This window comes from Acomys russatus, chromosome 5 (assembly GCF_903995435.1).
Source record: "Acomys russatus chromosome 5, mAcoRus1.1, whole genome shotgun sequence".
Lineage (NCBI taxonomy): Eukaryota > Metazoa > Chordata > Mammalia > Rodentia > Muridae > Acomys > Acomys russatus.
In genome coordinates this window covers 62,362,424-62,506,177 of record NC_067141.1, presented here as the reverse complement: position 1 = coordinate 62,506,177, position 143,754 = coordinate 62,362,424, and the positions used below count along the sequence as shown (strand labels likewise).

Genomic DNA, 143,754 nt, shown 5'->3' with positions numbered 1-143,754 from the left:
GATAGGTAGGTAGGAGAGGGGGAGGGAGGGAGGAAGGATAGGGTACCAAGTCTGATGAAGTACTACCCATCCAAAGAACAGGAAACTCATCAACAGAAGGATGCAGAATGCCACAGGAAATGAGAAATGGGGAAGGCTATTGGGTTTGATGAGAGCCATGAGCCTGCTCTGAATTAGATGATATGTTAGTTCTTTTCTCTTTGCTCTGACAGAGCACCCGACAGGCGATGCAAGGCAGGAGAGGGCTTTTTTGGCTCACAGTGTGAGGGGTGGTTAGTCTCCAAGGGCAGGGAAGGGTGGCAGCAGGTCATCGAAAGAGCGTGTTACATTGCATCTGCAGTCAGGAAGCACAGGTTGACTTAAAAAAAAAAATGAAAAAAATTTACATATACATTTATATTATTATACATATATAAACTAAACTACATAGAGCAAGGAGAACCACAAAACAATCAGGAATTATATTAATGTTACATTCATAGTGTTTTGGCTACTTGTATTTGGCAACCTTGAAGAAAACATTTTCCTATCTTGGTGTAAATCAATATCTATCCTATTCTATCTTTATCAGCTTAAGACATCTATCTAGACCTAAAAACATCTTAACCCCTAAACAACTAAGATTACTTGTGAAACTAACCTATTTGGCCTTCAACCCATCAGAGACTTGAGAAGAAATAAAATCAATTACCCGAGTGAACCAGAAGTGCAGGCTAGCAGCTTCCACATTGAGCAAGCTGACTTTTTTTATTCATTCTAGGATCCCTCTATCAGTGGGGCTGCCCATATTCAGTATGAATCTTCTCTTTCCACTTAAAACCTCCTGGAACCCCCTCTCAGAGATGTAGCTAGAGGTATGTTTTGTTGATGATTCTAAATCTAGTTGGTTTGACAACAAATATTAACCATTACGCGTAGTTGGTTTTTTTTGGGGGGGGGCAGGGGATTACGTTGATGGATTATGGATGGGATGAGGTGCAGATACAAGGAGCACCTACCTGCCAGTGCACCGCGCCCTGTGCTCACAGTCAGGCTGTTACCACCCTGTGGTCTGGGCAAAGCAATGGGATGTTCTCCTCTTGCTTTGCTGTTCCAAGGTGAAGTTTCCATATCCTTACAATTTGCGTAGGCATGGGGGCAGAGGAGATTGTGTGTGTGTGTGTGTGTGTGTGTGTGTGTGTGTGTGTGTGTGTGTGTTAATTAAGGTATAATTGCATACAGAGGAATGTGTTAGATCTCGTGTTCTGCCTAATGGATTTTGTTCAATGTGCCTTGTGCAATGGTTCCCCAGCCCTAATATAAAGAATGGCCAGAACTCTAAGAATTTCATTTAGCTTGCCAAAGCGGCCTGCACCTGCAGTCCCAGCCCACGAGGAGGCTGGGACAGGAGGATCCCTTGAATGGAGGAGTTGGAGACCAGCCTGGGCGAAACAGAGAGGCCATGCCTCACTAAATGAATAAGCAGAAGGAAGCAGAACGAGCGAAGGTAAGATCCCTCTCTTAGTGTTGTGGCTGCGTAGAACCAGGCCAAGCTCCAGAGAGATCTGTGAAGGAAAGAGGGCGGGGCTTGGGAACAGCAGCAAAAACAACTGCCTTCTCCCCCTGGATAACCTCAGCCCTGACAGTTTGGACTTCAAAGCTTTGGCTGCTCCTAAGAAGCAGGGTTTCCTAACGACAGCTTGGTAGCTCAAACCAGACACGGGCCACTACCTACCTGGCTTTGGATCTTGAGCGTACCACAGACTGGCTCTGTTTCAATTTCCTAGAAACCTACTTACTTCAATTCTCCTCACAGTTACTATTGTTCATGTATTAAAATGACAATTTTACCACCGTACCACGGAAGGATCAAATTAACAATGAATTTTAATCAAATATCAATCACTGTAGCAAAATACCGAAAGCACTTATTTTGTGAAGAAAAAAAAAAACCACATCACTGTTTCCACCCCCACACTGCCCCCACCGCCACCCCTTTGTACTGGGGGTTGAGCCCAGGGACTCCTGCACGCTGGACAAGTACTCTACCACTGAGCTACATCCAAAACCATCTATTTATTCAGTTTTGTTTGTTCAGGTTTTAGATACAGGACTTTGCTACATCGTTCAGGTTGGCCTTGAACTCCTACCTCAGCTTCCCTCAGCTGGGATTACAAATGTGTGTCAGCACATGAGAAGATGGCCTGACCCACTGGGACGGTCTGGCTAACAATCCTTCCTTTTCAGCCTTCAGCGGGAATGCTAATGCCTTTGCCAGAGCCAACGGGGCAGAGATTTCGGTGTAGGGCAATGATGATCCTTCGGGTCGCCATTGCTGATCGACCTTACTAACCCATAAGGCGCCGGGTTTTTCCGTGCATCTTAAATGAGGTGGACACGCCTTTCAGAGTTCAGATCCTCCATGGTGTCTCTATTTTATCTTCTCCTTGGTCCCTGCACACCCGAAAGGCCAGTCCTAGCTCTGGTGGTGACTTTAATCAGGACTTTCCCACCACACTCACGGCTTACCATCAGGCCAGCCAGCCAGCTTCTAAGGAATTTATCCGGGGACTGGAAACTTCGGCATGTGTGTGACCCTCAGCTGCTTTCAGGGGTTGCCTCTTCCTTCTCCCTCATCCTGAATTCACCTCTGGAGTTGGACCGGTTCTCCACAATCGAAGTCAGGGTGACAGCAGGTGTGATGGATGGATAAAGAGCCTCGGAGGAGCACGACGCTTGGTCAGGAACCCAAGGCTGTGTTTATGAGAAGGAAGAGGCTGTTTCCTGGAGCGAGCATAACGCTGCTCTAAAAAAGGCAGAGGAAATAGATCATGCGAGGGAGCGTAACCCTGGGAGGGCCGCTGGGAATCTGAGTACCAGAGAAGCCCCTCAGGTCAAGGTGCCCCTGACAAGGCCTTTTTTATAGGCCATTTGCGTGAGGGTTTGCTGCTGTTCCCTGCCCTGCTGACAGCCACTCAAGGTCTCCGCGGGAGCTGGAAAGCTAATCTTAGCTGTTGCTTTCCAGGCCTTCTCAATTAGTCCTGCTGATGCGTTTAGAAAAGAAATGAACTCTATTGTTTTAAGAACTGCAAAAACACCAACTTTGGATGTTACCTCTTGCATCATCGCTGCAAATGGATTGGAACCACTGGGCTCTTTCCCTTCCCTCCAAATCCAGGGCAGAAAAATTTTTACTCGGCTGGGGGTGGGGTGGGGATGGGAGTAGGGGAGAAGTGGGTGGCGGTGGAGGAGAGGTGATGGCACACACTTTTGATCCCAGCACCCAGGAGACAGAGGCAGGGGGATCTCTGTGAGTTCGAGGCCAGCCTGATCTACAAAGCGCATCCAGGACAGCCAGGGCTGTTACACAGAGAAATCCTGTTTCAAAAAACCGATCTATCTATCTGTCTGTCTATCTATCTGTCTATCTATCGATTGATTTACAAATTCTTCCAGTGGTCAAAGAGGCACCAGAATGTGTTTCCCTCAGTATCTTTGTCCCCAACTCCAGCTATAGCTCCAGCCCTTTTGGTTGGAAACACGTCCTTACCAAATCACCTAGGCTGGCATTAAAGTTACTCTGTAGCCAGGCCACTCTTGAACTCACAACCGCCAAGCCTCAGCCTTTCAGGTGCCTCCCTGCCAAGCTTTCCTTAGTACTTCTGTTTATCCCTGATGACGCTCATATCCCTGATGTCCTTGGAGGTCCTGCTGTGTCTTAAGGGGGACTCAGGATAAAATGAACAGTCAGTATTAGCATCTACGGCCGGTGTAACAAATGACCACGAGCTCAGGAATGAGGCACAGCAGAAGTGTATTCTCTGACGGCTCTAGAAGTGCAAAGTCCAGAATCACATGGGGTTGGAATATGGGTGCTGGCAGCACTAGATTCTTCTGGAAGGATTAGGGACAGGGGCTAGGGGTCTGAGGGGTCTGATGGTTGTCTTTTCCAGGTGGCTGCTGGGATTTCTTGGCGAGTAAACTCCGCCTCTTCTTTCATTGTCTATCGTCTTTTTTATAGTTCAATCCCCTCCATCTCCCTTTATTTAATAAGACACTTATGATTAATTTAGTCTTATCTGCTAACTGAAATGAACTTCCTCATCTGAGGTCCTGTAAAATCCCTTTTGCGGGGCTGGAGAGATGGCTCAGTGGTTAAGAGCGCTGCCCGCTCTTCCAAAGGTCCTGAGTTCAATTCCCAGCAACCACATGGTGACTCACAACCATCTACAGTGAGGTCTGGCACCCTCTTCTGGTGGACAGGCATACATGAAGGTGAGACACTGTATACTTAAATAAATAAATCTTTTTTTTAAAAAATCCCTTTTGCTATGAAAATCAGTATCTGTAAGCTGCAGGAGTAATACCTGTCTGAGGACTGCAGTATTTAATTATAAGTATCAACTTAACGAGACTAAGGAGCGCCCACCGGACCGGGTAGCTGGTAAGACATTCTTTCTGACTGTGCGTTTGTGACGGGCTTAGCGTTTCAATCAGGGCGAGGAATGAAGAGCCACACTATAGGTGATCTCATCTGCGGGGCTTCCCAACAGAGCAGAAGGGGACGAAGGGCAAGTTGGTCCGTTTGTTGGTGTCCGGACATTCTTTCCTGTCCTTGGGCTTTGGACATCAAACATTAGACCTCAGCACTTCTGGGTCAGACCTTAGGGCTTAGATCAGCATACTCACCACTTTTCCTTTGATTCAAACTCAGACAGAATCTGCACACTTTCTTGGTTCTGCAGCTTGTAGATGGTCGGTTGTGAGGCTTAACCCCATCCTGTAGAAGTCAGTTCCTATAACAAATCACTGTATGTATGTATGTATGATCTATCTATCTATCTATCTATCTATCTATCTATCTATCTATCTATCTCATATTGGTTCTGTATCTCTGGAAAACTGTAACTGACACAGTGGTCATTATTTATTTGCCACACACCCTCTGTGTGGTACAAATGTATCGTGCACTTTCTGCCTACTAAGCACTGTGTTAAATGCTGCAATATGCAAAGGTGCTGTCCCTTTAATTCTCCAGCCTGGTCAGTAGGCATTACTCCTAATTTACAGCCAATAACAGATAACCTCCATTTAATGACTCATATGCCCTATCTCCTCGTCCGTTAGTTGTAGTAACTGTTTAGCTTTCTGAGCATCCTTTAAGGGGATGTCCTCTCATTATGTCCCCTTGGAAGCTGGGGAGACCGAGATATAGGCAACAGGTTAAGTGAATTGCTCCCAATCTAGCAAGGAGCAAAACCGAGGTGTGAGCTGAAGTGCCCAGCTAGTGGACTCTGTTCTGGTCGAGCTGTGTTCTTTCCAGCAGAGCGTTTACCTGGGTCTGGTTATCTTGTTATGGAGCCGGTGAGAGTGGCACTTGGTCTGAAGGTCGTCTAGAAAGTCAGTTCTGTCCTCCGTTGCCTGGCCATTCTCTTTTATACATTGAGAGGCATTGGCCTTTGCAACTGAGCAGACTGGAAGGACAGCACAGTCACTAACACCATTCTGTGAGGAGGTTTACTGGGCAGTTTTCACTATAATGAAAAGGGAAGTGTCAAAGCTAAGAAAGAGAATGCTGGGGCGCCTGAATCAGAAGCCCCTGGAACTGCAGTTACACAGGGCTGTGAGTTGCCATGAGGGTGCTGGGAATCGAACCCACAGCGGCAGTGCTTTTAACTGTTGAGCCATTTCTCCAGCTCCACTCAGGACTTTTCTAAGGGCCACAGTTGACAGGCTTTGGCCATCCCGAATGCAATCATTATATAATGCCCAGACGACAATCCCAAGATATTAACTGTGGAAGGAAAGTCTCAAACCCCGGCCTGTGGGTGCTGCCTGTGAGTGGGAGCCAGGGGGCTACACTTTGATTGCCATCCTCAGGAGGGCCTCCATCTTCCTCCAGACAGGATCTCTTGTTGGCTTGGGGCTCACCAATTAGGCCAGGGTAGCTGGCCGGTGAGCTCTGGGGATCCTCCTGCCTCAACCTTCCCAGTGCTGGCATTTCTATGCAGGTGCCAAAACACCCATCGTTTTTTTTTTACATGGGTTGTGAGATTGACACTTAATAACTGAGCCATCCCTCCAGTCCTAAAGTAATATTTTTCCCACTGCCCACATTGCATTTTTTTAAAAATGTAATTAGGTTTAAAATGTTTAGTGTAAGCATGCACTGTCAAGTCCACATTTTTTATTGGTGTACTCCTAAGCACTATTTTTATTTTATTTTATTATTATTTTTTTTATTCAATGCTTATCCAGCTATTGGAGACAAACTTTGGAGTCCCTGAGGTTTGAAATTTTGGGGTAGGGTCTTCTGCCATGTAATAGAGGCTGTTGATTTTTCAGAAAGAAAGCTGCTAAGCTAGAGACACATGTTTATAACTGTCTTCATAATGTTCCCATGACAACCGCTGACGGGTGGTTGATATTCGGAATGCCTCCTTGTGCACGTGGGCAGTGTGGCTGAGAAGGCGGCTTGGATCGAGGCTTTACTAGGGTTTGGATGGACTGAGAGTCAATGTCACATCAAGTGACTCTCTCTCTCCCTCCCAAGTGGTATCAGAGCTGGAAACGAGCCTGAGCCCTCGTTCAGTTCACAAATATTTCCTCAGGGTTGGCCAAGTTCACAAGGCTAGGTCCTTGGGAAACGCACGTCTAGTGCCATAGCTCCCTGACTGATGTACATGCAGCTCAGGACCTTTTATCTGGAGTTAAGGAAACTAGGGTCGGCTTGGCCACATACTGCTTATGAATAACAAAACCAAGACTGAAAATGAGGTTGGACACTGACTCCCAGGCTTTTCCTGCTTTTCTCCTTATCGCTTCCTCATCCTTCTACCTCAGTGGGTCTCAACCTTCCTAAGCTTTGTTATCTTTGACTTTCGCTGTATGGGCTGAATTGAAAACTTTGCTATCCCCGTGTGAAATACTCTCTGCTATTTGTTTTCAGTATGATTAGGAGTTAAAGGACAGAGACTGGATTCTAAGCTCTACCACAGTATATTTGATGAGCTTTTTTTTTTTTTTAAATCTTGACTCAGTTATTAACCTGGCTCACTCCATGTCTGCACACTCACCTGTGTGTATTTGTGTGTGTGTGTGTGTTTCATCCACTCTTGATGGCTCCACCCACTCTTCTATTCACTTAGAAACATTTCAAACTCCAGAAAACAAGAAGCTAGGCCATTGTTTTGTTTTGTTTTGTTTTTTGAGACAGGGTCTCACTGTGTTAGCCTTGGCTGTCCTGGACTTGCTTTGTAGACCAGGCTGGCCTCAAATTCACAGCAATCCTCCGCCTGCCTCTGTCCCCCGAGTGCTGGGATTAAAGGCGTGTGCCACCACGCCCGGCTATGCCAATTTTTACAGTAGTGCATATGAACCAGTCCCTGAAGTCACCTGATAAACACTTTCGGGCTATTTATTTCCTTCTCATTTTTTAGCCTCCAATTACAATCACAATATCACATTTAAGAGGTTTCACTTACCCTTGCTTGGTGTACAAAATCAGCTGCCCCCACAGAAGCACCACAGGACTAGGAGAACTTGGACCCAGAGGGTCCAAGTATAAGTAGTTCAATGGAGTTACCCAGTTTCTCTTCAGCCTCACCCCAGCCTCGGGGTGATGGACATTCCATCTGGGGGAATGACTCACGCACAACTTAATCCTAATAATACCTTAGATTTGCTGGGCACTTTATGCATTTCATGGTACTTTCACACGAATTATCGGCATAACCACCTGAGAAGTGTATTGGACAAATGCTAACCCCGCTTTATTGGTGAAAAACCCAGGCTCAGAGGAGACATGAGATTTGCCGAAGGTCGTGTGGTGAGTCAGCGGCAGAATTGGGAAAAAGAGCAACTGGCATGGATGATTAACCAGACAAGGATAGAATAGAAATCCTTTAAAACAACCACAAAAGGATTAACCAGACGAATATGTGAGCAGGCAGTCACAGTCTACGGAGTACCTACTACATGCCAAGTGTCATAACGATGCTTCACGCACGCCCTCATATTCCAGGTCTAAGACTGTGTAGGATCATGTTTATATGGGAAAAATAGCTTTTTAAATTATGTACTTTTTTTTGAGATGATATTATAATTACATCATTTCCCTCTCCTCTCCCTCCCTCCCTGCCCTCTGTTTTGTAGTCTTCCTGGGCTTTCCCCCATCTATGTCAGCATGCCTTTCGTTGTGTCCTTGTTCGGCTCAGGTTTGGTGAGGCTGTAGGGTTGGAGCTTCTGGCATTCCTTAGAGGCACAATCTCTTGGCAAACTCCCCGTCCCTCTGGGTCCCCGACCTTTCTACTACCCCTGAGCCTTAGGTGTGGGAGTTGTGTTTTAGACGACAAATGACGTATTTTTATCCGCATATTTACAAGGAGGAAATTAAGAGTATATATATTTATATCCACACAATATAGAATAGTTAAATAGAGTTAGCTAATGTGTCCACTTCCTCATATACTTATCTTTTAAGAGAACATTCTTATTATTATAATTATTATGTTATTTTAAAATAATGATTTAAATGAATAAAATATATTTATTATGTTATTGCACATTGTAATTTTAACACATAACAATTGTACAGGTTAATGGGGTCCACTGTAATATTTCCGTACATGCATATATCATATGTTTGATCATCCCGTCCATCCCCGTCCATCCTTCTTTCTATGACACCTTCTCTTTCTTCCCTTGGGATCCTTTTTAGACTCCAGAATTCCTCTTTTACCTTCAGGTCTGTTTTTGCTTTATTTATCTAGTTTTTTGAGGTAGGGTCTCATGTAGCCCAGGCTGGCTTTGAACTCACTCACAGCCAAGGATGATCTTGAACACTGATCTTCTTGCCTTCACGTTCTAAGTGCTGAGACTGCAGACCGCCACGCCTGGCCTCTTTTGTTTGTGTTTTAGTTTCCACCCGTGAGAGACAACATGTGACACTTGCCATTCTGCTTCTGGCTCAGCTTGCTTAGCGCGATGCTAGACAGTTCCGTCCATTTTTTTTTTTTCTGCAACTGACAGGATTTTATTCTTCTTTGCGGATGAGTTATATACTCCATTGTATGTGAACAACATTCTGTCTTTACCATTCATCTGTCGATGGGCACACTGGCTGATTTCATATCTTAGCTGCCTATTGTGAATAGTGCTTCAATAAACATGGCTAGGCAAGCATCTGTACTGTATGCTGAGACTGTTACCTTTGGGTATGTGTACGTACCCGGAGTGGGGTCATATGGTGGTTCTAGGTTTAGTCCTTTAAGAAACCTCTATATTACTCTCCAAAATGCTCTATACTGATGTATATCTCAGCTATTATAATACATAGGATCCCTTTTCCCCACATCTTTGCCAGTATGTGTCATTTTGCTTTGCTTTTAGTTTTTCGTTTGTTTTGTTTTTTGTTTTTGTTTTTTGATAGTCATTCTAACTGGAGTGAGATAGTATCTGATTATGGTTTTGGTTTGCATTTCCCAGAAAGCTAACAATATTAAATATTTTCTACCCACTTAGTGGCTACATATTTCTTCTTTGGAAAATCATTTGTTTAAATAATTTGCCTACATTTTTATTGGATTTGCTTGCATTGTGGTGCACATACTCACCATATATTCCTGAAGCAATCTCTGAAGGAACAATATGTTCTTGCTAACTGCAGACACCATGCTGTAACATGTCTTTTGTTTCTCTCGCCTAACTGAAGCTTCACGTCCTTTGAACAACAGTTTCTCTTCCCCAGCTCCTGGGCACCATCATTTTTCTCTCTCCTAAACTTTTTACGTTCCACACATAAGTAAGATCACATGTTTTTTGTTTTCCTGTGCTTGCCTTAGTCCAATGACCTCCCCATTTGTAAAAATAAGGTATAATTTGTGGAGGCCTTTTCTGGCCACTCACACTAGCTCCCAAATAATGAGACAGAGACCTATAGATTTATTCAACAAGCTTCAAGGCGCTGGAGCTGCACAGACACTCAGCTATCCCAGCTCTCCATGCCAGTCTGGCTCCATCCCAGCCACACGCCACACATTACTTGCCATACCGGTTCCACCTGGGCCACTCCTGCACCATCAGGTCAGTTCTTATGGTCAGGTCCTTCCTCTCCCTCTCCTTCTTCTTCCCCTCCTCCTTCGCTCTCTACTCCTCATGGTCCCTACTTAAAACCCTTCAATTAGGAGTAGAAGTCCAGCCTCATTGTCTCCTCTGCCCCATCACTGACTGTTTAGCTTCTGATCTTCTTCTTCCTCTTCCTCTTCCTCCTCCTCCTCCTCTTCTTCTTTTTACTTTTTTTTTTTATACAGGGTTTCTCTGTGTAGCCTTGGCTGTCCTGGACTCACTTTTTAGACCAGGCTGGCCTCGAACTCACAGCAATCCACCTGCCTCTGCCTCCCGAGTGCTGGGATTAAAGGCATGCGCCACCACGCCTGGCTTGTTTAGCTTTTTCATTGACCAATCAATGATAATTGGGGGGGGCGTAAATGTTTTCACAATATCCATCAACGATCATGGCAATGCCCACATCTGAACGACAACCAGATATTGGGGCACAGAAATCAGCATCCGAATACATGGTCAGATCAACCCCCATCACACGTTCATCCATGGTCTCACAAATGACAAGATTCTTTTCTATTCCTTTAGTTTTTTACTATGTTGTTTATATTGCAGATTAAAAATTTTTATTCATTCATTTTTACATGTATGTATGCATATGCCTGTATATGTTTATGTGTATTATGTGTATGCAGGTGCTTGGGGAGGCCAGAGGGTCTGGATCCTCTGGAGCTAGAGTTACAAGCAGTTGTGAGCTGTCATGTGGGCATTGAATCAGTCCTCTGGAAGAGCAGCCTGTACTCTCAACCACTGAGCTATTTCTCCAGTCCTCTTTAACTTGTTTTTAATTTGAGGACTGTTCATATTGGCTTTTTGTTTTGTTTTTCAAGATAGGGTTTCTATGTGTAGCCTTGGCTGTCCTAGACTCACTTTATAGACCAGGTTGGCCTCAAACTCACAGTGATTCACCTGCTTCTGCCTCCCAAGTGCTGGAATTAAAGCTTTTTAAAAAAAAAATTAGTGAGACTAATTTGCATTCCCACCAACAGCGTATAAGAATTCTGTTTTCTTCACATCCTTGGCAATGATTATCTGTTGTCTTTTTGATAAGGCATTCCAACAGGCAGAGGTACTTGTTCACTGTGATTTTAATTTACATTTTTCTGATGTTTAGTAATGCTAAGCATTTCTATATGCTATTTATATGTCTTCTGTTGAGAAATGCCTTGTAGGTCTTTTTGCCTATTTTTAATCTTTCCCCTTCTTTTTGCTATTCAGTTTTTGTTGATATTGTTCCTTATGCATTTTGGGTCCTAACCCTTAAGTTTATCATTTGTAATTACTATTCTCCTTCTATCTACTATCTCTTCAACCTGTTAACCACTGCTCTTTAACTAGAGTATCCCAGAGTGTGTAGCTAGCCATTACAGCATCCCAGAGTGTGTGGCTAGTCATTACAGCATCCCAGAGTGCATGGATAACCATTACAAAGCCAGGCGTGGTGGTCCATGTCTTTAATCCCAGAACTCGGGAGGCAGAGGCAGGTGGATCTCTGAGTTCGAGGCCAGCCTGGTCTACAAAGCGAATCTAGGACAGCCAAGGCTACACAGAGAAACTGTGTCTTGAAAAACCAAAACCAACCAAACAAAAACCAATACAGCATCCCAGAGTGTGTGGATAACCATTACAGCATCCCAGAGTGTGTGGATAACCATTACAGCATCCCAGAGTGTGTGGATAACCATTACAGCATCCCAGAGTGTGTGGATAACCATTACAGCATCCCAGAGTGTGTGGATAGCCATTACAGCATCCCAGAGTGTGTGGATAACCATTACAGCATCCCAGAGTGTGTGGATAGCCATTACAGCATCCCAGAGTGTGTGGATAACCATTACAGCATCCCAGAGTGTGTGGGTAACCATTACAGAATCTCAGAGTGTTTGGATAACCATTAAAGCATCTCAGAGTGCATGCGTAACCAAGCCTCTACCACCCTCTCAGGCTCAACCATCATCATCACTCTTCATTATCACTTCACCTTTCATTGATTCTCAATCTAAACTTTACTGTAGTCCTTCATCTTCTTCATGTGGCCAGAAGGAATCAGTCTCATAAAGAGTATTTCAGGATAAGGAACCTCATGTTTCCTGAGTAAGCAACCTCACCTATTTCCCAACGCGACAGCACAAATTTGGACACATCGTCTTTCTCATGTCAGTCTGTATGTTGTTTAAAATACTTCTGTTGAATAAACTTGTGTGTTATTTTCTGTGCTAATTTGTAAACTCCCCAGGGTGGGAGTTACGGTTATATTCTATTGCCTGGAAAGTTAATCTACACTTGTTGCTGGTGATGATTTAATTACACCCACGGCGGTACACAGGATTTTTGTCCTACCATTTTTGTTCATTTTGTGCTTTTGACCTGGAGGTTTTTGTCTTCAAGGCTCCTTATTTGCTACGAACATTACAATTTACTGATGTTTTCAATTATTCACCCGACACACATTTGTCGTGTTGGGTAACGAGAACGGGCAAGAACAAAATACAACCCAGGTTCGAGTCTAGTGCCATCAAGTACGTTTTTCTCATTTGAATGTGTTTTTCTTTGGCCATGCAGCTGTTTTGCAAGTGGTAATTTGACTTAGAAGAAGAATCATAACTTTGTTTAAAGGTATGAAAGAAATAGGACAGACCTCAGCTTTTGAGGGCCTCAGCAGTCCTTTAATCACAATATGGCCGAAGTCACTCAAACTCATGTGCTCCTCATTTTTTTTTTTTAACTATTCAACCGGACATCTTTACTTCCTTTTATGGGGAGGAAGCTTAGGTTAAAAGAAAAGCCCCTTCCTCCAAAGGAGAACGGTGCCAGAGAAAGATTAAGAACAACTGCACAGAAAGAAAGAAAAAAGGAGAACCTTCGTGATTCATGGTTCTCAGCTCTAACTTGGTTTACTACCTTGGGATACCTCAGCCACGAAGCGTTGCAGGAGAGGCTGACAGGCAGGATCTGTGGAGCTCTAACCAAGTTGAATCTTGCTGAAGAACTGTGCAGATAGGCACACTGTGCTTCCTTTTCAGCTGATTTAGAATTGGGAAATATTGATGTGTGTGGGGGGGATTTTTTTTTCTAGAACTTTCTCATTAGGGAGATGCCTTATTGCATTTCTTAGGAGAAACCACAACTGGAAGAACAGCATGTGTTCCTGAGTATGCGAATGAATCCCGCTGCTCCCTCTCTGCCTGTCATCAGGAATGTGGCCCTGGTGATGTGACTGCAGATTGCAATCATGCCTTTCCACTATTTGCAGTTCACTATGGCGACTTTACAATGTAGATCGGCTGGAGCTATCTCTATTGCAGAAACAAGGGTATTGCACATACTCTGTGGTGCCGAGCAGAACAAAAAGGTTGTACGTGGGCCTTTGACGTGACTCAGTAAGTAAGAGGTGTGTGTGCCACCAAGCCTGACAACCGAAACTGGAGACCGCCAAGGCGGAAGAAGACCAACTCCTGAAAGTTGTCCTTTGACCTCCACATATGTGCTATGGCACACACACACACACGTGCCTCACTCCCCAAATTAATTCATGTGATAAAAATTTGGTTTTTTAAAAAGTCGGTACACCCTGTACCCGGTATCTTTACCTGTCCCAACATCTGTATTATTTTTACTTTTTAGCTCCTTTATACATGGGGGCTCCCTTATCTCCCCAATACTTATTTAGCATATGGTTCCTCAATCACAAACCCCTTGCACAGGTTAGGTCAAGTTCCCTTACTTTTGTCTCTCCCCCCACAGGATGCAAATCCGCCCCCCTCAGCTCCCCTTGGGAGGAACGCCTTTCTGCCTTTCCCAATTCTTTCCTTCCTCCAAGGTCCACTTTAGACCAACCTCTTCCATCAAACTGTCTCTGACAGCTCCTCCTTCCTTCTCCCACCTCCTACTACACAATGGAATGTGATAATAATAGCCCTCATTGGCCTAGTGCTTGACCAGCGCTGTTCTCACTTTTGACTTCCACACGCCCCGCCCTGCCCCACCCCACCCCAGACTGGGGAGGAAAAGGAAAATCCAGACCAAGGCAACACTGCAAGTACATAGTAAAACCGGGGCGTCAGTTAAGACCCCCCCGAAGTCCAAAGTTTTCCCTCCAGTCTTCTGTTGCCATCTTACAACTCCATGCCTCAGCTCAGCCGAGTGCTGGGCAAACTCAGATGCCCAGTCACTGCCCACGGACTTGCCCATCGACCCCGCCAGTTTGTCCATCTTTCTTCCTGCATGGCACCTGCTCCCAACTGCTTCTCTAGCCACGAACTATGTTGGGCAAGACTCTGAAACCCAGGAGAATGAAGGGCTGCCTTCCTGGGACTTGGTCCATGGAGGCTGTCTAGGAGCAGCATGCTTTCCCCAACGAGCCTAAGAGGAGGCCTCTTTCTAAAGCACAGCAGATTGAGGACATGATTTCACTTGTTTGCTATAGGAGGAGGGTTTTTGGTTTTGTTGGTTTTTTTTTTTTTTTTTTTTGTTAAAAAAAAAAAAAAAAAAGGATATTTTAAAAAGCACCAGCAGAGAAAATCTCTCTCTTTTGGCTGAGTGACATTTCATGTCTGCTCACATCATTATGTCAGTCTTTGAAGAAAAGGACTAAAACGGTCTGCTTTCTTACCAGACAAAAGGGAGAACTGGGTGTTTCCCGGGTGGAAGACCCAGATGTGATGAGTGAGGCCTTAGGACTGAAGCTGACTCACTGACAGAGGGGGCCGGAGGTGGGTCAGACCTTTCCCAGCCAGCAGATGCTCCTGGGGCCCCAGCTACACACACCTGTTGGCTGCAGCCGGCTCGGGTGCTGCCGGCACTTGGGACAGGACTCAGGGAAGCTCTTTGGCTAAGTGTAATTCTTTCAAAATGGACCTTCCCCATCTCAGGTAGGCTAGGAATTTATTTTTAAATAATGTAAACATTCATAATTCACTCGCATGTATACACACGTGCATACACAACACAAGAGAATTCACAACAACTGGTGAAATCATGTGGAGAATCCCTTTGTCTTATCTAATGGAAGGGCTTTTTTTTTCTTCTTTTTAGTGTGACATTTAAAAAGCAATGGTTACTTTTTTTTTTTTTTTTTTTTTTTTGGTTTTTCGAGACAAGATTTCTCTGTGTATCCTTAGCTGTCCTGGACTCACTTTGTACGCCAGGCTGGCCTTGAACTCACAGCGATCCACCTGACTCTACCTCCCGAGTGCTGGAATTAAAGGCGTGCCTGGCTCACAATACTTTTAAGAACACTCTTCTATAGTTCTGGGCAGTAATGAGCTCCCTTGGGGCCTTTGCATGTGGGATCCTTCAGATGGCTCAGGCAACTATCAAATGGCAGCACAGGCTATAACCCTGGATGGCTCCTGGATGAAGCTGGCCAGGAATCTTCTCTAAATGGCCTCTCCAAGTGGGCAGCCAGAACTTCCAGACCTGGCAATCAGCTGAAGCTGCACGCTTTCTTATGAGCTGGTCTTTAAAGTGTCAGAAGGTCACTTCTGTCACATGCTAGTGGATAAACAAAACTATTTAGGGGCAGCCAGATTTGAGGAAAGAAGAATTGGACTCCATAGCAAAACAGGGAAAGTAACAAAAAATTGCCTGCAATTGGTCACAGCTGCTCTCTGCCATTAGCTGGTCACCAAGTAAATGGATGAACATGCAAGGGGAGAAGTCATTAGAAATGTGGTTGAAGCCAGTAATAGAGTAAGTTGTCGAGCCTGGCAGTGGTGGCACACGCCTTTAATCCCAGCACTCGGGAGGCAGAGGCAGGCAGATCGCTGTGAGTTCGAGGCCAGCCTGGTCTACAAATCGAGTCCAGGACAGCCAAGGCTACACAGAGAGACCCTGTCTCAAAACAAACAAACAAATAAACAAACAAACAAAACAACAAAACAACAAAGAAAGAGTAAGCCATTGCCGTGACTGATCGGCTCTGTGAAAACACCCAGCCACACGCTCACAACATCAGAAGTCATGCCGTGTGTGTCTCACACACAGCCATTGAATCACCCCCTCAGCCTAGTGCAGTAGGTGGAAGTAAGCATGTGTGCGGTACTAGGGTAAACCTTGGGACTGGCCTTGCACAAGTCTCCATTCTCCAAACAGGCTGAAATACATCATGCATTTGTTTGTTGTATTTATGTCCCGTACAAAGCAAACTGCCTGTATGGATAAGGCACAACGCTACATGGCATAGCAAGTGTGGCTTTTACTCTCGGGATCAGGGAGGCCGATCTCTCCTCTCTCCCCACTTTTTTGCTACGTTATTCTTCTCCAGATTAACTCTGAAGCAAAATTAGAAAAATAGGGAATCAGTTAGGAGGAGCAATTGCCCTGAATGCCGTGGTCTGCGGACAGTGGTTAGTTCATGAAGGAAGCAGGGATTTTCTTCTGAGCCAAAATGGGGCATCTTGCAGGAAAACCGGCTTCTCAGGTGGAGAGCTTGCCAGGTGATAGCCACCCCACCTCACCCCCACCCCCAAGAAATTCACCCTATGTGTGTCCAGGCGACAACAGTCTAGGACACACTTCTTGGAACAGGCCCTGCCATCGTGGAAGGGAATCTTCGTTGAAGGTCCTGTCTAACGTGTGGTGGGTGGAATTGGAGCAGTTTTTAAGGCAGGAGGCGCTCAGGGAACTTCTGAAGCAGCCACAGAGGCCAAGAGAAAACTAACGAGCCGCTGGCTGCTTGAGCGAGGGCCAAGTCAGACAGCCATCGGATCCGCTTTGTACACTGAATGTGTTGTCTGCGACCCCCTTTCTCAGATTACAGACGATTATATTTCCAGTGCGGAGGAGTGTTGGGAGGAAACTGCGTGTGGAGGAGAAGTGTAGGACGGCGGGGACTGACCGCCTCGAAGGAACCGAATGCTAGGGCTCCATCTGGAGGTCTTTCCGGGCGGTGCAGGCGACCCAGGTGAATCTGCGGTGGTTCTGCTTCAGGACTGAAGGAAGAGAACCTATTTGTTTTGCCCTTTAATTTTTCACGGCATTGCTTTCTAGCTTTCAGTGGACAGTTAGTTCTTCCACGGGTCTCATCGGGTTTATACCCAAGTATTTCTTCTGAAGTTCTCCTAAATGATACCGTACATTTACACTCTGCCTCCAAAAACACACTGCCACCATAAAAACGGTTTCTCTTCTTTTTCAAAAGCACGGTCTCTCTATGTGGCTCGAGATGGCCTCGAACTCCTGACCTTCCTGTCTCTACCTCCCTGGGTTCCAGGATTACTCAAGTGCACCATCACAGCTGGCATAGTGACCTTGTATCACACAATCTTGTGGAAAAGCTATCTACAAATTCAACTTCTGTTTAAATTAGCACATACCAATTATTCCGAGGCAGGGGCATTTTTATCATGACATTTCCATGCTCGCACACACATACTTTGGTTATATTCATTACCTCCATCATTTCTACACCCACAGTATTTCTCCTTTTAGGTTCAAGTCCTCCTCCCTCCCCCATCTTCCACGCATGAGAGAAAACATTTGCTTTTGTCTTTCTGAGCCTGGCAACTCTCACGTAAATTGGTCCTCTCCAGTTCTGTTCGTTTCCCTGTAAATGACATTCTTTATGCGCGAATAAAACTTCATTGTGTATATTTACCACATTTTTTTTTAACCCATCCATCTGCTTACGGGCACTAGGTTGGTTCCATAATTTGGGAGTGTGAATGGTGCCACAATAAATATGAGGTTACACGCACTTCTGTAGAAATCTGGCTTTGATTCTTTTGGCTCTGTACCAAGAGGTGCCGTGAGAGGGTCATATGGAAGCTCTGGTTCTGGTTGTTTGAGGAGCCTCCCTACTGACCTCAATGCTGGCTGCTGGTGCACAGTGAGGGGTCCCTCCCTCCAGGTCCTTGGGAGCTTTAGTTGTTTGTTTTCTTAACAACATATTAATTACATTTCTTTGTTTCGTGAAAGGCTATTCAAGTTATTATCTGTTTCTTCTTGAGTAAATTTTGGTAGTTTATATTATTCAGGGAATTGGTCTATTTTATATGTTCTTCAATTGTTTGGTGTAATTTTTCATACTATTTCCCCTGCTTTTCGGTGTACTACCCTGTGGTCTGTAGAAATGCTACGTGTCTTGTTACTTATGTTGCTGATTTTTATCTTCTCTTTTTCCCTAGCAGCCTGGGTAGAGTTGATTAATTTGATCAATCTCTTCAAAGAACTAAACTTTTACTTCCCCTGACTTTAATACTTTTCTTACTTTTAAAATCTATCTCAACTGTTTTGTTAGCTGATGACTTCAACTTACCTAAACTTTTGTTTTCTCTTTTTCTCCCCCAGTTTTCTGAGGTGGAGGCTGAGGGTCACTGATAATTTCCCTCGTTGCCGTGAGTCTTTGTTTTTAAAAATTAAATTAAGTTATTATTGTTGGGTACGCATGATGTATGCGTTTAGGAGGGGGCACTCATGGAGGCCAGAGGACAAGTTTTGTGAAGTCAATTCTTCTCTCCTGGAAAGCTATGTGTGGGTCCCAGGGGTCCAGCAGCAAATGCCTTTTCCTGCTGAGTCACCTGACTCACCATTTTCTTTTCTGACAGATACACTGTGCTCTCAGTTTACCCTGAGTACTAAGGCTTCAGCATTGTCCTACAAACATTAATATTCATTTCTATTTTCTTCCAGCTAAAAGTATGTTCTAATTTCTCCCTTGATTCATGGGTTATTTAGAAGTTGTGATTTAATTTTCCAATGCTTGGGGATTTTCCAAAGATTGTTTTGTTTGTTTGTTTCCATTTTCCACTGTGGTCAGAGAACACACTTTGTGTTACGCCGATTGCTTTCAATTGATTTAGAGTCCTGGTATGGGTAGACAGATGCGGTGACTGTCTCCACAGGACAGGAGTAAGGACGCTGCTACCATGTGGTACGTTCGGAGGATGTTAGTTCTGGTGGCCTGACATCGTTAACTTTCCATACCCTGATTTTCTTTCCATTTATTTTATTTGAGTAAATGCCTGTTTTGTTTTATTTTTAAATCCCCCTGAAAGCCAGACAAAGCAAGAACGATGTGATATGGGGTTTATAACATGTACACGTGTGACAAGAGCACAGAGGTTGATGAGAGAAATGGAAGTGGATTTTTGGTTTTTTGTTGTTGTTGCTGTTGTTTGTTTGTTTGTTTGATATAATGTTTCTCTGTGTATCCTTGGCTGTCCTGAACTCCTTTGTAGACCAGGCTGGCCTCGAACTTACAGAGATTCGCCTGCCTCTGCCTCCCTGAGTGCTGGGATTCCAGACGTGCCACCATGCCTGGTTTTGGAAGTGGATTTTTACCCACTTCCTACGTAATACTTAAGGAAATGCAGCATCGGGTGAGGCCAGCTGTGCCGCTTTATGCATTTTACTGGTGTGTGTTCTGAACACCGTATCACATCATTGTATTTGTTTAGTCAATTGCCTTTCAGGGAGATGTGAAAAACAAAACAAAACATTTTCCCACATCATTAGCATTTCCAGCTTTCTTTTCCCTGTTCTGCAGATTGGTTATTTTAATTTGTGGTTGTCTTCCCTCCGGAGCATTTTCTTTTTCTATGTGTTTTAATCACAGCAGGCGAGTTCTTCAAGCTTTGTCTTTGGAAAGGTATTTTCACGAAGTCTGTAAATTTCGATTGATACTTTTCCATTAATATTTTAATGACCTGGCTTGACTGCTGCTCACTTGTATTGTTTCCAAAGGGAGTTGTGGGACCAAGCAACCAAGCAGGGCATGATAGCAAACATCTGTAACTCTAGCACTTGGGAGATGGAGGCAGGAGGATCAGAAGTTCAAGGCCAGCTTCAACTGCATAGCCAGTTTGAGTTTTCTGTTAGAAATAGAAGCCGAGCATCCTGCCTTGCTTACCTTTTAGTAATCTGGCCATTTGGGGAGGGGGCATGGTGTTTGAATTTTGTTGCTGTTTCTTTGCACTTGGGCTCAAGGTTGGACTCCTGATTCATGCTTCCTCAACTACTACAGTTGAACATTGGATGGTTTTAAAGCTTTTGCTTTCCCTGAATGACATATTTGGAAGTGGTCAAGACAATAAATTTTATGGTATGCATTCTACCACAGTGTTTTTTAAAAAGTACAAAAAAAGCACAAAGTGGTAAATAAGAAATCTATTCACATAACAGTAGAATTAAAAAACAAAACTAAAAAATTTGCCAGAACATTTCTGGGAAAAGAAACATTGATAATTTATCTAGAAAATCCAGTTTTACACATGTTCCTTTTTTTTTTTTTTTTTTTTTTTTTCTGGGTAGGAGAGGAGGAGAAGTCTGGCTATATAGCCCTGGCTAGCCTAGAACTTGCTGTGTAGACCAGGTTAGTCTCACACTTGTGGTGTTCCTCCTGTCTCCTGAATGCTGGGATTACAGGTGTGCACCACCACACTTAGCTCCAAGATACTCTTTCAAACCACACACCTAGACATAGAATGGCTGTTATTTTAAAAAGGTATTTCCTGTGTCTGTTCACAGTAACAGATTATGTAACAGATAAAACAAGTGTTTAAAGCCTTTCTTTACCAACCCGACATCTGTATCTGCCCCGTATCCAACTCCACGAATCACGTGGTCTCCCAGGTATGGATTTTACTTTTCTGTTCTTTCTATCTCTGGTAACTTGTTACTCAATTCCAGGCACTTGAGAAATTATTTTGTTTGGTCTTAGGATTTCTGTATTATAAAATACTCTGGATTTTTGTTCTAAATGAGTTGGTTAAATCTAACCACTGCCGGGGTTCTATATCTTGCCTCGGTTTCCTTTTATATATGGCTGACCAGTGTACAGCTTGAAAGTCAAGGGGAATCTCTCTCTGGAAACTTCTAGAATGTCCACTCTCTGGTAGGGCTCTTCTTCCGTGTATCTGTTCTAAGAACATTAGCAGCCCTGGTCTCCCCACATCCTAAGCTCTGTGTCCTTAGTCTGAGAGTTTTCCCAGCCATGCCTGAGTTTCTTACTTTGCATCCTGGCTTGGAAAGTCTCCCAAGGCAGTGAAGGGGAATTGTGCATGCTGTCCTGCTTAGGGATCATGGTCCTTCTGATATCCAGCATTTTTTGAAATTGTTGTTTAATGTGTTTTGCTAACTTTTCAGTTGCTTTAGGTGGGAGGGAAACCAGCCCCCACTGGCGGTTTCATATTGGCGAGAGGTAAAGGCCTGCAGTGAAACATCAAGACACACTTCCATCCGGAAAGTCATTTGTATATTTTATAGAATTAAAATAATCTTGTATTCATTGAGTAAAACAATGGGTTTGTTCACTTGAAAATTATTCTTGACCAGGTGACTTGCCCTTTGCTTTGGTAGCAATGCCATTGCTCGTGCTAAAATGGTAGAGTCAAGCCGCTGCGGCTGGGTCTAAACCAAAGCTGCGTTAAATCACTGTGTGTGTACTTCACAATGACTGCTAAACACAACTGTAGCTCTAGGCACAGCCACTTGAGTTGGAACAGCAGCATTAAATCTTGGCCTCTCTCAAGTATGGCCCATTCTGTGGTTTCCTTTAGAGCTGACACGTCAGTGACATTATGAGGAAGAAGACGAAACTCAAAGGTAAGATTTATAAACATGCACTCCCTGCTCTTAGACTAAGTGTCCCTGAAGACTTCAACATAAAGTGGATCTCTCTAGGACGAAATCCCGATCATGCGCGTGAGCTGATGCCTTCTGCTTGGAAAGCAGTGGCAACCATTAAGTGACTGTGTAAATCTGAGGACAAGCACAAGGCATTGAGGGGGGGGGTGGGGTGGGGTCCGGGAGCACAAAAATGCAAAGGAGTATCAGATAGACTTATGGTGGAAGAAGAGGGGGAGGTGGGGGTGTTTCGGACATGCGCTGAGTGCATCGTTTTCTTCTGGAGCCTGGGTTGGCGATTCCAGCTGTGTAACCTCGGGGAAGTCACTGCATCTTCTGGTTGGGTCCCCACACTAGCCAACAGTGGCGCTGTGAGAATGAAGCGAGCAGCACAATGTGTGCAACACACTCAACAGTGAGCCCGACAGGCATGCCCCGGCTGTCAGGATCATCGTCGTCATCCTCACAGGTGTTATGGAGAACTTCAGGGGAGGAAAGAATGCAGAATGCTTGGGGCCATCATCAGGGGAGGTGGAAGCTGAGTTAGGCTTTAACAGGGAGATGTTCAAAGGATGGAATATGCAGGGAACTCTGGGCTAGGAAGGTTGGGGAGAGGATGGACTAGTTCAAAGGAAAAAAAAAAAAAAGGACATGCTTCTCAAAGACTAGGAAAGAGAAATCCTGGTGTCTGGGCCTCATCCAGGCCAGCTCCATCACCTCTGGGTTGGTGTTGTGCCCTGACATTGCTTAGATCTCTCCAAGTGGTTACACGGGCAGCAAGGCCTGAGAATCACTGTACTAGAGGTAAACATGGTATATAATGTTTGTTTGTTTGTTTTGAGGTATGGTGACGGAATAATAAGACAGTTGTTAGGGGGGAAATATCTGAGTTTATGGATTCAAAGACCAGAAACTTTAAAACACTCTCATTTTGTTAAAGAGCCTAAGGCTCAAAGAGATGAATTGAGTTTGTACCTTAAATAAGACATTCAGTGATTTCTCCACTTTTATTTAACTCTGTTGTCAGCAGCACAAACCCACAGGTTTTCTGTTTTCCGTTGCTCATAACAAACATCAACAGACTTGGAGGAAACAGAATAACAAAAAGAGGTTCTTTTGGCTCAGGGGTCTGATCCAAGGTCATGGGACTACATCTGCTGACGGTATCATGGTGACATAAAGTATCACACGACAAGGGACAGAGAGAGCACAAGCGCGCGTGTGTGTGTCCTGGTCTTTTCCTGTTGCACAGCAGAGTATTACATCACAAGGCTCTACCCTGAGGATCTTAGCTTGCTTACCTCCATCACCTCGCCGGAGATTAAACTGCAAGGCTAGTGGATAAACCACATGGAAATCATAGTGTCTCTTTCTTATTTTCTCCCGACACCCCTCTCCCCCACTTGCCTCATGTGCATGGGAAAGCACTGTCCTCCCAAAGGCTCTTGCTTCAGGTTGTAAAGTGCTGTGCTCGAATCTATTTAAAGGCACTCAGAGAGTTGTAGACCCCATTTGCAGAGGCAAGCCGCTTAAAGGCTCTCTCCTAACTTTTTGATCTTTGGGAAGAAGGATAGCATCTAGATGAGGGCACACCCTGTGTTTTGAGGGGCTCTGGCTTACAGTAAGCACTTCCCTCTGCTCTGTTTACAAAGTGGCTTCGGAGTCTGGACTGTGGCGGTGAGTCCTGCCAGGGTTGGTGGGGGCACAGCGTTTGTGGGAATTCTGTGACTCAAGAGGCGAAAGGTCAGCCACTTTTTCATTGACAGTGTTCTTGCTGCCCCAGGGTTTATCTCTGGGAATCTTGACTGGTTTCCAGGGCCCTGCTTCACTTCCATTGTTATCTGGAAACACAGGAACAGCAAATGTGTCGTGCCAGACCGGGTTAGACATCAGACCCCATGTCCCACGCCCTTCCCCCATGAGGAAAATCCTACATTCTTCCGAAGTAGTTGGAAGAGGACTCTTAAAAAACACAAGCCTGCTCACGCTCCTCCTGTATGATGCATCTTTGGCCTATTTATTCTCTCTTTTTTGCCTCCTCTTTGGTGTGACAAAAATCACCCAGAATATGACTCAATACTGGAGTACACTTTGCATGGGGGTGGGGGTCGGGTGCCTAAAATCCCTAGAGATACCTGTCATTTACTCCTATACATGGCAAAGGCACACGCATGTAAGCTCTGAACCCACGAATGACTCCAGTCCACAGTCGCAGTAAAAACTGCTTCAAGTTACACACGTGTTGCCCACATCTCAGCTCCCGTCATCCTACCTGGAGGTGTGAACAGGACTCCTTCACTCCTAGCAGAGCCAGCATCCGTCCTCACAAACCACCCTGTAGGCCTCTAAGAAACACAAGGAAGCAGGGAGGGTGACAGGGTGATAGAGAACGGTCCTGGTCCCTTCCTTTTGTTCGAAAGCAAGACAACCAGGATCTCTTGCACTAAGTTGGTGTGCCGAGTTCTAGAACATTCTTACAACAGACATCGACTTGACTCTAGGGCCAAGAACAGCAATCTTCCGTCCAGCAATGTTTGCTGGGTTTCTCCAGCTGTCTCCAGGGCCGTTCTCGCTAAATGCAAACGATTAGCATTTCCTGTTAAAACATTTCCAATAAATAAATGAATACATCATCCTCCCAACCCGAAGTGGGTCTGCAAGCAGCCTAGGAGCTACTTATTCGGAGCTGACGATGGACCTGGACCACCCAGCACCAGCCCACTGGCCTGGGGCCAAGGCTGCTTTTGTTTGAATTCCTGTATGAGTAACCGCTCAAGCTGACGCCAGCCAAACTCAGTGAAATATTATTTTTAATATTAAATAAATAGATGGTGGGGTGTGTTGATCTTTTTTTTTTTTCTTTCAAAATTGCAGTATCATAGTCCAGAAGCCAGCTCATATCCAGGGTCCCACAGACACAAGACGGAAGGGTGACATTTTCTTTAGCTTCTTTAAGGAACGCTTACCCTCCCCCCCCCCCCCACCAAAACCAGAGAAGTCCCAGTTAGGGCTAAGAGGATCCTATTTAGAATAGCTGGGACTCTGAATGCTAACAAAGCTTGAAAACATCGCTGACTATTTTTGATAATTTTTTCTAGTGGTTTCCTTGCAGTATACAAAGCACTGTATATAAAAATCAGAGAGCACAGATAAACAGTTGAAGTGAACTGCCCAGTGGGAGATGCTTTCTGACAAGTACCACTGAATACTCCCCCAGGTTTCCCATTTAAGTGAACGTTTCACACTCAATATATTTTGACTTGATGGAAATGGACCTGGACTGTGTGTGTGTGTGTGTGTGTGTGTGTGTGTGTGTGTGTGTGTGTGTGTATTGCATGGAATTAATTTGGAGTTGCCTTTATGTCAATACGTTCTCTGTTAAGACTCTTCCGTTAAGGGCTGCATAGAATCCTGTCTTACGGATATGCCACTGTGGAATCCATCAGTCTCTTCTTGTTCTCAAGTTTTTCTATTATAAATACAATTGCAGTTTAGAAAAGAACATACAAACAAACTAACTAACCAAACCCAACCCATGTAGTTAAATCTTTGTTTACTCCTTGATTATTTCTTCAGGATAAATGTCTAAGACAGGTTTCTAAGGTTTTAGCTACAGAATGCTAAATTGCCCTCTAGAATGACTGTACCCATCTATATAAACACCAGCAGGTAGTCAAAATAGTTCTCTGCTGTACCTTTGTCACACTGCATATTAGTGTAAAAACAAATCTTTGGTGTATTGGCTGGATTTGTGTACCAACTGGACACAAGCTAGAGTCATCAGAGAGGCAGGACCCCCAGTTGGGAAAACGGCTCCATGAGACCCAGCTGTAAGGCATTTTCTCAATTAGTGATCAGTGGGGGACCCAGCCCATGGTGAGTGGTGCCATCACTGGGCTGGTGGTCCTGGGTTCTATAAATAAGCAGGCTGAGGAAGCCTAGGGAAGTCGGGCACTGAGTAGCATCCCTCCATGGCCTCTGCATCAGCTCTTGCCTCCAGGTTTCTGCCACAATTTCAGTTCCTGTCCTGACTTCCTTAAGTGATGAACAGCAGTGTGGAAGTGTGAGCCAAATAAACCCTTTCCTCTCCAAGTTGCTTTTGGTTATGGTGTTTTGTTGAGAAAAAAAAAATCTAACTAAAAGTCGGGTGTGGTGGTGCATGCCTTTATTCACAGCACTTGGGAGTCAGAGTTTGAGGTCAGCATGATCTACAAAGCAAGTCCAGGACATCCAAGGCTACACAGAGAAACCCTGTCTCGAAAAACCAAACCAACCAACCAACCAACCAAATAAACAAAAACAAAATCTAACTAAGACATTTGACATTTTTTGGTGGGGGCAGTAGAGAAGAGCCCAGAACCACAAACATTGAAATCTATATTGTAGGCAATATAGATTTTTGCAAGGTGGCTGGCCAGTGTAGGGCTCAGATTAGTGAGGACACTGGAATGCATGGAGAAAGCTCAGGAGGTGACAAGACCCCTGCGCACTGGACTGGTTGGATGACGTAAGTAAACAGAACCCCAAGGTGAGACACAGGAGACAAGGAATTTCCCCAAAAAGAATCTCTGTGGCATTTATTAGGAAGAAAAAGACATTAAATTCGAGGATGCTTTGGGGCACTGGGATAAACCTATTCAAACAGTTTCCTGGCAGCAGAATTCCTTTCTACCTGTGGCAGGCTAATGTGCATGCCGGCGTTCCAAGAGGGGCGTGGTCTGCAATGTTTCCTGAGCTTAGAACGCATCCGTCCAGCCCCTCCCCCATCTGCTTCATTTTCTACCGGCATCTCATGGGTCCAGCACTTGGAAGGGACACATTTAGAACCCCTCTGATGTCATAAGGGGTAGGGGGTGATCTTTCACAGAAAGAGTAAGAGTCAAAGTAGGACAGGATTCTTCAATAGCTACCAGTTGGCGTGTAATCAATTGCAAGGGAAGCCCGAGACAGAAATAAGCCGACAGGCCTGAAGGAAGCTCTAGGAAAACTAAATATCAAGTGAGAAATTCTAAAAGTGTTTAATCACCAGGTCTTTTATTGTTGTGTGCAGCTTTGTGTGGAGGTACAGTAGAATGCAGTCACAATGAAACACATCCTTCCCTCAGCCAGGAAGCTTCTTGCCCAAGAGAAGGCATTGAAATCCACCCTAGGCTCTCCTTTTCTAGCACACAGAGACTCTAAAGCATCAGAATAGATTCCTAAACACCCGAGGGCACTGCATTCTACAATGCTTTCAGAAGCCTTTAAATTCCACAGGAAAGAGATAATTATTTAATAAAGCTGTATTGTTAAAAAAAAAAAAAAAACTCTCAAAGCAACTCATGCTAAAACCAAAAGACGCATTTTGAAATAAAACCAGGGCACACACACCCAGATCTAAAAGGCTTTAGACATTTTTAAAGTGTGGGTGACCTCAGTAGTTGCTTTAGGATTGATGGGTGATTCCCAGCAACCTCTCAGCTGGGCTCCTTTTCAAATGTGTTTTCTGCGGTCAGTCACTTATCTTGGGTTGCCATTCCGTGTTCCTGTCTACAGTTCTCAATTCAATGGGCATGCTGGAACTGTCAGGCTGATCAATTACATTCCAGACATTTCTGTGATGTCAGCAAGTGTAAATCATAGTGACTGGTCTGATACACCCAGGGTCGGTGAATGGGGCTGATACTATTCTATTCAAAAGGAAAGAGACTTGGCATTCAGTTAACCCAGCCAAGCCAGCCACAGATAGGCAGTTTGGGCCTTCGTCCATGCTATCAAAAGTAAGACACAAACCATTATTTTAACTGACTTGGAACTTCGGCATTTGAGATTTTTCTGAATACTTTCCAGGTCTTGATAACCATTGGAACTTTTAGAATCAATCAATCTTGGATCTTTACACTGCTGCACAGTGAGTGGCAGCATGCAAGCTTCTGTTCTCCCTCTGTGTGTCTGTGGCAGACATCTCTAATTCGTCACTGCATTCTTTTCCAGGAGCAGTGTTTACGTCTTAAGACAGCATTCCAAGCAACCAATGAATCAGATGCTAAAAACAAAATCAGCTTCCCTTTCCTTCTTGGCCCTATTTCATTGGTGATGTGTCCACAAGGCCGAGGGACAGAATCAGAGTCCCCTGAGACAACAGATGATGTAGCAGCTCATGCACATAATTTTTAAAAATAAGAAGGCCAAATCTCTAAAAAAAATATGACTTCCCTCTCATCCTCCATGACATGACAGCAGTTGATTGTCAATACAAATCTTCATTTTTGGGTGACCCTTTCTGAAGCACAGGGACAGAAGGGCTCAGAATGATGAGAAAAGTGCAGAACAAGAACAGGGCAGATAGTCAAAGTGATCTTGGGATATTATGACATCATCCCTACATGGCCACAGGGTTGGAAGATTCTGCTCTCATATACATTTCTTGGAGCTTAACCACTTAGTGGAAAAGGCAGTGGGGGCATCCTCCTGTATTCAGGACCACAGAGAGTTAACAAAGGTAACTGAGCAGGAGGTGGCAAAAAGCTTGTAAGCCTGCTACTCAGGTTGCTGAGGCAGGAGGCTAGCAAGATCAAGGTCAGCCATGGTGAGATCTGTCTCAGAGAAGAAGGAAAAGTTTGTGTGTCCAGGAAGCAACAGACCAGGAAGATGAAAGCTGGGTTGAGACACCCACTCCTACCTCCGGTCCGGAGTTCTTTCTGATGTGTGCTTCTTGTGTAGAGATGCAAACATTGTCAGGCAGTCAGTGTGAGGCCAGAACATTCTTTCAAATATTTGGGATAAAACGGGCCTTCTTGATGATCTTTAAGGAAACATTTTTATTTACAGAAAAAAAGATGTTACATTATGAAGGAGAATGCCTAATTTACATGACTTTTCACAAAAGCATTCAAGATTTCAAAGACACCGATGGCAGTGACTGGCCCTCCTGGCCAACTGACTCTGATGCTATACTTCACGATCCGGGTTGTTCCTATGGGTGTGGAGAGGAGGTTTCCTCACTAGATTCACCCTCTTTTCTTTTCCGACCCCTCTTCCTTCTCCTTGTTCTTTTATTATTGTCCCTTCTTTGGGTGGTGGTGCCACCAGTGTCCCAGCACCCAGAGGCCACTCGCTTCTGAGATTATTTCAGAAGCCTGAGGTTGCAGTCGAGACTGCAGTTATGGGAGGAGCCAGCTTTCCCAGGGTGAAGTGGAGAGAGGTGGGGAGAGAATCCTAGTCCCAGCCAATGAAATGCATTCACCCCCAAAACCCCTTCCCACTGCCCAAAGTCCGCAAAGTCCCTGTTCATGTGGAATAAAACACTATTTCACTGAAGATCATTTAAGACTGGCTGCTTCTGCTGAGCTGTAACGCGTGGGAAAGAAGGGTTTCTCTTCTCCCTGAAGAATTCGTTGCTGGACCTCTGGACTCACCTTTTCGTCAGGCTCTGGTCTCGACCACTGTAGATTAGCTGCCTCGCAATGAGCTTCTGCCATTTCTTGGACCGAGCTGCCACCACCTTCTGTGCCACTCACCTCATATGAGTCAGGTCCGGCTCCAGCTGTTGCCTGACTCGGTTTGTGAGCCCCTAGCTCCCAGTGTCACCTGGTCTGGTGCCAGCAGCCCAGCTTTAAAAGAGCTGTGACACTATATTGTATTGTAGAAAGGGTCTTTCCCTCGTGTGCGCTTATCAGAGAGCTGTAACACTTTGCTGGGGAGAGGATCTTCTCTCTCAGCCTCAGCACTGATTGCCTCTACGCTCTTTCTCCTTCGCTACCAAGATGTTCCAGGGAGAAGTGCGCCTTTCCTCCCTCCCCCCTGGTGCCCGTGGCTCCGGGCGCCCCATGGAGGAGCAGAACCACAATAGTCAGGTTCCGGTGGGTGGGAGATCTCTTCCCAGGCTATACACTGCTCCCTTCTTGCTGTGTCCTTATAGGAAAGAGGAGGGTTCTACTGTCTCTTCCTAAAAGGATACTAAGCCTCTCACGATAGCCCCACCCCTCATGATCTCATGTGAACCCAAATACTTCCCGAAGGCTCAGCCTTCAAATGTCCTCGCTCTGGGACAAGGGGCTTCAGCGTAAGATCTTGGGGTGGGGGTGGGGAGATACAATTTAGAGCACAGCACAAAGTCAGGACAATTAGAGTTCTGAGTAACAGAAGAGCCTCAATGAGGCTTAAGGAACAAAGGGAGTCTGTTGACCCTGATAGCTGCAGGCAAACTAGGGTGGGCCTTACAAATAGCTGAGCCTATAGCATGCCACTGAAGACTCTGACATTCCTAGCATGGGTTTCAACTGAAGACTGACCATTCTGTTATTATTTTTAAAAATTAGCTGTAGAAGAATTTTAATCCAGCAACATGGCTGCTCTGGGATCACATCTGGCAAGGGATCACATCTAAAGACCTTCTAGGTCTATGTGATCCAGCTGGAATGCTGACACCCTCTGGATTACAGTATGATCTGGTTGGAGTACAGACATGTCCTACACACCTTTAATCCCAAACAATGAAGGTAAGGCTGATTGATAGAAGGAAGCAGCCATGTTTGAAAAGGACCTCTCACCGAGAGGCAGACAAAAGGACAAATTAGTGAAAGGTTTGACAGAATGAGTCAGAGATAGGATACATTCAACACCCATGAGAACAGCACAGAAAAGAGAGGCCGCTTAAGAGCAGCGCGGGGAGAGAGGGAGAGTCTTTCACCAAGAGCTTCTTGCTGGGACAGTTTTACAGAAACAGGTTGCAGAGAGAACAAGCAAGAACCAGTGAAGACAGAATGAATCAGAGAATGAGAAGGAGCCAGAAGATGAAAACATATTTCCAGAATTAGTTTGAGTCCAGGCAGAGCAGTTCAGTTAGAAGCCAATTAAGCCAGTTTAAGTCAGTCAGTTTGGAGAGGAGTTTAGGCCAGAACAGCTGAGTTGAACCAGCCAGCCAGAGTTCAGAAAGAGCTAAAAGGGCTTTGGGATAGGCTCTTATCCCATCTCCTCAAGTGAGAAAATAAAAACAACATTTACAATATTATTTTTTCAATATTTCATACACCAGTACACTGTGTTTACAGTCTTTGCGCACTTCTCCCTCACCTCCAGCTCCTCCCATGACTCTCACAACTTTGCAGAATTAAGGATCTATTTTGTTATTATTGTTACACACACACAGGCACACACACACACACAGGCACACACACACACACAGGCACACACACACACACACAGGCACACACACACACACACACACACACACACACACACACACCCTACTGGATCCATTTAATGTTGCTCCTATGTACAAGTATTTAAGACTGACCACTGGGACCAGGTAGCTCATCAGGGGCTCATCCTCTGAGAGAATCAATCTCCTCTCTCCACTCAGCAGCCTGGAGTTCTTCATCTCAGGCTTGGGCCTAGCCACATTGGCACGCTGACAGATGTGGTCCTTGTGTAGGTCTTGTTTAGGCACCCGCACTGTTGTGATGCCACTGCAGCAGCAGGCATGTTGTGTCTAGAAGACAGCATCTCACAGCAAGTGCTCTGATGTGCTCAGTGTTTTAAGGCCTTCCCACCTCCTCTCTCAGTGTGTTTCAAGGCTTGGGTGTCAGCGTTGTGTTGTAACTGTACCAGAGGGGCCTCAGTACCCAAAGTCACTTATTCTCTGGGTTTTGACCCATTGTGGATTGCTGTAGTCGCCTCTGTCTGCTATAAAAAGAAACTTCTTTAATGAGGGGCGAGAGCTACATTTATCTTTGGCAAAAGGACAGGAATTTAGACTACAGCTAGAAATTATATTGGTTCAGGAAAATGTCAATGAGACTTAGCATTTAGAATATTCTAGGTTTCCTGCTTCTTGGTTCAACAAATGGACACATCTCATTTGTCAGAATTATGTCATGAGCTCATTACCAAAATAAGCCAGCGAGGAGGCTAGGATTGTGGGCTCCACCCGCTTACTTAAATCCTGAGAGCTCAAGGGCCAACCATCCAAATTATATAACTGCTTCATAATCTGGGAAAGGAAAGAATAGAGGTTATGGCAGGTCACTTTGTTGTTCACTACAATTTTCTCCTTAAAACTGTTCACTTTAACCATTGGCTATGTCTGGAGTATAGCAAGTTCTCAGTAAATATGAGTTGTCTAACTGCGTGTCTGGCCATGTATTAAAGCAATAGCAAGCCTTCTGGGGAGGGGTAACGATGGGGCAGGCACCGCAGAAAGCCTAAATGGAAGTGCTGTCAATCTTAAGGTCAAGCCTTCTCTGAACTCATGTTGTGGCAACACAGAGGAATCCAAGACAGGGCAGGAGGGCCTAGTTCCAAAGCTGCATTTGGGCTAATGGGACCGCATTGTCTCTGCCCTGACACCTTCCCTCGGATCTAGGATACCTCACCCCATCTTCTTCTTCTTCTTCTTCTGCATGCAACCCGGGTACTTACTTTAAACATTCACTGTGACATATACCCAAGTCAATTTGCAAATGACTTTGGAATAGAGGTAGTTTTAAAATGCGGTGTCTTTATTCCAAGCAAAATGTCACAAAAAGGCAAATGCTGTGTGGTTCCACTTGTGTGACATTCCTGGAGGAGTCATCTCTGTAGAGAAAGAAACCAGCCCAATGGTTTGGGGTGCTGGAAGGCGAGGTGAACTGGAGTTGGTGTGTTACAGATCTGGAGTTTCAGTTTCACAAGAGCCCCCGAGATGGGTGGTGGTGATGGTTGCACAACAAGTGAGTGGGTTTAATGTGGCTGCATTGTGTACTTAGAAGTAGACAAGATGGTAATTTGTTTGATGTGTGTATTTTGCCACACAAGAACTAGGAGCCATGTGCAGTTTCTTTCTTTCTTTTTGTTTTTTGAGACAAAGTTTCTCTGTATAACCTTGGTTGTCCTGAACTAACTTTTTTGTAGACCAGGCTGACCTCAAACTCACAGAGATCCGCCTGCCTCTGCCTCCTGAGCTGGGATTAAAGGCATGCGCCACCACCGCCTGGCTCTTTCTTTCTTTTTTAAAACTTGAGGTAAAATCACAAATAGGCATTTAGTAAAATGTTAGCTGGCATCCCAGGAACTGGAGGCCAGTGGTGGGGACACAGGTCCCCCAAAGGAGAAAAGGTGTGAGTGGAGCTGTTCACTGGCCTCCTGGGTAAGTACTGTGTGCCCAGCTCAGCACCAGGGAGAGCATCGTAGAAGAAGCTTCCTTGTGGATCTCAGCTTCCCACAGCCATTTATGCTGCTCCCGGTGGTTCTTCCTAGGCTGAGGCCCCAAGCCTTTGTAAGATTGATGGGGGAGAAGTGGGCATTAGTGGTGCCCATGTGCTCAAGCTGTGTGTCACAGCACCCCTTCATACCTAAGTCCAGTGTGTAAAGTCTGTCTTGGTGAGTTTTCAGGGACATGACGTCAGAAAGGTGTGCAGGGTGGTCTCTGAAGCCCCACCCACTCCCCAAAGCCCTTTACTGCTCTTTTCTGCAAAACCAAGCAAGTGACGTTTCCTGGCCTGAGGGCACAGAAGAAGAGGCCTTCTCTGGTCCTCAGCACCATTGACTCCACACACCTGCCCTTTTCAGAAAGGGCTCAACATGACCAAGCAGGCCAGTTGGGACAGTGTGGTGAGCTGTGCTGCTCCTGTCTTGAGGCTACAGTACATAGATAAGCCCGTTACTTGAGGAGTGATGGACAGGAGCCACTCAAGGCTGCCCACTTGCTTCCTTCAAATTGGTGACTTCAATGGTAACTCAAAACCATAGAAACTGGCAACAGTGAGAAGCCTAGTCCCACTGCCTCTGTGAGAGCTGACCACTGGGCTTTCCAGTCAGGTACCCCGAGTTTCTAGCAGCTCTGCTGGCCAGAGGCAGTTAATGGTAGACTAACATTAGTAGCTGGGGCTTCTGAGGGAGCTTCATGAGGGGATAGACACCTGTGACACCTCTCTGAGCTCTGACCCTGCTCTGCACATCACAACTTACCAGAAGTCCCAGCGAGGCAGAGACTGGCCTCACTGGCCTGTGAGACAGCAGACTGTCATCTCTTGCATGGCTCTTTGGCGTCTCTGTTGCGTACTGACAAAATGTGGCTTCTTTCTTTGTTTCTTTCTTTCCTTTTCTGTTTTTGGTTTTGGATTTTTGAGACACAGATTCTCTGTGTAGCCTTGGCTGCCCTGGAACTCAATCTGTAGACCAGGCCAGCCTCGTAGAGATCCACCTGCCTCTGCCTCGCTGAGTGCTGCAACCACTGCCTAGCTTGTGTGGTTTCTTTTTTAACCTCACTTCTGCCATCACATTATTAGAAGCTCTCTCTTGTTCCTTTTCTTTCTTTCTCTTTTTTATTTTTTTCATCTTGTTTTTCAAGAGAGGTTTTCTTGGGGCTGGAGAGATGGGTCAGAGGTTAAGGGCACTGACTGCTCCTCCAGAGGTCCTGAGTTCTATTCCCAGAAACCAGATGGTGGCTCACAACCATCTATAATATGATCTGATGCCCTCTTTTGGCCTGCAGGTGTATGTGCAGGCAGAACCCACTGTATTCTTAATAACAAATAAATCTTAAAATTAAAAAAAAAAAAAAAAAAGGATTTTTTCTGTGTAACAGCCCTGGTTGTCTTGGAACTTGCTTTGTAGACCAGGCTGGCCTTGAACTCACAGAGATGCGACTGCCTCTGCCTCCAGAGTACTGGGATTAAAGGGGTATGCCACCACACCCAGCTTCCTGTTTCTTTTCTAAACATCTCTCTTTGACAGTCAGCAAACAAGATGACTCCGTGCCCACCCCACACCAAGATTATTTTTTTAAAGATTACATTTAGACACAGGATTGAGGCTCTCCATAGCCGACTCTAGATTTACTTATGCTTTTCTTCTAAAACCCTTCTTCCCATTTGTACCTGCCCTACTGAGGGAAATTTTTTTTGCAACTCTATTTTCCCCCCCAAAACAGACTGATTTTAGTGCTTTTTTTTTTTTCCTTCCCAGCATTGCAATAATTTTCTTGGAAGATCAGAGCAATCAGGGGCAACTTTGGGTCAGAGTCAGCCATTCAAATTCTAACACTTAGTGGGGCCGCAGCTGGAGTGTCGCATGCTTCACCAGGTGTTTGAGACACTTAATCTTCTGGGGCCTCCTTAGGATCACCTGGCCACAGTTTCCCTTGAGCACAACGTATCATGACCACCAGGGTACTCAGAGATGTTCTGATGTCAGAGGAACTCGTCAAAGCTCTCCTGCACCCAGCTGGTTCTAAGTCATGGCATGTTTCCTTCTCTGGCCTCTTGGGGTTTGGACTACTTTTGGTGGGAGCCAAACAAGGGCTGCTGGGAAGAGCTGCGGGGGTGTGGTGTGGTGGGGACTCTTCTGCGTCAGGAGATGAGTCACCACAGCGCCCTCATCTCCATCTTCTGCCTCCCCGGTGCACCTTGCTAGCTTCCTTGCGTTACTTCCAGGTTCTCCAGCTGATATCCCCACGCCTAACCCAAAGGTGCTTGGGCTCTCCTCTTAAGCCAAACCCCTTTCCTTTGTTCAGCAAAAACAAGGATTGCACTTTTCAAAATTAAAGGATGTTTATTACAAAGGTAAGATAAAGCCAAACTAAATTTCTACCAGAAAACAAAACAATGCACCCTCCTCACAGATGTCCTGTTGACGTAGGACCCTCTGCATCATTAGCCGTGGTCCTCTCTTATACCCTCAAATCCACACATGAGCAGAAGGTAGCAAAATTCTTACTTTGTCTTTCCTGGCTCCTAGTAGGTCTGAGGGGCTGGACAGATTACAGATCTCACATTTCTCCAGGACTAAAGTGGCAATAGCTCATTTCCATTCCCTGGCTCTAGTGCCCTTTCCTTCTATGGAGGGGAAGAGAAGAACATGTGTTGAGCCCTTAGTGAGGAACTTGACAGGAGTTTAACCTCAAGGCTGCCCCATAAACAATGCAGCCTTAGAGTTGAGAATGTGTTCAAATTCCAGAATGCTCGCCACTGGCTGTGAGATCTCACAGTAGACAGAGGAGACTGAGGTCAGAGGACACAATGGTCCATGAAACCCTAAAGCAGTGGTTCTCAACCTGTGGGTTGCAACCCCCCTTTGAGGGCGGGGTCACATATCAAATATCCTGAATCTCAGATACTTACATTACAATTTTTTAACAGTAACAAAATTACAATTATAAACTAGAAACAAAATAATTTTATGTTTTGGGGAGTGTACACCACATGAAGAACTGTAAAAGACCAAAGCATTAGGAAGGTTAAGAACCGCTGCCCTAAGGTGTTCGTTGTCGTTAATGCTCCCAGAGGATTGTGGCAGTGCCTCCATTTTACCCACAGGGAGGGCTTTGAACCTATCTCTGTCAGCGTCTGTGGATCGCTGCAACCCTTGCCTGAGCATGTGTTTTCCTATCATTCTGCACTTAGCCGACTGTGCGTTTGCAAAGGGAGCCCTTAGAGTCATAAGCAAACTGCTGTTTGAGTTGAATGCATGGATGCCAACGTTAGGAAAAGGAAAGGAAATGATTTGCATTGCAAGACAGCAAAAGCACAATACCAGAGGCTATTGATTCATGTAGTCACTTGGCTAATATTTACTGAGCGTTCAGCGTATCTGCCCCAATTAATGCCGAATCTACTGCTTTGTACACTGAGAGGGAGAGGGAGGGAGGGCAATGAGAAGAATGGGAAAACCGTTCTTTAAAAAGTCAGAATTATAATTTTTAATATTAGTTTTTTTTTTTGGTCAGGTAATTTTAATCCTTAAACTGGAGAAAAAGTATTGTTAAAGTGAAAGACAGCCTGCCTATGGCAGTAGGAAGAGAGTCCAGGGATTCTTGTCTGGAAGGGCTATGTCCCTTGCCTGGGCATTCACTTGGATTAAGAGGGAGCGGGAAGAACAGGTAGACATCACAAGGATCGGGAGTTGTCGAGGGTTGGTACCACCATGCCTGGGAAGGCTTGATGCAGTCAGGGCTGTGGATAAATGAGTGGGTGATGGAGGAAGAAGGGGAGGACCCTGGGGCGAGAATCCCTCAGTGTGGGCATCTGCAGGTCAAGACAGGTAAAAGAACAGACCGGTTAAAGCCGGTTGGCTCTCAGATGACACTGCGGGGAGAGAGGACACATAGGAGCAGCCCCTGCCATGAATCCTCAGAATCACTGTTAGAGTCGGGGAGAAGTGGATCTGGGGACCTCATGCCTCTTAAGAGTCAAGCTTGAGTCATTTGATGGATTCTGGTTGATACAGAGGGGACCCGTGAAAGGAGTTGGTCAAGTGCCTTCCTACATATTTGAGTCCCAGGCTGTCACAAGCGGAGTGATTTTGGTAAAGGGACTTCCCGTGCCTCATCTGTAAATCAAGGATGATAGTGACAGTGCTCTCTGGAATCTTCTGAGGATGACTTCACATGCCTCCTGCGATGTACAGCACCATCCAGGAGTGGAGAGTATTTCTCCACACTTAGGGTCTAGAGCTGCCCCAGTTGGTTTGTGAGCTGAAGGCAGCTTCTGCTGCTTTGACTTTAAGGACTCAATAAATAGCTTGCTCTTTCACCATCCGTTGTTGCTAATAAAATAGCACGCAGCTATTTGGAAATAAAACCTCTGCTTGCAGCGATGACTAACATCTGATGCCAAGCAACCTCTTTGTGGACCTGGAACCAGTTTTTCCAGGCTTTTTTTCCACCAGCAAAGAGAGGACTCTGCCGTTTACCCCCTCACATGAGTTGCCTGAACTTCAGATCTTAATAAGTAAGGGAGGCAGCAGAGGAGGCAAGGAAAAGAATTACCTAAGAAGAGCGAAGAGCTTGTGACTCAGAGAGTGGGAAGGAGCCTTAAAGGTTCTCCAGACCACCCATCCCACCCCAAATGAACAAGGACAGTAATGTCAAGAAGGGCACAGAGGCAAAGGAGGAAAGGGGGCCGGTGCCGCAAGGAGAGGAAAGGGTTAAAGCTTCAACAGCAGCTTAGCTGGTGTTAGACAGCTGGTGTGTTCTCCAGGCTGGCCTTCAACTCCTTGTGTAGCCAAGGGTGACCTGGCTGCTCTGGCCTCCCCTGCCTTCCACCACCCAAATGCTGGGATTAGCGGCACCGTGCCGCCACATCTAGTTAATTAATTTAATTTAATGTAATTATATTAGGATGGCAAGGTCTCTGGCTGAAGCTCTCCCCTCCCCCCCCCCAAGATGTGGATTTTTCCATCACATGACTAGTTAATTATAATTACCATTTCCTCCCTAATTAATCTTCTGCATACTTCTGAGTGCTCGATCCTTTCTTTCTTTGTCACTCATTCCTCTAGTTTAGTGTTCTGTCTCTACATCTTGGAGTATAAATTTTTTTTCTTAAAATCCCCCTTGTTTTCATATTCCCGTTGTTTATCTTCTGCATTTTTGCTCTGCTATTCAAAGGCAGAAGTTTAGGGTCCCTTCTTTGTGTGGACCTGCCAGTGCCCTAATATTGTCAGTTCTGCGCCTCAGAGTCAAGACATTTGCCACAAATCACCTTTCCACTGGAGGCTTAGAAGACACAGCCTTGCCACTTACAAGGTCTGGGTTGCACAGACCCCACTGGCACGGCAGGTGGCTGTGATGTTCCTATTGGCCCACATGCTGCGGCCACAGCCCACGCTCTGCTTCTCTGTTGCATAGGCCTTGGGAACGCTTTGTCACGATGGGTACTATTTCCTTTGGAATCAGAGACTTCTGGAGCAAAATTCTTTCATGTCACATAACCCACCTTGCCATCTGATGCTTGAATCCCCAAATCCAGGAAGGGGAAACTAGCTACTTAGAGAGACAATGTAGTCCATCCTATGGCCAAATAGCAGATTAAATTTTCTGTTCTTTTTTGGTTTTTCAAAATAAATTTCATTGCTGTTACATCATCTAACATCTCTACACAATTCCCTTAGAAGGCATTACTTCAACATGAAGTGTTAAATGATAACTAATGGGAACAAGGAAAAATATGGAGTATCAAAAAATACCTACCCCCCCCCCCCACCAGCCAGAGCTATGCTTTTTTTTTTTTTTTTTTTTTGAGACAGGGCTCCTCTGTGTAGATTTGGCTGTCCTGGACTCACTTTGTAGTCCAGGCTGGCCTCGAACTCACAGAGATCCGCCTGCCTCTGCCTCCCGAGTGCTGGGATTAAAGGCATGCGCCACCACTGCCTGGCTGCTATGCTTTCTTTTTATGTGGGCACAGGTGATCCAGACTTAGGTTCTCAGGATTATGCACCAAGCACTTTTACACACTGAGTCATCTCCCCAGTCCTGGATTGTTTTTTAAAAAAACTTCCAGAGGAGTGTGCCTAAAAATATTTGTAGTATCTGAGTCTCTTGACAATAGTAGTAGTTTATGTGCCAGACATTATTCTGAGTATTTTGTGCATACTAAATCAAGAAAAATGTCCTATTTCTAAATTAGTTGTCCTATGTGCAGGTCTGTAAAAACACAGAATATGATAGCACATCAGAAAAGAAGGATTTTTTTTTTCCAAGATAGGGTTTCTCTGTGTTATCTTGGCTGTCCTGGACTCTCTTTGTAGACCAGGCTGGCCTTGAACTCACAGTGATCAGCCTGCCACTGCCTCCCGAGTGCTGGGATTAAAGGCATGTGCCACCACATCTGGCCAAAAAGAAGGATCTTAATTCATCTAATTCAATCACTAACTTTCTAGATAAGTAAAAAAGAGGGTCTCCTACACTCTGCTCCAGAAAACATTCCGGGCATGTCAGCCATCACAGCAGGAACAAGCTAACCACTCATGGCCAGTATCAGCCAAGGCATTTTAGGAAACCAAAATTTATTTTGCTGTAGCAAGGACTAAAAAATGTGTGCTCTAAAACTCTCATGCTTTAAAAACAACAGCAGCAGCAGCAGCAGTAGCAGCAGCAGTAGCAGCAAAACAAAAACAAAAACAGAAACAAAAACTCTGGGTTGACAGTAAGATGGGCCATCAGTGCTCTTGATTGGCTTCACTGTGGTTTGTTGGAAGCAGGAGGATAAAGTCTAGGACAGGGGACCCAGGGAAGGAGCTATAGATGGCTGCTTGGCTGGCCAGAGAAGGAAGGAACACTGTCTGGGATAGAGCAGACCAGCTCCATGGCTGTTGCCGTTCATGGACACCCACCCTTTCGAATTCTGCTCCCTAGAAAGCTCAGAAGCACCATATAGAAACTCCCTGCTCAGGTCTGGTTCTGAACATTTCTTCTCAGGAGCCTCCATCCTAGCAACACAAACGTGAGACCTCAGAACACATGGCTAGTTTAAGTCGGGGTAGCTTCTCAATAGGCCTTTTGTGAATCAGAGTGAACTACATAGAACATTTGAAAAATCATATTTGCTTCCAGTGGCGACAGATTTTTAAACAGTATAGACATGGACAAATGAGTCACATTTATTTAAAACTAACACTAACAACATAGCAAAAACTATTTTGTTGTATAAAATATTGCTTGGAATTTGTTTACTGCATTTGAACGCTTTCAAATTTCATGAAATCACTATAGTTGTATTTGTTGGGGGAACTACACAGATTGATTGATTGAATTTAGTTTTGGGCAAAAGCATATTTTCTCTAACTGTCCAAATGTTTCTTCATGTAAGCAACTAGAGAGATAGGATTGTGTGGGTTTTAAAATCGAATACACACACAGCAGGGCTTGGCCTTCATTCTACCACTAACAGTTGTGGGAACTTGTTTATGCTACTTTACTCTGAGTCTCAGCTCCCATCCATGAGACAGGACTTACCTCACAAGCCATGGTGGCCTCCTAGTAAGATTTTACATGTGGAGTCAGTTTCTGCAGTGCTATAGATGGTCAGTAAATCAGTAAATGGAGTGTGTGTGTGAGTGTGTGTGTGTGTGTGTGTGTGTGTGTGTGTGTGTGTGTGTGTACATTTTAAGAACCAAACAAAACCAGAAAAGAATTGGTGTGCTTGTAATACTAGCATTCAGGAGGATGAAGCGGGAATATTGAGAGTTGGAAGAGGCTAGCCTGGGCTACATAGTGAAACTTGCCCAAGTGTACCACCACCACTGCCATCGCTGCCACCGCCACCACCACCACCTCAGCACCTCACTGTCACTATTACCACCATCACCACCACCCCACCACCTCACCGTCACCACTACCACCACCACCACCAACAACAACAATGACAACAAAGTCAGAAAGAAACAGAAGCGAGAGAGCGACATCACTAAGAAGTACTTACAATGCAGACCTATCTGCGCCTTTGGGATCCTCTGCCAAGGAACCAGCGTATAGAACTCACCTTTCCTGAAGGAGCCTATAACACACTGGAGACAAGACTTACTCATTTGTAAATCAGGCATTCGTAGCTTTTTAACTGGGGGAGTGAGGGATTGAATCTGTCTGTTTTTAACTTTGGAGACTAGACAGAAGTTCCAGAGGTGTAGGTAGGAGGAAAGATTAGGTGGGAACATCTTGAAATTGAGTCAACCAGCCAACATTTTTGGAAACAACAGAAAACCTCCAAACACTACACAGGACCAGGAGTCTTGCTGTGCAACTCCGTGTGTATGCCAGGGGGAGAAAGGGTGAACAGGGTGGGTGAAATCCTCAAGTGCAAGCTCCTGGTTCCTTGTTGGGTCTCCTCCTTTCCTCCCTCAGCAGATCTCTAGAGAGATGACCTTTCACCCCCGCCCCCAGCCCCCCATCTCAGGCTGAATGCCTGTTGGATCCCAGCAGAAGCCATCCGAACTGTTGAATTTACTTAGCCTATGAGATGGCCAGAGGGCCCCGCCCGGTTGGCAGAAAGAATTCCAGGCAAACGTTTCAGGTTAGTGGAGACGACAGCTCCTCTCAGAGGTATTCCTAAGACAAAGCAGAGCCCTCCATCCCGCTCCGGGTTAATATCCTCCCTACTTTGCGCACCCCCCACTCCCAACTTGCTGCCAGAGATCAGCTAATCTGATAATTATGACAACAAACACAGTTTAGACAAACAAGACCTGACCCTGAGGGTTTGGAATGAAAACATTTACTCTCTCTCTCCCCAGAGAGACGGTGCCTGGAGCTCTCACACAGAGAGGGGCTGGGGAAATTACCCTTGTGCTGGAGCAGCGGGCGAAAACATCTGTGTGCCCATGCTGTGTAGAAAGACAGTTCGCAGAAGAAGGGGCCGCGGTGGTGAGGTCCAAGGGTGTGCACCTTTGGAGCAGATGGAAAAATCGCTGGAGATGTAAGCAGAGTATAGTTTATTTTTTGCAAAAGACAGAGCAAAAGGAAAGGTACGAAGGATGCAAGTTTCAAGGGAAGGATTTGGGGGTACCTGATGGAAGGACATTGGCTTGAGTGTTTGGAAAAGCCTATTTATAATTCTAGACAAGTTAACGCCTGCCCTTTCAGAGGAGCTCTACGCTCTAATAGACGTTACTGGGTCATCTTTTCTGATTCCATTTTTGCTACTAAACAGAACAATGTGTCCCCCCCCCCCCGCCTCACTTGCTTCAAATTGCATCCTCCACCAACACCCCCTTTTTTTTTTAAACTTCTGAAACGTGGCTTCCTTGGTAAATCCTTCTTTATACAGGAAGCTCCAACTTTGGCTTCCTCCAACCTAGAATTGGGCAGGTTTTCCATTCCCAGCTAGACCTTCCATTTTGCCCCACGTATCCAAGCTGGGTTCCACACACAGCTGATGCTGCATCAGTTGGTGAGCACTCCTCCATTAGGACTTCTCAGTTTTCTTTAGCTGTTCAAATCCTCGAGGGGGCATTTGCAGATCGTCTGTCTGTATGGAGCGCACCAATAGAAAAGGAGTCCCTGCTGTGATTGATGGTAGGATCAAGGCTCCGAGTGAACTGGGTAAACTGAAAGTGGTCTCAAATCAATAAGAAGACACACTGGGAATTAACGTGGAACACTGCACTTTGCTTCAATAACCAATTACACAGGTATAGAATGGAAAAGCCTATGAGTTCATGGGAAAAAAAAAAGACTGGGGTTGTCTGTTAATGACACAACAATGACTCTATGAGCTTAAATAGTGAGTACAATTACAGTAGGGCATCAATAAACATGACAGGCATGGTAACGCTGTTAACAAGGGACAGTAGAGTGGGGCAGAACAAATCTAATTATTTCTCTTTCCTTCTTTTCTCTTCCTTCCTTCCTTCCTTGTCTTCCTTCTACCCATCCCCCCCTTTCTCTTTCACTGTTGCCTCCTAACCAGGCAGGTAGTACAGAAGACTGTGTGGAATATTTTTGTCTTGTGTGTGTTCTGGCTGATTTCAGGCAAAGTCACCTACTGTAATTTCTACAGACCAGCTCTGCAATGGACATCCCCCTAATCCTGTTTGCCTGGTTCCACTTCTCTTAAGTTTTGAACTTGGCTGTGCCTCAGATGGTCTGTTGGAGGCAGCCTACCAACAGAGAGGGACACAAAGCCAATCTTCTCACTGTCACTGTCACTCACTTTTTTAAAGATTTATTTTTATTTCATGGGCATTGGTGTTTCCCTTTCATATATGTCTGTGTGAAGGTGTCAGATCCCCTGGAGCAGGAGTTACAGACAGTTACAGTCATGTGGTTGCTGGGAATTGAACCAGAGGTCCTCTGGAAGAGCAGCCAGTGCTCTTAACCACTGAGACATCTATCTCTCCAGCCCCCTTACTGTCACTCACTTTAACACTGTCATTTGTTCATTCATTAATGTACTATCCATCCATCCATCCATCTAACCTTCCTTCCTTCCTCCCTTCTATCCTCCTAACTACCCACACACCTACCCATGTATCCATTGGACATCAAATATATGTGAGGCATTGTTCCAGATACTGAACATTCATTAGTGAACAAACACAACAGGGTTTTTGCACTCATCAGGTTCACCTTAGCCAATCCCTAAACAAAAACTTAAAATACCAGACAATATGAAGATGCAAATGGTCTCCTGGTTACCAGGGACTTGAAAAGCCTCCTTCCTTCTGTCTAAACTTTTCAGATCATCATCAAAACTAGCTGTAGCTCCACTTCTGCCCTGGAGGTCAAGCTACTCTTGAGTCTGGGCTTCCCCTCTCTGTAGCCCAGGGGCTTGTGGCTTCTGATAGGGCAGCCGACAGCTCTCTAATTGCTTCCCCAATGCTAATTTCGCCTCCTTAACAGACCTGTGTAGAGCATCGGCCCTTTGAGGCTATAGGATATAGCTTCAGTTTTTAAATAAGGTCAGCCAATCTCTAGCTAGACTTCTCTTTAAAGGGATTGAAAAGCATACCTCAAACATGACTTAACTTTTTAAGCCGATTCCTGGATAACAGGAGCCCCCTTCTTCAGTGCTTCCTAAATCCTCTAGAATAAGAATGTAACGTCAGGACAATAGTTTGTTTGTTTGTTGAACCTACATCCTCCAGAGTCCTAGACTCTGTAAGGGGAGCATTAAAACAACAAACACATCCCTTACTCTGAGAAACAGCAAGATTAGGGAGAGGGGCAGGGAGGGAGACAGCCAACACACTCAAAGAGGGAGGGGGGGGAAGGACTAACCTGGCAAGTCCATAGTCTAAACCTTCAGCAAAGTAACATTCTTGCCACTGTCTGAGGATCAAAAGGAGCCCCAAGACTCCCAGGAAGAACTCTAATGGATGCAACAGGACGGTTAAAGCACTAAGTGCTTTTGTACTCCACAGACTGGCGGGCAGAGAGGGGAAAACAGAGGAAGCTGTCCGCCCTGACGGGAGAAGATCATCACACAGTGTCAGGTGTGGGGTATACTCCAGGGATAAGTACCTTCATGCGATGTGCAAACTCCAGCACCCCAAGTGAGGTGCAGAACAGGGTCCAATGACAAGTGTGCGGAAATGACATAATGAGACCCATCACCGTCCATGACAGGTTTTACAATTAATTAAAGATATTTCTAGGCTAAGATGGTTTTAGAACTATAGAGGGAATTTGTAGCTTTTCATTAAAAAAGTCTAGATATGCATCCATGAATAGGAAAATACATATAAGGAAACATGCCAGATTGTTGACAGTGTAATTCTGGATTGAGATGAATGAAGTTATAGAAATGAGTGGTATGGGAGGACAGGGAGAAGGGTAAGCTAGAAGCTTTTAAAAATTCATACACATGGAATGTTTTATATTCTATGTATCTATCTATTTATCTATCTATCTATCTATCTATCTATCTATCTATCTATCTATCCATATACAGTTAAGAATGTTTAAGAATGGAAATGGCTCATTTTAATAAAACAATAAACACCGGAAGCAAAAGCATCCATTAATCTGTCTTTTGAAGGAGACATATCTGTTGGTGTAGAAAACAAGATCACTGCTAACATTTAGTTTGCTCCTTGGAGAATTGTGGCTACCCAGTGTGGCTCCTGGATGTGTGTAGATGTCCCCGACCATATGGGAAGACTTCTGAGGAGAAACCCTAAGTATCTGTTGATGGACGGCGTCCCCTAGGGGACACACTGAGGTAAAGCACAAAACACTCCAGTAGAAGGCATGGCTGCCGCACAGGAAGAGGCAAGGCAGCCAGAAGGCAGGAGTTAGCATACTCAATAGAACTCAGGGATGTGCTCAATGATTCACAACAGAATTTTGTTGTGTAGATGAACTCCTGAAAAAATACAGATATTTTATATCTGCTATAACTTTAGAGGCTATGGGAAATTTTATTTGAGATACCGAGTTCAAGATTAGAGGCAGTTTGAATTTTCAACTCTGTGGTGGCCAGGATTACCTGTGTGGTCCTGGGGCACCTTACGTCATTTGTCTTGTTTCCTATGGGTTTTGTCTGGGTCTCCTCTGACGGTCTCCTCTTTTTCTCTCCCTCTTTCTTGGCTGATGTCTCTGGCTCTCATCTCTTATCTCTGGGTTTGTGATCTCCCAGGGTTTGGTCATCACTGCCTTCCTGTGACATATGTGTCTTGTTTACAGATCAGGCCAATACTCTCTCCCAGCTACATGCTTTGCCTACAACTTTAATTAGCTCCGTTGCCCATGGAATTTTCATACTTTCCAGGGTCCTTCAAAATCGGGACTTGGGGTGTCTTTCCCAGATCAAGCTTATTGCTCACCCCTTCCCTCTCTGCTTCAGTCAGGCCATACAATCATAGAGTTTTCTCTCTCTTTCTCTCTCCCACACATGCTTTATGCTCTCTTAATTCGGGTCTTTTAAACACCACCCTTTTCTTCAGTTCTCTTAGCTAAGCCACAACTATGCTCAGATCTCAGCTTAGCCCTCCATTTCTCTGAGCTGCCTGCCTTGGTCCTTCTTGTCCAGGCTGTGTCCTCTGCAGCTAGCAGTGTGCTTATGCCTTTGGAGGATTGCTCACTGCACTGTGGGAACCAAAGGCAGAGGCAATCCTGTCTAGTTTCCCACAGTATATTTGGAGCACAGTCCCTAACGTAGGCCCAGTGTCTCAGGATAGGCCTGATAGACTAACATCAGCATTCACAACGGCTCAGCCATGGGCTCTGGGTTCAGATCTTAACTCCACTGCTTTGCCACCGTGCAAACCTTGTCGAGTTAAGTTCTTTCCCTGTGCTTTGGCTTCCTCATCTGCTACCCTGTGGAAAACCCTTACATCAGCATCTGGCAAATTAAAAAAACCCATGTATGCACTATCAACAAAAAGGCTCAGCAGATTGTTTTATGTATTTGTGCATATACATACATACCTACAAAATGTATGTCACAATAATCAAAGAAAAAGAGGATATCAGTTTGAGAGTGGGGGGAGCATGGGAGGGATTAGAGAGAAGAAAGGAAAAGGAAAAATGATATAATTCTACTTAATTGTAATTACAATGAATTAACATTGTTACCAATACCCTAATAAATATTCATTACTATTATCACTATGATTTTTATAATGCTAAGAATAACCTCTAGTTAGTTTGCAACGCTCAAGTGCTGAGGGTAAGAAAGGAGGATTGTGGTGAGTTTGAGGCTACAGTTTAAGAATCCATCTTGAAACAATAACAATTACTAAAATTTTTTTATTATAAATCTCTTCTTAAATCAGGTATTCTTGTAGCTTTTACCTCTAGGAAAGTATTTGAATGCTTTGATGGAGAATTGTTAGGCAAATTAGACAAACAAGCAATTAGATTTTTGTGTTAATAATGTTAGAGTTCTGTATTTGCAATTTGCTGGTTGGACTTTGAAAATAGTGTTCTTAAGCTAGGTGTGGTGGCATTTGCCTTTAATGCAGTTGGGAGGGCAGATCTCTGTGAGTTTGAAGCTAGGCTGGTCTACATACCAAGTTCCACCAGGGCCAGGCCTATGTAGGTGAGACCCTATCTCAAAAAAAAAAAAAAAAAAAGTTTTCTTCATGGCTGTGGCCTCTGAAAGGTAACCCATGTTCCTGTTGATAGTCCTATACCCATCATACACAGTGGTCTTACTTGTTGAGGGGGAGAACATGAATTTGGGAGGGAAAAGTGGCTAGGGGACCAGGGAAGGAGTTGGAGAGTAGACAATGGAGAATAGATTTTATTAAAACACATGTGAATGTATGAAACACCCAGTTAACATAGTATTATCGCTACGATCTTGCTTTTGATTTGGGTGGCAGTTTTTTTTTTGTTGTTTGTTTGTTTGTTTTTGTTTTGTTTTTTGTTTTTTGTTTTTTTGAGACAGAGTTTCTCTGTGTAGCCCTGGCTGTCCTGGACTTGCTTTGTAGACCAGGCTGGCCTTGAACTCACAGGGATCCTCCTGCCTCTGCCTCCTGAGTGTTGGGATTAAAGGCGCGTGCCACCACCGTGCCCACCTGGCTTGGTGGCAGTTCTTAAGCATCTTGCCTGCTCATTAGTAAACAGCTTTTGCCCAAGGATGGCTCTGGGATGGGGCCTGGGCCTGTGAACTTTAATTAGCATCCTAGGACTTCTGAGGCATACCAGGGTTTGAGGAACCCAGAGCTATTTTTTAAAAATTGATTAAAACCAGTGGCCATGGTGATGAAACCACAAAGCAGCACCAGGCTAGCAGGGAGTTGCCTCCTAGAGGGACTACTCAGACACATCACATGGCAATCTATGGTAGATACCTCTGCTGCCGGTACCATCTTCAAGCACTGCTGGTACCTTTAGGGTGATGGTTTCTTTAGGGTGATGGTCTCTTTTTAAATGAGGTCAGCCATTGAGAACCAGCTCCAGGCTTAGAAGGCAAGGTGAAGGAACTCTCACCAGCAGGTGTGGCTGGAAGTGACATTAGGAGCCTTGCCAAAGGTACCACCCTAGGTACTTGAAGGTGTTCAAGTGCCTCTGGAAGGGCCTAAGATCACCTGCTTCCAGAACCAGCTAGAGCTCAGTTGGTGGCATGCTTGCCTAGCACACACAAAGCCCTGTGTTTGCTCCTCAGCACTGCATAAACCAGGTGTGGTGATGCACACAGCCTTGTAATCCCAGCACTCCAGAGGTGGAGGCAGGAGGATCAGGATCCAAGGACTTGCTCAACATGTTTGAGGACACCCTGGCCTGCAATAAGACCCTGTTTCAAAAACAAAAACAGATAAACAGAATAAGCTAATGCTAGAATGCAGATTCCTTGGCCCCACACCCTGCTTTCTGCACCAGGCTCTGTATTTTAAATGGAGTTCTCCATTAGAATTCAGAGAACAAGGGATTTCCTGAGAGCGCTTGGCAATGCTGGCCTGTCCCGCCTCTGTGCAGGTGTTTTTGCTCCCTTGCACTCCTCTTCCGTGTGAGGTAGCAAAACCATAGGTTCAGACTCCCATTGTGGGACCTCCAGATGATTCCTCAGCCCTTAAGTGGCCACCAACCCTCAAGGTGGAGGGACTGACGAAAAGAGAGACGCAGAAATCAAAGCCTCGGTTGTTTGAGTTCTTTGGTGCCACAAGTACATATCTGAGGAAAACTAAAATGAGCACTCTGTTTTCAGGTACTGTCTGCTTAAAAATGAGTGTATAGCCAGGCATGGTGGTACAAGACTTTAATCCTAGCACTTAGGGGGCAAAGGCAGGCGGATCTCTGAGTTTGAGGCCAGCCTGGTCTACAAAGTGAGTTCCAGGACAGCCAGGGCTACACAGAGAAACCCTGTCTCGAAAAACCAAAACCAAAACCAAAACAAAAGCTTATCTCTCAAGAAATCTGAGTGTGGTAGGTGAGTGAGTCTTGATCTGGTATCTTCTTACTGGGTCTTTTGAGGGTGACAGGGCTGTTCTGGGGTACTTGTTTCAGGTGAAAGAAGTATTTTGTAGGTGACATTTACTTTCAACTGACAAAGATAAATGAGCAGGGCTCTCCCTCCCTCAGGGGATGTCACTACCTTAGCTTTCTTGTCAAGCTCTGTCAGGCTCTGTAATTTGAAATAAAAGGGGAGCTGGAGAGAGTGAAGGACAGGGTCTAACGAGCTGTCCACTGGGCCCCTGTTGGGGCTGGAAGGCCCTCTCTCTCTCTGTTGGCCAGCCTCAGCTCTAACTTTGTTCACTGCTGTTAAGAGTGATGGCCTCATTTCTCTTGGAGCTGGGGGGGGGGGGGAAGGGCGGCCTGGGGCGAGGAGGCGCCGACTCTTAGGTAGCTTCTCTCATTATGCACTTTCAGAGTTCACTGTTTTACAGATTTAAGTGTCATCAATGACATGGCAGCAGACGACCAAGCAGGACTGAGGTTTCCCCCATTCCAGCGTAAACCATGTACTTGCTTCGGCTACCGATACGGGGGAGACCGACTCAGGCAGGCAGGTGGCCTTCTGTCTGCTGACAATTTACAAAGTATGACGTAGAGATCCTTCCAGAGTTGAGCTGCTTGCATAGGTGAGCTTTCTGGAAAACCCAGAGAGAGTCAGAATCTATGTGAGCCCAATGTTTCATGGGAGGAGAGCTAGAGGAACCAGGGCGACTCCATCCCAGCTGTCCTCTAGTCAGGAAGCAGCAGGTTTAGTGACAGAAATCAGAGGTGCCCTGGCAGCTTTGCTTTGACTTGATATTATAGATTAGTTTTATTTTTATCAGCTCACTATATTAGCCACCAGACAATTCTGCATTTAATATTCTGTTTTTATTGTTGTTTTGTTTTTTGTTTTTGTTTTGAGACAGTTTCTCTATGTAGCCTTGGCTGTCCTGGACTTGCTTTGTAGACCAGGCTGGTCTCGAACTCACAGAGATTGACCTGCTTCTGCCTCCCTGAATGCTGGGATTACAGGTGTGCACCACAAAACTTGGGTTGCATTTAATATTATAACACTAAAATAGTAATTACTTCAAATAATTTTCTACCCGGGACTATAGATGGCAGGAGAACCAAGGGTCCTAGAATGTGTTTTGAGTCATTGGATAAGTTGTATGTTCTTGTACAAATGTTCTTGTAAGATACTTAGAGGTTTGCATAGCAAAGTGGCCCTTACCCTCTTACCCCCCTGTATTCCCAGAGAGAACCCGTTCAACGATTTGGTGAGTACCCTGCAATGGTCTGATAAGCATTTACTTGCTCGTGTATGCACCCACTTCTCTTTTCTAGAAAGGAAATTATGTATCACATATTATGTAACTGTGCTTTGTTTTGTTTGAATAGCACATATCTAGGAGATCATCCTGGGGTCCACATAGTTCAGGCCTCATTCATTTTTGTAATAAGATTTATTTATTTATTAATTACATAGTGTTCTACCTGCATGTATGCCTGCATACCAGAAGAGGGCACCAGATCTCATTAGAGATGGTTATGAGCTACCATGTGGTTGCTGGGAATTGAACTCAGGACCTCTGGAAGAACAGCCAGTGATAAGCCATCTCTGCAGCCCCCTGCCTCATTCATTTAAAATCTGTTTCCAAAATGTTTGCCATGATACACTATGTATCGAAGAACCTTCATGCACATCTTCTATAACATGTTTTGGTAGGATGGATTCCTAGGGATCCAGGTCATGAGCCTCGAGCAGCAAATGCTTTTCTCACCAAACCATCTTACTAGACCCATACTGTTCCTCTCTGTCTTTTTTTTTTTTTTTTTTTTTTTTTTTTTTTTGAGACAGGGTTTCTATTTGCAGTCCTGGCTGTCCTGGAATTCACTACATACACCAGGCTGGCCTCAAACTTGCCTGTCTCTGCCTCCAGAGTGCAGAGATTAAAGGCATGTGCCACTACACCTGGCCCCACCATAGTCTTATCTTAATGGTCAATCTTGGAAATATATTACATTTACCTGCAGAACTTCAAAGTATGATGATGATGATGATGATTGGTTGTGTGTTTATGTATGTATGATGTATGTGTTTAATTAAAAAAAAAACCCTGAGATCTTAAAATCCACATTCTGATTTAGTGAGCCTGATTTTACAATTCTGACAAGCACCTAGGTGGCATTATGCAATGCACTCCGGACAATGAAAAACCATATTCCAAATTCTAGGAGTCACAGAAATACCAAACACTTTGTATAACACAAGAGTGAAAGGAGAAAGGAACGCAGCCAGGAGAAGGATGGAGAACAAAGGGGGGATTCATCCTCACCAGCTGAGATACCGTCATCCTCAGTCTCGTGCCTTAAACAAGGGCATAGTCTTCTGGAATGACATTGAGAGCATTCCAAGATGCTGGCTGTTGTACCATCGGTCTGTGATGCTGGGGCTTTCTTCGTTTCTTGCCTCTGATAATAACCTTCATTTCTGGGGTTCCTGGTAGAAGCCTATGGACCCTTTAGTGCACATCACAGCCTTCCTTGCTTAGTCACAGCCATCCCCTCCCCCTGGGAAACCAGAGGTGCCAGCTGTGAACTTGACTTGTCTCTGTTATCACTGTCTGATGCAACCATCTTCCAGACAATATTCTGCAGCTCCACTGGGCTCCCTCTCTCATCTCCCTGGGCAGTGCCACTCATTAATGGTCTCTTAAACTACTTCAAGGATCCTATGTAGTATAGTTTTCATTACAAAAAATATTTTATTTTTATTTTTGGTTTTTCAAGGCAGGGTTTCTCTGTGTAGCCTTGGCTGCCTTGGACTCCCTTTGTAGACCAGGCTGGCCTCACAGCGATCCACCTGCCTCTGCCTTCCAAGTGCTGGGATTAAAGGCATGCACCACCACCGCCCAGCTCAAATAAGTATTTTCAACCCTCTTTTCCTTTTGTGTGTGTGTGTGTTTGTGTATGGGTACATGCACCTGTGGAGGGGCCAAACCACAGATGTTTGGTGTCTTCCTCAATTTTTTTCTACCTTATTTTTGGACAGGGCTTCGTTGTGATCCTGGAGCTCAGCACTTCAGCTAGGCTGACTGGTCATGGAGCCTCAGAGAGACCCGCATAGTTCCATCTCCTGCGCTGAGATGACAAATGCGCACCGCTGTGCCCACCTCTTTACCTGCGAGTTGTGGATTTGAATTCACATTCTCAGCCTAAGCAGCAACACTGTTACTGAGTGAACGGTCTCCCAGACTCCTCTTCTCTCTTCACCTTTCCCTTCAACCCCCCCCTTTCTCTTCTTCCTTTCCTTGTTTTGCTTTTTTTTTTTTTTTGAGAGGGTTTTGGGGCACCCAGAATGGCCTTGAATTCATTTTGTAGCTAAGGGTGATTTTTTAACTCCTGACCATCCTCCGCCTTCCATCTCCTAAGAGCTAGGATTACAGGTGTCACCACCACACCTGCCTATGATCTCTCTCTATAACTTAGAAAGATGTATGTTATGCTTTTTTTTAATTTTGAATTTTCTTCACCCTCCTTAATCAGATAAAATATTTGCATTTTGCTAATACAAATTATAATATGTGAAGTGATATCTTTGTGGTTTTTGTCTTTTGGAACAAGAGCTAATAACAATAGTAAAACAAAGTAAGTCAAAATCACACTTTGACTATCATTGTATTAGGTTAATATTTAGTTAATAAATATGAGCACTTTGAATGCTTTCTCTTAGAAGCATGTGACTGCCCAAACAGAATGCAGAACGTTAGGATTAGCGTACACAGGAGATAGGGGCTCTCCTTGGCCTGAGTCAGAATTAATGTGCTGCCCTGGCTGGAGGAAGCATGGCTGGGGAAGAAGAACTGGCTTTAGCTGGGTTAATTCCCCTCTTGTGAGCTATCTCCTACCTGTTCCATGAAGAAAGGCAGCACGTGTCACAGATATACTTTAGTGCCTGTATGTGACTGCTATGTGTCCCGTGGTCTGTTATAGACTACCTGAGGATTGGTGCTTTGTCTTTTTGCTGGTTATGTCACTTTTAGCACCTAATGCAATGCTGGCAGGTTGTAGATGTTGAGTAAATACCTACAGACAGAATGAGTAAGTCACGAAGATAAAGAAACCCTGATATTAGGTTAGGAGATGAAATTACACTTAGAGTAAAAATTAAATTGGAACTATAGTCATAGAAAATTAAATGGAACTTGAAGAGAAATGCAAACTCTCAAGAAATCTCCCAAATTTAGGACTAGAGGATTACTGGAGACCCCTTTGTTTTAGTTACATTGAAATTCACAAGCACAAGCACAGGCACACACACACACACACACACACACACACACACGCGCGCGCGCGCGCGTGTGCAAACGCCTTACTACTCTAAGTAGTTCTGACACTCAATAAATTCTTCTCACACTTCTTCCAGTTCTAGAGCAGGATTTTTTTTTCTTCCCAGAAACTGGAACGATTGTCACAGAAATTAACGTGATGTCAGAAAGCAAATACACTGACCTCATACAGGACAGGGCCTCCCTCTTTCTTTGTAAACATAGTATCAGGGTGTGGTAGCATTTGCTCTAATTTTGGCATTTGAGAGACTGAGGCAAAGGAGCCTGAGCTCCAGGTCAGCCTGGGCTACAAAGAAAGAACCTGTTTCAAAAAAACAAAAACAAAACCCAAGACACCAGCACCCACCTTTACCCACATCCAGAAATGAGGAGCCAATCGTATGCCATAGCTTGTTTTAAAAAATCTTTTCTCCCTCGAAGGGAGGTTCTGGGAATGATTTCCAGGTATGACAAAATACAATGTTCTGAGATCCTCTGACAAAAGCACGGTGTGATTTTACAATCCAGTGGTGTATTCCGTCTACAAATGCTATCATGTGGGCAGCAGCCTGGCAAAGCAGAATGGGGAGTCTAGAACCAGACCGCTTGTGTTCATAGCCTTATTTTTTTGACTACATGAGCCAAGTTGGAGGAGTTGCTTGACTGCTCTTTGCCTTAATTACCTCGTCTGTTAGATGGGACAAGACCACCTACTTCAGTTGTTGTGCAATTAGGATGAGTTAGTGTTTGTGAAGCACTTAGGCAGCACCTGGAAGACAGCAAGCACCATATAAATGTCGCTAAATAAATAAAGCCTTACAGTGGGTGAGGCAGTTAGAAGCATCAATAGGTCCAGGAATGCACAGAACTACTGCTGTCTACTGAGCGCTTGCGTGATCGGCACTGGGAGAGTTGGCACCGATGCATGTAAGGATTCCAAGAGTACAAAAAAGACTCATTTATTTTCACAGTGACTATTTCTTGACCAGGTACTAGATATCAGGAGCTATCTAAATCATAGGATGGAGTATCTTGGGACATATGTTTATTTTATTTTATTTTTTGGTTTTGTGAGACAGGGTTTCTCTGTGTAGCCTTGGCTGTCCTGGACTTGCTTTGTAGACCAGGCTGGCCTCGAACTCACAGTGATCCACCTGCCTCTGCCTCCCAAGTGCTGGGATTAAAGGCATGTGTCACCACTTCCCGGCCCATATGTTTATTTTTATTTATTCATATGTATGTATGTGTGTGTATGTATGTATGTATGTATGTATGTATGTATGTATGTATGTATGTATGTGTATTTGTGTATACACTTGGATCCCCGTGCCACAGCATGGGCATGGAGGTCAGAGGACAGATGGCAAGAATCAGTTTTCTCCTTCCATCCATGTAGGTCTCGAAGCTTGACCTTAGGTGGTCAGGCCTGGTAGTAGATGCCTGGCCCAGGGTTTATATTTTTAAAAATCACTACTTTGTTAGCAAAGGCTTTGTTTATTTGTTTTTGAGACAGGGTCTCACCATGTAACTCTGGCTGTCTTGGAACACCCTATGTAGACCAGGCTGGCCTCAAACTCACAGAGATCCACTGCCTTTGCCTCTCAAGAGTCCTGGGATTAAAGGTGCTTGCCAGCACACCTGGCTAGAAAGTGCTTTTTAATACTTTTACATTTCCAAACCAGCCTCAAACCATATCACAGCTATCCACTTTACTGAGAAATACATTGAGTGTTAACGTATTACAGGTTTAACAATACCATTGTTCACTAAGTAACATTATTCATTTATCCTGAAAATCAACTAGTTATAAGTGAATTTGTATTTTTACCCTGATAGTTCTCTTCTTGTATTCAATTATGTACGAGCCATAAACACTCATGAAAGTGCTTTGCAGAGGCATCTTCTCTGGTGCTTCTGCCCAGGCCTATAGCCTGTGGCCAATCCACTGTCCACAAGGGAAGGAGAACTGAATGAACTAAAGTCTTTGGGTGACCACATGCACACCTCCCCACCACACAGCAAAACCTCTACACACTCTTGTACTCTTTTCTGGTTTTGCTCAGTCAGTGAAGAAGCTTCTTGGGGCTAGGAACTAGCTATGTGGGAGGGTTATGAAGAGTTCACTTAGGATGGAAAGTTCTAGAGATCATCACACAACAATGCGAACATGACTCACAGTACTGTATAGTGTACTTAAAATGGTCAAAATAGTAAATGCTACATGCCTTCTTTTAACCACTGTAAAAAGGGCTAACTTTGTGTTATAGCTTGTCTCTACTCAATCAACAAATATTTATGTTACCATTATGCACCAAATACCTTTTTGTCAGAGAAAATAGAGAGAGCCAGGTCTGATGGTTTTGAGTCTTAAGGAGCTAGCAATCAAGTTAGGGAGGTAGTTAAAGACAACTAACGAACAATCCAGGCACTGTAAAGACACCGTGCGAGAGAGATAGAAAGTCTCGTGTGTTTAGAACAGTTGCTAACCTCTTTGGGCTACAATAATTAAAAAAAAAAAAAAACAAAAAAACAAAACCTTTTTAGATACCCAAATGCCTTTTAAAACAATTAAAAAGTTACTGTTTTTCTATTTGTATGTGTATGGTGTTTTGTCTGCATGTATGTCTGTGAACGTGTGTGCCTAGTGCCCACAGAGGCCGGAAGAAGGCACTGGATCACATGGGACGGGTGCTGGCGTTACAGACAGTTGGTAGCGGCCATGTGGTGCTGGAAATGCAACCAGGGTCCTCTGAAAGAGCAGCCAGTGCGCTTAACCATTGAGCCATCTCTCTAACCCTTCCTAAGCATTCTCATATGCGTTTTCCAAATTGGTCCTTCTAATAAGTCCCAGGGGCATCTCTACTTAAGAGTGGGGGAAACAGGCTCAGAGGTTATAATTCGCTCAGTTCTCAAGGCAGAGCCAGGACTTAAATTAGGATTTTTCCTTTTTCTATGTCCTCCTGACAGCGAGATTGAGCTACATTCGGTACAAAAGTTATAGATTCCCCTGCTCTCCCTTTATTGGTTAGGAAAATTAAAACCATAGTGTACTAGAATGGGGCTGGTATACAAGGCTAATTCAGCAACAGTTTATGCACAGCTTTTGGTCAATGTGCCAACCCCCACTTACCCCCCCCCCCCCCCCCCGCCCCACCGCCATTCCTAACAGTCATAGTGCCTGGGCCATGTCTGCGATTGCCCTGATCCGACCCAAGCATGTTAGAAAGGAGCCCTGACACAGCGCAATGAAGAAGTCAGAGAGTAAGAACTTAGACGCCATCATCAGGGCTATGACCATATGATTTACACACATTATAAAACCCACATCCTGCTTCGGAAGGACTAGCTAGAAAGTTCAGAAGCTTTCTTCATCCAGTACAGTTACCTAAGGTCGAGCCACTGTTTGCCTTTGCCCGCTTCTTTCACCAATTACTCCGTCCTCCGGTGTTAAGCAATAGAAAGTATGGCACTCTTTCTATAAAATCACATAAGCAGTAAGAAAAATAAAATTAAAAACAGTAATTGCAACCCTTGGGAGCTTTCCCCCACTTTCCCTTGATGCTCAACATTTAGAAACAACAACAACAAAAAAAGGGTAGTGCTGCCCCCTACTGCCCAAATGTTGAAACATTAGAAGTAAGTCTGCGGGCTTTGGGCTGGAGTAAAGCCATCAGTTATAGTGTCTTAAGATACTCATTGTAGGAGTTAAGACACTTGTGTTCCTGAAAAGACATTGAGTGTGCTTTTTGTTTATCCTTTCAGTTGCACCCACCTTGTACCAAAGCTCAGGACCTGAGGCTATGTCCAACTAAACAGAGGAGAAAGGACACCACAGTTTGGAGATAAAAATGCATAGCACTGGGGTGGAGAGATGGTCCAGCTGTCAGACCGCTCCCTGACCTTCCAGAGGACTCGAGTTCAGGCCTGCCTGTAACCCCAGCTCCATGGAATCTGATGCTCTCTTCTGGCTTCTTTGAGCACATGCACACATGTAGCATGCATTCAGGAAAACACAATTAAAAAAAAAAAAAAAAAACTCCAAAAAAGCAGGCATTGCACTAGCAGTAAGACACTGCGTTCATAACAAGCACATATAGGTAAAAACAGGGCAAATGAACAGAATCTACTCTGATTTTAAGGCCATGGCCTTCACATTCTCCTCTCATTCTCAGGGGCTTTTCTTTTTTTGTTGTTTTGCAAAGGCAATATTATTCTTTTGTGAAAAATTTTTGGGGGGTCAGTGCTTCTCAACCTGTGGGTTTTGCCTCCCTGAGGGTCACATATCAGACATTTACATTACTACTCATTACAGTAGCAAAATTAACCTTATGAGGTAGCAACAAAATAATCTTGTGGTTGGGGGTCACCACAGCACGAGGAACTGTATTAAAGGGTCGCAGTGTTAGGAAGGTTGAGAGCCACTGTTTTAAATTGAAATGGAGTTTTCTCCCAGATGTTGAGAGAATTATGGGATGGGTCTCTAAAACTTTTTTTTTTCCTCTTGCAGAGAAAGATATAAAGGCTATTATTAACATGTTTTTATTTTAATTCACTTTAAGTACATTATCTTGTTTCCTTTTAATTTTGTTAGTATTTACAGATTAAAAATAAACTTCTTAGAATCATTAAGTAGCTAAGTGTGGCCTTAAAGTCTAACTCAGCCTTGTAAGTGCTGGGATTTTAGGTATGCACCACCACACCTGGGCTCTTTTCCACTTAGCAAATATTTCAAAGTGTATACCTACCAAGAGGCCGGATCAAACGGACTTCAAAGAGAGCTCAACCATTACCTTCCGGCTGCCTAGGGACTAAAGTGTAATCTCTATGACAATAATAATAACTTCTACGCCTGTGCTAACTGTGTGCACTCTATCTGCTACAATTTAACAGAAAAGAACAGTAAAACTCAGACACATTAAGTAGCTCAACTTCTCAAAACTAGTAAGAGGCAAAGCTGAATTTTTGTTAGTTTGTTTTTTGTTTTTCGAGACAGAGTTTCTCTGTGCGGGCCTGGGTGTCCTGGAACTGGCACGGTAGAACAGGTTGGTCTCAAGCTCAGAAGTCCACTTGCCTCTGCCTCCGAGTGCTGGAGTTAAAGATGTGTGCTACTGCTGACTGGCTCACAGCTAGAATTTTATTCTGAATCCACGCTTAGATAGAATTCACCTGTGCTGCTCATCACTCAATAAAACGCTTAAGTAACTCTCAAAGCAGAGTCTGCGATATCAGAGATGATGACGAATCTTATTAACACTTGACAAATGAACGCTGTTAGCATTTGCTGAGTTTCGGTGAGACACAATTCAAAGGGTTTCCACATGAACCGCTCCATTGCATTAAACAAGTTAATCTTCCCGGCAACTCCCTGTGGTGGAACTATTATTATCTTCATATTGCAGGTGAGGAAGCTGAGATATGCCAAGGAAATCCACTTCCAGAGGTCAGGCTTTTAGCCGTTGTACTAGGATACTTCTTAAGTACAGAAATTATACAGCCCAACAGTTCCTAAATGGTGCTGTGAGAGTTAATTACAGCCAATAGCAGGGGATAGCATTCAAGGCACTCAGGCCTGTTGGTATCTTAGGAACACAAAGGTCTTCGGAGCCTTAAATAAAACCTGCACACGTGAGCACCCAGTCCAGGAACTAAGTTTAGGTCCTGTCTGCTCCAGGCCTCCCTGGGCATGTCCTTCTGTGAGATAAGAGAAAGCAAGGCACATCCTGGTTTGGTACAAACCTTGAGATAGTCCTGGTTGGAGGTGGGGATGGAGAGAGCTGTACATGAAGAAAGAAGACAATGAAGGGATAAGCACAGAGTTAGGCTTCTGCCAAGGCTCACCCAGGACACAATCCCCTTAGTGGGCTGTGCGCTTTTTGAATCCACCATTTGGCCACGCAGTGACCCTTGAGCACATCTTCTCTTACAGCGTAGGTTTCTAAAGAAACATTGGTTCAGCACAGGACCCAGCTTCTAAATGCCCTCAGCGACAGCGTATACACCTCCAGATATAACCAGCCCAGCACATTCTGTGCGTGAGTGCAACACGTGATAAACTCTTCCCTCCCCAACTTGTTCCTAAGTTTAGACATCCTGGGCACTCGGCATGAAGAAGATGGAGTGAAATAAGCAGATGTGGCTTAGCCTAGAGGTTTGGACAGTTGTCACCAATGCTCTGCCTCTTGTGTCCTGGGACAGAACTGCCGCTTGGTGGCTTCAGATGTCCCAAAGAATATACTCTAGAGGTCTTCGCTCCAAATACTGCTGTTGCCGTGCAGCTTCCCAGGTCCTCTTTTACAGTTTTGCTTTTTGAAGAAAAGAGATGAGGGTTGGGGGGGGTGGGTAGGGGGGGTGCGGCCGGGAGACAGTAGGAGTCGCCTTGGATGGTTTTAGAAACTTGCCAGAAGGCCTTGCCTTCTGACCTCAGCTGCCCTCTCCCTGGCCACACTCTGCTGGCTGCCTGGGTCTGCTCTTCACAGGCCTTTGGCTTGAATCATTTCCTCAGCAAGGAGGCAGTGTTGAGTCAATTCTAAGTCAAAGTGTTAAAATTAGCAACCCGACCTGAAAGGCATTTTGTTTATTTCAAGTTTGGTATTTTATTCAGGGGGTAGCCTCCAAGGCTCAAAGCAGAAGACTTCTGAATGCAAAAATCCAAGAACCTCACATAACTGGGGGTGGGGGTGGGGAGGACATTTAAATCCTATATAAGTTGGGTGTCCTTCCTCATCTTTCCAATCCCCTAAAATTTAGGTGGTATGTGTCGGGCAGGAAGAACAATTGCGTATGACACTTTCTCTGTCCCTGTCTGTCTCAGTTAGGGTCACTATTGCTGTGATGAAACATCATGACCAAAAAGCAAGTTGGGGAGGAAAGGGTTTATTTTGCTTACACTTCCACATCGTAGTCCATCACTGAAGGAAGTCAGGACAGGAGCTCACACAGGGCAGGAACCTGGAGGCGGGAGCTGATGCAGAGGCCATGGAAGGGTACTGCTTACCGGCTTGCTCCCCATGGCTTGCTCAGCCTGCTTTCTTATAGAATTCAAGACCACCAGCCCAGGGATGGCACCACCCACAATGGGCTGGGCCCTTCCCCCACCAAACACTAATTAAGAAAATGTCTTACAGGGTCTACCAACAGCCTGATCTTATGGAGGCATTTTCTCAACGGAGGTTCCTCCTCTTGGATGACTCTAGCTAGTGTCAAGTTGACATAAAACTACCAGCTCACCATCACCCTAGGCTTGACCATGGAGCTGTTTAGGCTGTCAAGACATAATTATTTGGAGGCTGGGGCAGTGGCTCAGCTGGTAAAAGTGCCTGCTGTACAAGCAAGAGGACCTGGGTTTGGATCCTCAGTGCCCATGTACCAGCCAAGAGTGACAGCATGCTTGTAACTCCTATGCTGGAGAGTGGAGACAGGCAAGTCTCTGGAGCTCCTTGGCCAGACAGTCTAGTAGACTTTGCGAGCTCCAGGTTCAGTGAGAGGCCCTGTCTCAAAGAATAAGGCAGAGAGCAGCTGAAGAAGACACCTGCCATTCCCCTCTGGCCCCCACACCTAATGCGCACACATGCATATTTGCACGCACACATATGTGCTGCTTTGCACTAACAATGAACACAGGTGCGCACGCACACACAGAGAAAGATTTATTTGTTCTTAGCCAAGCTGACAGTGTTTAGGTAACCCGTGGTTGCTTTTCTCCCTGGGAATGACGCAGGGAGTGACCATGACTTTGTTGGCTAATGCTGTGAAGACCACACCTCCAAGTTCTAGGAAAGCAAGGTTACAGAACACCCCTCCCCAGTTGCCCTCAGGCTGTGATTTTTGGAAGTGCAGAAAAATATGAGCTGGCTGTTGGACCTTCAGTGTTAGCTTATGACTGTGAGAGGAAAACATTAGTGAAATGCTTGGACAGTGAACCTGAAAAAACAAGGCGATGTTTTTTTGAAAAGAAAAAGACAGAAAGGGTTAGCAGGGACTGCTCCAAGTTCATTGGCTTATGTGTATCCTTTGAATGGAAGACTCAGGTGAAGAAGTCTCATGTTAGGAAGCCATGATTCTGTTTTCTCACTAAATACCAAGGCTCCTTCGAGCATTTGCTCAGTATTTAGTGTAAGAAACAGGGAGGTTCACCAGATCGCAGGCAAAGCAGCATACTATCTACAAGGCGGTATGGACAATGTACAACAACAAAGCTAGTATTTAGAAAGCACTTACTGTTCGCAACTAAACACTTTATGTGTCTTAACTCACATAATCCCCACAACAACCCGGGGGAAAATACTATTATCTCCGTGCTACAGAGCAGGAACGGGCCTGCCCAAGTTAGCGAGTGGCAGCCAGCATCTAAACCTAACTTGCCTGGCTCCAGAGCTAGGTTTCTACTCCTCAGGACATTTTCTAAAAGTGTAATGTCGTCTACTAAGCACCCGACACAGAGGAAGGAGAGATTTCTAACCAGGCTGAGGGTGAAGGGAAGGCTTTATGGAGAGCTGACAGTTGTGAATATTCAAGGTCAACAGGTGGAGAAAGGATGCGGGCAGAAATAGTCTCCAGGGACTGAGCAGCTTGATCTGACAAAAAGCAGCAGCAGTTTGGGTATCTGCCAATCGATGACAGCACACGTGGGAGGAACGGTGCAGAGGGAGGCCTGGCCAGATCCCTGAAGGTCCTTGAGGACTAGCCCCCTCCCCCAGGAAGTAACGGGGTGGGGGTGGGGGTGGGAAAATTCTCAAAGTAGCAGTTGCTCTTCCCTTACTTTCTGCAGGGTCTCCCCTGCCAGCGATCAAGGTAGACTGCACTTCCAGGTTTCTTTCTAGAGAAACACTGAGTGGAGATGGCCAAGGTCACCCACGTTGGACACAGGCACAGAGCGTCCAGGCGGACCACTAGAGTCCTGCGCACAAACGCAGGGAAATTGGCTGTCAGCCCTGCCTGACCAGCTCAGTGACTTGGCGAGGACAACTACCTGTTCAGCGGGTACAGAAAGACCTGTCCTCTACTACACGCACGGCGGGACACCGCCCTAGGTCTCCAGGCCCCAGAAGGTCAGGAGGCTGTCCTCTGGGGACTCCAGCAACCGGCATCATCCTCATCACCCCAAGGAATAAAAGCCTCAGCGATTGGTAACAGGCTATGCCAATCATCCTAGTCTCAGCCCCCACCCCCGCCGGTGTAAATTGCATTGGTTGCATCATACGAGCCTCCTATAAGATTCTCTCCTTGAATTGGCTAATAGAACCTTGTCCCGCCTACCCCTTCTTTGTCGCAAGGTTATGATTGGTTAAGCGCGTTGCCAAGCTCCGGACGCGGCTCCGCCATTGGGAGCCGCGGGCTGCCCCGCCCGCCGGCGAAGGTGAGACTCTCCTCCGGTCGCCGCGCCCCGCACCTCACCGAGTAGCTCCCGGCTCGCGCTCGAGGTCTCTGCAGATTCCGTGGAGATGGCGCCTCCGTCAGTCTTTGCCCAGGTTCCACAGGCTCCTCCGGTGCTGGTCTTTAAGCTCACCACGGACTTCCGGGATGACCCAGATCCCCGCAAGGTTAACCTCGGCGTGGGAGGTAAGGATGCAGTGCTCTGGAATGCGTGCAGCCTCGGGCGGGACCGTGGGAGGAGCTGAGGCTTGGTTTGATGCCTCCCTGAGAGGAGATCCAGTCGAGAAGCCTGAGACCACCAGGGCATCCACCAACCTACCCATTTTGCAGATGGTGATACGGAGTCCTTGGAAAGAGGCGGTGTGTTCAAGGTCACGTAGAACAGGTGTAGCATCTGGGACACAGACGTAGTTTTTGTTTCTCCATCCTGTGTTCTTTATGGTACATGCTCTAAAGCAACGAGGCGGACAGGGATAGCAAGGAGCGAGAAGTCTGGCAGCACTGGGGTCGTGGTCAGCCGGGAACTGGGAATGAGAGAGCTGCTGTGGTGCGTGTTGAGTGAGCTGCAGGTACCAATTAGGAAGCCTGCTAAGCCACGTGGGGTAAGATAGAGGTTCGGCTTATTCTCAGAGTAAATGCGATGAAGCCCAGCTCAGGCCCCACACATCTGGGTCTTCATTTCCTTTTTGTTTTCCTTGAATCAGTTAGCCTTCTGCTAAGGACGTTTGCGTTGGAAAGTCTCTGAAACCCCTTTTAACTCGAGCCTCCAGCGCCTTTGTTATAACCGTCACTTCGATTGTCTGAAGAGCCACACAAGCTTGATTTGCATTTGGCCACATACGGAGGCCAGCCAAGGAGAGCGGAGATGTCCTGTGCAGGGGACCAACTGAAAGTGCTAGAAGGGGGTTTGTAGCAGAGAGTGGCGCGAGGGGGTTCAGAATCAAGATTCTGAGAGGAAGTGAGTGTGCACAGCCCTTGTCCACACGCACACGCTTCATCAAGGAGTAGGCGAGGGCTGAGAGAAAATCCCAAAGTGATGTTTTATTGATGGTGGGTGGTGCATAGGCATACACGATACAGACTATTTTCTCAACTTTTATGTGTGTTTGAAGCTTTTCAAAATAAAGCATAAAAAAGCCAGTGTTACTTGTTTAGCCAATGGAGAGAAATATGTTTTTAGCAGCCGGTAGAACAGGACAAATACTGAAAATTGCGGTGAATAAAAGTCAGAATGGTCACCATATAAGCTCCTTAGTTAAATCCAGCCTAGAACCTCCAAGTGTTTATTATGGGAGAACTAATGAGGTCGATTGCCTTGACCCATTTTATGGGGGTTTTTGTGGAGATTAAATGCACACACTGTGCTTTGAATGAGGTCTGGTGTATGAGCAGGGGTTATATAACGATCAGCTATTTCCATTGTTGTTTTGGCATTTCTTTGAGTGGGTCTCTTAAAATAAGTTGAATAAAAAAAATTTCAGCCCAACAACTGAAAAGTGAGATGGATGACATTGGTTCAGAAATAAAACATTCATGCACTTACTACCCCCCTGCTATAGCGTCCAGCCCAGACAGCCCAAATCAGTCTTTATTTGAGATGCCCATCTCAGCAGCGATGTACTTTTTTTTTTTTTGGTCAGGTTTTCCAGGATCCTAAGAACATGGGCAAATGAGCTGTGCATGTAAGTGTTCTTCCTGCCTGCAGCAGTTCTGTGAGGCTGTTTTCGTGCTCTTCTGTTTGCAGGGAAGGAGCTCGAAGCCCAGGGAGAAAGGATAGCTTGATCCCTAGCTGGGAGAGCTGGGATTCCAGCCTGCCTTCAGGCCTCAGGGTCTCTGGCCTCTTCTTCTGCTTGGAATACCTTGAGCTGGCTGGGGGTAACCAGAAACCTGCAGCCGGAAGAGGCAGGAGACCTGGGTGCCTGGCAGCTGTGGGTCTAATGAGGGTTATTTAATGTCTTTGAAGAGCTGAGGTAGAATGGGCTACTGGGCCTGAGTGATGGTTAGAATCTATCAAAGGTCTACTCCAAGATTACCCAGCATGCTCCATGATTCTATTAGTAGGGTAACTCTACAGTGTGGGGTAATTAAACAAGGGTCAATACACCGAGGAGTTAGAGAGCAGTTATGTGTGAACTGTGGTATATGAATGAAAGGTGTTGTGTATAAACCTGTTTGATTGTGACCATCACCTGTTCTTTGTGAGTGACAGATGCTCTGACAGCAGTCTGATCCAGTAGAATAAAAAATCTCTTTTCTGCATTTGTGTGTCCTGTTTTGCTTATACATATGCCTCAGCACACTCTCTGTAAAGGAGATTAATTACTCACCGAGAAGGGTGCTCGCCCCACGGCCAGAAGTAATGAGAGTGCTCCCTCTCAGGTCTAGCAGTGCTGGGCAGTTTTAGAACAGACGGCTGCTATAACCTCATTAGCTGGTTCCCACTTGCAGATGGTGTCCCCAGAGGTTTTTCTTCTTCTTCTTCTTCTTCTTCTTCTTCTTCTTCTTCTTCTTCTTCTTCTTCTTCTTCTTCTTCTTCTTCTTCTCCTCCTCCTCTCCTCCTCCTCCTTCTCCTTCTTCTTCTTCTTCTTCTTCTTCTTCTTCTTCTTCTTCTTCTTCTTCTTCTTCTTCTTCTTCTTCTTCTGTCTTCTTGGGTCACATTGTGCACCGTTAAGCACAATGCTGATGGAGTTAAGGGGCTTAGTGTTTCTCAAGGCCTCTGACTTTTAGGACAGAGAGACACAAGGCCAGTCTGATGCAGAGTGTCTTGTTTATATGATGGCATGCCTAGCTGGCCAGTGATCTCAGGGATTTGCCTGTCCCCACTGCCCCAAGCTCTAGGGTGACATGACCATGCCCAGCTCTTTATATGGGGCCTGGGATCTGAAGTCAGGTCTTACATGTGTGTGGTAGGCACACATGTGGGTAGGCGCACATGTAGACTGAGCCATCTCTCCATCCAGCCCCAGTCCTTTTTTTAAAAAAAAAAATTATTAATTTATTCAGATTACATCTCAATTGTTATCCCCTCACTTTTTATCTTCCCATTCCTCCCTCCCTCCCCCCCATGTCCTTTTAACTTATCCTTTTTTTTGGTCTATTTAGTTTAGTGGTTTCTCACCTCTTCAGATGGAATTGCTGGTTAGATGAGCTGTGTCAGGTGCTTCTCAGAGCAAAAGGCTGTGCATGGCTCTAGGGTGTGGAGAGGTGAGGGAGGTGGAACCCTCAGGAAGAGAATGAAGATGCTAGCATTTGCTTCTCTGTTCTTCCTTTCTGCAAAGCAAGACAGCTAGGCCTGTCAGTAACCAGTGTGACTGCCCCGGAAGCTTACTCAGGAGGAAAGGCCATGGGTCACAGAGCTCAGCAGCTTGTTGATAAGAAGGCTCCTGATACATTGCTCTGGGCTGAGTGCTTTAGGATAGATATACCTATTAAAACGAGAGAGAGAGAGAGAGAGAGAGAGAGAGAGAGAGAGAGAGAGAGAGAGAGAGAGAGGGCATTTTTGAACTCAGTAGTATCATCTTACTATCTTTGTGATCTTTGGCAAATAATTTCTGGCCTCAGTTTCCAGATTCCTAATACCTATATACTTTGTGGTTTGTTAAAGTAATTAAATGAGAATAAAGAAATGTACAAAGTATTTAGTAAATCCTTGTTATTACCATGGCTTCCCTTTCCAGTAGTGTCTATAATTATGAGAGCTTTCTGTCCTGGCTCTCCTCTCCCGGTGCCCTTCATATTGCCACCATACATTCGGAGTCTTCATCAGCTCCCGTCCCCGCCCACCCACTCATTACCCAGCCCAGGTGGATACTGGAGTCCCCGGCAGCCTCTCCCAGGTCCCACCTGTGTGAGTTCTACATCCTCAGAAGTTAGTCCCTTCTCTTTATCCCCCCCCTCCCCCCCCCCCCACCCCCCCCACCCCCCCCCCCACCCCCCCCCCCCCCCGGTCATTACCTTATGTCAGGTCTTCATCGTTTTCTCTTCTGGATCACTTTGGGAGTCTTCTGACTTATCTGCTTCTCGCGTCCTCTGGGCTTTGTCTCGTCTGGGCTTTGTTTTCTGTGGTGTGGCTCAGATGAGTCTGCAAGTGTACTGCTGCTGGTGTCACAGCTTTTGGATGTTCCCATTAAAACAGAAGGTTCTTGAAAGAAACCCCTGAGACCATAAACTCCCTGTGGTCCCTCCACAGAGCCTGCTCCTGAGGCATTAAAATGCAGAGCCTCAAATGGCTTATGCTGTCCTACTGAGGACCGTGCACAGGTATCCCTCAGCCTGGAATGTCTCTCTTCCCTTGTCTACCTTTTAAACCTTTCCTTATTCACCATTCACACGTCATCCTCTGTAAGATCTTGCCTGACCCACCATGGACAATTAAAGGCTCGGTATGCCGTGTTTGCTGGAGGACAGACTATCTCTGCGCAGCTTTTTTCCTACCAGTGCCTGGGACAGCCAGTGAGTGCTTGTTGATTGATGAGTGAAAGGCAGTCGGAATGAGCAACAGGAGGAAAACAGGACAGGCAGAAGGACTCCGCAGGAGAGGGGGAACTGGGTATCCATAATGCCCGCCTTTGTCACTCCAGTTACCCGGAATAGTCTGCAGTCCTCCTCACCGCTAGGCAACACGGCAGGGTATGTCCAGAACTGAACCTGGGAGAAGTTAGGCAACGAGAAGGGAGCAGCTGAATTGAGCAAGTCACATTTTCCCACAGCACAGTTAGCCGCACTCTCAAGTAGTGCAAATGTTTTTGGCGTGTGTGTGTGTGTGGGGGGGGGGGAGTTCAGCGTATACAGCAATGGTACATGGCCTTTTCTTTCTTCTTTTTTGAGTTTCTCGAGACAGGGTTTCTCAGTGTAGCTTTCCTTGGCTGTCCTGGACTCACTTTGTAGACCAGCGTGGCCTCGAATTCATAGCGATCCACTTGCCTCTGCCTCCCAGAGTGCTGGGATCACAGGTGTGCCCGCCCACGTCCAGCTCCAGTGGCTTTTTCTTTCTTCTACCTGTTTTACAATAATTTAGGAATGATATTACCATAAATATCAACACACAGCATAGCTGTTATATCATGTTTGCAATACCCAGTCACAGCTCTGAAGTTAATAGGGCTGACTTTTCTAAAAGATGCTCACATTTGGTGAATCTAGATGGTGTCCTTTCTGTGTGGTCTAGACACACATCCATTCCGTGACTCCTGGAGTCCTCTTCTGAAATGACCTTGAGTGGCAGGAGTGCCACAGGAGAGCATCTCTTTATAATTACCTCATGCATACCATCCAGTGTGTTCCTCTCTTCTCACCAGGACTGGTGCAAGCACCACATTTCCCAGCATTAAATAGGTTTTCTAAGGATGAAGATTTGGTAGAATGGAGGGCACATTCACAGTAATGACATCCCTCTGAAATCAAGTCCCCAGAGATTTCAGGAGCACGTTGACAACCGTAACCCCGGGAGCTGACTGGGTGGTCTGTTCCAAGAACAGCGCTTCCTCAGAAGGAGGCATTCTGCTGTGTCTTTAAAGAAACCCAGTCAGGTTCCAACTGGTTAAGTAAACTTTGTGTATGTGCCGAAGGGAGTTAGTTTGATTATGCGGGTGATAGCTATGAGTCACATTCTGAGATTGATTCACCAACCCAGAGGCTGGACTGGAGGTGGGTGAGTGGCTGTTCTAGTTTGGAGCCCAGGCCACATTTCTGCTATGCATTGATATATTTCTCGGGTTTATAGATGTCGTATTCCTGGAAAATACAGTTAGCTGACAGAATAGAAAATAGACACATGACGTAAAATGGGCTTATAAAGTGTTTTGTTTGTCATATACGTTTTGACTTGGTAGTTTTACACTTAGAAGGGTTTTCTGTGAATATAGGCATGCTTAGTGATATACGAATAGTCACCCCAATGTTTCCAGTAGCAGACAATTGAAATCATGGTTAATAATTACTATTTATTAGAATATCACTTATTAAAAATTGAGGGAAGAGTGTAATCTCACCCCATGGCGATGTTGTAAGTGGCTCAGCATAGGAGAAATTTCCAGTTGCATTCATAATAAGAGAAATGCAAATGAAAACTGCCTTGACACAAAGTGCACATTCATCCTAGGAATGTACTCAGCGGGGCTGTGGGGAAGCGGACACTTCACGTTGCTGGTTTGAATGTGAATTGATGATTGTCATGAAGAGCAACTAGGAAGTATCTGTCCAAATACATCAGCACGTCCATTTCGAGCCTGCATCTTGCGTGTCTGTGTCGACGCGCGGGACGGTGTATGTGCTAGGTGGTTCACTGAAGCGTTGCTTTAATATCCTGTGGTTGTGAACAACTTGGAAGGCCAACGTGAGAGTGGGAAAATAAAATCGGCTTGGTTTGTTAGTTAAGCAGCTATGAAAAAGAACAAAGACTTTCTGCGCACGTGCATGACGAGAGAGATCATCAAGTGGGGAAAGCAAGGACCAGGGCAGTGTACAGCACTCTGTATGTTACCAAATGCAGGGAGCTGGAGTTGCTTGTGTGTTGTGGGGAAGTTCTGGAAGAACGCGGATGAAACTTAACAACGGTTGTGTGCAGAGAGGGGGATCTGGGAATTAGGCAGTTGAAAAGGGCGGAATGGGGACATGAAGACCCATCGGCTCTCTCATAAAATACGTTCAAGTGGGAAAAAAAGCCCCGCATGTTGGAAACCCTATGTTGGTATGATCCATATCTTATAAAGGAATATGCACTGGCCATCAAGATGACCTTGAACATTCCTGCTCTGTAGCAGAATGCTGGGATCGTGCCCTTCACTGTAAATGTATTAGTGTTTACTTTTTGGGCAAACCTAAAAATTTTTTTTACAGTTAATGTGTTGTTCAGCAAGACACCCTAAGATATGAGTTTCTACTTTTTAAAGATGGAGTGATGGACAGAAATCAACAAGGTAACATGTAGTCAGAATCACTCTTAAGAATTTGGCCTCACCTGCTTAGGCACAGGATTGTCAGCTGACCTACACAGTGGAGTAGGAGGGAAGGGACCCTGTTGGCAGTTAGCTCAGAATGATTTCTGAGTCAAGGCCAAAGCAGCTGCCTGCTGAAGTTGCAGTCCAGCCTAACTTCAGAGTAGTGTATGGGAGACCGGAAGTAGGGAAGGTCAAAGTGGCCTAAGAGTGTGCTAAACGCACTAAAATGTTGAAATTTACGATAACCTGATTAAATGTCCTGAAATAGATAAAATTAGATCAGTCAAGGGGATGTGAGGCGGTTGGTATGCACAGTGAAAATGGTAAACACTGGCTGCTTTCAAAATACACAGAGAGGACAAGAATGTGTTTAAATGGGTCCCTGGTCATTGTGTAACCCGCTGCCGGACACCGGGCACAGGACATTGGCTTGCTGTGTGACACGCTTCTGCACTTTTACAACTGGAGGAGGCAGACATCCTTCACCTCTCTCCTCCTTTCTCCGTGTTTGTGTTTGGAGGTGCAAAGATTTTGTTAGGTAGCCCCAAGCCAGACGTGTCCAACCCTTTGACATTGCATCATGACATTGTCATTGTCTCTAAGCCCGCCGGGTCATGTTTAAAGCTACTCTGGGATACATGCAGGCTGTGGGCTGCAGTTTGGACATGCCCGACCTACGCTTTTCGGGAACTCTCTTGGAGGCATGGGGATGGGATTGCTAGATCACTGGTAATAGAGACTCGATGGCATTCTTGGTGTCAGCAGCTACCAGCAGTGCCGTAGATGGCTTCTGTTTACAGCTATTTCTCTGACTTGACCGGCGTCTACGACTTCCCAGTTTTATTTTATTTTATTTTTTATTTTTTGTTTTCGAGACAGGGTTTCTCTGTGTAGCCTTGGCTGTCCTGGACCCACTTTATAGACCAGGCTGGCCTTGAACTCACAGCAATCTGCCTGCCTCTGCCTCCCGAGTGCTGGGATTAAAGGTGTGCGCCACCACGCCCGGCTCCCAATTTTATTTTAGCATTCTAATTTTGCAGGTCATACTAAAAGCTGTATGATCTGCAAGGGAGTGAAAACAGGGCTGTCCTCTGTGCCTAGCACTAACCCAGGACTTGGCCCAGCAAGTGAATGCACTTTGGGTTTCTGTCTCTGTCCTGTTTTGGCTAGAAGGTGGTGGAATTTTCTCGGATGGCACCTGAGATTCACGAACGTTTCTTCTTTCTAACCCAGCATACCGCACAGATGACTCTCAGCCCTGGGTTTTGCCGGTAGTGAGGAAGGTGGAACAGAAGATCGCTAAGGACAACAACCTCAACCACGAATACCTGTCCATCCTGGGCCTGGCCGAGTTCCGGAGCTGTGCTTCTCAACTCGTACTTGGGGACAACAGCCCAGCTCTCAAGGAGAATCGGGTGAGTTTGGGGGTGCCGATAGTTTCTTATAAGGAACTGTAAATGTTAAAAAAAAAGAGAAAGAAATCAAAAAAAAAAAAAAAGAAAAAAGCAAGCCGGGGCATGGTGGCACACACCTTTAATCTCAGCACTCGGAGGCAGAGGCAGGCGGATTGCTGTGAGTTTGAGGCCAGCCTGGTCTATAAAGTAAGTCCAAGACAACCAAAGGCTATACAGAGAGACTGTGTCTCGAAAAACAAAAAACAAACAAACAACAACAACAAAAGGCAAGTTGTATGTGCTTGAAGGTATTGAAAGTTATGTCTTGAGAATTGTCAGAAAAATGCATTTTTTTGAAGGCAAGGTGACCTCTTTTAAGTTTTATTTGCTTATTTGTTTGTCCTATGTGTGTGGGCATTATGCTCACATGCATGTCTGTGTTTCTTGTGAGTGCCTGGTGCCCAAAGAGGCCACAAGAGGGTATTGGATCCCCTCGGACTAGAGTTACAGATGGTTGTGATCTGCCATGTGGGTGCTGGGAATCAAACCAGGGTCCTGGAAGAGGAAGAGCAGCTAGTGCTCTTAACCACTGGGCCATCTCTCCAGCCCAGCCAATAAATTCATGATTAGTGTGAACAGATAATGTGGCTGTATCCAGAGCTGAGCGTCATGTTCAGGTTGGTCCAGTACATTATTGGCTTTCAGTTTCAAGAAGTTACTGGAACTGAGGGAAGTTAATGAGGCCTGAAGAATCCAGGGAGCTGCCTGGACTCTTCCCTACCAGTGCTTTTGGCCGTAGGCAAGTCATTTACCTATGTATCTTCATTTTAGAAAGAAAATAATTTGTAGCTCATAATCCCATTAGGGGTTCTTACATAAGGGCTTTCCTCTAAAATTATATCCAGAATTTAAGAAGTTTTCTCAATTTAACTCATATTCTTAGGTATCTGTGATCCCTCAACATTTAAAGACCAGAATTTCCCTCCCTTTCTTAGGTTTGGTGATTCTTCTAGCCCTTCCCTCAGTCACTTTCATTTAACTGCCTGTGTTATAAATACAGATGTGTGCAAAAATAGTGTGTGTTGGAAGCAGACCCCGTGAGATAGGGTGTTTATGGTAGGAAGTGGTGATGGAGAGATTCAGGCAGAGGGAGACCCTTGGGACCGCAAATGGGACTTGAACAATAGTGGGTACCCGGCCAGGGGTCTCGTCCCTTGCTGAGGATGAGTATTAACCTGCAGTTTGTAAACCAGACCCTGTGAACCCCATGTAGAGCCAATTTAATCAGAGTCTTAAAGGGGCATTGGCTTCTTTTCTCCCCACAACTGCAATGAGAGGTCTTTGTTTTTTTGAGACAGGGTTTCTCTGTGTAGCCTTGGCTATCCTGGAACTCACTCTGCAGACCAGGCTGGCCTCGAACCCAGAGATCTGCCTACTCTGCCCCTAAGTGCTGGTATTAAAGGCGTGCACCAACTCCTGGCTTGGGAGTATTTTTAAAAAGGGCCCCCAGTTGACTCCAAAGTATATCTAGGTTTGAAAAAAACCCACAAAGTAGAGAAGATAAGAAAGCAGCACTACTGTCTGCTGTAGAGAGACTTGCTTGAGGACTGACTTTTGCACAGGGGTTACCTAATGAAAGTGTTGTTTGACCCAGGTAAACCTGGGTGGGAAAGGAGGAACAATAGTCCAGTTAGCTGTTATGCAATTGAAATCAGCTGCCCTCCTTACTGGCCAGGCCACGTTGTAACCAGGCCACGGTTCACACACACAAAGAGCCACGCTGTGGAGTCATTTGAGGAGTTGCTCACCTGTTGTTTGCAGCAGGCTTTCCCTCGCCAGATGCCCTGATAAGCTGAATGGCAAGGTGAAGTAAAGGTTTCAGGAATGCTTCCTTACAGGTGCCTTGAAGCAGGAGGCTCTGCTGGTGGACTTGGAACCCAGGTCACTCATTAGACAGGTTAATCAAGGTTCTGGCTAAATTTCTGTGTGAGGCTTTGACTTGCCTCAGGGAACTGAGGGTGTGAAATATGTGTATTAGGGGGCAGGGGTGGTGTGGAAAAGCTGCCCTGTGGAAACCCAGTGTTTCCCCAGACAGAAGTGGATGGTCTTTAAAAAAAAAATAAGTAATTTGTATTGATCCTTTGAGAATTTCACACATTGAATTTTTCTCATACTCGTGGCCTCTTCTCAGACCCCACCCCCAAGCTTTGTGTCTTCGCTTTTTAGAAAAATAATATACTGGGTTCAGTTTGTGCTGCCTGGATATTCATGGATGCAAGGCCATCAACTGGAGCATGAGACCAGCCATGCTGTCTACCAGGAGCCTTAGGAAAAGCTGACCTGCTCTTCCCCAGCAGCCATCAGCTCTCAATAGCTCCTCAGTTAGGGGTGGGGCTTGTGAACTCCTTCCTGCTCCATGCTAGGACTGTGACTGACTTGGTCTTACATAGGTGAACACAGCTACTCTGAGGCTGAGAGTGCAGGGGTCCTGTCACATCCAGAACACAGTTTTGTTCCATTCCACCTTACCCACTGGCTCTTAAAATCTTTCTGCCTCCCTCTTCAGTGGTCCCTGAGCCGTGTGTGTGTGTGTGTGTGTGTGTGTGTGTGTGTGTGTGTGTGTGTGTTTATAGGGCCTCTAGTCTCCTTTTCATTTTCACACTACATCTGGAGACCTTCCTTTAGAAAGCGCTAGTCTTGCCACCTGCTCCTTCCCTCCATGTGATGCACCTCCACTGCTGCCTCCAGAGTGTGGTCCAGCTTCTAGCTTAGCATCTCACTTCCTTTCTCCCCTGGGGTTGTATTTCCTCAGTTCCACAGGCCCAGAACCCCCACCTGGCTTTTCCTCCTTTTTCATACAATGCCTTTTCTTGCTTCAGCAGCTCTCTAGTCTGTGGAGGAATGTCTTGAGTAGATGTAACAACTGTCAAAAAAGCACTGTTTAGCCAATCAGCTGGGCAGAAGGACAGGAAGTGGAAAGCGGGACTTCTTGGAGAGGGGGGAGGAGCCAAGAATTGACAGTTGATGGAGAGGAATTGATGATTGACAGTTGACAGGGAAGGAGGAAGAAGCCTCCAAGGACCAGATTGGCAAGTGCTTGGGATATATGTATGTTATGAGGTTTAGAGTAGTTTATTTTAGTTGCGATTAGAATCAGTTTAGATTCTGTTCGCGTAGTGCTTTCAGCTTTAAAGTACATTTCAGACTCTGTGTCAGTTATTGGCTAGCTAGGCCAAACCAATACAATTTAATGGAACACTAGTCCTCACCTCTGAGACCTTCACGACCTGATCAAGGGTCACTTCTGTGCTGAATTATCTGTTTCTCAGGTGTGGCCAGTCACTTATGCTCTCTGAATTATGCTGTGAATGCTTGAAGGCTGGGAATAACAGAACACACTGTGGTTTTACGATAGTGCCTAATAAAAAGTATTCTCATTTTATTGTATATATGCTAGTGTTTTGACTGCACGAATATGTGCACCATGTGCATGCCTGGTGCCCGTGGGGGTCAGGAGAGTTTCAGATCCTCTGGAACTGGAGGTTCAAATGGCTGGGAGCCACCATGTGGACCCAGAGAGCCAAAACCAGGTCCTCCACAAGAGCAGCAAGTGCTCTTAACTGCTGAGCCAGGTCTCCAACTTCCTAGAATGCCCAATTATATAAGGCTTTTTTCCCCTCATAACTTGTGATCCTGGCTAGGGATCAAGGCTTGCCTATTCATTTCACACATGCTCCACAGCTCTTGGGACTTCTGAGTGTCTCAGACGTTTGAGTCATCCACTCCCTTGTCGGAAGGGCCAGGCACATTGCCTGATGCTAGGACCCAGCAGTGACCAGACATACAGGTGAACGCAGAGACGGCCCGTGCTTCAGTTGGCTGTGTTAGCATTGCCAAATGCTGCCCTAAGTTGTTCTAAAACTCCAAGCTAACACTAACGCTAAAAGATAGCAAAGGAAAACAGAAGAGAGAGAAGGTGGAGGAGGAGGAGGAACAGGAAGTGGAGGAGGAAGAAGAAGAGGAAGCATGTTAGCTATGGGGGAGGGAGGGAGGCTGGATTCGGTTTTAACTGATGTGGCCGGAATCCGAGGAGACCGGCAGTCATGTTTTCCTTATGCAGCATTCCTGTCCAGGGTTAACGTTACCACCTCTTTTGAAGGACCCCAATTTCTGGGACCTCACTGCCTCTTACTATTTTTCCACTTTCGGACTTTAGGACTCACACAAAATGTCCGTTTGCTTCTCCAGTTGTAGGCTCAATTTCCTTAACAATTTTACTTTAGTATGGACTTATTAAATGAGCGTACCTCCCTTACAGCCCGACTAGCCTAAATAAGAGGAAAAGGAGATTAAGGAAAACAAGAAGGAAACCTGGGTATCAGTTCCTAGGAACAATTCTCCTGGCGTAGTCAGCAGGATTTAAGTGGACCAGCAAGTCCACCAAAGTTGCTGCTGGAACCTGGAGCAACTGGTCTTTAAGAGCTTCTCGAAGTGGAGTGATGAACAGCCAAAAACCAAGTCCCAACAAAAAGCCCAAAGCCTCCTGTTTTGGGCCCGTATATATATCCTCTCAGTCTGTTCAAGGACCTTTTTCAGCTGGCAACAACCAAGCCACCCATGAAGTGGTTCAGCTTCTAAGTGGAAAAACATGCTGCCCTCTCACATCTAAGTGGTAAACATCCTGATTTCTTCCCCACACTTGGGATCAAAACAAAACCAGGTTTATCTCCCCTACATCCAGCAGAGCAGTGTTCCAGGCGGTGCCATTCCTGAGCCATGGCAGTCACGCCAGGTAGCCATGGTAGATCTGACATTACAGCCTTCCATGCTGTGAGATCTCAGGCTCCTACTTTGACCCTTGCCTCAAGGAGTCCTGGGATCTTTCTCTGCCTCAGGTCTTTTCCATACTCTGTTCTTTCTTCAGCTGGTTGGGCAGGAGCTTGTGTGGTGCTCTGCATGAGATATGGTAAGCGTTGCTATGGCACCCAGGTGAAAAGTGTGACCCTGGCCACCAGCAGCTTCTGGTGGGCTCTGCTCTCCTCACAGTGAAATAACATGAGCAAATTATGGTCTCAGATATGATCCTGGGGTCTGGCAGTTTTATGTCCACATAGGAAGCACATGTCGAGCCCTCTTGTCTAGCTTTGAGTGGTTGGCTCCTTGAATTGGGTCCAAGTGACTGACTCCATGAACTGTCTGAACTTATTTTCTTAGATATAAATGATTTTCTTTTTAACCAAATGTAGGACTTTCTTGGCCAAACAATAGTTCTTACCATGACTGAACTGCTACTTCGTTTAGTGACAAAAAACAGCTCTTGTTAATTGCGATATTCAGAGTAACTTACATTTTGCTGACGCCATCCAGTGTTTAATTTTCAGGTCACGACAGTTTGATAATTCAGGATTTCATGTGCCATACGCTATGGGTGCTGAGGTAGGTAGCTCGTGTTGATGAAGTAGATTTGTCTTTTTTAGGATCATTTTCAGTCGCGTGTACTCAGGCTCTGACACCATGTGCATCTGGAATCGGAGGGCGGGTGGGTAACCTCAGGACCCCCACTCTCTCCTCTGCTTTCCTTTGCTATGGTTGAGCATTCGTGTTCGCTTAGAGTTTTAGAACAACTTAGGGCAGTTTTTCTCCTCTATAGGGAGACTTTCTTTTAACCTTTGTATTCCAAATACTATAATGCCTGAATCCATGCCTTCGTCACATCACTCCAAGGTTACCTGTATTTGTCAGTCTTGTATAGGATCAAACTGCTGCCAAAGCAAATTCAAGATAGCTGAGTATGCTTTTTAAATTGTGACATTTTACAGAGAATACAGAGAATGATCAGATCTTTTTCTGTGTCTTTAGCGTCACCGTGAAGGGCTGGAGAGATGGCCTAGTGGTAAAGAGTTCTCACTGCTCTATCGGAGGGCTGGGGTTTGGATCTCATAGCACCCACATTGGGCAGCTTACACATGCCTGTAATTCCAGCTTCAAGTGTTTCAAAACCGGTTTCTGACCTCTGTAGGCATGTGTGTACACACACACACACACACACACACACACACACACACACACTGTAAAGAAAACTGACTTATAGATTAGAACAAAGTCCCTCTATTTCTACAATTACTACTCCTAGAATCGCTCATAAAGTATCCTCTGTTAGGAGACTGCCATGTGTCCCTTTGTGTTAATTGCTTTTTGTTATCATGATAAAATGCTATGACCAAAACCATCATATGCAAGAAAGAATTTATTTTGGCTTATGGTTCTGAGGGTTTGAATCCTTAATTAATGACAAGGAGGTGTGCAGGAAGCTGAGTGGTAACATCTGCGTTTGTATGCGGGAAGCAGAGGATGAACTGGACGGGGAATGAGCAGCATAGCCTGCTAAATGTTACATCAGCTCCCGACAGCGCCATCTGCTGGGATCAGTGTGCAGATACCTCAGCCTGTGGTGGACATTTTCCATTCAAACCTTACCTTTTTCCTTCCTTCCTTTCTTTCTTTCTTCCTTTCTTTCTTGATTTTGAGACAGGGTTCCTCTATGTAGCCCTGGCTGTTCTGGAATACCCTTAAACTCAGAGATCTGCCTGCCTCTGCCTCCCAATTGCTGGGATTAAAGGCATGTGTCTACTGCCTCTCTTCCCCTCTCCTCTCTCTGTCTCTCGTCTCTCCCCTTCCCCTCCCTCCCCGTCTCTCTCTCTGTCACTACATAGTGCTGGGGATTGAACCCAGAGCCCCCCACATGTTAGGCAAGCGCTTGAGCACACCCCCAGCCGCCTCCTTTTATTCACAGACTTTTTCATGTGATCCCTTTGTTCTCCTTAATCTCACAGACATAGTGGGCAACATCTAATTCATATCTTTTCTCTACTGAAAGGGTTATGCTGAAGCCTCACTGGAATTTGAGGGGTCAAATCGGAGATAGGTAGATGGAGTGACATACAGGAGACAGAGTGACCAGACCCAGGGTGGAAGGACCTCAGTCATGCCCACTCACGACCCTAGCCAGCTGTCTCTCCTTTTGTGAATCATGTATTCCTCAATCTGCTTTTTCATTTGTCAACTGGGGACATAGAGTTTACTTTGTAGGGTATGTGATGCCCAAATGGGACTGTAGATGAAGGCATTCTGTAAGTGGTAGAACAGAGAACTTCACTGTTGCCTGTATTAGGACTCTAGGCTGAAAGGAAACTGAGCAGAGGAAGGAAAAATCTGCCTATCATCTTTGTTTGGGACAACACGTTTCTGGGCATTAATAAGCCTGTATTCCATAGATAGATGGAGTCAAGTATGTGTCGAGGAGCCTCCTGAAAGGAGTGATCTTGGGATGGGTGTTGAAAAGATGGGGTTCCCTTGCGAGGCACACACTACCATAGCCCAGGTCTTTCTGCCCATGCTCATAATGGAAGTCCCTCCTGGGGTCAGAACAAGCCTGAAGACCTGGCTGTCCTGCTCCCTGGCTGGGGACTGAGCAGAGGCTTCATCTCTGACCTTTCTGCCCCTTGGTTCCCTCACTTGTAAACATTAGCAGGTAACAAGATCTTCCCATAACTGCTGGAAGTTTTGATGAACTCATACACTTAAGCTTTGTGCAGAACAGATACAAAGTAAGACTTCGTTTCTGTCACACTGTTTCCGATGTTAGCTGATCTCACGGTTGTCAGCCTGTGACCCCAAATCTTCTCTTTCAGGTTGGAGGTGTGCAGTCTTTGGGAGGAACAGGTGCACTTCGAATTGGAGCTGACTTCTTAGGGCGATGGTACAATGGCACTAACAACAAGGACACCCCCATCTATGTGTCGTCGCCAACCTGGGGTGAGCCTGTTGGCTGTGAGAGAGGAGCGCCTGCAGCTGCCAGGGCTGTCCTCACGATGCTCAGTGACTGCCCAGAAGATGTAACCTATCCCCAGAAGGGCTGGCTTTGGGGAACCGTTGAGCACTGGATTATAGCAGCACCCACAGAAAGCTGCCGGTCAAATTTCAACTGGGAACACCTTTTCCCAGGATTCTCTGTAGTCTTGCATTGTAGTCCGTGCTGAAGGTTCCCACTGTAAAGGTGAAAGTAGGAGGCAGCCCTCTCATAGGCTACAAGTCTGGAGTTCTTATAACTGGTTGAGCTTGTTCCTGGCACTCTAACTCGATAGCTAGCCTCCACCATGGCCAGTGGACACTGAGCCTCGGGGCTGGAGCTCACCTGCGTGCCTTCTGGTTTCTGCTTCCTCGTGTTTGAAAAAGCCCTTACCGTTTGTCCCCTTGCTTTGCAGAGAACCATAATGCTGTGTTTTCTGCTGCTGGCTTTAAAGACATCCGGTCCTACCGCTACTGGGATGCAGAGAAGAGAGGACTGGACTTCCAGGGTTTCCTGAGTGATCTGGAGGTGGGTGATACAGAAGAGCAGTAGAGAATTCTCTTGAGGAACAGCAGGGGAAAACTTTGGATCCGTTGATAAGTGAGAGTTGGAGACTTTTTCTCCAGTCAGGTAGTGGTTTCTGATCTAGCAGGCAAGAGGCTGATTGCCCAACAGAGTGACACGAAAGATGCTAAGTGTGGTTAATGCTTGCCCTCTTACTTACTGTGTCCCGGGTTCTGCCGACTGTCTCCTGATACTCCTGCTCTGTCAGAGCTGATGTAGCTTTCTTCTCCTTAGAATGCTCCCGAGTTCTCCATCATTGTCCTCCATGCCTGTGCACACAACCCAACTGGGACCGACCCGACCCCAGAGCAGTGGAAGCAGATCGCTGCCGTCATGAAGGTATTGGCTTTTGCAGAGCGCCTCTGTTAAGCAGGATGCATGGTTTACTTTTATTTAGTCCGAAGAGGAAAACAAGTATTAACTGTAAATCCTATCGCTCCAGCAGAGTATTAATTTGAGTGTGTATGGTCTTTAACATGTATATATTTTTTTTACAAAGGTGGAATAATTTTCTTTCTATTATTTTGCATCACTTCCCCCTTTTATTTCTTTATATACATAACCATTGAATGCTTTATAATAAAGCATCATTTTTCATAGCCATATGATCCTTTCATGGATAATGCCATCTTCAGAATTGGGTAAATCAGTTGAGGAATGTTTTAAGTTTCAGATTTCTTGACCTGGTTTATATTTGTAGTAAAGCTTTTTTTTAAAAGTTGGTTTTTTGAGACAGGGTTTCTCTGTGTAGCCCTGGCTGCAATGGAACTTGTTCTGAAGACCAGGCTGGCCTTGAACTTCTCTAAGTTCTGCCTGCCTCTGCCTCCTGAGTGCTGGGATTAAAGGCTTGTGCCACCACCTTCCTGCAGAACTATATCTCTTTAGGATTGCTTTCTAGATGAATGTTTCTAGCTCAAAGTGTATATTTACTGCCACTGTACTTACGGGATGCTTACTAAGCAACTGACAGGTGTTGGGTACCATTGGGGTAATAGCCTGTTTGAGAAAAACAGGGGTTAGTGTTCCGAGCAGCGCCGATACTTTGAGGTGAGGCTTGGGTGAGTTCTGTGGCGGTATACAGCCCAGCCTATATTGCTAGTGATGGACTAAACCTTCCTGGAAGAAGTGGTCTCCATGCTGAATCTTGGAAAGGAGGCGGCACAAAGACAGTGTCAGGAGGGAGCTGATGGAAAGCTGGCCAGTAGAGGGGGAAGCACGCCCCAGCCCATCCCAGGAGACAGTATGCCCATTTAAGGAACTGAAGGACGGCTTGATATTGCCTAGAGTTAGGGGTGGGGCGGTGTCAGGGGAGGGCCAGTGGTGTATTTCGGGAGTAAATAGGGCTGACCCTGGAGACCAGCCTGGTAACATGGTGTGGACTAGCTCAGAGGGAAGCACGATGAGACGGCCGGAAGTCAGATATTGCCGTTGTGGGAGTGGCCAGGCACCAAATGAAGCAGGGAGATGCAAGCGACCCCTCAGGAGACTGGATTGGCAGGAATTGGGTGCGACTGGATGTGAGGCGTGAACTGCAGGGGTTTGTGTGAAGGTACACTGAGCTTTCTGGTTAAGACAGTTCAGGAGACAGTTCAGCAGAGTTCGTCTTCTCAGTGTCAAAGGCACAGGTCCAGCAAGGGGGCTCTTTGAAGAGATGGGGGTGATGTTCCTGAGAATCTGGTGGAGCGGCATTGAGGTGAGGAGGCCCTGGGGTTCCCAGACCTCACTTAATTAGCTTATCATACCAGGGATTTCCTGCAGAAGGACCCACTGACACAGAACAGTACCTCCAAGCTTCAGAAACGAGCCCCGGTGGCAAAGCTGCATTGTGGCGCTCCAGTACAGTACGCGGTTAAGAAGGAAGGTTCATGGAAATCATTGTTGGCTGCTTGGTAGCCAGTGAAGCGGAATTAGATGCAGAGTGGCCAGTGGATAAATGAATACAAAGACAAGAAACACAAGGAAGGTTCGGGGTAGAAGTTCCTTCCTGGTGCTGAGTGGGAAGGAAGGGCCCATGCCTGAGGCTGGTTCCAGAGGACGTCCTGCCCTGACTTGCTTTCCCCTTCCTCGCAGCACCGTTTTCTGTTCCCTTTCTTTGACGCAGCCTATCAGGGCTTTGCGTCTGGCGACCTAGAGAAAGATGCGTGGGCTGTTCGCTATTTTGTGTCTGAAGGCTTCGAGCTCTTCTGTGCCCAGTCCTTCTCCAAGAACTTCGGGCTCTACAGTGAGTGCGTTCTAGAGTCTCAGCCCTGGCCCCCTGCCCCTTCAACCCCACATCAGCAAGCTAAGCCCCGTTCTCATCTTCTCCTTAGATGAGAGAGTGGGCAATCTGACCGTGGTTGGAAAGGAATCTGACAGCATCCTGCGGGTCCTTTCCCAGATGGAGAAGATTGTGCGAATCACTTGGTCCAATCCCCCAGCCCAGGGAGCACGGATCGTGGCCTGCACCCTCTCTGACCCTGAGCTCTTTAAGGAATGGTAAGGGGTTTGAATCCTGACGGGTGAGGGTGGGGGTGCAAAACTCAGTTGTCCCGTTGCATTTGCCTAGGTTTGTCTTTTGATCTTGAGTGAGGCAGGATGCAATTATTGTAACCTCTCTGAAATTCAGGTATTTCCATAAAGTGGGACTGATAACCCAGGTCACGCGTGCGTGGCAGCACAGCACCTTTGTGGAGAAGCCCTGTGGTGGGGGCTGGTTCTTCATTTCTTCGCTGCCCAGTCTTCCTTCTGTAGAGCTGGAAGGCGGGAATTCCCAGGAGAACAGGCTGTCCAACTTCAAGGCAGTGTGGCCATTTCTCCCCCTTCTCCTCCTGTGCATACGCAGGGTGGTGAAATTTAGCCCACAGACTGGTCATAGTAGAAAAGGTTGCAACTAAGCACTAATAAAGGGATGAAGCCATTATAATATCACACTTTTAGCAGCAGCTGCGTGAAGCTTAGGACATCTTTTCTTCTGGAATTTTCCATTTCATCTTTTCTGACTGTGGTTGACCAAAGAGAATGGAAACCACAGGAAGTGAAGACACATGTCTTATTTCATTTAAGAAGACTATGGCTTTCATGCAATGGCTAAGTGTATACTAAACAGACCCCTTAGGCCTGGTGGAGTACATGATCCTATTGGTATCAGCACCCCAGTGAAGCCAGAAAGGGATGTTAATGCAGTAGAGCAGGGGTCCCCCAGACCAGCACTGGACTCTTATCTGTAAGCACAGTCCTTGTTGATACCTTGTGTGTGACTGTGTGTCTGGCTGTTCATTCACCTGTTCAGGAACCATAGTAGACAAGTCATGACGTCAAAATTGCAGGGTGTTTTGTTTGCTTGTTTTGGCCACAGGGTCTTGTGATGCACTGTAGTTGGGCTTGGAAACCGTAGACCAGGCTGGCCTCAAACTCCTGCCTCTGCCTCCTGAGTGCTGGGGGTTAAAGGCACACACACCACTGCTGCCCAGCTTAAATTACAGTGTTTGAACCTGTGTATCTCTGTGACTCCTCTCGCCTGTGTGCACGGGTATTGATAACTACTTCCTGTGTCCCAGGATAGGTAATGTGAAGACGATGGCCGACCGCATCCTAACCATGAGAGCTCAACTCAGGGCCCGCTTAGAAGCTCTCAAGACTCCGGGGACCTGGTCTCACATCACTGACCAGATTGGAATGTTCAGCTTCACAGGGCTGAACAGTAAGTGGTGCCCCTACCTCGCACCCCCCAGAGCCCCCCAAACCCCCCTCCCCCCACGCAAGCCTCCTGAGCATGTGTGCGCACATGACCCAGCCCTCCCCCGCCAATCCCCCGGGCACATGTGTGCACGCCACCCAGCCCCTCCCCCAGCACGTATGTATACATGGCACAGCAGTTCTTAGCCAGCTGTTGCCAGCTAGTCAGGCATCACTTTAGACCGGAACAAGTCAGGTTTTCTCAGTCTGCTCCCCGCCCCACCTCCAGTTCCTCGAGTCTCAAGCTCTGTTGTAGTCTGGCCCTCCTGACCCTTGATTTTGGTATTTTCGTTTTTGTGGCTTAGAAAGTGGCTAGCTGAGAAAAAAACAGGATTTGTAAGTTGGGTTTTTAATTTATAACTAGTTTCTCAGAAATTGGCAAGCGCCTTTGGATTTACCGTAATCATTAGCCTAAGTACTTACTATATATGGTTCCTTAGGGACCAACATTCCCAACAGGTCTTCTGCAGTCCCTAGGTAGTGCCCTCAAAAAGATGTTGCAATGTTATCTTTCTTTGTCATAAATTTAAAAATTGGGTAGGGATTTAGTTGGGATTAAAAGCGGACTGGAAGTCCAGTGGGCATGATTGTGGCCAGCTGTTAGTGGAGGTTCCCCATGGTAGAGGAGCCATTTACTTATTAAGTACCTTGCTGGGCACCTGCTGCTAGCCTGGTGCAGAGTGGCCACTCGCCTGTCCGCCTGATGGCCCTTCGAGGGCTATGTGTTGGGTCCTGTTGTAGACGGAACACTAGAGGCTCTAGCCAGGTATGTCAGTGCCAGCTTTAGGTGGGCTGAAGAGAAACAACAGAGTTTGTTCTATTTTTTTCTTCTCATTTTATTAAGAAAACAGAGGTGCCAGGTGTAGTAGGCAGCTTTTTATTCCATCACGTGGGAGGCAGAGGAGAGTGTTGAACTTTTCCTGTGCCCCATCTGTGAAATGGGGATAATAAGGCTATCTCACCAAGACCACTGAAGCGCTTCGGACACTGCCTGGCACGCCACGCTTGCCCAGTGTGACCCTATCATTTTAGTCCAGTCTAGTCCATGTCTTCAAGGTGCTAATTAAGCAAAAATCTGCTAGAATTCTATCTCAGTTTTGCAGTAAAACAAAATCACTGTAGTGATCGTAGGATTGAGGAAGTGTAGGCGTCCCCTTCCGCTTTCACATGTGGTGTTTTTCTGCAAACACGGAACCCCTGGTGCATCCAGGGAGGCCGGGGGGCTGGATGAAGAGCTGACGGTCCCAGGTCCCAGGGTCAGGGTGGTTCCTCAGCCTGTTGGGTCAGTCATCGTGATGGGCTCCTGTCAAACGCATGGGGAAAGAAAGTGCTGAGTGGAGGTTGCTAGGTGCTCTGGGCCACGCAGCCACAAAGCGGGCACTGTGTAACGGGTTTTCCCTATCAGTGTACCAGCCTCGTGCCTCATGGCACGTCCCGATCGAGAGGGGAGTCTAATGTGCAAGAGCCGGCAGGGAGCTGGTCCCAGACTCAAAGCTACATCCTGAGAACGGAACGTTAGCTGCGGAGAAGTCTTCGCAGGGTCTAGTGGGTAGTTTTCTGTTTGTTGATTGGACGCATGCGCGTGTTAAGGCGGAAGAAGAGGAGATCGCAGCTGTCCTGTAGATCCCAGGACGTCCGTGCCTTAAGTCAGCGTGCTGCCCTCCTGTCTTCTTTACAGCCAAGCAGGTGGAGTATCTGGTCAATGAGAAGCACATTTACCTGCTGCCGAGCGGTCGGATCAACATGTGCGGCCTAACCACCAAAAACCTAGATTACGTCGCTACCTCCATCTACGAAGCCGTCACCAAAATCCAGTGAAGAAACACCGCGTAGTTCATGCCACCAAAGCGGTTCTTTGTCACGTCTTCCCTGCCTGCGCAAACTTAGCTGTACTTGCCCCTGGATTGGAGATGACCGTGGCGAGGCAACTGTTGCTTAGCTGTTCCCCCCCGGTACGGAGAAGACATTTCTTGAAATGAACCAGGGGGGCCTGGGATTATAGCCTTTTGGAATCCAGAGCAAATTAAAGTTATTTAAGAGTAAGAAGTACTTTGGTATGAGATATGGTTACCTTGCCTTCCTGTCTAGCATTCTGTAGGAGCCGTGGAGCCGTGGGCTTCTGCGTGCTGCTTGACTGTGCAAAGTCCAGTCCCAAAGATCAAGTTGTGAGGAGCCGGGCTTGACTGTGGGTGTGGCTGGGGCATTAAAATTCATCATCTCCACCCCGTCTCCCGCCTCCCTGATCTGCATGGCTGTGTCCCTAATCTGGAAAATTAGATTTTTAAGGCATTTGTGGCCAGTATTTATATCCTGACACACCAGTAGATCTGCATATTTAACTGAAATGAAAGTCCGATTAGAGCTATTTGCTCTTGTGGTGTGTGGCACATTGTGATATTTTCTTAGTCCATTCTGTTGTGCTGTTTCACTTAAAAAAATTAAAAATGCTGACGAAGACAAGTGGAATTGTGTTTGTGATTCATTTAATGAGTTGTGACCCACAATTTAGAATGAAGGCTTTAGAGAGATTTGCTAATGGCTAAAGGTAAAAAACAAAGCAAACAAAACGTGTTCCTTGAAATCGAAAGCTGTAGTGGGATCATGGCTGTAAGTCCATGTTGCTTTTATTAGGTTTAACATCCAGACCCTGCCCCCCCCCCCCTTCTTCTTCTTCTTCTTCTTCTTCTTCCTTCTTCTTCTTTCTTCTTCTTCTTGTTTTGGTTTTTCGAGACACAGTTTCTCTATGTAACAGCTCTGGTTGTCCTGGACTCTCTTAGTAGACCAGGCTGGCCTCGAACTCATGTCGATCTGCCTGCCTCTGCCTGCCTCTGCCTCTCGAGTGCTGGGATTAAAGGCATGTGCCACCACGCCCAGCCTGTTATTTTTCTTAAGAAGCTGGGATGACGTCATTTAGAGTGATTCTAGAACACCAGCCCTTCCCGTAACAGCTGGAGTACCTCCTAGCATACTGGCAAAATTGCAGCTGCTTAAACACGTCACAGTTTCCAGAATCCAGGCACTCTGCGAATGGTGGCTGTGCGGAATTGGTAAGGTTATACATTGCTTTAACAGAGTAACCACTGGGGAGTCCCAACATTTAAAAGCACTCTTCAGCATTTCCTAGGACTCAGATGAGGTATCCCTCCCGGAGCGAAAGTCTGCTTCATGCTGTCCCTGAGTCACCCTGTTTCATCTGGGTGTGGTGAGGAATTCTTTCCAAGCTGGCCAAAGCACTGTGTTTTGTTAGTATAGCCATTTAGTTAAAAATCTTTTCCCGTGAGCCTGAATTTGGTCTACTTTCATTGTTCCCCATTGCTTTCTTTCAATCAGTCTGCTGGTCCTGAAACAGATGGCTTCCTACCACTTGAAACAGCAGTGGTGGTTCCTGGTTGGTTTTCCGGCGTGGAGCCGGGCTGCCCTTCTTCCCTGTGGCTGCATGGGCCCTTCCCTCTGGCTGGCACTCTCCCTGGAGGAGCCCAGGCTGGCAGAGCTGAGAAAGGTTACTAGATGTTAGCTTGCCGTCTCTTTGTTTCCACTTGTGCCCTTTATTAAAGTGTTTGCCCTTCTTATTTGAAGATGTTGCAGTGAGTAAAGGGGGAGGCAACCATGGTGGGCTGTTTCCTGTCACTCTCCCTAGGTGGGGCATAAGCCTCCATGGGGTCAGACTTGGTTGCTGAGAGCAAGAGAGTCTTGAGTTGGAAGGAGAGCTGCCTCAGCAGTTAAGATCGTTTGTTGCTCTTGCAGAGGGCTGGGGTTTGGTTCCCAGCACCCACATAGAGTCTCACAACTGCCTGCAATTCTAGTTCAAGGGGAGCCAACACCCACTTCTGCCTTCCAGTGGCACTTTTATAGACTAGGACATATACACAAATCTTTAAAAAACAAAAACAAAAGACCGTGATCACTGTGGCCCTCCAAAATGTAGTCCCCCTCAGTAAATTCTAACTAGGGTGTATGTAACTTTTCTTGTTTAGGGAAAGGTGATTTTTTTTTTCCCCTAAAGGAAGTGCTAAAACTATTTAAGGAAACAGCTTTAAGTCTCCATGCCAGTCCCAAAGTGCTAGAAATGCTTTTAGTATTAAAGAAAATGAAATGAAGCGGGAATCTGGCCTTGTGTGTTTGTATGTCTGGGTTAGTGTGTCCTGTACTGTGTCTGGACTCAGGATGTTTAGGGAAGGCTACAGGGCCTCTCAGACACGGGTACATGGCGGGCTTGAGGGGGAGTTTAGTGGCACAGGTTTGGTCAGTTCACAAACAGGACACTCAGACTTGCCAGTTCCTCGCAGAGCAACCTCAAATAAGTTACCCAACTGCTCAGGCTGGTAATTTCAGCACCTGTGAGGGGTGCTCATTGAGAAATGAGCTAATGTAATGGCTCCGTATTACAACACTTGGTAAGTAAAGCCTGGAGCAAAACAGTTGTTACCTTACTCGGGGATGGATAGACTCTATTGGGGCTCCAGAAAAGAACTTCAGTTGTTCTGGCATAACCCACTTTGTTTCCGTTACACACCCCACCAGCTGCTTGACTGTTCTGCCCCCTGGAGCTGCCTTACAGTGTGCCTGTGTCCTCAGGCCCACTCTCCTTTCCTGTCTCTAGCCTTTGCTTTAGAAGACTGCTGGAATTGTGCCATCTTGATTTTCCAGAGAGTCCAAAGAAGCCAGCAGGTGTGACCAGCAGACTCTCAGGGGCATATCTGGGTCTGGCCCCCAAGATCTAGAACTTTTCTCATGGTCCGCGTGGGCTCAGCTGCTGTCCGCCCCTCTCATTAACCCTCTTACTACCGCGTTGTCTCCATTTACACCCAGGTTTGTTTTACATCCCAGTTCTGCCGTTCATCCCTATAAAATCTCACCCATCTGGCCTCCCAAACTCAAGTACTCAGACTTTCCTGCAACCTTACCTCGGCCTCACACCTGCCTCCGGAGGAGTGTGCCCTTGCAGGCCGGGGGCCACAGGTGGGATGACATACCTGTGTGTGCACTGTCCAACACACATCTCAAACGAAACCACTTCAGAATGCTGAAATTCCATGGGCAAGTAAAGTGGCCGTAGTCCAGGAAACACATTTTTATTTTATTTTAAAAATTATTTACAATTTATTGAGCCTTCATAAATGCTTTATTTTAAAATCGGTTTTTAAAATTTATTTTAACCTGAAGAAAACTAGGCGGGGGGGGGGGGTCTGTTGGGAGCTAGGGAAAGGAGTGGTGGTGACAGGTCTCTTAGAAGTTCTGCAGAGGGAGGGGTGTAATGCAACAGTAGTGGCTTGAGCCTGGTGGCCTAAGGGTTAATGAGAGGGAAATTTGTTTGCTCAGCTCCCTTGCAGGTTCTTGTTCAAAACTTGTCACTTACTGGCCTAGGTCCAAAACACCAAGCACCGAGGGCTGGCACTGTCTATTCTGACTGGTAGGAGCAGGCAGGGAGTGTTGGCTATGGAGTTAGCTAGAACACATGCATGGTTGAGCCTCAGGCCAGCCAGGATAAGCAAGAGGCGGGTGAAGTCAGTGACACTCACAGAAGAGGCATCTCTGGCTCCACTCTTTCCTCCCGAGGTCCATGGCCCTCTTGGCAATACCTACTGTGGCTTGGTAGACAGTGGGCAAAAGAAACATGGAGTGTAGGTTATAACTATACTGTGTGGTATGCCAAGGATTTCGGAGGACCCTGTCTTGGTGGGTGCCAACCTACCCCCACTGACAAGAGTGCTTGACCATTTATAGTTCAACACTATTCTCAAAGTGTCCAATATTCACTCTGCATTGCAGAAACATTGGGCTAAAAGTTCCATTATTTAAAACTGTTAAAAAGCCTTTGTGGGTCTGGAAACTTTGAGAATACTAAGAAAGCTTCAAGTCTCTGGAAAACACACAAAAACACTAAGTTCTGACACTTTTAAGGGCTCTTTAGCCCTCTGGAGTCAAGCTACAGACTCCCCTGGGGTAATGGCCCCAAGTTAACAACCCCTGAGTTAAAGTTCCTGTGGGCAAGTCTTTTCCTTTGAGACACAAATCTCGTCCATCTGCCTGTGACTGAAGGGGGGAGGGGGGGAGGTTGTGGGGGAGTGGGAGTGAGGCAGCAAGGGAATGGTTTAGAGATTCAGCAGGCAGCACTGGCTCTCTGGATACTGACTGGAGGGGCGCAAGGATGGGGTGAGAAGTAAATCAGAACTCAAACTTGACTTTTAAAATATTTCCCTTAGGCTGGCTGTGTTTCCCAAAACCTACATAGTCTTAGGAGTAGATATGCATGGTCATTCTGCCATCTTGTGGTTATGATTGGAATTGCTCCTGCTCCAATATCCAGGACTAAAAAGCCCCTGGATCAGGTAGGTTAATGGAATACTTAGCTGACCAGCAAGAGATGTGGTAAGAGGTGGGAGGTGGGGGGTATGTGCAAAAGAAAGATGAGCGTTCAACATTCCTGTGTCAAGCACACTGGAGTCCCGTGACAGCACGGAGCATCCTTCCTGGCTGACCTGGGCACTCTTTGGTTTATCATGGCTACACACTCACTATCACAACTTACAATTTTTTATGTAAGTTTTTTTTTTCCTGCTTTGATTTTTTTACTTAAAACCTGAAGTTCTATGTCTGGCTCACAACTTTGTCTCTGTGTTCCCTGACCTCCCTCTTCCAAAGTAGGCTTCCTGAGAGATTAATTACAGTAAGCCCAAGCGGGACACATCCTCACTCAAGGCTTCCTCTCTTCCATTCCCCAGGCTGTGGAGAGCACCCGCTCACTGACAGTGGGTCCCACACTCTGAAGAATCCTTGTCCATCCTCACGCCTGCTCCTCTGGACTAACACACCTCTCTGCCCACGTCACCGGCTGAGCAAATGCTAAGCATGGACTATGGGAGGAAGGGTTGTTTTGTTCTGGAAGAAAGAGTGGTGAATTCCAGGACATGGGTCTCCTGTGGCCCAGGGACACTAAAGAATAAAGACTATCACTGGGGGGCCTCAGAATGGTGACCAACTTGGGGTCACCCCCCAGCCAGTCCTGGACTATCCTGCAGACAAGACCATTTCTAGCATCTTCCAATTACAGGCATCTCCTTCTGTGTCAGACTGGGGGCAACTGGTAAAACTTGCCAAACTGACTGCAAGGGGTGAAAGATGGAGGGTGGAGTGTTCTGTCACTGGTGGGAGGCCTTGGGGGATGGGGAAGCAAGTGATGGGAGGGTGGCTCTTCTCCCAAAGCCTCGGAATCTCACACCCAGCCAACGAGGTCTTCCCTCATCATGTGATCAGAGGTGTTAAATTGGAGTTATCCTCAGAGGCTCGCTCTCCATCTGCTGACTTCTTCCTTTTCCGGCCACCTGAAAAGCAGGTTGTCAGCATCCATCTGTAGCTCGGGAGGACATACATGCAGTCTCAGCAGTCTGGGGACTCTTCAACACAGACAAAGCCCTGCTTTGTGCAATGGAACCTGAGCACATTTACACCTTGAAGCACTTTCCCCAAAGAAGAACAGCTCTGAAAAGCCACAGTCTCGGGCACTAGCCTATGATAAAGGGCTCATGGAACGGATTGTGATAGGCCCTGAAATGCCTTCTTTCCCTTCCCCAGAAGGCCACAGCTCCAGGGACAGCCAGGCACCAGTCTTTGATGTCCCATGGGCCACAGCTGATGGCGAGAGTGGGGAGCCATTCCCAGGGGCTCAGGTTCAGAGCGTCTCCAGCCTCCTTTAGCCCAGGTGATGGTGACTGTATAAATGCCCTCAGAGAGGGAAGAAATACCATTTCCAGCTCTTGCAGCTTTTGGGAAGGGCATTTTCATCCCCCTGGCATTGACCTCTGTCAAAGGAGGACAGTCATCTCTCCTTTTTCTTGAAAGAATACTTATTTTAGCCGGGCATGGTAGTGCCCACCTGTAATCCCAGCACTTGGGAGGCAGAGGCAGGCGGATCGCTGTGAGTTCGAGGCCAGCCTGGTCTACAAAGTGAGTCCAGGACAGCCAAGGCTACACAGAGAAACCCTGTCTTGAAAAATAAAGCAAAAAAAAAAAAGAATGTTTAGTGTGTGTGTGTGTGTGTGTGTGTGTGTGTGTGTGTGTGTACGTACATGTATGTGTGGTTGTATGGGTGCCATGGTGTGCATATGAGGTCAGAAGACAACTGTGGGAGTCAGTTCTCTCCTCTCACCGTGTGGCTCCCAGGAATCAAAGTCAGGTCTTCAGGTTTGGCAGCAAGCCACCTTTACCGGTAGAGCCATCTTATTGGTCCCTGCTTTCCTTCCTTGAAGTCTCTTGGACATAGAGTTTTTCTTCAAAGGACTATATAGTAAATATTATGGGTTTTGCAGGCTTTAAGGTCTCTGTCATAATTGTCCAACCTTGCCATTGTGGTCACATATGACAAATGAGCTTATGACCCAAAGGTCATAAAAACAGGTGGAGGGAGGTCACAATTTGACCTCAAGACATGTCTGTAGACTCCTGACCTAGGAGATCACCAACGCAATGGGGCAGACCGGTACAGTATCACAGGTGTGGCCCTGGCTCAGGACCTTCCCCTGGGAGGAAGACCTAACATGCTTGGCGAGGAGTGCTGGTCTGGGAGAGAAGATACTTACTCAGGGTTCTCAGCAGCTTCTTGCCCATGGTCTCCTCAGAGTCGCTGCTGCAGGGGCTGGCCTCTGGGTCCAGGTGGATATTACAGCATTCGCTATCTGAAGCTGAAAGGAGAGCAGACTCAGGCCTCCAGCTGAGATGTCAGGATCAAGATTCTGAGTGATGCTTCTCTGAGTGACAGGGCCAAAGGGTGGGGCCTCTCAGTGATAATGTCAAACAGAGTGTGTGTGTGTGTGTTCCCTGAAAGGTGTTGCTTATTAGTTAGCAAGTGGCATTTTACTGCCACAAAAGGAGCAGGCAGACAACAGGAGCTGTAATCCAACAGTCTACTCAAAGTCAGAAAGAATTACATCTCCTCAAATACCATCTGGCAAGAGAGAGGGAGAAAATACTGTGTGTTCTACCTAGTATCTGTGCCAGACAAAAAGCACATCTAAGGCCATTTGATGTCACTTTCTTTTACCCATAAAATCAAGGGCTCAGCCACAACAGGGCACATGCCCCTGGCTTCTTAGAATCTCAGAGCCCAGAAAGGACCCAAGCCTCACCCCAATTGAGAACTGATCCTTGGAGGAAGGGTGGTATGTTGGAAACTGACCTGCACCAAAAACCCTGGAGTCCACATCTAACATGGTCTTTGGGTGTGGGCGAGCCATTTCCCCTCTGTCAGCCTCATGGGCCCTATATATGATAGGTGCTTGGTAAATGCCAGCCCCCCCACCGCGTGTATGTGACAGCGAGAGAGACAGAGAGAGACAGAGAGAGACAGACAGAGACAGAGACAGACAGAGATAGACAGACAGACAGACAGAGACAGGAGCTGGAGTCTCAGGGCTTCCTCAAGCCTGTTTGCTCTGAACCATGCTTGTCTAAGAGTGGTGATCTCCCCTGCTGCTCTGGACCCAGCCCTGACCTGCTCTTGTAGGAACAGCTGCAGGGGACAGCGAGAGTTGCTGCGTCTTGTGCTCTTCAAAGTTGGTCATTTCTTCCTGGGGGAAGGCTATCTCCTCCATCCTCAGGTATACCACCTCGCCAGGGCTTCTCAGACCATCTGAGCGGCTGCCTATGGAGGACAATGTATATATTACCTCTGGGCCTTGGAGGAGATCCGGGGCTCTGTGAGGCACAAGATGGCTGCTGGGGCAGAAGTGGAGGAGGACGGTAGGGCTGTCCTTATCCCACGGCAGCCTAACCCATCTACTAGACTGACTCACACGGCAAGCTGGTCCTGTTGCTCAGGAGCGTGAGGACCGGGTCATCCTTCGGAGTCTGGGGTGTGCCCCGGGTCGTGGGGGCCTTGGTGGAGTCCCCGTCAGTGAAGGCTTCCATGTCTGGGGATTGGGGCGAGCTGTCCATGTGGCAGGCTGTGAGTGCGTTCTGGTACTGCTGGCGTGTGATCTGGAAGGAAGTGGACAGCGGATCAGGGGAGCTCTGTTCACCCGGCCAGCTTTCCCGAGCTCACAAACAGCTCCGCTGGGCTGCTTCGGCACGCCTGCTCTGAGGCCTGCAGGCACGAAGCAGGAAGTCTATCCAAGCTGCACTCAGCCCCGCATCAGGACAACAGAGGGTCCTTTACTGGCTGGCAGCCAATCCCTACTATTCATTTTTTGTTGGTTTTAGACTTTGCAGTGCACTGAGAAGAACTGGCACGAACCTGCTCTGTGTCGCTGTAGCAAAATATCTGAGGCTTGTACTTTATATAGAAAAAAGGTTTATTTGGCTCAAGATCCTGGTGGCTCGCAAGTGTAAGCAGCATAGAGCTGGTGCTTGGTGAGAGCTTCCCTGGCTGTAGCACACGCTAGTGAGGCATAAAGGTAATTAGCTGACTGTAGCAAGGGGCTGAGCACACGGGCCAACCTGATTTCGTGAAAGCCAATCTAGTCCTGGGGAAAAAATATCCACTTCGAGGATGGAGCTCCCCATAACCTACTCACTTTCCACTAGGTTCTGCCTCTGGAAGATCCACCTCATGATGCTGTTATATTGGGGGACCTTGCTAACCTTGGGGTGGGGTGGGGGGGGGGACACACACTCAAACCATATCCAAACCAGAAGATACGGATCACGCAGAACTTTGGTTTTCATACCTCAGCGTCAGGGTTTGTTACAACAACGTTTCTGGGCCCAGTCCTGAACGTTGCCAATGCACTAGGTCAGGATTGGAAACAGAATTTGCATTTCTAGACAGTTCCATGTAAAGCTGGTGATACAGTGGCACATTGGGACCCACTGTCTGAGTCCTGCTCAGTGTCAGCTCCTTCCCTGGGATGCGTTCTAAGGACACAGCATCCTAAGGACACCACAGCATCCTAAGGACACCACAGCATCTTAAGGACACAGCATCCTAAGGACACAACATCTAAGGACACAGCATCCTAAGGACACAACATCTAAGGACACAACATCTAAGGACACAGCATCCTAAGGACACAGCATCCTAAGGACACAGCATCTAAGGACACAGCATCCTAAGGACACAGCATCTTTTAAAAAATATTTTATTAATTTAGTCATATTACATCTCAGTTGTTATCCTATCCCTTGTATCCTCCCTCCTTCCCGCTTTCCCCCTACTCCCTTCCTCTATGTTTGTGACTGAGGGGGGCCTCCTCCCCCTGTATATGCTCATAGGGTATCAAGTCTCTTCTTGGTAGGCTGCTATCCTTCCTTTGAGTACCACCAGGCCTCCCCATCAAGAGGACATCGTCAAAAATGGGGCACCAGAGTTCATGTGAAAGTCAGTCCCCACTCTCCACTCAACAGTGGAGAATGTCCTGTCCATCAGCTAGATCTGGGTATGGGTTCTAAGTTTACTTCCCATATAGGACACAGCATCTTAAGGACACAGCACCCTAAGGACATAGCAGCCTAAGGACACAGCATCACTGTGCTTGCAACCAGCTTCCGTAGTTTTCAGGTGAGAATTACTCCTTGTGCTTTACAAAGTGAGAATGTGGGTCTCAATCACCGTCTGCCCAAAGCTTCAAGGGACTCAAGGCTCTTGCTGAGAACACCTCATGCCCCAGCGCCTGCTTTCCCTCACTGACAAGGCTGAAGTTAAGTTCCAAAAAGGACAGGTAAGTTTCCTGCATGGTACTTGATAAGCCCAGGAAAGCAGCTGGCCCTCCCATAGCCGTGTTCTTTGAAGAATTATTGTCATCTTATTTGTTCTTCAATTTTAATTTATGTGGTGTCTGTGTGTGGGTCTGTGTATGCCGTGTGTGTGTGTGTGTGTGTGTGTGTGTGTGTGTGTGTGTGTATGTGTGTGTGTGTGTATGTACATCTGCAGAGGTCAGAAGAGGGTGCTGTAGTTGTGGGTAGTCCTGAGCTGTTTCCACAAGGGGGCTGGGAACCAGGTCCACTGGAAGAGCAGTACGTGGTCTCAACTGCCAAGCCATCGCTGGAACCCCCTGCCGTGTTCTTTATAGTATTAACTTAGATTTGTCTTCTACTTTAGCTGAATAAGGCAAAAGGATCCTTTACCCAGAGACTACAGCAGGCTACTTGCTACCTGCTCAGCACTCTTGGCTCAAGTCTTGGTTTTGCCACTTTTGAGCCAGTAGCACTAGCCCCTCCGAATTTGTAAAGCACGCCTAGAGAAACTTCTTACACTCACCCTAACATGCCTGTCAAGCTGACTTCGTAACAGGCACACATTTCAAAGATTAAGAGTCAAACTCACCATCTTATTTCTTCTACATTGTCTATGACATGCTGTGAGGGGCAGTGGCCCTCTGCCCCTAGAGTCATCGTGACTGGTGCTGCTCAGAAGTCAAACTTGGTAGAGCAAATCCTTCAGTAAGAAAGCACAGGCAGCGTGGACAGTGGGAAGAGCCAGGTGCCAGCTAATGAATGGATAAGGAAGATGTCCTGACTGTGGAAATGGAAACCAAGTCAACCTCTCCAAGTGTCACAGCGCAGCAAGAGAAACCCCAACTAAGATGTCTGCTGAAAAGAAGATTCAGACAGCTACAGCTAGACTGGACATTAGGAGAGCACAGTGGTATGTGTGTTGGGGGAACAGATGGCCCTGGGTATAGGGGAGAGTTTGGGGGAGGGTCTGCATGTCAGTGGGTAGCTGTAGAAAAGGGAAGGTGCCATCGATTGTTACCTCTTTATGCTCTCACAGACTTGCTTTCACACAGTTCTAAGAACAAATATTTTAAACTTTAAAGTACTGCTGTGCTAATGCATGACCTTAAAACAACGACAACAACAACAACTGTTGACATAAGGGGCTAGAGAGATGGCTTAGTGGTTAGGAGCACTTGTTTTTGCAGAGGACCTGTGTTCGATTCCTAGGAATACACACGGCAGGTATATATGTGAGCAAAATACTCACACACATGAAATAAAACTCAATACAAAAATTACAGAATGATAAACTGTTGACATAAGCTCTGCTCTGAAAAATGGACTCAGGTTCAGTTATCCCTGTTCATCATTTCTCTCCCTTTGGACAAGTTTTGTTGTTAGTGCTGGGGCAGTAGAGGGCTGCACTTGCCAGGCACATGCAGTACTGCTGAGTCACACTCCCAGCCCTGAGGAGGCTCAACTTACTATGCTACTGTTAAATAGAAAGATTGCCTAGAGGTTAAAGAAAACAGAAACAAGCCAACTAGAGCTACATTGTGACACCTGTCTCCAACAAAAAAAACAAACAACAAAAGAGAAACAGGTGAAACATAGCCTTAATGGTCAATAGCTCTCAGGGCTACTAGCCCAGAACTGGGGCTGCTAGACTCACTGCACTAAACCTGCTGGCCTTCCAAACCCATTTGTGGGAGTGTCTCATGTGACACGTAATCTCCCTCTGGTTCCCTCCCAATTTTTAAAGGTCCAGATATTCTCCAGACAATATGGTGCTTGAAAAATGCAACATAGTTTAGTGGCCTGGGGGGGGGGGGCACATAGTTTAGTGACCTGAAAAAAAAGTCACATAGTTTAGTGGTCAGAAAAATGCCACATAGTTTAATGGCCTGCACTGGTCATTGCTGTTTAACTTATCTTTCTCCTCTTAACTGATTTTTAGTTTAAAATTTTTTGTTTAATGTGTCTACATGTTTTGCCTGCATGTACGTTTGTGCAGTATGTCTGGTGCCCATGGAGGTCAGAAGAGGGCATTAGCTTCCCCGGAAGAGGAGTTACACACGATTGTGAGCTGTCATGTGGGTTCCTGGAATCAGAACCAGGTCCTCTGGAAGAACAGCCAGTGCTCTTAAGCACTGAGCCACCGCTCCAGCCCCCATGTTTGTAATCTTATATTCAAATATATTTAACACATTACACAGTACTCAAAGAACATTGTTAATGCTCAAGAAATACCCACTTGTTGGATGACGGAGCTAAGTAAACTAAATTTCAAAAGACAACTTTTTTCTTTATTCTTCCCCCCCTCCGGCCCCCTTTCTCTGCTGAAGTGGAACAATAGCTTAGCAATAGCTTGAGCTTAGATTGTCTTTCGCACTTGGGCCAGTTCATAATCTAAGCATGTCCTAAATTATTATCTTGAAACTAACAAAATGTAAGATTTCCCTTTTGGGCATCTTGACTTCGCAGCCAACGCAGCCAGAATTTAACCTTTAGGCTAGTGGATGTCTCTTGCCATTTTATGAACTTAAGACTTAGGGATGGCTTACTAGCTTTCAAAACAGGACCCTGCAATTAGGGATTTCACCACTAGATGGTGATAGCGATCTTGGTCAAAGTTACATAACCCACATTGTAATTGTCTGCCAAACAGTCTTAGCTTAACAATGATACCTACAGAAAAGACAGATAAATAAACAAAGAAAGAAAGAAACAAATCACAAGGATTCTTTGGGTACTTCATTATAATGTAAAACCTTACCCAGGAATCTATAAGATGTGCCTTTCTAGCTCACTTTAAACTTGAAATCATATTACTCTTGAACCTAATAATTTGGGAACTTTAATTTATTGGACAAGGACGTCACTGAGGACCTTTTCTGCAGCCAGCAGCTGGGGGCTGGGACTGTGAAAGCACCTTTCCATGCAGTGCTCCCTTTAGGTCCCCAGGCTCAGTGGTAGAGCACTTGCCTGAAGTTTCAGTCCTTAGCACTACAAAATAAAATAAAAAACACAGAGAGAGACTCTCCTGGTTAAAGAGAAGGTCAGAGCTGGGGGAGGAGTCTGGGGGAAGTTGCCTCAGCAAGGACCCGAGCATCTCCTGCACGGGGAGGAGGTGATTCCTAACACGTTTGTCTTGAATTTGAAAAGTGCCCCTCGATAGGACTAACAGTCTTCTGGAGCCACTGGTTTAAGGAAAGTTTGACAAATGCTTTAATGAGCCATCCTTCTCAATTTTAAACTCAATTTAGGTGGAAAAAAAGAGACTATGGTATATCCCTGCAGCTTGGACCAGAACAGGGTCCTCTGGTGTGACAAAAAGAACATGTCATTCCCAGTTCTCCTGCGAATTGTCCTTAGATTCAGGTTCCAGCCACCACTGTCTCAGGTTGGGAAAGAGCTTGCCTTGTCATTTGTGGAAAGTTACCTTTCATTAGCTCCAGGGGTGGGGCAAGTTTTAGGAAAACCTTTACAAATGTCCTCTGTCGGAGGTGGTCATCTCAGAACATTCCCGAAGAGCTGACAAACCCACATCCCACTGTCCTATCCAGCCTATTCAAGACAAGGGACGTTCCTCTAGCCCCCAGCTGCCCAGCTCATAGGTAAAGAATTCACTCCAAAGTAGCAAACAGAACTGTTCACTGATTTACTTTCCTTTCTTCCTTCCTGAACTCACAGAGATCTGCCTGCCTCTACCTCCCGAGTGCTGGATTAAAGGTGTGTGCCATCACACCTGGCTCTGTTCACTGATTTTTTTTGAACTTCAGCCCAAAACAAAAAACTAAACCAAACCTAAACAAAAAGCGGTGCCATGTGGCCCCCGAATCACACTACATCCTGACATCTAATCTCTGTGGAGATGGTATGCAGGAGGGGGCTTTGGGAACCAGGATGCTATGGCTTCTCTTCCATGGGGGTTGCTTTTTTCTTTGCTATCTAATGTCAGAGGACCTGAGGGCCATGAGGAAGTGGGCCCTCAACACACACTGGATCTACTGGCCCCTGTCCTTGGACCTCTCAGGCTATAGCAGTGTAAACTGTGCATATTCTATGGTAATCTGTGACATTAGCCTGAACTGACTTAGGTGAAAAGGAAGACCCAAGAAAAAACAAAATTAGCACTGCGCCCCTCCCCCCCAACATTTTAAAATTGAGAAGAGTGGCCAATTAGAGTGTTAGTCAAACTCTCTTCAAGCCTGTGGCTTCAAAAAACTTCTAGTCCTACTTAACATTTTTTCCCCATTGCTGGGGCAATGCACTAAAAATAGAACCCAAATTCCATATGCCTCCCCAGAGGGCCCAGGGGTTCTGTTTTTGATGCTCTGTTCCCATCTCACACCAGTGCCCGCCTCTGCTCTTCACAGGCCAGTGCCCAGACACCCCCACTGCCGCCGTGGTTTCTATTCTGAGCTTTCTCCCTCCCTCAGTTGTCAGTTCTCAGCAAGCGTCCTTTCCTCAGCCCACTCAGATGGCCACTTCAAGAGTAGCCAGCTCTGCCTAACCTGTTTATGCCATGGCTCTGTCATCACACTTGGCTTTGCCGGGGTTGTGAGACATGGGCTTGTTAGATGCCCAGTCATACCTGTGCTCAGCTAGTCCACGGTTGCTTCTCCCTGGGCTAACTTTCCGCAGCTCTCCCTGAAGTTCAGTGATCCCAGGGCTTGGGCTTCAGAAGCAGACTAGTGTCAGCTTTGAAGCTCATTTTCTAGCCAGATGAGCTTGCGCTCAAGCCTCAACTTCCAGTTTGCACCGTGGGAAAGACACTAGCATCGCCTCAGAGGGGGGTGAGATGAACATGCGATTCGGACAAGGACTCAGTAAAGCCCCTTGCAAAGTGCCTCCCCTCCACCAGCAATCCTTGTCCTGCCCCACCTGGCAAGTTCTGCCCCTTTTGCTGGTAACGGGCATCACAAAAAGTCTCTGCAGAGGCCTGGCACATAAAACCAGCCAGCACACCCCAGAGTTATCAGTGTTCTGGGCAGAAGGAGATGAAGGGGGCGGGGGGGCGGTGTGATTTCAGTGGCTGGTCCAGTTACCACGTCTACTTGCTGGATGGTCCATTGGACTGTGGAAAATGGGGCTCTGGCTAAGGTCTCAGAGCCAAGTTTATAATTGTTTGCTGGATGTCAGGAAATAAAATATAATAAACCCCGGTAAAGTAAGAGAAAGGGAGAAAACTTAAAAGACTTGTGTGCACTGCAACCTTAAGGAAAGAATGAGTCCAGCTTTTCTTCCGAAGCACTGGCCACTGAGTGTGGCTGCCTCTGCACAGTGCACTCTCAGAGTGGCTCTTCGGTGACCCACTTTACTATTATGGCTTAGAAATACTATCATATAAGTCAATATACTATCGTAGAAGATCACCATGGCTTTTCTATATGCTTGGCTTTTTTATTCCTTGCCAACTGACCTTGGAAGAAATGGATAAAATCACTCTGGTGCCAATGGCAGGGGTCCGAAAGAGCCAGTTGTGCCAGAAACATATCTCAGGCCAGCTCATCTCCCTTTAATGTGTGCCTTAGTTTCTCCACGTGAAATGAAGGAGTCAGGAGTCTTGACTGTGACAAATGATTAACAGCGACAACAATAACAAGTTCTTACAGTCAGGTGTACCAGAGGCGGGGCTTTGTGCAGCCAGTGCGGGACCCTCACCGGCACGATATGGGACAGGGGAAGGGATGTGTATTATGCCGAAGGAGAACGGTCTCCCCACCCTCACCCCCTCTCCACATCCCCCTCAACCCCCCCCCTCCCCCACTAGCTGCCCTCCTGGAGGACTTACCTTCACAAACTGCACATCGCTGAGGATGTGAACCGAGTAGTCGGGTGTATAGAGGTTGTTGCTGCTGCTGTACAGCTGCGTGTTGCTCCCGCCAAAGTCACTGCGCTCTCGGTTTGGAGACTCCGAGCGATTCAACCCGCTGCAGCGAGAAGGGGACCGGTTTACTGCAGATGGTGAGTGAGGAAGAGGGAGGGGAACGAGAGGAGAGACAAGGAATGGCAGGTGGGAAGACACAGGAAGGATGAGAGGAAGGAGGAAGAGAGAGAAAGGCGCTGTTTACAGAGGTCCCGTGGCACTACCAGGCAGTGGTGGTACTGCAAGGACAGGAGGCCACACCCCACTAGAGCCCAAGAAGGGAGTGGCTTGTTGGTGTTGTCCCCTGTGAAGCATCTCCTGAACCCAGGAGGAAACCAGAGTGCTTGTTTTCCCTAGATGGTGGGCAGAGATAGGAGGCTGTTGGCTATCATCTTTAAGTTAGGTGCAGGAGGACCCCCAAATATTCAAGGTTAGTGCTGTGTACACAGTGCACAGTAGAGTCCCCTCCGCTGGGACAAGGCACTGCATATAATGCTACAACACACCCTTTTAGGAAGACCAAGGCCTTAGGTTTGTCTTCCAAAAGCACCTGCCACTTCACCACAGCCGTATTTTAGTGGGGCTAACTTGACCTGTCTCAGCATTGGCAGGCCTTGGGTCGGGAATGTAAATGGAAGCCCGTGAGCCATAAGAGTAGATAGTTGCAAGTTGTGCAGCATGCTCGTATGCCATTAAAGTTTTATCCTTGTCTTTCATAGCTGTTTATACCAATCTACGAGACAAGGCTCAACTCCTTGAGCTTTGTGGCAGAAACAGCGTTGAGTGGGGTGAGCCAGGCTCTGGTCCTGGTGCTTCACACCTAGTACCTCTCAGATGTTTGGTTGTGGGACTCTAGGACTCTGTGTGTCTGAGATGTGGGCTCGGGGCAGGTATGGCCCCCTGGCTGTGATTTGAATGTCTTGCCTCATCTAGAGGGCGGCACTGAGGAAAGCCACCGTGGTCCTTGAAAGTGTGAGTCACAGAAAGGCTCATTCCGGCATAAATGCGGCCTGAAATAATCCACAGACTTTCTGCCAAAGACATAAACATCTCCATAGCTTCTTTAAATTCAGTGAAGATTGTGCCATTTGGTTTTGAAATGGACAGTGATCTAGCTTCCTTAGGACCAATAGGGACCAGGAAGGCAGACAGTGACCCTAAGCATTGTCTTGACCATGGGACAAGCCTAATGAGAGAATGCAAAAACCTTTGTCACCCCTGTTTTCCAACTGAAGCCACTCTGCACATCTTCCCAAGAGGCTAAGGAGGTGCTGGCTTCTCGCTTAGCTCTACTTCAGAGACCTCAACTGAAGACTCAAAAATCTTCAAAGTTCTATCAGGGTAGAAACTTAGGGACTTAATTTTGCCCTTTGAGATGGTGCTCATGTCAATCGAGATGTCTGATTACCACCCACTAGAGTGAGCCAGAGAGTCTCACGGCCTGGCTGTTTGCCAAGCTGTTCTAGCACAGCAGAAATATTAAAGTAAACATAGGTCGAATCACGCTCTCTCTAGAACCACAAGAACCATCCATCGCTTTCATGTGATTATAGAACCGAGGATCCCACTTCATCTTACACATCTCTGCAAATGCCATTTACTTCTTTCCAGCTATTTACCCCCAGGAGCCTGGGATCAGCGGTGAGTCCCCTGCTCCCTTGGGACCACATCAAGACCTGCCATTGGCTCTAACCCAAAGGGCTCTCTGTTTTCCTTTTCTCATAAATCAAGGACAGTTACCATCACCTTTGCTTGGGTCGCAGTCTGGTCTCCTTACTTCTAATCTCACACAGCAGCCTCTCAACTGTGGGGTGCATTCCAGCAGATGCCTGACACTCCAGTGGTACAAATGCAATTTATACGCTGTGTTCGCCCAACACGTGTATGATGAAGTTTAACTTACAACTTACAGTAAGAGGTCATTTATCACTATGTATTAAGTAATGAAATAGAATTATAATATGCATTATAAGAAAAGTTGTTTATACATCAGGAATTCCCCATGTCCTAAAATTGCAATTTAATACTTATGGATCTTGATTATTGTGGGCAATTGAAATCACAAAAAGTGAAAGTATGCATAAAAGGAGACCACTGAGACCTGTTTCCATAAATTAATTTCTGATTGTATCTGAGGAAGCTCAGATTCCTTGCTGACCCCCACTTTCCTGACTGATTTCCTTCTGGGCCCCCCTCTTTTCTCTTGGCTTCTGGCGTCCTTGGCATCTTCAGTCTTGTAAGTGCCTGTCTTTAAGAAGATGCCAGTCTCTTGGTTCTCAGCCCTGCCTGCCAAAGCTTCTTAATGCCTCTCTGTCTCTGGAGATTCTGTCTTCTCTGAAGACCTCATCTGGGTACCCTAAGAAGCTCCCTCATGTTCACTGTTACTGTCCATCTCGAGTCCTTCAAAGAGTACTTTTTACAAGAATTAGTTAAACATTCATTAGGTCTGCTTAACCTAAATTCAGTGAGGGTAGAGACCCCACTTTTCCTGGTCATCTGTCTTGGCTAAATCTATAAGTATCTATTTGGGGTAGAAGTTGACTGAGAAAGCCAGAGCTCTGTTCTCTGGGGTAGTTATGGGAGTAGGAGGTAGTTTTGCAGAAAGGCAGCTTCAACGGCATGTGGTCAGGGTCTGGGAGACTGAACCTTGACTCAGTGGGTCTTGGCTTCCACTCAGTTTGGGCATAACTCAGGAGAGAAGATGTGAGCTCCGCCCGTGGCTTCAGTTGTACTTTCCACTTTTCCTGACCAAACAGGTTTCACGGCTCACAGCTTCTGCCTCGTCTCTTTATCTTAGGTCATGTTTCTATATAATATTTGGAAAGGATGACAGGGAAACAGGCCCTCTCTTATCTATTGGGCTTTTTCCATGTGCAGAAGCATCTGTCTGAATCACTTCCATTCCTTGGAGGGAACAGAGGCAACTATCCATCCTAGGCCCCCAAAAGCTCTCACCATACATGAGCATATGGAATAAGGTCACCCTGCTTTCACTCAGGGACCCACATGTCAAACACAGTTATGTATGTCACTGTTGTGTTGTAAAAGGAAACATGGTTAAAAATTTTTTTTTTAAAGTAAATACACCATTGGATATTTATTTATAAAATCCCAAAGACTTTTCAACACCAAAAGACACAATGTTCTTGTAAAAGGAATTTTTAAGAAAGAGAAGAAAAAAAACCCCTCATTTCGTGACAGAGACTCCCAGCTCATCTGAATGTTGTGTGCAAGATGGCTGTGTTAGTGTCCCAGAGCTTGCCACCCCTCCATAGGTAGGATGCTGATGACTCGGCATTTTGGTAATTGGGCACATACACTCTGAGGCTTCAGAGCAAAGGAAATGGAAATGGAAATGCTTTTAATAAAAAAGGAGAAGAAATCAGTAACAGACGAGTGTCCCAGCAGCATGGCAAACTAGTTCAAGTTGTCTAATTCCCCCTGGCATTTCCGAAGAGCACAGAGGCACAGCTTGGGGGATGGAGCAACGTGGAACTTCCTAAGTGGGGTGCGAGGAGGTCTGCGTGTGGCAGATCAAACAGAAGTACACAATACTGCTGACCATAGGGATACCAACAGGGGCTGGGCCAAGTGGCCAGCGTGCCTCTGGCCTGCTTTTGGTCTCATCCCATACTTTGTAGGTGGCTCTAGGGTGACGCGGTGGAAGGGAGCAATGTTGTCCTCTCAGCATCACTAAGTGCTCTGGAGGACTGTGGCTGACCTCCGTTCTGCAGCCGGTGTGTGGTCATCCTGCAAGAGTGTCTGTCCTGGCTTCCAGCTTGGAGTGACTGAGGTTTAGTGGAGAACATATTGAAGTAAAATTTGGAGTGAGTGCGAGGTGGAGGGAGGCATGGGAGAAGGTTTTACACAGTAACCGATGGATAGGATCTCCTTCAGTCTGTACTAACATACAGGAGCCTTGAAGATTGCGACATAGCTCTGGGGCCCTTGCTTCACACTTTTTTTTTTTTTTACCCAGGGATCCTTCACAATCCTATTCAGAGACCAAAACTCAGAACTCACAAGTGTAATGCCTGACTTCCCTTTGCAGCACGAAGAGTTGGGGAACAGAAGGGCTCTGTGCCTGCCCTGCATCTTTTGCATCATCAGAGAGGGATTGAGGGGGCAATGGCTTCCTTTGGTCATGGTTCCTACCACAGGCCATCTGTGTTCCCCAAAATTGGATGGGGGTAGGGTTTAATTACATAGGTTTATAAGAGTACAAATTAAGATTATTAAAATTCATCATTCTTGGTAGTTTTTCTAACATCAGACAACCAAATGCCAAGAGCCAGCCCTCTCTCCATCAAGCCCCACGTGAACTCGGCAAGTCAGCCCAAGTTACGATCCCAGATGAACTTGCTCACGTTTCAAGGAGTTTTAATGGTTCCCAAATGTTTACTACACAAGAGCCAACCCCAAGGAATATTTCCACTTGCCACATTGTACAAAGCTGTAAGATTATTTTTAGGGACTCCTTGTATATTCTGGGAGAAGATGCCATCATCTTTGGTCTCAATTGTGATGTCTCTTTCTCTGCGCTTTAGAAGATTTGGGAGGCTTGCCATGGGAAAGTCAATATTATCTCCATCAGGAGAAGAATGGAGGAATGAACTTGGTGAGAGGGAATGTTAACTGAAGAAGGGCCAATGAGAAGTTTCAACTTTAAACAAAAGCACCTGTAAAGTTAGCTAGCTGCACTGCTCTCTGGAGGTGATCCATGGACCACTAAGCTCTCCTTACTTCAGACTCAAAGAAATGCCCTGTGGAAGATGGTTTGCAATCACATGTTCAGTATTTTTGAAATATTTGGTACAAGGACTCTTGGACTCAGTCCAGTGTGAGCACCATATTCATTAGCACGGCTAATGCAAATACAAGGATGCCCTCTAGGGGGCGCAAAATGTCTGCATGTAGAGATGCAGTGACTGTCTCAGGCAAGAGAAAGCAGGATCTAGGGACCTGGATTCCTCGTCTCTCTTCCTACGTACACAAACAAGACTGAGCAAATGGATTAATTTCTGTGAGTCTGTCTCCCTATAACAATTCCTGCTCATCTCCCAAAGAGGCTGTGTGTGTGTGTGTGTGTGTGTGTGTGTGTGTGTGTGTGTGTGTGTATTGTGTGTGTGTGTTGGGTAAGATAGAACATTCTTCTTAATTTTTAAAATTTACTTTTATGTGTGTATTTTCCCTGCGTGTGTGTGTGTGTGTGTGTGTGTGTGTGTGTGTGTGTGTGTGTGTGTGTGTGTACATACATATATATATGCACAGTGTAGAATACCAAGTATCCCACTGAGGCCAGAAGAGGGCACTGGATCCCCAGCATCTGGAGTTACAGAGGACTGTGGGCTGCTATGTGGATACTGGGAACTCAACCTGGGTTCTCTGCAAGAACAGCAAGTGCTCTTAATTCTTGACCTTTCTTTCCTGTACCCTGATTCCTTTTTAAACTCATTAATTTCTAGGGCTTATCTTTTTCCCTATATAAGACAGGTAAAGGCTTAATATGTATATACATTTATATTTCTGGAGCAAAAATAAAGACTGGGGCCAGAAGGAACCCATGGTTTCTTGCTGGAAAACTCCCAGGCTTCTGAGACTTCTTTGCTAAAATGGGACAGAAACAGGAGTGGCTGGGCTAATACTGTAGTGCAGGGTCCTGAGAATGCCGCCCAGGTATCGTGGAGGCTGCCAGTTGTCCAAAGGTGGAGACCAGCAACAAGAATGGAGAAGGCAGCAGAAGGAGATGCTACTGGCTGCTTCTTGCTTTCTCTTGCTGCACCTATGACTGGTCCACCTTGCAGAGCTAAGCCAAGACCGGGAAAAGGACGGCCTTGTTCTCAACTTGTTTATTTCTGGTTCCCTTTTGGGTTGAATATCCACAGTCTTGGAGAGTGGGAAGAAGGTTGGAAGAACTCTCTGGGGGTACACATCAGCCAGGGTGGGAGAAGTCTCTGCCTCTGGCGGGGAGAAGGGCTACGAAGGTAGAGAGAGTCTATTTGTTTATTCTCTGGCATTGGGCTGCAGAAGTTTTTCATAGCATATATCGTGAACTACCACTATCTTTTTAGACTGGGAAATTGCAGCTAACTGGGTTGTCTGGCTAGTCGAGGGTTAATTAAAAAGAAAAATATGTGTCTGCTTTGATTTTTCTGGTTTGAAATCCTGTAAAAACATGCACCCTCTCCCTTTCTGCAGCACACTCACAGAGCACTCGGCATTCTCCAAGATCTGAAGGTCCATGATGTGGTCATTTCTAATTTTGCTGGCATGCGGGGTTAGACCACGTCGCTGGTATGGGTACCAGATTGGCATCTCACTCTGACTGTTCTAGCCATCGGGAAGGCATGAACTCTCACAAAGCAAGGGGAGCTTTATTTCTTAGTGGAAAATTACCATCCATGGAGAGAGAGAAAACTTTGGTGAAATTTGAGAAGGTGGTTAACTTGTCTTGAACAGATAAACATGGGAACCAGATGGTTTTTGATGGGAAAATGTGATTTGGGAGAGAAGTTAAAATAACTATGTTTGAAGTTATGACTATGAGGTTTGGGTTCTCGGGACACGGTCTTCCAATGGAGAAGGTCAACTGACCAGACACAATGGGGTTTTGGATCACTTAGGATATGGTGGGTGTGGCTAGGGAAACATAGATGAGCAAACCACAGGAAACTGGACTTTTTAACTGCAGGACGATTTATCTAACAAATTCCTGCTTTGGTCCTCACTCCATGGTATTAAGAGAGCAACTTCTAAAGATAGGAACAAGATAAGCAGCTATTTAACTATTAAGATTTACTGTGCTCAACTCAGCCATTGGGCTGTTGAGTACTCTAGCAGGCTTTACTTGATTTAAAAAGAAAACCATCAACTTTTATTTCATCAGCTTGCGTAGTTAAACCTAATGAAAAGCTGTTTGGGCATCTTTATATACAGTAGCCTTTGTATGACCAGAACCATAGGAAATGCAACTATCACTCAGTAGGTTACCAAGAGGAGGGAAATGGGTTAGTATCCAATTACATAGAAGCAAAGGTGGAAGAAAAAGAGGTGGGAGGGAGGTAGGACAGTGCTCCACCATTTTCTCCTGCTGTACTTTTTAATTCCTCCACTCGGCACAGTCAGATTATACGGAAGAACTCACACAATTTCTCACCTTAACCATTATTCCCACGAGTAGACACAGATCTATCCTGGCAGGAAAATCCCTCACAGACATGATGCACATGAATGGTAGCTGTGGGATGCACTGTGCTTTAGTTCTCAGCGTGCCTGCGGGTGGAGGCCAGTTCTCACGCAGGACAGGGATGGGGACCAAATGCCTCCTGCTAACCCGACCAACCTACAGAGCCCTGAGATATTCATGCATGTTTACCTGGGGAGCCTGCCAGAGAGTCCCCTCTGCTGAAGGCGAAGGTACGAGACACAGAGACAGGCACTAAAGAGTGGGGGGTGGGGGGTGGGACAAGGATATGTGAGTAGCAGAAGGGAGGATAGAGACAAAGGGCAAAATGGTGAGACGGTCTGTTCTCGGTTCTTTACAATTTCACATTTCTTGGCAAAAATAAACACAGGAATTGCATGTTTATGGAGCCAATCTCCTGAGAGACAAAGTAAGATGAACTCCACTAAAGGTCATCCGAAAGGAGATGCAGTTATCTCAGCGAGAATCACAGATGCCAGTGACTAGCACAGCCGGTGCCCTTGGAGGGGGCACAGAAGCAGCATTGTCCCTGAGGTGCCCACCTTAAGCCAGCAAATCTGCTAAAGCTCAGCATTGTCCCTAGCCCTCTGTTTTCCCAGTCCTCTCATGTAGCCTGCTCGACTATAGGAGAGCACTTGGGTAGGCATTCAGAGGCCTGGAAGGCAAGCACATGCTCTTGGAAGAGTCAGGTAATGTCTTCTTACATGAAATTGTTTCTTTCTTTATTTCTGTGTATGTGTATGGGTGGGTGTGACAAAGCATGTGAGTGAAGGCCAGTTATCCTCTTTTCCAATGAGGGCTCCAGGGACCAAACTCAGGTTTCAGACTCTGTCATCTCGCTGGCCCTCTTTTTAAAGATAGCTATACGAATTGGAGAGAGAGGAGGATGGCAAGACTTAAGAAGCTCGTTTTAAAGAGCTAAAATGGAGCCAGGATTTCTAGGTAGCATTTTAGAGTCCTAAAAACAGATTCCAGTGTGCTGTGTGGGTACCACCTTCTGAAAGTGAGGGGCTACTTGTTACCTGGTCCTGGAAACTGCCTGTCACCTACTCAGCTAGCTACTCTGAGGACTGATGATGCTTTTCTCAAGCTTGCTTGACAGTCATTGGCTGACATAAATACCCTATTATATCATATTTTTTCTTTCTTTTTAAAAAACAGATCTCCTTCAACTCAAATTCTACATCCCTGTGTGTGTAGAACAGATTCTTAGGATTTCATTTCAGCCCTCTGGTGGGCTAGGAAGTAAAATTACATGGTAAATTATTCTATCATTTTGATGTAGCAATTGAATTCTGGAACACGATGGATCTAAAATCTGTATTCTTTGTGCTGTGTGAACTAGTCATGGGTCCATCTAGGTTAAGTCATCAGCTGGCTGGGTGATTTGGAACAAATCATTTATTTACCTTTTATTATTAAAATTTGAATGAATGAACTCATTATCTATTTTTTGTGGGGCTGGGATCTGAACTCAGGCCTTGCCCATGCTAGACAACTGCTTGACCACTGTTCTATACACTCTGCTCTTTTATTTATTTTATTTTTTAATCATTCTGAAGTGACATCGACTTTGCTGTTCTCAGCATATGGAGCTTCAAAGCCCTCTGACAAATTCCAATATAAAGCACTATGTAAAATCCTTTTGATGATGAAAGGAAATGCCCCATTTGACACTGAAGTGGCCACTGCAGTGCAAAATTTAAACCAATGAATCTACAGGAAATCTAGAGAAAATTCTCTCTGGATCACACTTAGGTCACAAGAAAAGCCATGCCATCTACACACAAACACACCAGTTCTGTACAGAATCTAGCAAGAAGGTACAGCACAGAAGGGCAGATCAAGCCAGCTACCAGCCCTGTGCCAGCCCTTACCCCCAAGCAGCATGCATGTCCAGCTGGCAGCCACCTTGTCACCAACGGAGGAGAGGCTATGCAAGGCAAGAGCAGCAGCTAAGCAACAGACTGCACCGGCCTTGATTTACAACACTGAATGTCACAGTCACCTCCCTTCCCCCCACCCCCCAGGACAAACATCACAGACAAAAATCACAGCGCTATCACTGCCACCAGGGCACACAGATCAACTGCCAACATTTCCCAGCAGGTGGCAACTCATGGTGCCCCCGCCTTAGCACACACTCGACTCTCCTCTCCTGCCATTCATCACTCGTGCGTCAACAGAGAAGCCACAGCACACACTGCAGACACACAGGACTTAAGCCTCCATGCTCTGTGGGTACCTGGTGGGAGGCAGTTCCTGGCAGAGCATTACAAAGAAGCTGCCAGCTTTCGTGTTAACCCAGCCCATGTTCAAATAGCTTGTCCAGGTTCCCAAGGCGGGCTGAGGCAGGGCCGTGACAGGGGAGGGCGAGGGGGGGGGGGGTTGCGAGATACATACGGAAGACAGAGGATCCAGCCAGGCTTCCCACCTTCCGTGCGTCATTATCTAAGGACAGAAGGGTGCAGTGGGTTTCAGAAGTGATTCAGAAAACATAACTTCTCATGGGAAATCTCCACTTCCACTCCACCCCAGCACCAATTAACCCTGCAGAAATTAGGCAATCAAACAGGAGGGTACGGAAGAGGGGTGAAACGTGAAACGACTTGTCTTTTCACACTGAAAAATACATTCTCCATCTCCAATGCTTGCTACATGAGTATTTTTCCCCTCCCAACTTCTTTCTTTCTTTTTTTCTTTCTTTCCTTTTTCAAGACAGGGTTTCTCTGTGTAGCCTTGACTGACCTGGACTCACTTTGGAGACCAGGCTAGCCTCAAACTCACAGAGATCCTCCTGCCTCTGCCTCCCAAGTGCTGGGATTAAAGGCGTGCGCCACCACCACCCAGTCCAACTCTTTTCATTTGCTTATTTTTAAAGCTAAACAAAATCTGAATGAAAAGTTACTCTTATGCCCATTTTGCACAGAAGGAAGCCGGAGCCAAGGAAGCTAAGCAGCTTATTTTGAAGGTCTTTAGCAGGAGTCAGAAGAAGAGTCATCATGACTTGAGCCTAGATTTTTCCTGGTGATCCCATCCCTTCCCCGATAAACTCCTGGCTGGGGAGCTAGAATACCTGAGCTAGCGGTGGTCATGATGGCTGGAACGCCGTAGTAGGTAAAGGCTCCATTCTCAAAACGAAGGCCTTCCTTACCAACCTCCACTTCCACTTTCCCCTGGAGAGAGAAGGAGAGTAAGGAGGGTAGTGGGGCTGTGATGGGCACTTCTGGCTCTTGCATTCTCTCAGACCCTGAGGACTTTAGTGTGCATGAGCAGTGGACCCATATCATCACGGGACGGTGTTAATTCCACCCAGTCTACACTGTAGGAGCAGAACCTCCCACTTCGGAAGCCCTTTGCAGGGAATTCACTGCCTTATCATCACTCCTAAGGTAGCGCCTGGTCATGATTAACCAGGTTTTCCTGACACACAGTAACGGCCTTTCCAGAACACATGTCAGAGCCCTGTAAGCGGCCATTTCTGAGTCTGGCTGAGATAGAATCTAATCTTGCTGAATTCATCATTGTACAGTGATAGTTAGTATTCGTCAATGACAGTGTGACAGTGATAGCTAACGTGTGTGTAGTTACATCTATGCAGCTGATACTGTTATGTACAGCTTGTGGATTCTCACGGTCAGCCCTGCAGGGTTTCTCTGTGTAGCCCTGGCTGTTGTGGAACTCGCTCTGTAGATCAGGCTGGCCCTGAACTCTGAGATCTGCCTACCTCTGCCTCCTGAGGGTTGGGGCTGAAGGCCTGTGTCTCCATGCCTGGCATCTTTGAGTTTTTCAAACTAACATTTGCAAATGGGAGGATTATGAATTCTTGACAAAAATGTTGACAGTTGGTGAGGCTAGGTAATACATAGTTACATTTTTCTTCTTCCTACATTTTGCCTAATTTTCTATAATAAAATGTTTAAAATAAACACCACTGCCTGGCACATATAACACTTTTATGTCTAGGTAAAAGAGGCACTGATCCAGGCTCACAGAGGTTAACTATCTTAGCTAGGGTTTGTTAGCAAATAGAAAACATGGCATTTTAAAAGGCAAATCTTTCAAATTCTCAAGTCTACCTTCTTTCTAGCATGTTTTATTCCCTTCAGCTTTTTATTGGAAAACTTTTGTTAAGCATAAGATGAAGGATTGCACGTGTCCTTGCATTATATAAACAATGTAACAGGATCTGCCTCTAACACTGAAGAAAATGACCCCATTTCTGGGGGTGGAGGGGGGCAGAGAACAATCATTTTATTGTGGTTCCTTGGAGTGATATATATGAGACAAATCGCAGTGTCCAAAAGGACAGGCTGAAGTGGACTGCCACAGACAGGCTGAAGTGGACTGTCACAGACAGAGGCTAGTTCTAGCTCAATGCGATCTTGAGTAGGATCTTAAAGCCATCACTGTGTTTAGGGTCTATAAAACTCTGCTGGGAAGAGACATGGAGCCTTTGACGGAGCTCATGGTGGGGGCCGGGACAGGACACAGCTGTGCTCCCGTGGAACCATGCCTGACACTTCTGATTAATTAATTACTTTAAATTTTTTGAGACAGTCTTGCCAAGTAGCTCTGGCTGACCCCAACCTAGTATAGAGATCAGACTGTCCTAAAACTCAAGGCTACCCTCCTGCCTTTGCTGGGATTACAGGCCTGTGCTGCCATGCTGGGCTGTGCTGCACGCTTAAGACAAGCCTGTCCAGGTGCCCAGGGAAGGCAACTGTCTTTGTGTAAGTCCTGGGAGGGTGAAACCTTTAGATGTCTCAGCCTTCCTTCCCAGTCCCTCTGCAGAGTCTCAGGGAACCACAAAACATGAAGTGTGGCACAGAGAACGAATGTGTTCCGCATGCTCCTGGAGGCAGAGCAAGGACCAGTGTGGAAGCCAGAGATGCTAAGAGTCAGGAGAAGAGAGGGCTTAACAAGAATCATCTCCCTCTTAGGAGGCAGTGGGGGCGGGGGATACTCAAGCAGACGCCCGGAGATACCAGGACCCTTTCAGTTCATTAGCAGAAAGCCTTTACATACGTGTCACTGTCCCCAAACATGCTTGAGTGCTCAGATTAAAGACCATCAAAGAAACTACAGCTCCCAGGACACCACTCTTACATGCACATGGCTTTCCCATTGGCCGTGCTCTTCACTGACAGAGGAACAGCCAGGGTACTCTCTTTCACCCTGCGCGTGCCCTCCTCTGGCCTTAGAAGTTCCCTGACCTTCACACTCACCTGTAAAAGCAGCACAAAATAGTCCACAGGGCGGCTGCGCTGGTAGAGGTAGTGTTCTGGGGCTTTCTTGTTCCTCTCGTCAAACTTCAGCTCCTGGATCACGTTGGGATGTTTCAGAAGTCGGAGCAGGATCTTCTCCGAAAGGTACAGAGACTTAAAGGGTTCCACTTCTGGAAAGCAGCAGGGGGTTGGGGGTGGACACCAGGCACTTCAGCACCTCCTCCATTCCAGCAGCAATAGCTGGCAGGAGGGGAGTGCAGCAGCTCGGGTTTCAGCTAGTACGAGACCCTCAAGTAGGCTGGGGGTTCTGCAAATTCCTTGGATTGAGGGATTTTAATCCCCAGCGTGCATTCTGGGGCCTTCCCTATGCCTTCTGGGGGTGACTGTTGCTTCATTGACAACTCAGGAGAAACAGGTCGCCATCTGGGAAATGTCAGTTTTGTTACGACTTTTCTCCTTGATTTTATTTAGAGTTGGATGGACCTGGACAACTAAGTCATAGACACAACAAGGTCTTTAATTTTACAGTAGACTGACACACACAGAGAATCGAGTCTGGCTTATTGGGTAGCATTCACCTGCTGGATGAAATGAAATCCCAAGTTACTGGAGACAGGCAATTATTTAAATAATAAGTTGCCATTAATATGTCATTAATAGCATCATTTATGCTTAACTATTAATAGGTGTTATATACTGATACTTGCAGAATTATACTAAGCAGGTGTAGCTGCTTTGCTTTGGGAAGTTGATCCATGACTAAAAGAATTATTAAATTCACAACAAGATTGCATGTTGAAAACTCTACTGTAAGGAGGCTCTGCTTTATAGTTATTCACCTTTTCGTACCGGCAACAGTGCTAGCTGTTATATCATTATATCCTCAATAAATATATATTGTGTTAACTGAAAATGGAACTTAGTCATGGGCTGATCATTCTAGGCCAGCATATTGATTAGGGCTGATTGAAGCCAGAGAGTTTGAAGGCGAGCGCTATCCTCTTCACAATGAAGGAACTCAATTGCTGTTCTTTCTAAAGGCACCAGGATTCCCACCCCAGCTCTCTATTTATGAACTCAGGGTTCACAGGCTTCTATGACTCCTGCAAAGGACCAAAACACAGGCTTGTTGCTAGGAAGGAAGCTCTGGGGCGCCCCAACCCCAGTAGGATGGACGAGGTTGGCCTCAGGCCTCAGCTAGGAAGAGAGCAGAGGAAATGGCTCTCCACAGCAGAGCAGGGAGCCTAGAGCTACCATGTGACCCCACCTGGGGCAGCCTTCTTCCTCCAACAATGGCACACAGGAATCGAGATGGAGGACATTAAGATATGTGGTGCCTGGTGCCATGCTAGAGTGCTAAGGTGGGGATGGGTGTGACAGGTCCTACCTGTGGCCATGAAGCGATGGGTGGCAAGTAGAAGCTGTGGCGAGATCTTCACTCTGATCTCGGAGTCTGAAAGCTTGAACAGAGAGAAGTCATGCCGCCTCCTCTCCCGGTGTGGGACCCTCTGCTTTTTCCGGTTGTCAGCTATAGGGTCACACGGGGAAAAAGACACCCAGGATCACTGTTGGCCTTTGGATGTTTACATAGATTCTTTGGGACCACACATGTTCTGCAGAGCCAACTATAGGAGGCATGACCAACTCTCTCCCAGTAGGAGACAGCAGGCAGCAGATGGTTCAGTGTTGTGCTTGGGTGGTAGATGAAAAGGGGAAGATGGGGGGGGGGTTCCAAGACCAGGGTTCTAGGGCTGGGCCCCTTACCTGACAGCTGTGCCAACTTTCTGTGCATCTGCTGTAGGATATTTGATCACATTGTGAACCCTGAGATTGTGAACTGGAAAAACCTGTTTCTTGTTGTGGTGTGGCTTGGCCCTAGCACATACCTTTAGCACAGGAGCTTTCTGTTTACTCTAAACAAGTAGTGGTGTGGCTTAGCTCTGGCACACACCATTAATCCAAGAGCTTTCTATAAACAAGAGCCAAGTAAAGTCATCCATAGGTCAAGAGGCAGAGTAAGCAACTAGTCTACAGAGTGAACATAAGCAAACACAGGAAGGATGGACATTGAGTTGAAGGGCATTTAAGTCTGTGTGGAGAAGAGGCTTTTCATTGGCTGAATAGGAAGGTCAGCTGAGTGCTTTCTCTGCCTTTTACTCCAATATCTGGCTCCTGAGTCTTTATTAGTAAGATTTAACTGTTTTTAGGATTCTGTTTTTAAAACAACAGACATCATAGTTTTTTACTGTTTTCATCCATACAAGAGAACTATTATATTTAATAGCTTTTCTACCTATGCGGTTATTGTGAGACTCCAATAGGCAACTATACATGACAGTGTTTCTACAGAGTCATACACACATGAGCTGCTGGTTTTCTTGGCATTAAGGGGTTTGTTTCTCCCTCTGTCTTCTTCCAGGCCATAGAGCTGGGCTCACTAGTCTCTTTCCTCTGAGCTGAAACCATGCTGTGAGTGGTACCTAAGGTGTGTCACTTTCTTACCACTCATAATTTTTCTTCCCCCTAGACCCTCTGGAGAAAGAATCATGGGAAAAACAAGGGAAAAGAAAGGAAAAGGAGGAAGAATGCACATATAATTTCCAGATTTTTCAGATGAGGACCAAGGTAGAGCCTGGAACCTCAGAGCTTTCACAGTGGGCATGTGTTAATTCACTGAGGGACTGACATGCTCTAATTTACTTTTTTCTTGCTTTTTTTTTTTTTTTTAAAGAAAAGCCTACACATGTCCATACATGCATAGCTACATGTTTATGTACATATATACATCATATGTGTATACATATTCATATATTTTTTTCAAATAGAGGAAGTGTTTATTTTGACTATTTTTCTTTTGCTTTCCCTGAGTGTTGAAAAAAAGACTGAAAGTGATAACCTCCTCACTTGCACTAAGGGGAGGAGGAAGAGATGTGCTTCTGTTCTTCTCAAGTAGAAAACAACAGGGCTGCAGGGGGCTTGTAAGGTCAAGTGGACCAGATACACTAGAAACCAAAGGGACGTGTCCCCACAGCAGGAAACCAGACCCCAGAATCTAGCTTCCTTGTCCCCCAGCTCTTCTTTTGGAGCTTGCTTCTTCCAGACCTTTTCTCCCAGCTACCCAGCTCCTGTGGGCCTGCCTCCGACTCTGGACCTTTGAAGGAACCTGGCTCCTGCTTCAACACTACATTTGCTCTGTTTGAGAAGGTTGGAAGATTCCAACCCGGGTGTCCAGAGTGTGTAAGGAGTCACAGTCACATAAGAAGATAGAGTATTTTAGGCTCTTCCACCTTTCATGGCTCTTAGGGATCCATGCGGGAACCCCGACCCTCTCCTCTAGAAAGAGGCTCATCCAGAAAATGAGCATCAAGTAGAGATTTAGGACCCATTTTTTTTCTGCTCTCACTAGCGAGTGGCTTTCTGATTTATATGACATTCTTGTTTATGTGTCTGTCATCATGTCCTTAAATTTTCCTAGTAGAGACAGTCCTATAATCTCTCCCCTTATTACTTTGATTATAATCACAGGCATTTGAAGTATTAGGGCTGTTTAAATCAATACCCTAGGGAGAGACTACTCACTTAGCCTTCCACCAGCTACTAACACTTTAGTGTAGTCTTCACCAATTTACATTTAGAGATACCTGGGAATTCTAGATCAAGGGTAGTGGGTAGAGAAGGGGGCCTGAAATGGGAGCGACCCCTTTCTGAGCTCCACCTTGTTTGAAAATGCTGAGTACAGCACTATCAGGTCCCTGAAAGGAGGTGCTGTGACACTCAGCTTGTTTTCCGTGAGGGCTGGCTCACGTTTTAGATTTGATCTCTTCTTGGCCCAAAGGTATCACTGCCATATGGTATCAAAGCTGTTTGCTGTGAGGAAGCAGAGTCTGGAAGATGGCTCTGGCCACCCGGGGCTGCTCATCTCTAATGACTTATCCCTGGGAAGGGAAGGGGATGGCTATCCTAGGAGATGAAACTCTGAGGAGGAAACATTCCCTGGCCAGAGACTCCCATGGATTTAGATAACATTCCAACTCCACAGACAAAGCAAGCCCTTGTACTGCTGGCATGCAAAGTGTTGATAAGGCTGATGAGCCGAAAGCTGTCACTCTCTGCGAAGAGGAGTCCATATTGTTCCTGAGGTGTGTGTGTGTGGGGGGGGGGTGCGGTGGAGGGGGAAAGAAAGAGCCCAGAGGCAGAGGCAGCAGCAGAAACAGGAGACACACAGGGACCTGATACAGAGAGCTGGAAAGAGACTGGGAAACTTGGGAGGGCTGCTGAAAGGCACGAGGGACAAGAACAGTATCCAACAACGGGCATTTAAGGTTTTGGCTTGGGCAACGGGCAAGGTCGTGACAGCGCTCACTGATCACTGGTGGCTGGGTGTGAGAATAGCTGAGCCCTGCCCCTAGGTAGACAAAGCCAACATGGGCACAATACAGATGTAAGAACAAGAGCAGAGAGCCCCCTCGGCCTCCTCTCGGGCACACTGTATTTTCCTTCGTCATCTGGTTCCATTTGACAGCCAGGTTATCTTTTCCCAGTTCTGACTGTGTTCTCGAAAGTTCCCTCCTGATAACACGTCTCCAGCATGTCCCCAATGACTCAGGATGATTTGACCAGGGTATCTTGCCGTGCTAGGACTGGGTGGAGGTGAATGACGCACACCAGTGGACGGAACTTGCGTTGACTCCCTTTTACGTTACTTATCCATCTGCTGCATTTCCTGGGAGTCTCACAGGAAAGCAAGGGGACCCTGAGAATAGGCAAGGACACACACTTACTGTAGAGGTCGGTCTCATCTAGGATCTCTGACTTGATGATCTCCTCTATGATGTCCTCCAGTGTGACGATGCCCATCACCTCATAGAAAGGGTCTCCTTCGCCCTCATTATTCACTCTCTGGACAATGGCCAGGTGAGATTTCCCTGGAGAACAAACGAAGCTGCGGTTAAGCATCTGGATCATTTCCAGAGACTTCTGCTTGTGAAAAAGCAACACAACATTTCCGTTTGACCAAAATCAGGACTGAACTCACCCCGGGGCTGTCTGAAAATAGGGAATTTGTGTGCATGCTCTTGCCAATGGAAGCCTGATAAAAAAAGAAATATCGTGTGTGTTGTTCAGTGATAGGGGCGGGTTCTCAGACCCTACCCATTAGGCAGTTTCACTGTGTGACTATCACAGAGTACATGTGCGCCGGCTAGTTTTCTGTCAACCTGACACAAGTTAGAGTCATCAGAGAGGAGGGAGCCTTAATTGAGAAAATGCCTTTGAATGATAGGACTTTGGGCAAGGCTGCAGGGCACTTTTTAAAATTAGAGATTGCTGGGGGGGAGGGCCCAGTCCATTGTGGGGGTTGGTGTCCCTGGGCGGGTGGTTGGGGGTTCTATAAGAAAGCAGGTTGAGCAAGCCATGGGAAGCTAGCCAGTAAGCAGCACCCCTCCATGACCTCTGCATCAGCTCCTGCCTCCAGATTCTTGTCCTGTTTGAGTTCCTGCCTGGCTTCCCATAATGGAGTATGATATAGAAGCCAAGTAAGCCTTTTCCTCCCCAACTCGGTCATGATGTTTCATCATAGCAATAGGAACCCTAACTAAGACAGCAGTTATGTAAACTAAGATGGTGATGACCTCACTAGGTGACAATTTTATTGTTGGTCATAACATTACCATGTGGCACTTGATTATACTTTATAACTTTAGTTTGCATATAGGTTGGGCACACACTATAGAGTTCAATGTGACACTTGAAAACATTCACATAATATATAATGGTCAGATCAAGGTAATTTAATTGGCATGTTTTTCATCTCAACCTTCATCATGTCTTTGACTCAGGTCTGTGGGTACTAGCTGTTCTGAAAAAAAAAAAAAAGGAGTATTTACACTATGCTTAAGTAGTAGTCAGTCTAAGCTTTGGCTGTCTTATTAATTATCTAAGAAATTGTTGAAAATCATATTCCGTACTTTAACAGGGATAGCTAGGTGGTCTTAGTGGGTGGTTCTATTCTTTAAGTAACAGGGGGCTATATCTGAAGTGGCAGTTCCTGGGGTAGAAAATACAAGACATGCGTGAGCCGTCTTGCCAAGTATGGTGCTCTACTGTGGTCTGAGCCATTAGAAGCAATGTCTTCTATCTACCACCCTACCCCACCTGCTAACCAAACCCTCTCCATCCTCCCTCACTCCCACCCACTTCTCCTTGCTTCTGAGAACCTTTCATATCCCCATTTCTTTTTAGGGAAGCAATCTAACATATCCACAACCAGTTTTTTTTTCCCCCAAGAGAGGGTTTCTCTGTGTAGCCTTGGCTGTCCTAGACTTGCTTTGTGGACCAGGCTAGCCTTGAACTCACAGTGATCCGCTTGCCTCTGCCTCTGCCTCTGCCTCCCGAATGGTGGGATTAAAGGCATGGGCTACCACACCGGTCCCCAGTTACATTTTTTTTTTTGAACTTTCACACATTAACGAGCATACATTAGCTGAAGGAGGCTGAATAACCTAATTGAAAGAGCAAGCCAATAGAAGTCAGCCTCCCTGCTTTAGCCACACCAGTTACTGCCTTTGGACAAACTTTTGAGCCTCCACTGAGTTTTTGTCTCTCACATGGAATCAGGGACTAGTAAAGTGTGGTGATTCAAAAACAAGGCTGCTGGCTCCCTGGAACTGCCTCCATGGGAGGGTGTGGCTAATATGTCCCACCCCTGAAGTTGGGAGGGCTTGTGACTACTCAAACCAATAATACTTAGGAGGTGTTACTTCTGAGGTTGGGTGATAAAAGACAACACCTCCTGCTGTAGAAACGCTATGAGTCTATTGATTACCCTGAGGCCACCATGGTTCAAGAAGCCACTTTGTGAATGGGTGCTACGGTATCAGTTGACACAGCTTTTTTTTTTTTCTTCCCTAGTAAAGTAGAGAAATGTCATCCTATTGTACCTTTCTTAGGGCCTGGTTCATAGAAGCCATTAGCATAATAAAATGGGGATTGTTTTCTCTCTCTGGTTCGGGGGGTGGCTTGTTTGCAATAATATAACTAGAATCACCAGGGCCCATGAACTGGCCATGCAGCTGGTGGGTATGTAAGACGGTTTTGTAAACTGTAAAGCACCACAGGCAGATGTGGTGGTCACCTTAATTACCTGTCAGCTTGGTTGGACTGAGAGAGATCTAGGAGGTTATTGAAGCATACTTCTGGGTGTTTCTGTGAAGGCATTTCCAGGAAGGCTTGACTGAAGGAAGGAAGATCCACTCTGGGTGCCTGTGGCACCTCAACATGCCTCAGCCCAGATGTCATATAAGGGGAAAAGGAGAAAGCTTGTATCCACAGCTATTCTCTGGCTGCTTCATGTCTGCCATGATGTGAGCTGCTCCTCACGGGGACAGGATGAAACCAGAAGCCAAACAAATCCTCCTTTAAGGTGTTTATATCAGGAACTTGTCACAGAGACGAACCGTTCCGACTATTATGGCCAATATTTTGTTTTTTATTGCCTAACGGCTTAATAACCACTAATGTTTATGGAATTCCTACTATATGCCAGGCCCTAGTTGGAACCCTTGGCACACATCAAGTTATTTAATCCTCTAAGGAGCCCTGGGGGTGAAGAGCAGCATTATATTCCTCTTACAAAGCAAAGAACCGAGGCCCAAGATGGGTTAGGGAGAAGCCTAAAAGTGCCAGGGCTGGACAGCAGCTCAGCAGCTGGATTCAGCTCCTTTCTTTCCCTTCTCCCCTTTCTCCTGATAGAATTGAAGCTAGGGGAACCTCCTATCCTCCCCAAAACATTTTATTTTGAGACAGGATCTCACAAGGTTACGTAGCTGGCCTTGAACTTGTGATGTTACTGCCTTCTGAGAAGCTGGGGTTATAGGCCTTTGCCATCAGGCCTGGCTGGAGTTTCTTTCTAACAGCCCTCCTTCAGGTCAATCTGTTTCATTTTATAATATAGACATATTTCCTGGTCCTGTTTCTAAAATGCAAACCTGAGTGGTTATTCTTTCTTGGCTGTGAGACATTTAAGACATTTATAAGGAAAAATAACTGACTCAGATGAGTTAGTCTTGGGGAAAATAAGCCCCACACCAGGCTTTGTTTGTTTATTGTTAAAGGTATCATTCATGAATAAAGAGGGGCAGTCAGTGTTCCAGAAGCATAATTAGCTAGCATTTAATTTCCCTATTGCTGTGATAGAACACCTGACAAAAAACAAAGGAGAAAGGGTTTATTTCAGCTCACAGTTTGAGGTTCCAGCCCACCAAGGTGAAGATCACAGCAGCAGAACCTGGAGGAACACTGTATCCTTGGTCAAGAAGCAACGAAAGATGACTTCCTGTATTTGGTTTGCTCTCCCCTTTATACAGTTCAGGATCCCAGCCTGGGGAATGGTGCCACCCATAGGCGGTCTTCCCACTCCCATTGACCCAACCAAGATAAACCTCACTGGTAACCCTAGAGGCCCACCTCCCAGGCAATTCCAGATTTCACCAGGTTGGCAATTGGGATTAACCATCACAGCTATCAAAATTTAAAGACACAGCTATTCCTTTGGGTTTTAAATGGAAATGAAATTTGAAAGATGGTATTTTTTTTTTACCACCTATGAATGGTCTCTAAAATTTCCCCACCTTCTACCTAAACTTCGACCTATGCCTACACTTCTAGCCATGTCATAGCCAGGGTCAAGAACTTTCGACAAGGTTTAGAATCACCTGAAATGCAAGCACAAGCCTCTGGATATGTCTGTGGAAGATTACCTAGAGAGGCTCTTAGCGATGGGGAGACCCACCCCAACCACTGACTAAAAACAGTGAGGGGAGCTGAGCACCAGCATCTGGCACTTTCTGTTTCCCAACCGAGGAGCCAATGAGGAACACTAAGTTCCTGTGGCCATGACTTCCTTCCATGGTGGACACACACACACACACACACACACTCTGGAACTGTGGGCCTAAGGAAACCCTTTCCTTTTCTAAGTTGCTCTTGTCACAGCAACAGGACAAGAAACAAATACAAGCAACACAGGAACTAACACTAAGCTTACAGAACCAAGCCCACATTCAATTTGGTAAAATCAAGACTGCACATTGTGGCTCTTCCTGGTATTTGTACCTCCTCCCTGCATGCCACCAGCGGTCTATCCTCTGGGCATTCCAGATAAACTCCACTTGCTAAGTTTCTAATAGCTCCCAGTGTGGCCTTCCCGACTCCATCTCTGGTGGCCCTTCAGGTTACAGTTTCAGGAAAAGCCCTCCCAGACAGAGCTGTTAGCATCAGAACCAATCTCCTGCTGCCTTGGGCTCTCAAGCCTTGGGTGCCATTGCACCTTTCTGCTTCTTGTAACTAGTGACTCATGTACCCTACATTAGTGGGACTTTCTCAGAGGGTGAGCGTCCTCAGGACAAAGGATCACATCTTTAAACAGGTCCTTTCACCCACCCAACAGCTGATAAGTATTTGATGAACTGAACTTGGCTGGAAACCAAGTGAAAATACATACCTGATTTTGATGTTACCAAGACATTTTAATTTTTGATAGAATACTACAGGATTAGATTAATATTCCAACCCTCCCACAGTGCACTAGAAAGTTATCCTATGAAACAATTGTATCCTACCCAATTGGACTAAAGCATTTTGTAGCTTAAATTAGTTATTCTAAAATTTTTTTCCAGCAGATTTTTTTCTTAAACTTATGGCACCTGTTCTCACTTTCCTGCTAACATGTGCTAGCAGATGACAAATGACTAACATCATGGAAAATCTAGGCAAAGCGATTTCTTAAAATTGTTTGCTATAATTGAATGCCTTTTGTGCTGTGGCACACAGAACGCATGCAACACTGCAACACTTTCCACAGTTAGTGTGGTTTACTTCATATGCTAGAATCAAATAAACAAATAGAATTAACTGTTTAAAAAAAATAACTTCTACATATGGACACCCAAAGTTGTACCCTGACCACTGTGCACATGTCACAGTACTCATACACAGGAAGATATGTATGCCCACTCCAACAAAGATATATTTAAAAAAAAATGTCCTATACCTTATTAGGTCAATTTGAGGATCACAAAGGAATTTTAAGGTTTACTTATATGCTAATCAAGATACTGAGATGCAGTACTGATATAAGCCATTTACAGACATTTTACAGCCAGCCTTTGAGATACCCTACGAGGTCGTGGATATGATCATAATATGTATGTGTATGTGAAAAGTCCATCATTTAGTACAATTAATATACACTAATAAAAGGTAAGAATTTCCCTTCACAGCCATAGAAATTGACAAACAAATAAAGGAAACAGCTTTGTTTAATGGACAGACTGGGATAGGAAATAGGGGGTGGCAGTCATAAAACTCCCTTTTGAGCTAATACAACAGGGAGACAGTCAGCTGTTTCCATGGTAAGCACACCTCAGGTCCTTCCTTCCCTTACAAAAGTTGGCCTTTCAGAGTCCTATCCCAGCATCCCTCTTGCCCTTCGCCCCAGGAGGGGGTGTTGTAAGTGGTCTCATGTGAGGCCACCGAAACATATCGGTCCCATGTCTCTAGAACATATGAAGAAACGCTACAGCTCAGGAAAAGACAACTCAGTTACAGAAGTTGATGAATGACTTGAACATCAGGTGCTTCTCTGAGGAAGATATGAAATCCATCAATAAGCATGTGAAAAGATGCTGAACACACATCATTGTCATTAGAGAAATTCAAATCAAATGGAAATGGAGATCACAATGTATCTGCTCGAATGGATGTAAGAAAAATCACAAGCGTTGCAGAAGATATGGAAAACAAGGATCCTCTATCACTGTTGTGGCGCTCTGGAAGCTCTTCAAAATATTAAACATAAATGATCACATGGTCCAGCAATCCTACTGCTACACAGATGAAAATGTATGGTTAGCATTATTAACAATAGCCTAAAAGTATTGACAACTCATATTTCCAAACAAATAAGATGTGGCAAGCCTCTATAATGGAGTATTGTTTGGCCGCAAAAAGGAATAAAGTAATTCTATAAGACAGATGAGCTTTGAAGACATAATAGATCTAAGAAGCCAGGCATACATGGCCACCTGCTATATGATTCCATTCATGAGAAATTTCCAAGATAAGCCAATCTTCAGAGGAAGAAAATAGACTAGTGGCTGCCAGAAATGATGGAACGAAGAAAATGGGTTGCTGCTGAGCTCAGAATTTCTTTTTGGGATGAGGGATTATTCTGGAATCAGATGGCAGCGATGCTTACATAGTTCTGTATACTAAAAACGCAAATTATACATGTGAAAGAGGGGATTGTATGACATGTGAATTATGTCTCCATGCAAACTTCTTTTGAATAAAGCCAGCTGAATAAAAAGCTCAAACAACTCACGGTTGAAAGAACAGGAAGTTAGTAAGGTCTAAAAGCTACAAACCACATGAAGGTGGGAGGCAGAAGCGGCCTTATAAGGGGGAAATGCATTGAAATTAAAGAGCAATAGTGGTTTGGAGCTGGGAAACTGTGCCTGTGAGTGTGGTTGGCAGTATTTTTGTCATTTTGTGCTCTAGGGTGTGGTGACGAAAGTGGACATAAGTGAGGCCATAGAAGACTGGAGGCAGGAGAAGACACCACTTACGCTCTTCTTGGAGGAGACAATCGTGAACAGGAACGTGGTCTTAATCACAGGTGGAAGGGGAGCATCTGAAAGCAAAGGGTGGCAAAGCGGAGCCTTAGGAGGGTCGTTTCTGTTATCAGAGGTTTGATTGGCTTTCAGGGATGACTTAAAAGTGCCTAAAACTCACAGATGGGGGCAAGCTTGGAGTAGCAGGGCTCTGATATGCCCCCTTTTATCCTCGGCAAACGCTGGTCTCCAGCCTGCATTGCTTCTGCTGCAGTGGGTCGCTGCTATGTTTGGAAGAGTGGCTTACACTGGCCTCCTTACCTCTTTTGTGTCCCCATGGGATCCCATGAATTTGGACTGGGACGTGCTGAGCCACCTCTATATTGACTAGGGACTGTCAGATGTCTTCATATCACAAGCCCAGTCCTTTCAGTTTGTCCCTAACTCTGTAGAAAAGTAGGGTATCCGTCAGAGGATTTAAGTTAATGATGATTACAATGATACAGAACTTCCCAGTTTGTCCAGAGGCTTTCTAGATAGTACAGAAGATCCTTGGGATGGGTGAGGCGTTACTGAGAACTACATGGATTCCCCAAGGAGTGAGTGAGAAATGATTTTTATAGGCCCCAGCTTGGCTTTGGAACCCACTGGAACATATGGTGTCCCATGTATATTCTTTAACAAGTTAACTCTCCTTTCAACTTTCATTAAATAGTCCCCTCTCACATGGTGGCCATATTCCTAGGGCAGGCAGTGTTCTTTTAGAATCACGACTGCTAACAACACAACATGTGCACAAAAGCAAAACCATGCCGAGCTACAGCTGTGGGGGAGCAGGCTGATCTGCTCTGCACACCCTTGCCATGTTCAAAGTGATGGGGCCTGGCACAATTACCCCTTCAGTTTCTAAAAATAGGCAATGTAACAATCTTTAAGTCAGCTAAGTCTGTGGGCTTACGGTACATCAGAGGCAGGAGGTAATTCTTCATGCAGAGAGCTCTTCACTGCTAGTTACTGCATCTGAGGCATTTTTTTTTTTACATGTCCCTTGAGCATACAACTGTGACATGGATGGACAACCTCTAGGCTGAAAGGTAAAGAAGCAGTGGGTTTTATGCTAATACATATTCCCCTCCCCCATTGTGTGTACATGTATGTGCATGTGTGTGTATGGTATGTGCGTGTGAGTGCGCCCGCACAAGCTCACACATGCATATGGAGCTCAGAGGCCAACACTGAGTGTCTTCTTCTATTCTTGTCCGCCTTATTCTTTTTAGACAAGGCCTCTCACTGAACTTCTCATCAATTTAATAAGACTAGCTGGCCAGCCACCCTCAGGTGTCCTCTTGTCTCTGCCACAGCTGCACGCAGCTTCATGTTTGGGTGATGGAGATCCAAATTCAAGCCCTAGTGCTTGTGTGGCAGGAATGTTACTGACTGAGCCATCTCCCCAGCCCTGCCAATCTAATCTAATCTAATCTCTAACCTCCTCCTCTTCTTTTCCTTCTCTCCTCCCCCTCCCCCTGTTTTTGTAAGACAGGATCTCACTATGTAGCCTGGCACTCACTCTGTAGATTGGTCTCAAACTCATCGTGATCTGCCTGCCTCTCCAATGGACTTTCTTAAAACAAAGTCTACATTTGTCTCTGAATTGTAAAACATATATTTTACTCTGGGTTCACTGGTATCCTACTTCTAAACTGGTAGCCATACATTCATTCTCGGGGCTCTGGTTTGAACCTGGTTATTTTAATACAGGCTAAAACACCAATATAGAGGAAGAATTTGTGTCACCATGGTTATTGTCTGACAGCTGTGAAGAAGCTGAGATGCCTAGCAAACCCTACACCCTTTCGGTGCATCCTGTGTAAGATGCTGTCTTCACAGGAAGAGAAGAACGTTCTGAATTTACGCAGAATGGCTATAGCCATAAGCTAAGTACGGCATCCTCTCACAAAGCATAGGGTAGTTACTTCTGGTGAATGTTGAAGCTGCATTTAGGAAGGCATCTTCTGTGGCCTTTGTACCAATCACCTCTGAGACAGACTTGAAGTGTTATACTAATAGGCTTTTCACATGTCTGAGGCTAATTAAATGCCCCCTCTACTATAAGTCAGCTAGTCTTTTTTTGTTGCCCCAGAACTCAAGGTGTGCTCCTAATGCGGGGAGAATTGGTAATTCTCTGAATACTTTCTACCATCACCTGGCATCAACATCCAAAGTAACAGGGCAGATCCCTTCAAGGGTTAACTACATATTAAGACAGACCCGCTTAAAGACTGGTTATCAGCTGGGGGGGGGGGGATTTGCATATTCCCCACCCCTGCATAACATGGTTGGCTGTTACAACTTGGGGTATACATTTAGTGAGCAGAAACAAAGGATGAAGCTAAGTGTTGGATGATGCACAAGACAGCTTCCACAACACCCACAAAGACTTATCCTGCCCCAGAATTTAATACAGCCTAGGCTGGAAGCCCTGCTTTAAAGAGACTGAAATTTGGGTAGTTAAAGAAATGTTACATTACACATTTTCTCAGAAAATTGGGAATAGTGCTACCTCAAGACCTAGCTATACCACCCCTGGGCATATACCTGAAAGATGCTCCACCATACAACAAGGACATTTGCTCAACTATGTTCACAGCAGCCTTATTCATAATAGTCAGAATCTGGAAATAACCTAGATGTCCCTTAACCAAAGAATGGAGAAAGAACATTGGTCCATTTACACAATGGAACACTATTCAGCTATCAAAAACAAGGAAATCTTGAAATTTGCAGACAAATGGATAGAACTAGAGACAATCGTCTTGAGTGAGGTAACCCAGGCTCAGAAAGACATGCATGGTATATATTCACTTATAAGTGGATATTACCCTAACATAGATATCCTCTGAGAGACTTCACTCAGCAGGGGATCAGGACAGATGCTGGGATTCACTGCTGGACTTGGGTGGAAAGGTGAGAGTGGTATGGAAAAATGGGGGGATGGAAGGACCCAGAGAGTTTAGGAGTCTCACAAGGAGACCGTCAGGGCGGGCAGATCTGGACCCAGGGTGGCCTGCACAAACTGTTGCACTAACCAAGGACAACGCATGCAGTAAACCTAGATGCCCTGTTCAAATCTAGCCAATGGACAGCTTATTCTCTGTGGTTGTTGGAGGATGGGGACTGCCTCTGACACAAACTGTGGTGCCCATTGCCCCTCGGATTTAATCACTTCCCCTTGGTGGGAAGGCCCAGCAGCACACAGAGGAAGGGGAAGCAGGCTATGGGATGAGACCTGATAGGCTGTGGTCTTTTGGTAGGGGAGGAGGTCCCTTCTGTCAGAGGTCTAGGGGAGGGGAATAGGGCAGAAAAGGGAGGGAGGGTGGGAGTGGGAAGATACAAAGTGAGGGGATAACATTCTGGATGTAATCTGAATAAATTATAATAAAAAACCATTACATGTTTGTATTGGAAGAAGTTGACATATCCTTCAACGGCTTGAACAATATAGGGTCCTGGGCTATAGATGGTTTAGACGTGTCCCCCAGAGAGCTTTCACGGACCTTGTTAGCATACGTTCTCAGCCATGAGAAAACAGCCAATAATTGATTTGATTCCTTATTGTTTCAAAAATGGCCGTTGCACTTTGGTAAGGTGATTGTTTCCAGCACCGAAAACAGAAGCTAGGAGAGCATATTGCTTGGTAACTGAGAACAAAGGAAAGCAGAGATCATCTTCCTGCCTCTGAAGTGCTCTTGGCCTTCACTCTGTAAGACACAGAGGCTTTATGCGCTTTCTGGCATCCCTGAAACATCTTTCATTCATTCACTCTGTGACTTGCTACCATCGTGAAAGTTCCTTCACGTAACAGCATGAACAGTTATCTTGGTACTTTTCTGGGACCCCACTTCTGATGCAGAATCAGGATCTTGGGGGTGAAATGGGAGTCCAGATAATCTAAAAGAAGAACTCTACAGAAGATGATGAACTAGGGTTTGAGGACTGGTGTTGGTGACACTTGCTGTTTCATGTGTGGTCCTTAGCTTAGGAGACTGGCAGCCTCCAGAAACCTGGCTTCCTCAGCTCAGGCTCCACCCTAGTCCTGGAGTGAGAATCTGCATGTCACTAAGACCCCTAGGTGGTTCTTACTTGCATTTGAGTATGAGAGAAACTGGCCCAGATTAACCCTAAGCCTAACTCCAGACACTTGATTGACAGGTCCCACATGCCTCCCCGCACAGCACATAATGGAGATATTTAAAAAATGCTGACTTCATGGTCACAGTGAGCAAAACCACGTTTCTGCTTTGAAATAATATTTTTTTCAAATTTGCAACTAAGAGGGAGTGTCATTGCTATTTTTATTATTTTTCTTTCAAGGCTTCAGTTTTTTCTATCTCTGAATTAAAGGTTGGGGAGGCATGGCAGCGCACAACTATAAATCCCAGCATGTAACTGGCTGAGGTAGGGAGACTCAGAGTTCAAGGTCAATCTGGACAATGCAGTGAAGCATAGTCTCAAAAACCTAAAAATAAGTACAGTTTAAAAGTTAAAAATCGGGATCACATTTCTTTTTCTAAAGTAGTGTTATAAGTGTAAATAATCTCAGGCTACAAGAGCAGTTTGATTTTACAGGGTGGCTCCATTTGGTTGTATGTATTTAAGAATGTTTTTGAAGCTGGGTGGTGGTGGCGCATGCCTTTAAAACCAGCACTCAGGAGGCAGAAGCAGGTGGATCACTGTGAGTTCGAGGCCAGCCTGGTCTACAAAGTGAGTCCGGGACAGCCAAGGCTACACAGAGAGACTCTGTCTCAGAAAAAAAAAATGTTTTGATAGATTGACTGGGGGAGGGAGGAGCATGGACATGTATGTACCATGGTACACTTACTGTGCAGCAGTCACAGGACAGCTCTCAGGAGTTGGCTCTCATTCTCCACCATGTGGCTCCTAGGGATCTACTCGGGTGGAGGACCTCAGGCCATCAGGTTTGGTGGCAAGCACCTTTACATGCTGAGCCACCTTACTGACCCTAGAGGTTTAATCATGCTGACAATTACAGCGTCTGTGTTAACACAGAGCTCCAAACTCCTAATTTTTCTCTAATATTGTAGCACCCACTGGAGCGAGATAAGGATGAATTACTGTAAAACAGGCTATCATTTCTATACATTCATCTTCTCACAGATCTGGAAGAGAACACAAAAATGTCCTCGTTCCCCGGCAGGCCCCCATCCTACACCAACCATACTGAATTGAAGAAATACAAATACCCCCCCCCCCCATCCTTTTTTTTTCTGGTTAAAAAATAACAAGGAATTGCATCCCCATTTTGAAGTCACAATCTTTTAGAGAAATAATAATCAACACCTTTATCACACACAGAAGAATCTGTTGAGCTACTAAAAGGTAATTATGAAAAAGCCAACTGTGTCATCCAGAGCACCATGGTAACCAGCATCACCAGGGCATGAAAAAACAGTTGTTAGTCACTAGAACCAAAGCCAGTTGGCAATTTGGCTTGTTAAGCAACAGTACAAAAATAGCGGGTACAGCCTCATTATCTAGAGGTCCAACTCTGCACAGCTTGGAATCCAGGCCCTGAAGGAACTACCTGACCCTGAGACTCTCAGTCAAAGTCCAATCCATCACTTGTTTAACAAGCAGCATTTCCCAGAGCTTGTTGCATCTGAGGCAGATGGTTTTTATAACACACACACACACACACACACACACACACACACACACACACACACACACACGTTTACTCGGCTTTTTGGTTGAACAGAAACTGTGAGATGATGCACAGCAGAGCAAAAGTCCTTCTGCCAGGAGCATGGCCGGGCAGGATTTGCCTGAGCTGGACCCAAAGAGAGCTAACAGCTGACAACCAGAGGGCAGAGAGAGCGGTGGTGAGCAGACAGAGGGCTGGTTAGAAGGCAGCACAAAATAATTATGTTCTCATGACTGCGATCCTGCGCCATCAAGAAAAAGATGAAGTTATATTTAGGATCATTGGCTGAGGCAAGAGTGGGTGCCAGCGATTTTAGAACTATCACCATCAAAATGATAAAAACATGCTGTTTTGGCATCCAGAGGAATAAAAATTATGTTTGACAAATATCTTTACTTTTCCTAGTTTCCCACTTTGGTAGAAGAGACTCAGGCACGTGAGAATTGCTTCAGCAGCATTAAGATGTTTTGTCGGCTCTGTGCTGCCTTTCTTTTTCTAGCTCAGCTGGAATGCCCTTTCCTTTCATAATCGCTGATCACGGCTCTTCTTTCAAGGCCAAGTTAAAATTGTACTTCCTCAGAAAAATTTTCTCAGATCACTCAAGGACTTACTGCTCCTTTCTCTCTTCACCCACAGATGCCTGTAGCCCAGGCTGCCTCTTCCTATCCTTTGTATAAAGGCTCTTCTCACTTTGTGTTTCCACATTTCTATCTGTGTCTGTGGCAGACTGTCCCAGTGCTGTAGGGAATAGTGTGGACAGTCACAGGGAGGAAGAGGGAAGGTTGGCTGGTTTCCCTAATGAGTGGAACACAACCCAGAGGAAAGCTTGGATATTACCACCTACTACTCACCCTCAAAGCCTTTGCACATTTGCTGCCGTCTTCTGGGGATCTCTTGCTTGGAGAAATGCTTTCCTGTCATTTAGAGTTCATTCCAAATATTTGGGGAATAAGGAGTCTGCTCTTTTTTTTTTTTTTTAAAGGAGTCTACTCTTACCCACAAACCAGCTGAGGATGTTCTAATAACATCCCGTTTTGTAATAGTTTGTCAGCTAGTGTTCTTCTCTCTGCTTAACTACAGCCCCACACAAGCAAAGCCCATCTATACACAGAAGATAGACAGGAAAGAAGAGGAAGGAATCCCAGGCTGATAAGGGACACAGACCAGGAGATAAGAGGGTTGAAGACTCCAGGTTCCTAAGAGTCAAGGCAGCTCCAGAGACTACCAGAGTACTCTGTGAGCATGCAGAGCACCCTCTGAGAAACCCAAAGGCTTGAAAGAAGCTAGAGGCAAGCCACGTACATCTGGGGGGTTAAACCATGAAGCTGTGGTAAGCTCCAATACACAGTATCTTTTGAATAAGAGAGATGATAAAAAGAAGAAATGGAATCTAACTGCAGCCTGTGGGACTTAGATTAGATAAAAGACAGCCTGACAACGAAGGCTGGAAAAGCCTGGAAAGGAACGCCAAATCTAAAAAAAGAAAACAACCAGGAACCAGAATCTCACTCACGCTCTTTAATGATCCTTTGGTTCTGACTATGCTGTTGTCCTTTTTCTTTAGCCAGGCTGGGTTGAAGAATGGAATGGGCAGGGAGGATATTACAGAAAACATTATAAAGATCATACTGAAAAATAGTAAAGAAAGAAAAATAAACCTACAATTTGTCATCATACATAGTTGTTTTCTTGTTTCCCTTCATTTTCTCCCTGTGCATGATGGACTCTGCTTTGTCTACTGTTTGTTCTGGTGATTCAAAGATTCACAGTTCATTCCAAGTCTCACTAATTATTTAGCAATGGCTAACCATTTAATAACATCTTACATTTAATTTTAACCAGTGTCTTCAACGTCGTAACTCAGGGTTACCAACTGTAGCATTCATGTTTTGACAGGCTTCTATGGAATTAGCCAACGGAATGATCATTTTTCCTACTGAAATATCTCACATCAGAATTTGGGGTATGAGGTAAAAATACTGACTTTTCAATTATTCATCAGTGAAAAATCATAGCCTGTAAGTAGGGCATGAGCTTTTCCTTGATGGTTGGAAATGCCTTAGGAGCCCTTGAAGGAGCTGGGCATGGTGGCGCACATCTTTAATCTCAGCACTAGGGAGGCAGATGCAGGAGGATTGCTGCTGAGTCAAGGACATCATAGTCTACAAAGTGAGTCCAGGATAGCCAAGACTACATAGAGAAACCCTATCTGGAAAAACAAACAAACAAACAAACAAACAAACACAAACCCTTGAAGGAAGACCCAGGATCGGACAGTCCTATACTGGTCTGTCACCACCACTGTATTCTCAGATCATATTGAAGTGCCTGGCTTTAGAGTTGAACAGAAGTGTTTAAATGTATCAATGGATGAGCAAAGACTGCATAAAACAGCAACAGGCTACTTTATAGCCATGCTAGTCTGCAAGTGGAGTAACAAACATAGGTGGGTTGAGTTGCAAATAGCATGCTACTGTTTGGAAACATATCATTTAACAGAGTTAACCATCAGCACTATGAAGCCCACAGGGCTTTGACTTCAGAATACAGTTTCATTCCTTTTCCGTGTCTACACAGGGTTAGTAGGGAGTAAACTTTGTGTTAAGTAAAATAAACCCCAAAGTGCCCATATTAGAAAGCAGGCTTCCCATATCACAGTGTTCAATCTTGAGAAAACTGTAGTAAAGATAATATATGAGGCAATCACTCTCAGGATTATACTAGAACGTCAGATCTGTAGATCATAGCAGGGTCCTGTGTTTTCCCTTTATTTTCTTTTTAAGAATTTAAGGCTGTGACTATATGCAGTTATGTATTTAATGCAATAGTAAGAATTACTTCATGAGAGACTGGAGACGGGGGCTCAGCATTTAAAGTTATGTGCTCTTGCAGAGGACCTGAGTTCCATTCCCGGCACCCATATTGGGTTGCTCATAACTGCCTGTACTTCCAGTTCTGGGGTATCTGACACCCTCTTCTGACCTTTGTGGGTATCCTTGCACACATGGTGCACCTACAGACAAGCAGACAAACATACAGACACAGAAAATAAGAGTAAATCTTTTCAAGCTATTGGACGTAAACCTTGTATTATAATTGAGTTGCATGGGTACAATATCTCATATTAGAGTAGAAATATATATAATGTGTGTGAAGAATATCTTAAATTTTAATTCTATATTAATGCACCAAAGCAGGCTGTTTAGGATAACTAAGTAATACAAGCTAATTCTTAGTTGATCAAATCATGGTCATGTTGATTACTAGTCTATTTTTATCTCAAGAATAAATATCCTAGGTTTAACAGATAGATATGAGTCTATAGATATCTAAGGTAAAATAGTTAGATACGGTCTTCAAAAGCCTCAGAGGCCTATAGAATATGACATTTAGAGATTTTTTTTATTATTATTTCAAAGATTCTTTGACAAGACAGGTTAACTCCTGGCAGCACTCAGCCCACCTCAAAGAAGAGGATGAGCATCAAAGAACCTCTTTATGGAGATGGCTTCAAATGTGGCAAACCAGGCACTGGGCAAGATGTCCTCATTTCTGCCACACACAGAATTCTGACTAAAAATTGGCAAGCTTGGATGCAGGCAGAGTTGACGGCCAAACTCTGCCAAGATAGGGTAAGCAAGTCCTCAATAGTACCTGTCTCACAAATATGCCTGTCAGACATATTGGGCCAGAAGGCTGAAGAAGATGCTCCAACGTTACAGAGTTTTGGGTGACTGTTCAGGCAGAAAACTGTCTATCATTTTTTTTTTTTTTTTTTCATTTTGAAGCTGCTAACCTGCACTTCTGGTCCACTCAAGTAATTAAATTTCACTCCTTCTCAAGTCTCTGATGGGGCTGAAGACGAGATAGTTTAGTTTTACAATTAAGCTTAGTTGTTTAGGGGTCAAGATGTTTTTAGGTAGACAGATGTTTTAAGTTGATAGAGATGAGATATGATAGATATTGATTTTTCACTCAGAATTGTAGACTCACCAAGACAGGAAAGATGTTTTCTTCAAGTTTGCCAAATACAAATAGCCAAAACACTATGAATGTAACATTAATATAATATCTGATTGTTTCATGGTTCTTCTTGCTATATGTAGTTTATTGTATTTATGTGTAATAATATGAATGTATATGTAAAAAATATAATAAAAATTTGCCAAAAAGTGCATCTTTTAAAAAGTTATTTCAGGGGGCTGGAGAGATGACTCAGAGGTTAAGAGCACTGACTGCTCTTCTGGAGGTCCTGAGTTCAATTCCCAGCAACCACATGGTGGCTCACAGCCATGTACAATGTAATCTGATGCCCCCTTCTGGCCTGCAGATGTACATGCAGGCAGAGTGCTGTGTACATAATAAATAAATAATCATTAAAAAGTTATTTCATGATAATGGGATTTTTCAGATGTTTTTCATATTTCTTTTTTCTGTTGTTTTATATCTAATTTTCTATGTAAAGTATAGGAACCATAAGCTTCAGTACAACTTATATGAAAGCAAAATTTGCCACTTAATCAGTTAGTTGCTCTGCCCTCCATGTTCTTATTGTGTCTTTACGTTTCTGTTATAGCATTTTATCTTAATGGCTTATGTATAGTTTTGTCTTATAAATATATTTATACATTGAGCTATGACTCATGAATTGTAGTGTCATTGGAAGTCATGGGGGAAAGATGAGTTAGCCTGCTTTCTAGCTTGCAAAGAGAAATATTATTCTTGGTGTTAGGCTCTTGGCTTCTGGGAGTTATTCTGTAGTTCATATACTTGGTTTGTGTAGTCTAGACTAGCCTAGGACTTGAGGTTCTTCTGTCTCTAACTCAGAGTGACTGCAGGTGTGTATCACTTTGTCTTAGAACAGTATTTTGAATATTAAAAATAATTGGGACAGTTGTTTCTAAAGAGACAGAAAAACAATATAGGCAGTAGTTTTCCCTCAACTATTTAAAGTTTAATATGCCCTGCTCTATAGTCCAAAGCTATTAGGTTAAAGACAATTAAAGATTCATTTACTAGAGCTCGGCAGAACTCATCTGTTACATTATATTAGCTAGGCCCACACAGAAAGCTAGGCATGGTGGCCCCACACTTGTAATCCCAGTGCTGGGGAGGCAAAGTGGGATCCCCAGGGCTCACCAGTCAGCTAGCCTGGTTTAATGGACAAGTTCCAGCCCAGTGTACAATGGTGTACAGTGTACAGGGTGTACAGTGTTCTTGAGGAATGACGCCCAAATTTATCCTCTCACCTGCACACATGCACGCACACACACACACACATGTGCACACGCACACATATAGGCATATAGAGTGAGCTTGTATACAACTGAAGTTTACAAGAGATAATTCCTGAAAAGGTGGCCCCTAAGCTGAGTACTAAAGAGGGAGTTGGTACTGGGTAGTTGGGACGTGCATATTCATCCCATCATATTCTCACACAGGATGGGAAAGGGGACAGATAAGACACAGCAGCGTGCCGCAGTGGAGTTCAAGGCTGTGGGCACCTAAACCTGTGGCAGGGAGTGGGGAGTGCTGAGGATGTAAAGGTAGTCAGACAGCAGGTCACAGGGTACCCACACCCCCATCTCTGCTTAGACTTTACCCTTTAGACGGTGGAGGCTGCCAAAGGCTTTTAAGCAGAGGATTTAAAATAATCCCCAGAGATTATTTCAGTGGCCCTAGAGAGGACAAGAGTATAGGGAAACAATGATTTGAGAAAGCGTAACCTCTTAGGAGACGTTGTCACAAATGAGTAATAGTTAACCACAGCTAGCACTTAGCGCTTGTGATAGATGCCAAATAAGCATCACAATGCAATAGTCTTAATGTGCACATCAACCTTATGAATAAATACTACTGTCATCTTAGCTGTACAACTAGTGAGACAGGCATAGGTAAGTAATTTGGTCAGGACCAGTACCAAGCCAGCATCTAGCCCCGCACTTCTACTCTGAATCTAAGCCTCATTTGTTTAATGTTCATCTCTTCTGTTAGACTGAAGCTTCCATATAGACAAGGAGCTACATTGGCAGAGTTCTCTACTGTGGCTACTCCCCGGGTACAAAGTATTTATGTGTTAAAAAAAATAAAATCAATGAATAATTCACATGGAAGAAAACTGCGATAAATCATGTAGGTTCAAGAGTCTGGATGCAATATTGGTAACTTGTATTTTCCAAAGGTGAGACCAGAGTTCTCTTGCTCTCTCTTCACATGCAGTCAGGACAGGTCGTGTGGGGACACCCAAAGAAGCAGCCAGATGTTGGCTAGGAAGAGAGTCTGTACCAGGAACTGTGCTAGGCAGAACCTTGAGCTGGGATTTCTACTATCTAGTATAGCTGGAAGAGGAATTTCTGGTGTTTAGCCACCCAGTCTGTAGTATTTGGGCATGGCGGCTCCCAAGGAGCACACCAAGTCAGAGATTAACATGATAAGGATGGGTGACAAAGGAGACATTTCTGTCTTGGCACACTGGAGGGACAGTGCTCTCTCTACTGAAGGAAAAAAGAGGCATTTGCAGTGTTCTGTGGACAACCCCAATTATTTTGTGCTCGCCCTCCGTCAAATTTAGAAATAGGAAATTTACCTATTTATGACCACTTACTCAATGTGTACTTATAATAATATGGTAGTCTCTGTGCTTCTGAGGAAGACAATAAGAGGAAGGCAACTAAGTCATTCTCTGTCATCAAGGAACTCAGTCCTGTGGGAAGAAATACTGTTTCCCTACTCCTAAATACTTGCAACCAGTAAGTAGAGGGATAGTATGCTACATAGACCAAGAAATTTTGGGTCACGTGATCTGCATTTGAATCTGGGTTATACAGGCATAGTGGTCACCTAAGAATAATTATATGGACCCTAGGGTCAGTCCATAGACTCAGATAACAAAAGGTAGGTAGAACCCTAAAGTAGAATATACATGTTAGTCATTATTACAATTATTAAAGCAACATTCCTAACCCAAAGAGACAAAAGCCATGAGCAGTAAGTCAGGAAAAAGAAAAAAACAAAGTCTAGTTTTTACCACCACACCAGGCAGCAGAAATTCCAGGTTGGAGGGACGAGGTTAGGGTAGCAGGAGTCCGTGTAGCAGACAAACAGGCTTTGGGCATCTACAGACCTACTTCAATCACAGTTCAGTCATTATCACCTACGGAAGGCTGAGTAAGTCACGCTATCAATCTAAACTTCAGTTGTTTTATCTACAAAATGGAGTTAATAATACCTACCCAGGAGGGCTGTTCTGAGTATAAAGAGGGCTTGGCGTGATGCCTGGCAGAATTGTCACTCAATTAATGGCAACTGTTGCTCCTATTAATATAATCATTTTTCCTCTTTCACTTCCTAAGGGATTTGTTTAGATGGTTAGGTTACTTGAGATTTGAGGAAGTGAGGGAAATGGAAGAGCTATTAAAGACTAGCTTAAAAGTTATTTTTAAATATAAAGAAAAGCAGTTTAACTTGGCTTGCTTCTCTTAACATGTGGTGCAAGCATAAGCCATAGAAATTGGCCATGGTTCCATGGCTTAGAGCTTGATATAACTGACCCCTCTTGTTCATGATCCCTTGTCTCCTGCCGGAAGTAAGTCTACCAAGACCTGTTAGTAAGGGCTCTCTCAGTGTGTTTAACTCCTTTCCAACTCTAATGTAAACTGCAGTCACCCAAGGGCTGGTTAAAAATGCACACTTTCATCCATGAGATTTAGAGTAGGGCATGAAATTCTGCATTGCAATAAGTTCCCATGTGAGACTCATACTTTGGGTTCAAGGATGGCATTCTGAGGACGTGCTGAGCTGCTGACAAGACACAGAAATATCCATATTGGCCTAATGTGTGTTATCATGGCCTGCTTCTCTTTAATGACCTACCTAAGAATAGAATACGAGCAGACTTGTTTCAGACCAAATTTGGAAATTCTGCATATGGACTCATTCTAAATCAATATCGACTATTTTGAACATCTTCCTGGAACACAACGTTTGCTTCTAAATACTTGTTCTCATTAACCTTGTATACTCATAGACTGTTAACTTCCTGAAGGCAGTCTTGCCTCCACTGTTCCCTGAAACAGTGTATCAAGAGATACTAAGAAGATGAATAAAAAAAAAAAATTATAGAGTCCTCATTTAAAAAGTCTTTTGGCCAGAGACTGTCAAATAAAAATTCTAGTACACCTAGTGGGACACCCCGCTCCACGCCCCCCCCCCCCAGTGGTTGTTCAGAGGCAATCTTGAGAGCCCCCAAAACTCTACAGGCTATTGGCTTTGATCTGGTTGCCCACTAACATTTTATGGTAACGCCTTATTGCTGAGGACATCATATACTTTGGTCACAACTTATGGATGGAATCAAGTTGGTACTGACTAGGAGGCTTCCTTGCAGGTTACTTTCATAGTATTGCAAGGTGCTATGTAGGTTGCTCAAGAGAGAGAGAGAGAGAGAGAGAGAGAGAGAGAGAGAGAGAGAGAGAGAGAGAGAGAGAGAGAAAGTCATCAATAGTCTTATCGTCTTACCCAGCTGTGAACCCTGTAACCAAAATAATGACCTGTGGCAAGATATACCATGGCTGCAATAGTGGCGTGAATGTTATGGGAGCAACACACCGCTTTCTGATTGGATTTAAGGCCTGCCTCACAGGAGGAAACAGGACAGGAACTATAAATCTGGTCAAGAACCCACAGTTGGGAGAGCTCACAGGCCCTGGTGGGGGAGAGAAAACCTATCGCTAATTATTCTGCTGAATGGCTTTAGTATCAAACTGACCTCTACATTTGTATCTCTACCCATAGAACAGCATAGCTCCCAGACCTTATCCGAGAAGCTTTTTTGTACAGTAGGTGGTGGTTAAGGCAGAAACTTACAACTGGCCAAAGCACAGAGAATAAGTGTTAGCGGAGTGCTCAGTGGGGCATCTATATCATCATCCGAACCAACGTTCATGGACCATCACAGAAGAGGGGGCAGGCACATTGTAAAAGCCAGGGCTTGGGGAGGACTAGGGGGAAGCACTGCATCCATAAACTCACAGCAGTTCTGGTTGCCTGCACAAGATCAAGCCAGTGAACACTTAGGCCTGGAGAGGAAGGGGTTCATAAGTCCCCACCTTTAACCAAGGAGCTATAGACAGTGGATGGCTTTTGGGGCCGGAAGGATCAGTTTTCTTTCAGGGTGTGGCTCCTGGTAGGATGATCATACCCTTGTGGATGTAGGGGAAATGAAGACAGGATGTTGGGAGAGTGGGTAGGTGGAATGGAGTTAAGAGGAAGAACGAGGGTGAATATGATCGTAATATATAAAATAACCAAGGAATAAATAAAATACTTTAAAAAAGATGTTTTCTGGCACTACAGGACAATGAGATGCTTTCTCAAACTAACTGGAGTTGCTTTCAGCAGAAACTTAAGCCTTGGTAAGTCTCAGGAGAAACACCTACCAAGTCGGAAAGAATGAATGCAAACTGCGGGAACCAGTGAGCCAAGCAGAGCGGAAGAGACCCGAGGCTCAGCCAGCTGCAAGGAAGGTAGGGAAACACGAGACTGTGCTTTGAACATTCTCCATGGTGACCCCGGAAGTAGATCTGATTGAAAACAAAAGCCAGGCGCAGTTCTGGGACAGATGCGCTAAACAGGGGGTTAGGGCAAACACAAGGCCAGGAGAGCTGGCTAACTCTAAAGTACGCAGGTTGGTTTTTCTTGAGTGAATTCGTACGCAGGCCCAGAAGGCACTATCCAAAGAGAAACCCCATTCACGAAGTCAACCGTCATATAGCTTGCTGTGGCACCATGCTTGGAGTTAGGAGGGGTGGGGAGATGCCAATGGTATTGAGAGACACTCATTCAGTTGGGTGCAAGTTTTTCGTCACTCTGAAGAAGGGTTTCCTTCAGGGCCCCCCCTCCCCCCCGCCTACCCTACTGTGAGGAGCAAGAGCTCCTAGAAGGACAAACGCTCCACTGCTTTGGCTAACTTTGAATCCCTAACCTGGCCATTTTGTGTGTCACATGATGGCTGCTAATAAGTTAAACATGGCGAAAAATGCCTAAGGAGCCTGGTGCTGACTCTACTTTACTCAAAAGGGGCAGAACTAGGAAGCTCTGGAGACTTCTGTTTCTGCTCCCTGTGTGGAAGACACTGTCAGCAGCTGGAGCTGTCCAGCAATGGAGTTAATTCTGTTTGGAAATGGTGGGCTTCCAGCTTCAGGAGTGTGAGGGAAGGGCTATGGGACTCTGTAGAGGGAACCCTGCAGAGGGTGGTGAGGTATGCAATAAGCTCCCAAGGCTCTCTCCTAGGCTCAACCTCACAATACCCGGCACTTGGTAGACCCCAGAAAGAATTACAGGTGAGAGAGAATGGATCAGAAATATGGCTTAGCTGGTGAGCCAAGGAGAGTGGAAGAGGCCTGGGGGCTCAGCCAGGCTGCCAGCAAGGTGCAGAAAGAAGCACCAGGGAGCCAATAGCAGGCCTTTCTGGAGTTTTAGCTCGGTAGATCAGAGGTACTGCTTTGGGTACCTGAAGCATCCCATGGTTATGAAAGGGCAGTTATCTTTGAAAGGGAATAGGAGCTGGGGAAGGATAAAGACCACTGCTCACCCTTCTTAAACTCCTCCAGCACCGTGTCCAGCCGGGTATCATTGAAGACGCAATGAAGAGGCCTGTTGTAGAAGCGGGTGACTGTGAGCAGCGGGGTACAGTCGTCCGGGTCCACAAAGGCCAAGTCTTTGACGAACAGAATGTCCACAATGTTGTGCCTCTGGTCGCCCTCATACACCGGGATTCGAGTGTAGCCACTGCGAAGGATCTCGGATACAGTGGCGAAGTCAAGTACGGCGTCAGAGCGCAGCATGAAGCAGTCACCGAGGGGGGTCAGCACCTCCTCTACCACCTTTGTGCGCAGCTCCAGGGCGCCCTGGATGATGTTGAGCTCTTCCTTCACCAGGTCACTGTAAGGGTCTGCGGCCCTCAGCGTCTCCAGCAGTTTCTCCCTCGTGTAGAAGGTGCTGATCTCCTGGCGCAGAGCCCAGTCCAGGAGGCGGCCCAGCGGGTAGCACACCGGGAAGGCGGCCGCCATGAGAAGTCGGGTCAGGCACACACTGTGCGAGGCGATGGCCAACCCGTGCCGCGAACACACAGAGTAGGGACAGATCTCGGCTCCCAGAAACACCGCGCCGGTGCACACAAGCGCCGGCAGCCATGGGAAGTGAACCCCCGCCTCGCCGTAGTCCTCCCCTGGGCCCCCGACGCCCGGCGGCAGAGAGGCGTACAGCCAGCCCGCCAGCGCGGCATTGGCGCCGGCTTGGCCCAGGAGCAGGGTGCAGAGCAGATGGGTCCCCCTGCCGCGCACGGCCTGCACGCGGCGCGCCTGCTCCTGCTCGGCGGCCGAGCCACTGTTCCGCAGCACCCGTAACTCCACCGGGTCCAGCGAGAGCAGGCTCAGGCGCAGGCCGCTGAACAGGGCGGACAGGGCCAGCAGCAGGAGCGCCCCGAGCGCTCGCAGCCACGCGGGCGGCAGCAGGTCCCCACCCGGGCCGTAGAGCCGCGGGCGGACGCGCAGCAGGAAGCCGCCGGCCGCGCCGTGGTGGTGCCAAGCGCGCCCGTCCCAGGCGCACAGCGAAAAGAGCTTCCCGCCGCCGCCCGCGCCACCGCGCTCCGCCTCGCCCTTACGCAGCTCCCGCACCCGCACCTGGACCAGGGCCGAGCCCGCCACGCCCCCGGGCCGCAGGGGCCCCAAGACCTCCACGTCCGACGCCCAGTCGCTCTGCTCGCGGCAGCGCTGCGGTCCCGGGGGACGCGTGGGGACGGCGCTGGGAGCCACGCCGCTCGCGCCAGGGGGCTCCTCGATGAACACGAGCCGCGGGGCCCAGTCGCCCGTGCCGTTCTCCCCTGGGGCCAGGGAGGGTGCGGGCACAGGCGCGGCGGGGGCCGCCGGCCCGGGCTGAAAGTAGACCCGCAGGAGGAAGCTGGTGCCTTCGGCCGCACGCAGGGTGCCCCCCTCCAGGGATACGCGGCCTCCAGCAGTGTCCTCAGGCCGAAGACCCAGCAGCCAGGCAGCGGCGGCCGGGGGCCTTGGTGACAGGGAGAAGAAGAGCAGGAGCACGGCACCCCGGCTGCAGCAATCCCGGAGCCTGACACCCAGCGCTGCTGCCGCCGCGGCCGCTGCCGCCATCCTGCACCCGGCGCCGTTGCACGTGATACTGCAGCAAGCGGAGCGCGAGCTGGAGGGAGGAGGAGCTGGAGCCGGGAATCCGGCCCCAGGCAGGTCACCACGTGTGCTCCCCCTGCGCGCGTGGGCTGGAGGCGGGGGTGGAGGTGGTGATACTAGTGGTGACAGGAACCCCCCTGGGAGGGTGGGGTCCCCTGCGGGAGACTGGAGATGGCCACGCACGGTCACGGTCACAGTGTCAAGGCTGGACACACTTAAGCTTATATGAGCCTCAGCCCTGGGGAGGCTTGTTATGGAGCATGACCTCCTACATCGATCCCCTTTCCCTTCAGTCTCTCTCTATTCCACTCCCTGCCCAATGAAGAACTCCTACCGGGCAGTAATTCCGAATTGCAGGCCCACTGCTTTCTATTTAACCCAGGAAATTTCCCAGCGCTTTTCTCCTTGTCCTCTTACTTCTAATTAAAAGATATCCCAGTGCTTGATCCTGAGTCTGTGAAAAAATTTGGTCTCAGTTCTAGCTAACCTTTCATATTGTAAAAAATTTCAAATCATTTAAATTCAGTTTCTTGTTAAGATACCAATTTTCATCAATAAATTGAAATGCATTATGGGACCATTATGGAATAGAGTACTATGCATCCAGGAAAAGACTGTGCAAGATCCAATGTATATATAATGCGGAAAAGTCACCAGAGTAGTAAAAAAAATAGTAAGGTTCAGAACGATGATGCAACAGACCACTCTTGTATGCCAGTTTTCAAACTGGAAGGATCCAGAAGAAATGCAATAACAGGGTTAGTCTCTTGATGTATAGATTAGCAAGAAGTTGTGAAAAAACACGCAGAAGTACCTTTACTTTTCGCTCAGTTCCTTCCACGGTTTACATCAAAAGCAGCAAACTCATATTGGTACAGAACCCCTATCATTTTGTCATATCTAAATTTATGTCACCACCATCACCATAGTAAAAATACACATCTTACTCTTTCCCCAACAAGATCTGGGAGATTTTTTTCACCGAATCGCTCATGTTATTTGTATCCACCATCTGCTAGTGTTCCTTATTTTTATACCTCATTTCTCAAGGGTATGGAGCAAAATTCACTTTTTTTTTCTGTTACACTGCTACATAAGTTTCATCGTGTTTTGAGACTGGGTCTCAGGTAGCACAGGCCCAACTCACTAAATTGCCTTGGATGACCTTGAATTCCTGATTCCAGGGTTATGTATGTGCACATCTACCTTCCAAAATGTTGTAAATGCTTTGATAGATGCTTATTCATGTACTCATCAGAGTAAAAAGTATTTCCATTTTTTAAGCGGGCATGTAACTAGCTTGTATAGCTAATATGCAGTAGACCATGGATCCCCACTTGCCGCCCCCCTACACCTGTACTTTGAAGTTACATTTTTTTAAAGT

At 45.9% G+C, this 143,754-nt stretch overlaps 2 protein-coding genes across 3 annotated transcripts; one reads left to right on the top strand and one right to left on the bottom strand.

Annotated features, from left to right (window-relative positions):
* The first annotated feature begins 62,407 nt into the window (after window positions 1–62,407).
* Got1 (glutamic-oxaloacetic transaminase 1) lies at window positions 62,408–84,831 on the top strand. Its single transcript, XM_051146604.1, has 9 exons — window positions 62,408–62,613; window positions 70,599–70,780; window positions 78,451–78,574; window positions 79,024–79,136; window positions 79,407–79,511; window positions 81,243–81,393; window positions 81,482–81,647; window positions 82,709–82,851; window positions 84,565–84,831. The coding sequence occupies exons 1-9, from the start codon at window positions 62,496–62,498 to the stop codon at window positions 84,702–84,704; spliced, it is 1,242 nt and encodes a 413-aa protein (XP_051002561.1). The 5' UTR covers window positions 62,408–62,495; the 3' UTR covers window positions 84,705–84,831.
* Window positions 84,832–89,880: 5,049 nt separating this feature from the next.
* On the bottom strand, window positions 89,881–142,397 carry Cnnm1 (cyclin and CBS domain divalent metal cation transport mediator 1). Of its 2 annotated transcripts, XM_051146601.1 has the most exons (12): window positions 140,762–142,396; window positions 117,621–117,764; window positions 114,227–114,367; window positions 112,840–113,009; window positions 110,688–110,787; window positions 110,015–110,062; window positions 107,783–107,845; window positions 100,333–100,496; window positions 92,675–92,858; window positions 92,374–92,523; window positions 91,463–91,564; window positions 89,881–90,208 (listed from the first exon to the last, which is right to left on the bottom strand). In XM_051146601.1, the coding sequence occupies exons 1-12, from the start codon at window positions 142,332–142,334 to the stop codon at window positions 90,129–90,131; spliced, it is 2,919 nt and encodes a 972-aa protein (XP_051002558.1). In that variant the 5' UTR covers window positions 142,335–142,396; the 3' UTR covers window positions 89,881–90,128. The 2 variants fall into 2 exon arrangements, with proteins under 2 accessions (XP_051002558.1, XP_051002560.1); XM_051146603.1 differs by lacking the exon at window positions 107,783–107,845 and having other exon boundaries at window positions 140,762–142,397.
* Between the last annotated feature and the right edge of the window lie 1,357 nt (window positions 142,398–143,754).

Bases quoted from the DNA above. Each gene is read 5' to 3' on its own strand.
- Got1 (XM_051146604.1), top strand. From the start codon at position 62,496: ATGGCGCCTCCGTCAGTCTTTGCCCAGGTTCCACAGGCTCCTCCGGTG. The intron at 62,614-70,598 runs GTAAGGATGCAG...TTTCTAACCCAG, and splicing joins GGTTAACCTCGGCGTGGGAG to CATACCGCACAGATGACTCT. The intron at 81,648-82,708 runs GTAAGGGGTTTG...CCTGTGTCCCAG, and splicing joins CCTGAGCTCTTTAAGGAATG to GATAGGTAATGTGAAGACGA.
- Cnnm1 (XM_051146601.1), bottom strand. From the start codon at position 142,334: ATGGCGGCAGCGGCCGCGGCGGCAGCAGCGCTGGGTGTCAGGCTCCGG. The intron at 117,765-140,761 runs GTGAGCAGTGGT...TTTGTTCTCCAG, and splicing joins GCTGGAGGAGTTTAAGAAGG to GGAAATCTCACCTGGCCATT. The intron at 110,788-112,839 runs GTGAGTGTGAAG...TTCTCTCTCCAG, and splicing joins ATTTTGTGCTGCTTTTACAG to GGGAAAGTGGAAGTGGAGGT.